Source organism: Rhopalosiphum maidis, chromosome 3 (assembly GCF_003676215.2).
Source record: "Rhopalosiphum maidis isolate BTI-1 chromosome 3, ASM367621v3, whole genome shotgun sequence".
NCBI classification, from domain to species: domain Eukaryota; kingdom Metazoa; phylum Arthropoda; class Insecta; order Hemiptera; family Aphididae; genus Rhopalosiphum; species Rhopalosiphum maidis.
The window spans coordinates 24847272-24991450 of NC_040879.1; the positions used below are offsets into that span (position 1 = coordinate 24847272).

Here is a 144179-nt window from a genome sequence, read left to right on the forward strand (position 1 = left end):
TTATTTTAATTTAATAATATGTTTTTTTAAGAATATATTTTTTTATGTAAGTATTTTTAATTTAATCTCAAGTTAGTGACATTCGTGAAAAAAAAATGTTAAATTTTTAAAATAAAGAGTTACACTGGCGAGTTAAAAAATGTATATTAATTTTATAAATATAAAAGAAAAAATGTGTTCACATTTATCTAATGAGGGATTTTTTGATTGATGACAAGGAACCTATAATATAGAAATATACTATATTATCAATTTATTATTCATTTTATGGGTTGTTATTATTTGTAAAAAGCTATGTTTAATGAGTTCGGTTATCATTATATTACTCTTAGTTTCAAACAGTTTCAATACATCATCTTAAAACTATAAATCACATTTTATTATGAATTCAAATGATTATCCTGATTCTTTAAAATATCAGTATACTTTATCTTTATGGTATTATATTTAGTTACTAATAGAACATAATTTATTATTAGCTTCAATTTAACAGTGTTATTCTGAAGTGTCAACTCTGTAAAATAAATATAAAGATGTCGATGTGTGATTTATGTAGATACACGAAGTTCATATTAATTGTGTAATTTTTATGGTTTTTATTCGTAGACAACAAATTATGGATTTCAATGTTACAATGAGTTAGATTTATGAAATTGAATTCAAATAATATTTCTTTTATACATTTTTGAAAATTCTCAACATTGCTACATAACAAAAATTTATATTAAAAATAAACATATAGTGTTTGCGCCGGAATAGTTCATACGAACTTGTAGTCGATTACTCCGACTCGCATACCTAGTTTCGAGAGAGTGACCAGAAATTATATATAAATACATAAACAAATAAAATATGATAATAGAAATTGATCACCCGGTCTTGATAAGAACAGGTACGAGCGCTGCAGTGTCGCCAACAGGAACCGTCCGAAACGAAGATGATATAGTAGTAATAATAATAGTAATATATTATGATGGCGTAAGCCGACGGGTTACGAGATGGGAATTCCCGCGTCGACGACTTTCGCGTTGCCGAATACGGCGATATGCTCACTTCAAGTATTATGAAATAGTATAGCACACGGTAGTCGGATCGACTACACGCAAGAGAGCAAAGGGGGCCAATAACGTGTTGAGCGACGAATCACCAATACACCGGTAACGAACACGTAGTGACGTACGAATAGCGATCGAAAATAAAAGGTTACGGATCGGCTAACTTGCACACAACGCACGTAAAATGGCCGGCGCGTATTAGGGCAAGCGGCCTAATCGGCGGATGCGGAATTGCGAAACGAGAGCAACTCCTAGACTGGCGGGTATGTGTCGGGTATTATATGTTGCAAAGGTCAAAGCCAAATCAGAGATTACGACGACGGCAGTGACGAAGGTCGCCGAAGCTTGTCGTGATCTAACTGAATTTTGACCCGGCTCATCTTCGGCGCGAAAGTATGCAATTCAAACATATAGAAAATAATAATAATAAAGGTCCATATTAGTTGGTATGAAATTTAACACAGCCACACACACATTATTTAATCTCTGAGAGGTTTTGATATAGACAATTTTTATAAAAATTTAGAATGAAAATTTTCAATCACAATTTATTTAAATACAAATTCAAAATATTTTTAATATGGTCCCATGTCAGTACTGACAATGACAAATAATAATAAGATTATACCTAAAGAAGAACGGTTTTGGGTGAGACAAACTTACGAGTATAATACTTGCAATAGAACCAAATTGTCACAGTAATAGAAGATAATTTTATCTATGTCGTTGCGTTTTATTTCTTTGATATTAATGATCAAAAATTTGTGAGACAATGAAAAATAAAATTACATTAACATTATTTGCTGTTTGTGTTGACGTTTAACAATTATTTAATACAATTTATAAAGTTTATTTTCTCTGGTCGAAAAAATAAATACATAACCATATCAAAATAATATGTAATTATATCAATGCCAAAATAATATTTCATATCCCTAGTAAATCTCATTTACTTGAGACACATTCTATGTTACCTATTATTTCGTACAACTTAACCATATAAGTATATAACTATTATACTTAGAAATTTCAATATGTGTGTACGTAGAACGTTTCTTTATATCACAGCATAAAATGTGTAATATAAAATTTACAAAATTGCAATATAATTAACAAAACTATATTATTTATTGTATTAATTTAATTTTCTGATCCTAATAAATTGAAAACAATTTAGAATTAATCACTTGAAACACTATTTAAATTTAAGTGTATTAAGATGAACACCATATCATACATAAATATTTTAATCTGAAAAACAAAACCCCATTACTTATCTACTTAAATGTCAATCAATAAGCAGTAGGCGAGATAATTGGTATAGCTACAGCCTTTAGTCAATTACTAGAATTGTGTACAATGATGAATAATCTTTACAGGTATGTCTTCTCACTTTTTTATTGGTTGAAGAAGATGTTTTGTTTGTAATTAACATTTTCTAGATATGATCTAAATTCTAATTAATTATACCATGATTTAATATATTGTAACTTTTTTAATTGTACATATATATATATATATATAAAACAGAATTTTATTAATTGGCATAGGTATAACCAGTATAGTGTTGTTAGCTAAACCATAAAAAATAAAAGTGTCTCCATAACTGAGTTTACTTGTTTTTAAAACTATAAAATAACAACGTAAAACATTAGTACAAATTAAAAATTTAATTTATGATAATACTTATGACATGTGTTCTATCAAACAAAAAAATATGTTTTTATTTATATGTGATAAGATTTACATGTCAGTATGTAAAAAAGGACATAAAAGTCATAAAATTATTAAGCAATAAATTAAAAATATGAACACTGATATACTTATACATGAACAATATAATCTTAAAAAAAAAATAATTAACAATAAGCAAAAAAATTTTGAATTAAATGTTTTTTTGAGTCCTTTCTTACAAATTATAAATAATTTATATCAACGAATATAAACAGGGCAGATTTTTATTTAATGGATTTCATATTAATATGTTAAAAACTAAGAAGTAAAATAAGGAATACAATACTTATTATCAATAAGAACTACCAACAACAATATAATGCAAGAACTTAAAACTGATTGGAAACTAAAAAGTGAAATATTATTAATTGGAAACAATAAAATGTAATAAATAAAAATGGTTTACTAAATTGTTAAAATGTATTAATTTTACCTACGTAAGAGATTTATTAGGTACATAGATTTTGTTTTGAACATAACCATAAATAAAATCAAATATCTTCTTAAATTTAAATAAAATGGCTTTTTAGAATTTTCTTCACTCAAAAATTAAAACCTTTTTTTAAAAAATAATTAAATAATAAAATGAAAAAACTACTTAAAAATAAATAAATCAAAATGAGTATGAACAGCAATTATTTGCGGATTTGGAATCAATTGGCATTCAGTAATGAGCAAACTTTGTTCTTTCCGCATTGATTCTTTCGCCTGAAGGACTACGCTTCCTTTTTAAGGAATTTTTTGGGCGATGGACACCTGTGGTCTGTACTGGAGAGGATTGTTTAGCACCACTGGATAAGGCTATATAAGCATATAAGCTAGATATGGTATTAATGGGATCTGGCTTGGCAAATAGTTGAGGAGCCACAGTTGGAGTGGACGCAGTTGAACTGGAACCATTGCAAGGATTAGAGGGTGATTTTATATCCTCAAGATTGGCTTTTTGCAGTTCCACACTAGAGAAGAAATTGGGATTAATGAAAAAAAAAAAGGATATACAATTCAATATTAGAGAATTAATGATATCACTAGGAGTTCATTTTCAACTAGGATCCCAAAAATATTATTTTTAGTATAACAATAAAGTTGGTACCTCATTTCAATTAAGTACTTGGCAACTGAAATAGATTTTTTGTTTCCTGTAATATTTATACGGCGATCTACAATCTCTTTACTTTCATTATTTCCTTCAAATTTAAATATATGTACAATAGCACCACTTATTTGTCTACATAGAAAAACATAAAATATATTATTTACTATTAATTATATTGTTTAATAAATCAATGTTATCATTAATTGATCTAGATTTAAGATAAAGAGTATCTTTTCAATAAAACATATTATTTTTATCATAAGTATATACATTTATTTTTGCATAGTGAAAAACTATAATTTGACTTTCTAATCTTAAGGTATTATAATCAATATGAAAATTTACCTAATTAACTATAATGTAATAGAAAAATTTTGCTTAAGAAAAGAGAGTTTGAAGTTATGTACACAGTATTAATTTATCATAACTAGATCAATTAATGTTTTACCTTATACCAAAATATAATATATAATATCAAATTAATTAATTTAGAAAAGGAATTTTATACATTACAAAAGTCACCTTTAATCAATCGATTATTAATTATTAATTAATAACACATTTTTTAATGTCGTGTAGAATACTAGGTTAGTTATAACTTACCGAATGTCTGCAATTTTACTTCCTCTTTTACCAATAACGCACCCAATTAAGTCATTAGGTACAGTCATTGATATTGTCTCAATATTTGATTTGGAATTTTGTTTTTTATGTTCTCCACTAACATTTTGGTTTTGACGATTAGCTGTTCTTAACTGACTTCCAGCTAATGCAGTCAAGGCTAAAAGCATTATTATTTATTGTATTTACCTAATTGAATAAAAATTCATGCAAATGACTATGTAATGATAAGCTTATTACATTGAAAATATCAGTCTACTATACTGTTCATGATTAAATTAACAAACACATAGCTACACAACAAACTGGAATGCTGGCGCAGAAGAAGGAACAAAGAGATCCGAAAATTGACAAGAGTTCCAAGTATAATCAACTTTGTAAAAGCACAAAGAATCAACTGGTTTGGGCACGTGATGAGAAGATTAGACTCGGAGTACCTTAAAGCGACAGTCGAGTGGAAACCCACAGGGAAGAGACCAAGAGGATGTCCAAAGAAATGATGGATAGATGGAATAAAGCAGGACTTAGAACAACTAGGAGTACCGAATTGGGAAGGAAAAGTACAATATCGAGAAGAATGGAAGGAAGTGTCAGTGGCGGCAAAAACTCTTGAAGAGTTGTGATGCCAGGAAGAAGAAGATTATTGTTCCTAACCTATATAAATAACAATATATATCTTAAAATAGTGAAAAAAGAATCATGCATATTTTTTTTATATATATATTTTAAATTATTAAAAGAACAACTTATTAGGAATATTATATTAAATATACAGCTTTTTGACCAGGCAAATGTTTATATCAATATATTTGAAACAACATATGATTAGCTTCAATTTAAATAATGTCTAAATATTTTCATTCAATAAATGAAAATAATATTAAATATTTTCAATTATTTTCAAATAATTATTTTAGTTATTTTATTTTTAAATTTCTATGGTGAATATATTTTTTTGTTACTAAAAAAACAATAAAAATTATTTGAGGAGAAATTTTATATTGTAAATTTCAAATTGGAATTTCAAATTTAAATGCTATTAAAAAAATAATGTGGCTTTACAGTTAACCATAATTTTTTTTTTATCTTAATAAAAAAAACTAAAGAGAGATCTAAACTCTGTCCCAGAAGGAAACAAGCCACTCATTAATCAAAATGTGTTCAAACCTGCACCTGTGCATCCTCACTATTTCCATATACTAATAACATTGGCATCAGTCACTATTGCCTGTTGCTGTCAGTATGCATAGGTAAAAGCGACTTGTTCTCTACTGGGACAAAATAGTTAATAATTTTCAAACCTTAATAGCTCCAATAATGTGATCTATTATAAAATTTAAAGGTAAAAATATTAATTTAATGTTTTCAAGTAGGTTAATTTTTGTTATTAAAATTGAAAATTATATTAGTACATACCAGCTTGATTGATACCTTCAGTTGATGAAGTTCCTAACCCAAGAGTTGCAATGTTAGTAAAAGGAATATTGTGTTCTCTTCCATACTAAAGTTAAAATAGTTTAAAAAAATTAATTAGATTTAAATTAGTATTTTAATGCTTTGGAAACTTACATCTTTATTAACTGTACAAGTAGCAAGTCCTGAATTTACATTACATGGATGATAAGGGATTGATGCAATACGAGGCGGGGACTGAAAATTTATAAATTATATTATATAGACACTAATACTATTATCTTAAAACATACAATAATATCAGAAACAAAAATATAATAAAAAAAAAACAATATGAACATTAACTATGATACTAACTAGTATTTATGAATAATTTTACTATTTAGTAAAAATATTAAAATATGGTTGCAAATTAGATTAAGTAGCATTAACAATAAACTTAATGTAAATGAAATTAGTACCATAAGACTCGTCCATAGTTAAATTTCTTCGAGCCACTTACTTGTCTATCTTAGTATTATATTACTCTATTCAGGATAAAAACTGTATAGAGCAGTGACCAGTTTTTGTTGGCAACGAGTGCAACAGTGAAGTTATTCTAGTCAGTCACCTCAATTGAGTCTGTTATGTAGTGAAGACACGACCCTGCACACAATTTAGCCACTGAGTACAGTTCTTATCTTGAATAGTGTATATGAGTATAGATACAAGAAAAATGTATAAACCAAAGTATTCTCTTTCATTATTTATAATTACATATACCTAGATTAAGTTTAATATATATAAGACATTTTATATCTTGCATGTGTTCCAGAACACAATACTTCAATTTATTAAGGTCTTAAAATAAATATTCTATATTTTCTTACATCTATCAGTACATTGCAGATTAGATAAACACAATGAGATATTGTGCTTGTAGTACCAGTAATTGAAACTAGGCGTTCAGTTGAATTAGATAACATCTCAGATGCTACTAATATGGCAGCTCCACTTGATTCTCTGATTTCTTTTATTTTATTTCCTCCTTTGCCAATTATGAAACCACATTGAGATGCTGGCACAATTAGCTTAAGTGTCAAAGGTGATTTTGGGCCATTCCATTCACTATTTTGTCTCTCAAAAAACTAGAATAAATTAAAGAAGTAATTTTAAAATTTAATTTTTTTTTATAAAAATTCTTACTTCTTCAACTTTTTGACCAATAAGTTCAGTAGCTTTACAAATTGTAACTCTATTTCCATTAATAAGAACAATACGTTCTGGAGTTGAACCATTAGAGATTATAACTCTAGCACCAGACTAAACAAATATTTTAAATTATAATTAATAATATTAATAATAGGTTGAACAGTTTTTAACTATTTACCAAGTTTCTTATATTTTTTATAGTTTCGCCTCCTTTGCCAATTACACTTCCAACTTCCTAAAGTTGAATCAAAAATAAAGATTTCATCATAAAAATATATATAAAATATAAAAATAAAATGTATATTTTTATTTTACAATTAACTAACTGTATTTTTAAGATAGGTGCACAATAGTCTATAATATAAATCCTTAATATTACCTAAGTACCTACTAAAATGTTGATTTTTCATTGTTTTTATCCAATAGATTTTAATATATTAAAAATATTAACATGTATACTATAAATATTATTATTTATTTTTACTATACAATTTAGTGCATATTAAATATACACGTGTATATTATGCTATCTTTGTCTGTTACACAACATTTAGGTTAAACAAGTTCTTATGGTTTTAATATAAAAGTGAATTTATCAATTATCAAACATAAACATAAGCACAATTTGAGGAGGACTTGGGGGGGGATTATCTCCCAAATGGCTTGTATATATCCCCTTCCGCCTTTATATATCTCAGGAAGCAAACACACAGTATTTGCATACAAAATTATAATAGCCCCCCCCCCAAAAAAAAAAAAATTTAAAACTCATGCCTATGAACATAAGACAGTAACAATAGCTATGCATCTGTGCTCTCTTGTTGGTCATATTATCCAATACCATACTTAAAAAATGAAATGCATATAATAAGTAACATATATTTAATAGGTGCCTATGTATTATTAGTCTTGTAAAAATGCATTTAAAATAATTGCATTTAATAAAAATACATTAATATTATAAAAAGTCTATAATGAAATATAATATTAAAAAAATATTCAAATGAACACTTAATCGTTGGATTTTAATTATGATGAAAATAATACAACGATTAGATATTAAAAAACAATCTGATTCAGATGATCTGAAGTGTTATGAATAGTTTTTTGAATTTTGAAAACATTTACATAACAGTGTTTGACTATAACGCCCAAGACAGTATTTGAAATACTTTCAAAATATTTAATTAAAAATATATTCTAAATACTATAGAAGTATTCCAGTAAATCTACTCAAACCTTTATATTACGAATGATTATAACTTTAGTTTGCCCATGACTCGCGATCAAAACCGAAACATTAAAAAAAAAAATACGAGATAAAAAATGAATAACGCTAAGGTTAATTATAGATAATATTATTTACACGGGTAATGAAAACGAAATCGTTTGAAAATAATATTGAACGTTAACAGACGTCGCGGAGATACGGACTTCATTGCACGCGTGTAACGCACTTTTATAAGCGAGTGGATCGAAATAAAAAATATTATGCTACGTACCCGGCCGTTGAACAGAATCCGCACGGTCAATTCGACGTCGTCGCGACCGTTGTGACTCGGCCTCCGGACCGGTCTGCTCTGCCGGTGGATTCCTAATTTCAACGCGGCAGACATCATCGACGGGCGTACTGTGCGACAATTATTCGATTAAAATCAATAGGGCAGACACACGATCGGACATTCGACCGCCGGCCGTGGAGACGACGAAAAGTGGAGACACGAGAACACTACGACCGTAACCAAAACAGCGCTGTAATTCGCACTGCGCTCGCCGTTATTGTTTACCGTGCGTGCGCACGCGCGCGCTCGTGTGTCTGTTCGGCTTAACGACCTGCACGTGCACGTCGGCAAACCGTCGCACGCGTCACGGGCACGGTCCGGATACCGTCCGATAAAAAGACAAGCACATTGCGGTCTACGGCACGAGCCGGTCGGGCGGACGGCACATTGTCCGGTCATAGCGATCAGTATGACCAGTCTATAAAATCAAAGTCACCGTCGCGTGAAGACCGACCGACGTCATGAACACCGTAAAGGCGCCATCCCGCGGCTGCTACGCTGCACTGGCTCGTGTGGCTGCGCGAAAAGCCAAAAACGATACGACCGGCTGATGTTGTCCACTCTGGTCGATTCGTGTTGTCATTGCTGTTCTGGTTATTATTGTCGACATCCTACCGGGGCAGGTAACCGGAAGTCGAGATATTCCGGTTACGATGTTCACGTCAACTCCGTAGTCGTCTGGCGGCGAGAGTACGTTTAGCGTTTACCAGTGACGAAGCGTCACATAGGAGACAACGAGACAGCGTCCACCCACTAAGAAATTAGAACACAAGACAAATAATTTTGTTTTATAAAATATTTACAAATTTGAACGTCATTAATTATATTGTAAAAATAATATGTGTTTTAATATTTGTTAAAATCGGTTTTTCGTTGTACAGTTATTATAGTCATTAAGAATTCTTAAAATAGATTTGATGCGCGCGATACGGCCCTGCTATAGTATGAGCTGGCGTGCGGGTCGTTCAAAATATGGTATTATATAAAAGAGACGTCTCCCAATATTATGAGCGCGCGGGTACGGGGGGGATTTTAATGCGAGTGGGGTTTACTGTCTACGCTATGAGACGCGTCATACGGATTTCCTCTGTTCCTCAATTATCTATTATCGACATCGCCGTCGTCCGCTGTAAATTGCGATAGCCGATAGGTTCCTACGTGTATTTGTTGTTTTTACATTGCAATTTGTCCTCGTGGCTGATGGTTTAATTAATGTCGTTTTGAACGATGGAATTATTAATTACTCATCCAAAAAAAATGTATTACCGAATAGGTAAAATAAAAAGGGGGAATCCAAGCGTATAGTGTCATTTTATTCAATGTCTCCCCATCTAAAAAACCTAAGCTTCGCCATTGGCATTTACCCGTCTAAAGATGTGTCCGGTATCAAAATTCAGATCAAGCCTGTTATAAGAATAATTTGTAGGACGGTACATGTTAGTACACATTTTTTTTTTTTTTTAAGGAATTTTTAATACGTTTTTAAAACTAGTAAATTTATCCGTACTAGGATAATATTATAATGTTTATAGTCGCAATCACAATATTTATTTCATTCAATAAATTCTTCTATTTTTTATTTTGACGAATTCGTCAATATTCTTTGTAGGACTTTGCAATGACTCCGAACTGAACTTTCGATTTATATTAACGAGAAATTATGAAGACGCGTAGTAGTCGTAGACGATCGTGCACGACGCAGTACGCTGATGTATTTACATTTCACACTCAGTGTTCTGCGTATTTAATTCTCGTTTTTAGTTTTAAAATTCATATTTTGCGTATAATATTTAAGGAGTTCGAAATAGCCACTGGATACACCTCTGTACGTTATAACCACTAACCCAGAAAGCTCGACCAGCAACACACGAAGCTCAGCTGGTCGTGCTGGAAAAGTTGATCCGGGCAATGGTAATGGAAATGAACAACCAGGGAGCCTGCTCAGTAGTTGCTTGGAAGTCGGAATGACGTTACTTCAAATGTCCACAACTTGCCTAGTTGCAAGAGTCTTGTTGCTGACTTGAGCGAGTTCCCTAAAACGTATAGATACATTTACAATTTATGTAATCTGATTTAAATAGTAACCTTTCAAAAAATAAATTTTCGATACAGGTGTGAAAAAAATATTATTTATCATGTTTTGTTTCACATTACGTGCACTTATTTTCACTTTACATATTTTAAATTTTAAGGTTTTTGGTGAAGGCTATTTCTTAAGAAACAAATTATTAGTTATTGGCGATAGAATTCACGTATCATCGTTTCGGCGTCAGTGTGTAACAGAGTCGCGTGATCTTGTGAGTGTGTAGAAGTATAAATAATATATAATATATTATCAATTAAAATATATACAAATACACAATTGAATTACATACACAATAGTTCTGATTCCCTTCTTGGTTTAGTCTTCTCTAATACAAATTGACGTAGCGTCGTAGCCTCACACAGACTAGACAGACTGGTGCCTTGTGAATTGTGACAGCTATCACCCGGCACTGTCATTTAAATATCAGGTTCTTATCCTCCTAATTGTGCCAGATGATCATCACATGCTTAGTAATTTTAACAGTACTTTCCCCTCATGGGTGTTTTCCCCGATCTCAAAGAGATTTGAATCTCTTCTGTTTAAGAAAAAAACTGTTGAAAAGACTTTCGATTACTTGTTACAATATTCGATATTACGCCCAAACGGGTTCTAACATTTGACTATTTTCAGTAGTTCACTAGTCACTACTATTTAATTTTAATGTACACAGTATGTACGTTGGTGATTGTACATGGGTTGGGTAAAAAGTACAGATGTACAGTGACAGCTATTTATAATTTATAAATATTATCATGGATAATATCATTAATGTCAATAACATAACATAGAACGATCGTGTAGGCGGGATGCCAGGAATCAGGGGATCAGTATTGTGTATTTGCGTATTATCACATACGCTATCGTCGCCTATTGTATTATTCTGCCGCGTAGGTACTAGATTTTCTTTAATATTTTTATTTTTAAATGATTTATGAGTTATAAGTGTTATAACTATTATGAGCATTATAAAATGTACAAAAATTAAAATTTGCGTCTCGTGTATTTTTGGTGCATATGTAAATTGCGTCCGGTTATTTTTTATATTAAAATTTAAAATGTACTTATGTTACAAATTTTCTACCAATATTTTCCTTCTCATTTTAATAGACTTAGGACTGTTATAGAACAATTATAATAATGGTTTTTAAATTGTTTATACATTTTATATTAATTATTTATTATTATTTAAATTTAAAATTGTATATTTTAATTAATTTAATTATTATAACTTGTAACTTATAAGAATTCTAATATCCTGCTTGCATCTTGTGGTTGTATAGCCATAATGTCTTTTGTAGTTTTGTCTTTAGTAAAAGTGTAAAACAGATTTCAACGTCTTGTGGATTTAAGAAAAGGTTAAAAAGTTGTAAACACTTACTTATTTCAGTATTTTTTTTATTATTTTCCGTACTAAGTCCCAGCTTAGAAAATATTTTCTGGTGTAATAGTTCATGATTATGTTCATTAAGATTTTTAATTATAGAACTAACTAGGTAATTAAAAAAAAACTATTCAATTTTGCAAAGGATTACACGTTTTGACGGTGCAACCAGATATTTTTAATTGAGGACTAAACTTTTTTCTGGTGGGGCATTTACGTATGAATACGATATCACCTATTAATTTATTTATACCGTATTTTCAGGAAAATATTGCTAAAAATGTTTTGAGTATAAAGTATAATATTTTATATTTCTTTTATATAGATAACCAAAAAATATACCTACTTCATTATTATCACAAAAGTACTACAGTAAAACTTCAAATTTGCTCCGTTTTATTTTATTTGTATGTAACAACTAACAACACATAACTTTTATTTTATAATGTATGAGATTTTAAAAAGTATAAAATTAGAATTAACATTATTGAGTATTTTTATTTCTAAATGTGCAAGAAAAGCATATTTAATTTGAATATAACAGTCAAACTTAAAACTCTTTAAAGTAATTAATACTACTTTTATATATTAATAATGATTTACAATTTATTTATTTATGTACATATTTTTAACATTAAATTATAGAGGGGCACTTGCCCAACCTTGCCTCCGTGTAGCGCTGCCCATGGGGCCTGGGTGTAACACCAACGCTCAATATAAATTTTAAAAGTTTATGAAAACGAAATTTATAACCGCCAATCAATTATGTTTTTTTTTTCACTTTTCGTGGTATTGTTTAATCCACTATTCCGTATTCGTCTAATTATAACCTTCATTTTAAATGAAAAAATCACCAATTTATTCGTACACTCGAAAGTTTATCGTCTTATCGCCTTATCGGTGAAATAACACAAATTCATTGTACGTCTCTATAGTTTTGGTACAATAATATTAAAAATAGTAACTTTTTCGTCGGACGCAATTAACGTATACACGACAGAAACACGGACCGCAACATATGCATGTAAGCATAACATATTGTTATCGGGACGCGACTAACATTTACCGGTTTCTTCACGTCATATCCGAGTTGCAACCTAATTAATTTTTGCACACATCCCAATATTATTATCGTTCCCCGTTCGATAATAATGACAGTAGTCATAATATAAGTTTATAACATTACATCAAGATAATTTTCGATCATATAGCTTATAACTTGTTGACTGTTTAATAATGACAGCACCTACAGTGTAGACTGCAGGGGCGGTGCGTCAGGGGAGACTTTGAGACTGCGTCTCCCCAATAATTATAACATTGCAATAAAACTAATTTTTAATTTATTTTTAAATATTTTCTTATAGGTATTTGTGTAATCCATGTAGGAATAATACCGCTTTTGTCAACTATATTCACTATGTATATGTGTGTGTGTGTGTGTGTATAAATATTCTCTCCGTCGTGGTGTGTGTACACGGTATACGCTACGTTCTAAGAAAATAGCACTAGGTACACAATTCTTGGAATTAACGATAATGATTAACGACGGGCAATGAGGTCGTAATACGAATGAGACAGTCGATCAACAGTCACCAGTCTAATATTATAGACGGCATTTTAAAGTTCGAAGGAGGAATCACAGCGATAATGGTTTTTGTATAGAGTCCGTGAGACTAGTCTCATTAGTAATATTTGCCATTGCCCATTAGTATATACGTAATCGGTGTGTATATTTGTAAGTACGTCGTAAGCTTACCGCGTTTTTAATAAATTTAAAAATATGGAATTAAAACATTGTCCTTTAGATGAGTTATTGGACAAATATTTTCATTTATTTACTTATAATGAAAAATGTAAATTAAAAAACAAAAAGCCTACTCCATATTTAGCCATTGAATATAAAGACGGACAATTTACCCGTAAATTTCAAACCAGTTGGTATAATAAATTTACATGGCTTAGTGGCTGTAATAAACGTAACAAACGATGCAATTTATCTATATTTTTTCAGTAGTTCAAATTAATAATTTATAATGAAGTTGAATAAATTATCTATCAAAAATATAGATAATTATATTCGGAATTATTTAACAAATTTAATCAATTACAACATTGACTAAAATACTAATATTTTAAGTAAAAATGTATATAAATAGCTAATAGTTAAACAAAAGTTAAGTCTCCCCGTAAATTTTATTCACGCACCGCTACTGGTAGACTGTAGATACGTAGCTACGTAGGTACCAAAATACCAAATGCACTTCTCTACGTAGGTAATAAAAATTACAATTTTCATTTTATTTACACGATCGTTATTATCGTTCATTATTTTTATTTCAAATAATTTTATTCCAGATAATCATCGTATAATATTTTATTCAATGAATTTTTAATAATGTTTTGTGGTAATTCCGAGATATTTAATATACTTTTTAATTATTATCGTATTTCTATTTTTAACTATATCATTATATATTATAGCACAAATGCGCAATACACACCTTGTATTAATTCTCAAATTATTATTATTTTCCATGCTTAATCGGTAATTGCCTTATAAGTTATAATTTATAAGTATAGACACTATCGTTTCCGTTTGCAAAAACAAAAAAATATATTTCATTTGCGCTCGCTATCGTTTTTAATAGTCAGCGTAGGTAGGTACTATTTGCGTTATCTATAATATATTTGTACCTTATATATTATGTATGTGTATCAGTGTATCTATTATAGGCATTTATAGCTGCAACCACAGATATATAGATTAATATAATTTGTATTCTATATTTTTATGCTGCAACAGAAAGTGGAGAGCTATCAGTATCGACAGTATCTTGCCCTTTCGGTATTGGGAATTCTTGATCTACTACAACGTTTACAACATCAACTAACAGCTTCTATCAACTACAGCATGTAAAATCAGTTTTTAATTAATAAATAATATTGTAATATTTTGCGTATTTTAGATACAATTTCGTCATTTATACCTTTTAAATACCTATTTTTTTTATTTTTCACGAACTAAATTTTTCTTATTATTTGGATTTTATTGATTATTATTATTTATTACAAAGATATAGTTATTATTGTTATTTTAATTATTTCTGCCGCTATTAAAATGTTGTCTACCAAAATTATCATTTGTAATAAAATTATTAGTAGTTACAAATTTCTATTTGAATTTCGATTAAAACTTGGTCTATTAAAGTTATTATAATATAATTATATGAAATTTGTTCAATATAACTACTATTTTCGTGATTAAATAAACTTAGCCTTTTATTATTAAAATTCTACCTGTTGGCATAATATTAGGTATTCTGTTTGATCAACGTTTATCTCCATTTTTATTTTTGTTTTGGTAGTTTTTATTATTAGTTTGTGATCTTTGTCTTTCTTTATTAGAATTAAGTCTGATTCTTGCTGTCTAGACAGAGCCGTGTCAAGCATATTAGAATAAATTTAAATATTATCAAACTTAAAGGTAATAATGTTATCTAGGGCATTAAATAGGCTTTTATTGGTATTTTAATTTTTAAGCAAGTTACGAGCATTTTATATAACCATAACTCACCTATTATTGTCATTGGCTAACAATGACAATAATAACAATATATTGGAAATAAAACGTAATACTACTAATATAGTAATATCAGTTTAAAAATATTTAGTTATAATTTATATTCAGTAATAATATCCAAACACAGCTTTATACATGATTCTGAAACAGACCTTAATATAATATGAGTAGATATATTTTATAAATCCATATATTTTTATCTTTTTAGTTCGTGTTGTTCGTAATATTATTGATTATAGTCTAAAAATATTATACATAGTTAGCAAATCAGCGCTGGATTGGCAAGATATCGGCCTACCGAGTTTTAGCTACAGCTACTGTACGGTTTAAATAATTCGAATCAATTATATTTTCTACCAATGTTTATAGTGTTTGTACTTACTTATCACTAAAATAAAAAAAAAAATATGACCAAACACTCAAAACCTATACCCACTGAGTTTACTCGGTAACTTGCTAGACCGGATTGTCCTGTACATAGTAGATATTTATAAATTTATAATCAATGGTAATACAAATAATACAATACACAGTAGTCAGTACAGACCACGATTGATAAAATTGTAACTGATTTTCGATGAGAAAGGCTAAATCGCTAAATAGATTCATTTTTTCATCGTTCACCACGGTGTCCTTTGTTTAGGTATTATTTATAAAATTATAACACATTTGGTTTTCGCGGCCAACAAAGGTGCCCCCATACTTATTAAAAACTACGGCGCCTGGAGGCAATTTCCCTTTTTGCCCCCCTTAACACGGTTCTGTGTCTAGTCATTTGCATAGCTAGCCTTAAAGCGGACCCTTAGTATTATTTGAAAATTTGTTTTCAAACCAATAATATAAAATATAAATTGCTAATGCTTGTTCTTTTCGTATTTGCCACTATTTTTTTTTCTTCTGGTGAAATATTTACCACAAAATCTTCTGTATGTGATTAGAATAAGACAAGACACCCTCGTCATACGTACAAAATTCAACCTCATCTAAAGTTTAAATGTTTGCGTTGGTAACTGCAGTTGTTTTATACTTATTGATTGTTAAAAAAATATATTTTTATTTAATTAAAAAAATTATTCACAGTATTTATTATTTATTTCAGTAATATATATAAATTATATAAGCAGTTTTTAATTTTTTATTCTTTCTTAATCCACTTTATACACTTTATACGACGCTCAAATTATTACTTATTATTATTTTTTTCTCCTAATTTTGTTACTATTTTTTTTTTTTATAATTATTCAATTAATTAATTCCAATAATTGTTATTTACTCACACAAACACTAAGACTTATTTGCCTTTAAAAAAATGTACAATTATTTTCCAACACAAATACATAATAAATAAACAAGCTTCACTGTTTTTAATAAATTCATAAAGTTAGTTTTTAGTATATGTGCCATAAGGTTCACGTACCCTTAAAAATAAAAATAAATAATTGCGCCTCCCACGAATAAATAAATTACGATTTCATATTATTTAAATATTCAAATATTTTTAGTTTTATGAAAAAAATCCAGCTATGCATATTATTTAATATAACAAAAATTATTTAAAAAAATAACTTTGACTGTTATTACATTATAATGAAAAATGTAATGTGTGTATATTAAGCACGCGAATGGCCTTTCTACTTTCCATTTTATATTATCAGTGGGTACGAATGACGTAGGTCGTCTGGGTCAGAGGACCAAGTGTATGTTGGAACGAGTATACCACTACTGCACGTATCACGTACATGACCGGCCGACGGTTATAAAAATGTATTGTCAAATAACAATGGTGATAAACGATTTGTATGAAGGCGTTGTGGAAACTGTAATGTGTTAGTGTATTAATTATTATTCGCTTACTTGTCTCTTCATCGAATTTTATTATAAACCAGTCCACTAATTCAAAATTGTTAACAATGAAAACATTGAAAACTGTTGCCAACGAGGAAACCGAAAATAATAAAGTGAGGTTTGGCTGTAGTTGAAATAGTTGCACTCCCTAACAAAAATGATATTATTGTAATCTTTTGTTGTTTACATTTTTTCAGGTGTCCAAGAAAGGAATGAGGAAGTTTTTGCGCAACCTGCAGCCTTCAAGTGACGGCAAAGAAAACTTGGTGGGTGCTGGCAGGACACCGCAGGACATGGCGTGAGTGTTTTGCTAACAGTGGCGTTGCATATATTTGTTTTTAAAATATTCTCATACATTTTTGTAAATAGGATCGAAGGAAAAACCACAAAACCTGAACCAAATTTTGACGAAACGGAAGTATGTGTTACAGAATCATCTACTGTTGCTGAAATGAATGAGTCATTATACAAACAGTTGCTAACTGAAGATCTCACTTCTAAAGGTAAGTATTTACAAACATTCCGACCATCCCGTGGAGTCAAATAAATGTTGTGGTTTTGATTACCTGTGTTTGTCATAGCTGGCCCAAGTGAAAAATACTGGGAAGTGATCGCTGAACGCCGTAGAAAAGCTTTAGAAGAAGTATTGGAAGCAAATGAAAAATTACAAGCAATGGTTAATGCTTTAGAAGAAGAAAACAGGACTTGCAAGCAATTGATCGAAAACACTACTGATCTTGTCAACACACTTAAGGTAAAGAATATTTCCTGGTATTTTTAGCTTTTTATTATTAAGTAAATAGATGGTCAATCTTTGTCAAAAAATTAAATATACTGCAATTTCATAAATATTAAACATAACTTTAGAACATTTTGGAAATTATTATCTATAGAATGTTTAGCCCCTTACATTTTTGTTACATCTACCTATTCCACCTACTCAAAGACTGGAGTTATTGTAATTTTTATAATAATCGATAGAAAAAAAAAAAAATTTATATGTATAATATTGTATAAATTTAAAATGCTCATAACTCATTTAAAAACTGAATAATCATAAAAAAAACCTTCATACAAACACAAATAATGTGCTTACCATCAAGTTTTATATTAGGCCAATTCACTCAAATTTTTAAATTAATGGAGCTAAACGTGATCTGCTAAGCGTAAATTTGATGTGTTATGCACTTGTAAGACGGGGACAATACTTACGGGTGTTGCGTCCTTTTAATATTTACAAATAACAAAATGTTTGTGAATTCATCTTCTTGATAAAGAAAAAATATCTTAGATTCTTGTATTAATATTATAATGTCATGTGAATATTAATAAATTTTAAAGAAATATTTTTAAATCTCTATTTGTATCTATAATAGTTTAATATTTATGTTTGTTAGATGTTAGCTATCATAATAAATTATAATGTGTATAATTCTAATCCATGAAAATGTTTTCCTAACATTTCCTAATTGTTTTTATGTAATTCATACAAGTACATACGTTAAAAATATAATTTTCCTAAATGCACATACATTTTACTAAAACTCCCTGGCACTATTTGAATTCATCTTCTTAGTTTTCATCTACTAAATATTTATTAATTAATTTGGTTTTATTAAATCTATAAGACTTATATTTAATCTTATTAATTATAACTATGATTTTTATGTTTTATACAGCAAGTGATAAATGAGAGTCAAATTTCTGATGATGACGATGAGCCATCTAATGAAAAGAGAGACAGTGGTTTGAGTACGCCAGAAAGTTGTTCGAGTGTAGAACATATACATAAGAAAATGAAGACATCACATTCAAATGATTGTTCAGATAGCGACTAAAAAAGTTAAATTGTATCTATACTTAAGTTCCAAGTTACTAAAATAATAACATAATTTGTACAAAAAATGTCACAAGTTTCTAGTAGGTTTATGTTAATTTATTTATTTCTATAAGGGTATTATATTAATTATGTTTAAAAAGTAGTATAAGTATTTTTTTTTTACTTCACATTCAATCATAATATAATTGTTTGATATATTGCAATAAGATATTATTAGGTAGACCAAATAGTTATGTTTGTATTGTATAAAAAATTAATTGCCAAACATTTTCACTATGGCATCATAAAATGAATAAATGATTTTGTAAAACTAACAGAATTTATTCCAAGAAATGTTTTTTATATACATTTTCTTATTTTTAAATTGTAATATGTGTCTTTATTATATTATATTAAATAATTATTTATAACTTATAATAGTTACCCGGGTAATAATTTAATCTCTAAAATAGGAGCGGTAAATATCGACCAAATTTTAATAACTCACTTCAATATTTTTATTTCATTATTAAATTTTGTATTTAATGAGAATTAATTTTTTATTATTTCGAAATAATAGTTACTTGAAATAAAAATTTTATTTAGGACTTGCTTCCATACATATTTTGTACTTTGAAAAAACAGCTTATTCAATATTTTCAATTTTATGCGCGTGTCACACAGTTGAGAAACTTTATTTTCTACAGTCAATTTGATCAAATCAAAATAGAGAAATACGTTGAAGGTTTGTTAGTGTTACTTGTATTTCATAATAACTAACAAAATACTCACTTAATGTAAAAAGAAATTCACTAATAAGCTGGAATAAAAAAATTTCATCAAAATATAGGTAATGTATTAGTATAGGCGTAGAAGTTAAGTCCCAATTAAAAAAGAAATATTATTAAAATGTTTTTAAATACCTACTTAAGGGGATTAGAAGCGGTGACTTTCTGTCTTTGTCTTACACACGTGGAACATAGGAAAAATAGCTATACGCGCCTGACAAAAATTAAGGTACTTCTAATTGTTTGATTTAAAATATGTAAAAATGTCTTAATTGGTATACAAGTTTACTTTGCATCAGTTGAAGCACTTTTTTGATTGTTTTATTATTTAAAATAAATATTTTGATGAGAAAAAATATTTTAAATTTTATAAATTTGTCAATTTTTGTTATTCAATATATAAAAAATATGCTTTGACCGATGTATAGTAAACTTGTATACCAATTCAATCATCTTTACATATTTTAAATCGAACAACTAGAAGTACCTAAATTTTTGTCAGGCGCATATAGCTATTTTCTTATGTTCCACGTGTATAAGACAAAGATAGAAAATCACCGCTTCCAATTACCTTAATATTTGAATATTTTTTTTTAAATAAAACTCTTCCTCTTTGCAAAATAAAGTTAAATATATTTTAATAATAAATATGAACACATTAATGGTACATACATTTTTTTTAAACTGATTACAACATTTTAAATGACATAGATAGTATGTTAAACTGATATATCTAATCAGTTTTAAGAAAATTTCAAAAAAAAAATGTTCTTTTTTCTAAATAAAATAACTTTATTTTTATACTTATACTTGTAAGTTTTTAAACATTTTATTATAAAACATTACATAAAATATTATTTTTAACTATGTGCTTTAGCACTACACAATAAACTTTAAATTTGAACACAATAGTAATAAAAATTCACATACAAATTTTATAACTCAACTTTTGATTATTAAAAATGGCTAAAAACCAGCAAAATCATCAAATTCACTTTCTTCATCATCTTTATTCCAACCTATGCTGCGATCTATCGCTTTTTTCCACAAAACATACTCTGATTTTTGTTCTAAAATGGAAGAAATTATTATTTAATTTGTGTATATTTAAAAATTTGCAATAATTTTATAACAATTGCATAGTGGATACTATACTTGCCTTCATCTGATAAAGTCTGAATAAAAGTGTCACAATTTGATTTAACACTGTGCATACTCCATACGCCAACAGCAAAACCAGCTGCCAAAGCAGCGCCTAAAGCTGTAGTTTCCACCATTTTAGGACGCACTATTTAATAGACAAAAATAAATATTAGTTGGGTTCTATAGCAGCTAAAAAGTTAAAATAATTTAAAATATCCAAATAAAAATGTTAAATGCGACAAGTTTCTTTTAAATTAAAAAAAAGGTATTCATTTTAATGAGTATACTTGTTTTATTAGTATAATATATTATTAAATTAAAAATTGTATAATAAAATAAAGTAAAAAAGAAAGGTTTGATGTGTAGAAATCCATAGGGAATCATTTGATGATTATAATTATTTAAGTATAAAAATATTCTCGGTAAAACGTATAAATAATATATTTTTAATATTATTGAAGTTATAAATTAAAATCCGTCAAATGTTTAAACATTTCAATTTTTTTTTTAGAAAACATTAAATTAATTTTTTTTTACTAAAATAATTAAATTATAAAATTTTGATTTTTGAGTTTATTATTGACAATTATGTATAGAATTGATTTTAATCTTGGTTAATTATAAATCAACCTTTAAAATATGAGTCGTTAAGTTTTTATTGTTTACGGGGCTCGAGAAAATTTTAGCTTTCATTTGATTTAGTGCTTGTGATTTGAATAACTTACCAACTGGAAGACAACAAACATTTGTGAGAATCTTCAAAAATGTATCGCTAGTAGACATACCACCATCTACATTCAATGCTGTAATGGGGTGGCCAGTGTCTGCTTGCATAGATTGCATAACATCTTTTGTCTGGAAACAGATTCCTTCAAGAGTTGCTCGCATTAAATGTGCATCTGTTGTTTCCATAGTCAACCCTGTGATTGTACTGTTTAATAAAGAAGATTATATTAAATTAAATAAGTTTTATAGTATTAACATTTAGTTGAATTCATGAGATAGTAAAATTACTTCTAAATGCTTACAAAAAAATATGAATAGTTAAATATTTTTTTGTTTTAAATTTATTTATTGCTTTTTGTGTAGAAAAAAATCAATAGGTAAATTAAACAAAGTTGTTAAAATAAAATAAAATGGGCATGTATTCAACAGTGATTACAAATTGTTAAGCAAAAAATAAATTAGAGTATTTACTGTTATCATACTACTAACCCACGTGCGTCACTTTTCCAGTATGGCGCATAAAGTCCAGAAAAAGCGGGAACAAAATGTATGCCATTTGTGTCTTCCACACTATCAGCCATTACCTCCATACTCTTGTAACTATCCACGATACATAGATTATCTTTCAACCACTTAGTAGCGGATCCAGCCACAGCCACAGATCCTTCCAGCGCATAAATGGGATCAGTGTGTTTCCCCATTTTGTAAGCCACGGTAGTTAAAAGACCATGAGTAGAAATCACTGGCTAAATAAAAGTAAATAGATTATAATTTTTTTTTTTTTTTAATCTGAGAGAATGAACAATAAATTAGTATTACTATAATTAGGCAGTTTTGTACTGTAAAATGGAAATTGAGTCTAGTCAGTAATTTCATATTTATTGAAAAGCTCAAAATATTTGTGTAGTATTTATCATCACTTTCAATAATTACTAATAATTACTTTTAAAGTAAGTTAAGCAGGACTGATCTCTTAATACTAGATATTTTTATCATGTTAAGCTTTTTAATTTTTAACTTAAAAAAATAAAATAAATCATGCTTACTTTACGACCAGTGTTATACAATAAAAAACATCCAGTTCCGAATGTACACTTGGCTTGGCCTGCCAAGAAACACATCTGACCCATAAGTGCAGCTTGCTGATCACCAATGCACTATAATAATATATTAAATAATCATAAAAAAAAAAATTGAGAATGCATATAGTGTGTAGAATGAGTTTTAAAATTACAAATAATTAATTTATTACCCCAGATATTGGTGTTTCTATAAGTGGTCCATCAGTCATATGACCAAACACTTCAGAACAGCTTCGTATTTCTGGAAATATCAGTCCTTTGGGTATTTCAAAAAAACTGAAATAAAATTTAAAAAAAATATATTACAGTAAAAATGCTCATTAACATTAAATTATTCATGATAAAAATTTATTCTAATACCTTTGTATTCGTTTTTAATTGATTAATCTAACTAATAGTAATTATAAAGAAGGAAGAAATAATTTACTTAACATTTTTAGATACTTGAAGTTTAACATTTTCATTACTAAATTATTTTATTTTAAGCAGTTTTAGGATATCAAAATTATACTTATAAAATAATTAAAAAAAAAATAATTTGAAATTAAAATCAAAATAAATAAATACTAGTTTCTTAATAACCAAATTTTCAAAATAAAATAATTTATATATTGTTGTTAACATAAATTTACGTAATTTAATGTACATACAATTAAAATAGTATTACAATCCATCTAAACTTAATCTTTATAAAATATGCATACTCAATTAAAGCCTTATCCCATCGTAATGAATGAATATTCATCAGCATGGTCCGAGAAGCATTAGTAACATCAGTTATATGAACTCCACCATTTACACCACCTGTAAAATTCTACAAACAGAAAGTAAATATCACTTGATAGTTAAAAGTGACCTCAAAGAAAGCAATAGTTAGCACAATTTTTTTTTTTTAAAGATTGTATTTAATATATTAAATAATAAATCAAATCTAAGGAAGAGGCATATCAATAGATTTTACTTGGATGTTGTTATATTTTTATTATTTATACACTATTAAAATTAGATTTTTTTTTAGTTAGGTAAAGTTTTAATATAATGAACTTTTAGTAATTGAAAGATTTTTGGTATTAACAATAGCTTTTTAAGTGCAGGTAACTAATTACATATAAAAATAGAAATATACTACTGATCTATTGACTTGGTTTATGGAGAAATTAAGTTGTCTTTTGAGATTAAGCTTTCTTACAACACAATTCTTGAGTGAAACCAAATTTACAGTTATAGTCGAATAAAAATATAATTATTATTTTATTTACATGCATTTTTTGTCTCAAATTATAATGAATGATAATATTACACAATATTATGTTATTTATTACTTACAAGTATTGTATGGAAAAGAACTCAATAAATAAATAAATAAATAATATTTTAAATTATACATGATTTTAACATGATTGTGCTAATATCCACATATAAGTAATCCGATACAAATTGTATTAATTATGATTACTGAGAATTTTTAAAATACAGTTAAATAAAACAGATCACTAGACGTCCTAGATTATTATTAAATATGATTATACAAAATGATGCTAGAGAATTCAGGTTTATCAGGAAAAAAATATGTGGACTATGGAGTGACAAACCAAGTTTGCGAGTTATACATTTATTTGGTTTAATTTCTGAATTATTTGTTACTTAGTATAATATCTAATAATCATTAATTGTCAATAATAATTTAACAAGTTCTTTTTACTACACCATTGCTCAAAAGTTTATTTCTGTGCTTTTATAGTGACAAATAACACAAACAGAAGTACAAATCATTATTGGAGATTGGGTTTGTATGGACTTGTCTATTTTTACTGGACGATTGTACTATATGATAATTATTAAGCATAAAATAAGTTTCATGTAAATGTGATTAAAATTACAAATTCTTTCAGGAATATTTCAACATTTTACAGTTTAAAAGTATATTTTACAATTTTTTACTTTTTATAAAATATTACACTATTTTATAACTTCAAAGAAAAATTACGTACTATTTTCAAAAAATAAAAACTGCCAATTTAGTAAAATCAATGTGATTTAATTTAAAACTAATCTATCCAATTATCATTTATACATATTTTTTTTTTTAAATTGTTACTATAAATATAATAATTCATTAATAAAAAACATTCCTGTAATTTTTATTTTATTAATTTGAAATCAACATCATATTTGTATAGGTACATCAGGGGCGGCCAAACGGTCGATTGCAGACAATTTCAAAGTTGGTCATGTTAGAATTTATTTTTAGGGCTACGCTCATGAAAATTAATCGAGATTGTAGTGAACAAATTGTTGATAAGTTTTATCTGTATAATTTGCTGTGGAAATCGATCCTTGAAGGTGAAGTAAATTTTTAGTAGATTGTGACCAAAAAAAAGTTTGGCCACTCTTTATATACGTATATTTTTATAGCTGTTTTTATTAAATATACCTTTTATTGGCTAAAGCCAAACTAAATTGTATTTTTAGTGCATAAACACAAATTTTATTACAGTAGCAATGTATTAGATTTCATTTTTTTAATCTCATATCAACAGTTCATTTAGGTTATTAATTATTACCCAAATTAGCCATGAATCCATTGTACCAAACATGCACCTCTCTTCTTTAATAGCTTTTGAAACTTCAGGTACGTTTTCTATTAGCCATACTAATTTGAATACACTGAAGTATGGATTCATCGTCAAACCGCATTTGAACTGTAAATGTCTATCAGATAATTTACAAAAAAACATAATCAAATATTAGTATTAGCACATGATTATAGAACTTTGATCAAATTATATTACAATATATATACTTTTGTTATGTTGATACCTGATAGTACTTATCTTAAAATGAAAAGTAAATATTGTAAGATTAAAATTTCAATAGAACAGTGTTAAGTTTATCAAAAAAAAATTATGTTGAAACTAATTTTAATGGAATCGGGTTCAGAAATGTTGGGTAAATAAAAAAATATTAAATCAAGACAGGAGTTTTAAAATTACGATTATCCTAAAAAGTTTAGAAAACTATTTATTTACAATAGTATATTGTGTGCTGTTCTATTTGCATACTAACTCACCTTTTTTTTTCATCCGATGTATGGCAGTTAGGAATTCTTTTGTTCATGAATCTATCAACTATTGGTTGTGTCCTCATGTCCATCCATACTATAAAATTGTAGTTATTTAAAATTTATATATTTCTAACTTAAAATTAAAATGTATAATAATTAGGGTTCAAAAGTTATACAAATTAAAAAGAGCAAAATATGTATGTTAATATGTACTAAAAAACCATTATAAAATATGCACCAATAATGTTAAATATGCACAAAAACAAATTTAAAAATAATATTGGTAATATGTAACATATAATGGATAACAGGTTAGCTGAAAATAGTTTTTTTTTTAAATATGCAAACTATGTGTATAAAAATCAGTTAAAAACTTTTTTTCTAAAATTGACAAAAATGCATTTAAAATTTTTGATTTTTAAGCTTGCCATTGTAAGGCTTGGACTACTAGCTTAGTCTGCTATAGATCAAAAGCATATATCAGGGAAGAACAATATTCAACTCATAAAACATCTAAACACAACTTATAACTAATTAAGTTTATTTAAAAGTATGAAAATGTACTTACTTATAGCATTGTATAATGGTTTCCCTGTATACTTATCCCACATTAAAGTAGTTTCTCGTTGATTTGTCACGCCTATCGCAGTAATAGCTGAAGGTGATATGTTCATCATTTTGAGTTTTTCGCATGTTACAGCTACAGTTTCTTTGACTTTAATCAGTATATCCTCTGGATCTTGTTCTACCCATCCTTCATGCAAGCTTATGTTATTTGTACTTATTTGATGACTGGCTACTGGCAGGTGAGTTTTAGATGAAAAAACCTATAAAATATTTCATTTTAAATGTAAGACGTAAGTTAATTTTTTTCAGTAAATAAACCTATAGTAGAAGTATACAATTTGAAAGCTATTTAGTTCTTAAGTATTGTTTTAATGAATATTAAATCTAACACTAAATGTAAAAATATTAATTCATAAATCTCAAAGACATATTAACTAAGAATATTAATTGTATTATTATTATAAATATTATTTAATACGTACCAAAAAACGCGTACTGCTAGTGCCTTCATCAATAGAACCAACAAATGTTTCTTCAGCACCAGACATCTTTAATAAATATAAATGAAACATGAGAAAGTTTTAAGACAAATATTCACAAATTATTAATATAGAATAATATAGAATTATTTTAATAATTAGTATAGAATTGTTAATATATTAACATATTAGTATAGAGTAAAAATATTTCAATGAATACTGTACCGATTTTTGTGTATTATTTTTCTTGTAACAGATTAGGTTATGTATTTTGGACATTGTAACAAGCTATGGACGTTGATCTAACTGTTATTATAAACAAAACAATCATGAATTAGAATGTGTATTCTGATTTTTTATAAGATTATTAACAATGAATATGATACAAAATTACTTAGTATTATGCATTTTGAAACCAATGGCAATAAAAAAGAAATATTAAAATAATTGACCAATATAAATTTGTATATATATATAGGCATATGAATATGAAGATTTATTTAAGTATTCGATTCTAATAATGTTTAGGTCAGGAATAATGATAAACTATAATTAATGTATTGTGTATCATACTGATATCATATGTATAATAATGGTTCTACAATATAATTATATTATATACATTTATTATATATTTATAATGTTCATATTATTCCAATTATCATTAATTACTATAATTAGTATTAATTATACTAGAACTAGACTATTAACTTTATATGCTATGAAATAATCGTTGCAATTGTATTTTAATAAGAAAATATTACAAGGATACACAAATTCCTAAACTCAACAATGCCATGTTTGGGAATTTAAATGACAAAATAAATTAGGATGCCTGTTTCTTTTTATTAATGATTTAGATTTATTTATTAAAATATCATTGGAAAATAATTATTGTAAATTTTATAGAATGCTATTTTTTTTTAACTATGTACATATGTAAGTATTATTATTATTACTGGTTCTTAGAGCACATACATAAAAAAAAAAAAAATGAATTCAAAATATTTATTAAAAACTTGTTGGCCTAACTTTTAAAGCAAAAATATTTGACAAAACAACCATTTAATAATTTATGTTAAAGAAAATTATCTTAAGCTCAAGGCTGTTGAAAATACACGAATGAATAAAATAATAAGTAGGTAGGTATGAAACAATAGTGCGCAAGATGTTATGAAACATAAATTGTTTTCTTAATAGACCATCACTTCAAACACTCTTATGAAGAGTGCATAGACTTAACATTTAATGAATCAATAGTTCTACTAGCTATCATTACCCTAAACACGATTGACTTATTTGATTTTAGTGAACCATTAAACAAATCTTATTTGGTTTGCCCAATTAGATATTAACGTCTCAGACCCAAGAGTGATCGAGAATCACATCTACAGTATGTCTGATATACTATGCCAATTTAAATAGAACATTATAGAAGCCAAAAAGAACATATCGTTAAACTTGCTACTGTGGTCACCACCAGATGGTGACGATACTCACGCGAGACGAAGATTAAACGGCGATGCGTACCGACTGTTAGGTGCCCGATCTGTGATGGCGCAGCGTTGGCGATGGCGTACGTGAAACACGCACTAAAGAGACTTGGGTAACAGACGTCGAGTCAGACCAAACTAATATCTCCATGTACCTAGCGATTGCCAGTCGACGGGCGAACGGGTCGACTATTCGCGGTCGGGGTTTCGGCGGCGATTGAATCGTACTCCTAGTAGTTCCTCAGTCGCTCGTCGACGAATGTCACCGCTAGTAAAAATAAAATCTCAGTCTAGGTCCGAGGACAATACCTTCCAAATAACAATAATAATAATAATAATAATAATAATAAAAGAAGATGTAGTAGTACTGTAGTGTCTGTAGTAGTACCGATTGAAAAAACAGAAACACAATTGTATTTGTCGACCCGGCCGTCGTGTTTTGGTTTTTTTTTCTTCTCTCACTACCGAGTACCAACCGCGGTTATCTACACGCGTAGATATAAGATAACCGCACTTACGGCTTCGTTCACAACTTACACAACAACTGTGTCGTGTATTGTTGTGTTGAATACATTAAAATATTATACAATATTATTATTCACCGACGTGTTACCGATGTAATGTTATCTACCATCTGCGTATTGAATATAATAATAATAATAATAATAATATTGTTATAGGGAACACGGCGCGTCGATATTATTATTATTATTTATTATTGTCCACGACGACAAAGAAACTCAGACATAGTAGATTTATAGATCCACCTTTCACAGAATAATAATAAATTATTATAATTATTATTGTTTTCCGCGAAAGAATTCTGTACGCGTTTATCGATTTGAAGAGATGTACGATTTAGTCGGTTTACGGAAATCAAAAAAAAAATGATAATATTACAATATAATAAAAAATACAATATTCGACGTAATCGTAGCGATATATTATTAAATATTATGTACTTTATACGTTTACGGATTTAATATCATTTATAATATTGTAATCGCATTATAACCGTAGGTAATAAACTTATACTTATCTAATTTTTGTTTATTACGTATTATCTATGGCTAATGCAGTAGTAATCGTTCAAGAAATTTGTGGATTTATCAATATGATAATGCACGTCGTAAAAACAAAACAAATGATAATAACACGACTATCGAATAACAGCTATGATGTGAATTGGAGCTACTCTTTTTAAAATTTGAATACTAACGAATGTGACGAAATACCACTTTCACTAACGTACAAAGACGGTTGAATTGATTCTGACGTTATGGATGCAAAAATGATGACAGTAGATTACGTTTCCAAGTATACAAGTTTGTTGAGTAAACAATTGTACAACAATCAAACAGCTTTGGCCCCCTTAAGGGTTTCTATTTTGTAAGTATTGTCCCCAAGATATAATATTAGTTATAACTAATAGCAATCTAAAAATTCATAACTAGATAACCATAAAATAATGTTATATAAAAAATCTGTTGGTTTAGGTATTGTAATGTAAGTTTTAATACATTTTGAACTAAATATATTTATAGTTAAATAAAAATTATTTATTCGCATAATGATTGTTTGATTCTTAATTTTAATAAAAATAAATATATAAATATTCTGTTGATCTTTTTTTTTAAGTTAATTTTTATTTTATTTTTTAAATCTGTTTATATAATACATGGTTTGAAATTTGAAATTAATGAGTATACAAATTATAATTAGTAGGTATACATTTTTAAAAAAATTAGATGGTATTTTAGTATTTGTTAAAGATTTTATACTAGTAAATAATATTAATTTAAGTTTAAATTATGATTAAAATTTAAAAAAATTGTAGTGAAGAAACTTCGGTCAGTAGTATTAAATTCAAATATTATAAACACTGATATTAATAATTTCTTTCATATAATAGATTTTGCAACAATACTTTCTAAATTTATAATACAGATTAAAAATCCTAGAGGGTGATATACCTACATGGGTTGTTTCTGTTTTATTAATACATAACATATTTATTATAATATTATTCAATATTTTGTTTCAGCAATTTTAGTTTTGAGTTGTTAGCTTAAACATTAGAGTAAATAGAAGTATTATTAGACTTAAAAGTAAGAACATTATTTGTGTTTTCATATTGGCTTTAAAATATTTTAATTTTTAAGTGAGTTATGGTTGTTATGAGTATGTAAGATATCAAGATATTAATTTAATTTTTTTAATAATATAAAATAACTGTTTTATTTGTATTTTTATGTATTAATAACTTATTAATTATTATAAATTAAATGTGAATGCTTAATATTTTGTTTTGTAGAATGCAGAAGGTTCTTCTATTTTAAGATGATACTACACAGTAATATGTTATCTTAGAAAACATTTAAAATTTAAAATATCTTAAAATGCCTATGTACAAACATAAATAATTCTCATACCTTCAAGTTTGATCATAGTTCAACAAATTCACTTTAATATCGAAATTGATGTAAAATTTATATTGTGTTAATATAAATATATTTGATAATTATATTTATGATTTTCATAAATTAAAATTTAATAATTTTATTGTTTAATACTTTGCAAATGGTTAATTTTGTACTTACACAATCTGTTTGCTTATATGAAGTGGCATAATTTGGCTCACATTTTTTGTTCTTGTAAACTTTTTTTATGTTATAATGTATATTAAATTCCTTTCTTTTGTTCTCAATCATCTATTACAAAAATGTGTTTAAAGGGGTTACTAAAATTTAAAAAAAATCTGTTCCATAAAATATTCAACTAAAAGCTTAAACTAATTCCGAACTGAATAAAAATAATATTAAACATGTTTACCTATCATAGTATGAATACATTAATAGATTAATAACATATTATTTACTCATATATATATGAAAACATACAAGCTAGAATATGTTTGGTATTGCAAAAGAATTGTTTTGCAATACCTAAAAATGTTTTGGTGTTGCAAGTGCTATATTAGCAACACTCTTATTACACCATTGCTCATATGAAATATCTGCCTAGAGAAATGCATATGAAGTTCATTTTAAAATGCTTAGTACAGCTATTTATACCTTACTCAAAATAACATAAAAAAAAAAAACAATTTTATAAGTACTGATTTATTTATTCTATAATGAACACAACTTACAAAAACTAACTCAATTGTATGTAAAAGCAACTTTGTTAAAATTAATAACTATATTATATTAATTTAAAATAAATGAGCTTTAATCATAAGTGTAATACTCATACAATTAATAGATATATTTAAAAAATTATTAAATCTAAAAAAAAGCTAATTGTGTTAAAATAACGCCAAACATATTTTTATTTTTATTTATGTCGTAACTATTTACAGAATATAAATTCTTAATTGTTTTTATGTAAATATACATTATATAGTGTATTATATTCATACATACATACATAGTTACCAACCCTGTATATGAATTTATTTACTAGAAAAATCATTCAACACTTCCTATATTACATAGTTATAGGATAGATAAAATGACACATTCATGATTCATAGGCACTAAGTATTAAGATATTATAGTCCTAACACCATGTTAGCTGTGTTTCATGTTATAGGATACCTACTTCTTGTAATGTGTAAAAATTAGGGTTAAAAAAAAATTGGAAAATAGAATATCAATGTATGATTTACACTTACATAGGAAATAATATTTTTAGGACGCGGTTACAAAAAAGAAAAAAACTAATAGTTTAACTGTAACTGACCAATTTGTAGTCCATTTAAGAATAAAGTAGATGACATTAATAAACAGTTGGATTTATCTCTTTTCTGTAGTAAATCATGTATTTACGTGTGTTTTATGCAAAATGATAATAAAATAAAAATGGATTTGTCCCTTTTCTGCAGTTAGCTATTCATATATGATGAAGATTATAGAAAAATACAATAAAATAAATATTTTAATTTATACATATTTATAATTTATATATTTTGTAATAAATACTTTATTATATAATATATACCTATTATGTATAAGTTATTGAAATGTTAATTTTTAAATTAATTATTTTCTATGAATAATAAATATTCAGCCAAGTATGGTTTTTAAACAAAAAACAATATAGATTTTAGTATTTTATCTTAGATTACACGCATTAAAAATATTCACGAGATTCTACGTAAACAATTTTTTTGACCGTGTATCGAAATATATCAATTAAAATTCAATAAATTAAAATAATCATTATTTTATTGCTCTTAAATAAATAAAAATTGTCAAATGTTATTACATAATACAAGGTTATATCATAGTATACCATGCACACGGTTAAGACTGTATATTAATATATAATGAACATTGAACTCTTCTATAGTACAGGCATCAAATTGTATACAATTGGGAGTTGTATCTAATTTTAGTTTATCACCTAATTAGAAAGTACCTAGGTTGGTTAGATTAATATTTCATATTTTTGAAGCAATGAACAAAATTCTATAAGCCCGGTCTTTTTAGCTGTGAAGGTGTGCTCTAGGGTTAATAATTTATTTTTATTCAATCTGTTCCCTTCATCAATATGAACTTAATCTTAATTTTTTTTTTTACAGATGTTCTCAGCACAATCAAAACAGTCAACTAGATGAAATTAAATCTATGAACCCAGAAAACTGTTGTCAATATTGTTTAACTCCTTGGAAGTATGGCAATTTTATTTTGAAAACTCTTCCAAAACGAAAATATAAAAATGGTAAAATTCAAAAAAAGCATTCTACAGTTTTTAATATAGTAAGTTTTGATAAACATATTAATTATAACAATAACATATTGATTTTTAAATATTTATTTCAGATAATGAAATGCTTGGTGTGTTTAAATAAAACCAGTTCAGAATATAAGAAAATCAAAATATTAAATAAAAAATTGTCAAAAAGTACAGCACTAAATAAAAGCATTGACAAAACATTAAAAACTGAAGAAAAAGTTGAAACAATAGTTAATAAAAATGCAACAGTGAATAAAAGCATTGACAAAACATCAAAAATTGAAGAAAAAGTTGGAACATTAGTTGAAAAAAAACCAAAGAAAAAAAAGAGAACCTTGTACGCTGGCTTAAACCCATTAGTTTTTAAAAATTTAAAAAAGAACATACAAAAAAAAAATAATAATAATGATAAAAAAAAAATCTAACAATGAAACTGTACATAATTACAAATAAAATCTTCTATATAATTAAAATTAGTAGTTTATTTTAATAATATACGTTGTTCTTATATTATTAGTTTCTTAGCTGCAATTTCTAAATTGATTTCAAATAAGGTAAACTAGTTTTTAGACTAGCAATAGTAAAAAATTTTAAAGACAATAAAATCCCACTTAGGATCTTTATTACAAATTACAATGACTCCATAGTGCAGAAATGTATGTAGTTTTCTATGGTAGCTAATCAGCAAACTATGTGCTAATTAGAACTCTATAGCTTGTATTTGATAAGATTTATAGGCACTCTATTACTCAAATGACAAATATCTAGATAATTTTTAAATGACAATTTTTTTATTTTATACTTTAATTATATGAATAAATATCCACTGAAAAGATAAACACAACTAGTTATTTAGCTACTAAAAATTACCAATTGTCTGATCGATGTTTATCTCATATATTCTAATAATAGATTATTGCTAAAATTTTATTTATAATTATTTCAAACATTAATATTTCTTTGTAAACAATAAATATCAATAAATGTTTTTGTATTACAAATGAGTTCTATAATAGTATTTAAAATCAAATGTAAACTTGTTTATTTTACTGAAAAGAAGAAACAAATAATTAGAAAAAAAAATAGGTTATTAAATTTTTTTAAATTACTTTAATATTTTATTTGTCATAGCTAGAGACTGGAATTATATGCACTAAAAATGTAACAAACATGATGCAAAAAGGTCAAAATACGCATTATATGCACAAATAATTGAAAAATATGTTTAAATATGCATCATACATTTATATTATTTTAAACAACTACAAACATTAGAACAAATAAAACAAATAAAATATAACAAAATTAGAAGTGTAGGACCTTTCAACATCTAAGTTAATCAACAAAATATTTAAATATATATTTATAAAAAACATCATTATATGTTTTTAAAACAGTTTAAACAAATAAAATATAACAAAATTTGCAGTGTAAAAACCAATAAATTAATACTAATTTTTTTTTTTAATCAACACGGTATTAAACTAGAAAAGATAAAATTTTATACCGCGTTGACATTAATTTTTTTTTGCTTGTATGGCAGTATTACTTTCAATTTCCAAAATAAAATCATGAAATAAATTGATTATTTACTAAGATTGCAAAAAATATATACATTATATGTACTTATGAAAAAATATGCCCTAACTCTCTAAATATGCCATTATATGCAAAATTAAATTTGGTCTATGGAATCAGTTGGATTTGAATCGCCTACATTTTAAACCCTCATATGAACAAGCAAATGCATAAAATTCTAGTCTCTAGTCATAGATAAGCAAATAGTTTTGTAGATATCCGTGTTTTAAAATTTAATCAAAATAAATTTGTTTTACTTAACACTAAAATGATATTCCAAAATAACTAATTAAAAATTTAAATAAAATTAGTTTTGAACTAAACAGAATTACTCTTTGCATTCTTGGCTATAGTAAGGGATAATTTTATCCACTTAAAATTCTTAAATATTTTTTTTTAAATTTTAAACGTTAATAAACTGCACTTACATCCTACTCGAGTGATAATAAATGACATAACCAAGTAATTTGTAATAAAATTTTAGATAAGCATTAGTGATTAGTGAATGAATACATTAGATTGACATTGAGAAAATCTTTCTTCTGATTCTAGATATGACATTTGTTTTACAATAAAATAAATTCAACTATTGAAAAAAATGTTATTTAATGATTTTTTTTTCAATGGTATAGTCACTTGAAGATGAATCGTTTGCATTATACTTAGGTACCCCATGTGTAATGATTTAATGAGAATATATAATTTAAATAAAGGTGCATATCTATTTTACAAAATATTATTAAAGTTTTAATCACATAGATTTACAAAGTCTTTATTATATTCTTGGCTAAGTTCTTTATATAATAAATTTGTAGAAAAGATACTGTTTTTGTATAGAGGTACGTTTTAATGTAAAGTTATAGATGTGATTTTAAAGTTTGAATATCTTTTACTATGATTAAATTGAAAATAATAATCGTGTAATATATTTCAACATAAAAATTATAACAAAAAAAAAATTAAATAATTGAACTACCTATTTAACTTACCTATTTAATATATGATACCCGTCCAAATTACATAACTTTTAAAAACTTATTTTTATTTTTAATTATCTACTTAGTACTTAGATACTTAGTACTTATCATATCATAGAAAATGTATTTTATTTTTGACTTTATTGCTGTTTTATGATAATTTTGTTCTTTTTCAATTTTCATTAGCGAAAAAGAAAAATAATTTCTACTTTATTTTAAAGAATTGGTTATTTATTGTATAATAAATATTATTTATATAAATTAATAAATTTGTAAAAATGAACTTAAATTTACTTTGAAATTCATCTAAATGTTTATTTTTATATTTATAATTATTCTATATTGTTATGTTTTCAGTCAAATTTTTATTTGTGTTAGTAATTATTACTATATATTATATAAATCATAAGATTTATTATTTTTATTTATAGATATAAGCTAGAAAAAAAATACCAAGTAGATAATTAATGACTATTGAATAATAAATTAACTTTATAAATGTATAACTGTTTCTACAGTAGCTATAAAGTACCCAAATATTACAGAATATGAATTACATATTTACATGAATAGGTAGGTAGTAGGTACCAACTTACTCAATAATTAATAATATTTTATTAGATATAAATATATAGTATTAGGTTACAGTAGGTACTATGTATAATGTTAAATTATAAGAGATAGACTTGTTGCTATATAGATCAAAGAGATAATATTTTTTTCTAAAAAATAACAATACTTGTATAGTGCGTAAAAATAATATTGTTATTATTTAATGGTCAATGGTATTAATATTTCTTAAGGTGGGAAAGTTAATAAAAAATACACTTGAGTTAGAAGTCAATGATTGGAATGTTAAGTTATAATTGGTTTAGTTTTTAAATACAGTGAAAACTCTTTATAACGAATCGAAGGGACCAAGAGATTTTTTCGTTAAAGAGAGGGTTTAAAAAAAAACAAAATTGTTGTTAGAAATTACGTCGATAATAAAATTAATATATACGATATCGATAATAATGGTATTATTACGATATTAAAAATAGATAAAGAAAGAATGTAATCGTTCTTGGAAATGTCGGCATTTTTGCCGATTATTTTTATAATTTATAATACTTAACAGATAAATAGTGTTATGAAACATAAAATATTGTTTCGTTATTGAGAGTGACTATACGTTATAGAGAATGAATTGACTAATGGTTTATAAAGCAAACCAACCAATATTATATCATGTTTACGTTATATAGAGTTTTTCGTTGTAAAGAATTTTCACTTTAATTTATTTAACTCTATAGAAGTCTTAAGTTTGAAGTTAATATAAAGAACAATATTTAGTAAACTTAATATAAAAATGTTATAGGATTTTAATAACATCATTTTAACTTAACCTATCCACAATTTTTTACCTCAAATTGATTGAAAATACTAAGTTATAACAATAAGCAGTTAATTTAGTTAATTATAGAATTAACTAAATAATAGTTGGGTCGGAAAATTGTTTTTAACATTTAAGTGTAACTATATCTATTTTATGCCATCATTTAGATATTTTAAATTTGGTTTCAAAGAGGTAGGTACCAATTTAATATACAAATCGTTGTAACATGTTTGGTGTAAAATATATAGCCCTAAGAAAAAATTCCGGTATATTTATTATAATAATATTTAAAATAATTTATTTAAAAAAAATTAAATAATTATGATTTTTTACTTGTCATTACGACCAATTTTTTTTCTAAAATTTCTTTAACTGTATTGGAACGATTTTCTATTCGTCAGCACAAAGTAACCAGTTGTATTTGTGTATAGGATTTTATTATTTTTTTTAAAGGCTCTACCCTTCTACCTATGCTATTGATTGCTAATTTCACATTATCTGGTATTTTGGCGCTACTTCCAATCTAATTTTATAGATGAGTGTCCAGTAGTCTGATTCTAATAGTCAAATTACCATGGTCAATTAAATAACTAATTTTTTTATTCCATGATTCGCGTATATTATTTGTTCGGTGATCACCACAAATCATTGTATATATTAGGTATTCGCTACTTTTCTAAATATTCCATTTACGAAGGTTGAGTCAAAATAATTTCGTAAAAGTTGAGTAGTGTTCAAATTAAATGTCTAAAAAAAGTAAGTAAGTTATACTCGGTTATAATAGTTATCAGTTATTACTAACAAGTTGTGATGCTCCCTATACTGTTATTACCTATAAGAATATTTGTTAATTTCGTCAGGTAATTAATTTAATTAAAATAAAAAAATATTTAATTTTACTTAGAGCGTTAATAGTTATGCATCACATTGTATTTTTCTTTTAACCTGATTTGTGTTTATATCTATGTGTCGAACTTTTTTACTCTGTACTTTTTAGTAATTTATCATAGTATACCTATTGAAATAATAATAATAGACTATTAAACATAATATAATGTTGAAAAAATTAAGTTACTTTTCATCATTTGATATAATAGGTGACTATAAAGCATAAGTATAATAGATATATTAAAATATCCAAAATTCACCTATCTTATTCTTATATCAATATGTGTATACTCAGTATACAATACTGTATGGGTATTTGTATCAATTAATGATCCAGTATCCTGATTCCTAGTAAGTAGTAATCTAATCGAACATCTGAAAATATATTTAAATTTTTCAGACATGAAGTTAACTTGAAAACAAATTTTAAAATAAATTGAATTTTTAAACCCTTCAAAATTATATATTTAAATCTTGAATAATTAAGTTTTTTAAATTTTTTTTTTTGTTATTAAATTGGTGTGAAATTAATGTGATGACAAGATCAAATCGATTTTCAAAAATGTTATCAGATAAATAGGTTAGTTAATAGTTTAATACAGTTGGTAAAATACTAATACTTTAAGAACGTTGCTCGTACCAAAATTCTTTTTGTTTTGTATTACATTTGAATAATATGATAAAAATGATGTATAGCTATCAGAAACTTCATGTTCACTCAGATTATAATATAATATAAGCAGAGACGCCAGGTTTTGAAAATGTCACGAGGGGCTCACTATTTTATAAACACATGTACCTACAGTTATACCTAAATAATTACTAAACATTACTAACCGTTTAACAATTACTATAATATAGTTATTTGTTGTATTTGTAACATTTTAATAGTGTTAGCAATTTCAATTTTAGGGGGCTGAGCTCCACCTTATCGAGCTCTTGGGGGTTGCAGCCCCTAAGCCTCCCTGTACTCGCCGCCCCCGAGTACAAGTATCTAGGTACATATCTATGTATATAGGCACTCTATTATTTGTTATTATTTAATATTTATTATAATTTTTGAAGCAATGTTTTAATAGATAGTCATTGAATTTAAAAAATTGAGCAGATAGTAATGCAGATACCTAATGCCACATTTGCTAATTTTTCACCATACTACCTATTTTGATGGCGTTTCCTTATTGGTAGTTTTTTGTTGCGTAGATAATAACGAAAACCTACGAAACTGTACTAACTATATTCTACATACTTACTATGGCAATTGAAGATTACTCCTACCTCTTAAATGTTACAAATAGATTCTAAACTGCAATAGATTACACGTTGAGACAAGACTGTATATAATCTTTGCACCCCGAAAAATAATCAACAATGCCAAACTTTAAGTAAGTTGGTGTGTGTTATATATTCTGCGTTTAAATTAACGGAAATCGAGTATTATTAAAAAGGACAACATTTTAAAATAAGTATACATAGTTACAAATTGATTGACTTTTTCACCAAATACATATAATATTAATGTTTTCTAGTATCTAGCTATAGATATAATTTGCATACTTCGATCAAAAGATAAATTGTATAGAGGCATGTTGTATACATTTATGATATTAGATTAGATTATGTAGGTATTTAAATATATAATAGGTAGGTTACTTCACACCCAAAAGATCGAAAAACCAGTACCTATCTAATTTAGAAATTAATTATTATTCAAATAATAATTAAAAGTAAAAATATAAACTTTCAAGTACCAACGACTTTTTTTGTTTTGAGGGAAAATTATGTACAAATTAATGATTAATAATTTTAATTTAAAATTTATAATAATATATAGGTGTACGTTTTAAAATAATTTATTTTATATTTTTGGTGAAGTTTTTCGATATTTGAATGGGTTTAAATTTCAATTCTTGTCATCACAATGTTATATCAGTTAAATCTGTTAAAGTTGCATATTTATCAACCAATAAGTTTACCAATATTAATTAAAATATTAACAATAATATTAAAATATTTTCAAAACATAAAAATAAAAACAAAAATAATAGTTTATTGACACTTCCAAAATTAATTATACAATATATAATATATATAAAGTGCAATGAATTTTTTCAAATTGCTCAAATGCTACTGTATTTTACAAAGTATTTTTTCTACAATTATAATAATTTTTATTAAATTAAATCAAACGAAAAACACATCAACAAATTTGTTCAAATGAGCAAAATTAAATGTAAAAATATAAAATTAGAAAAAAAATGAATAAAATAATTTAAGTAAACTTATATTATAATAATATTGTACTCATAATAACTATTAGAATATTATTTTTACATTCAAATTTACTTTCTATCGAATATAAAAACAATGAAATGTAGAGCACGAAACAGAAAAAAATCACAAATGAGATGTCTTTATTTTAACTGACATTGAATTTGAATTGTGACTAGACGTAGCGATTTATTTTTTTGTTTTTAAAGTTCAAGTGAACGTTTCGCTTTCTCCTCGTAGAGAATCCGTCACCAGTAGGATCTAAAATCCATGGGTAATAATTGGGACATTCCATGCAGGTGAACAGTCTGATAGTCTCTCCTGGGAGTTCTCTGGTGGTCAATGGGCAGGGATTTGATAGCGAGCAGAAGGGTTGTCCTTTGACATCACATTTGCTGTTTTCGTCTTTCCATTCGGTGAAATCTCTCATATTTTCCAATTCGGTTGGCGTTTGCATCCATTGAATAACCTTAAAAGTAGAATAACCATTACGATTAAAAATATTTTTTTATCATATCAAAATGTGTGACGGCGCTGAATATTAATACTGTAATATAATGGGTAAGTAATTTTCTATTTTATTTGCGTAGGTACTCAAGTGAAAAGTGAAACTAGTGAAAACTATCATTTACAGTTATTACTTATTTTTAGAACTATTATTTTGTAACATTCTTTTTCGTAGGTACTAGGTACCTACATATTGAATTTATTAAACCATTAGATATTTTGTAAAATTATTCATTATTTGTTAATGTGGACATATTATAATTATTATATAAATATGTATTATTTTAATTTACCCAACTTACGGGTATAAATGTGAACCTAGACACTTACTTGCAACATGTTGACGAAGTATACGTCGTTTCTCTTCAACATTTCTTCGATAAATTTGATCAGTTCATCTTTAAATTCTCGTTTGCTCTTAAGCCAAGAAGCGTGGAAATGTAATCCTAATGGGGCACGGTTGGTAGAGAAGTGCCGATTGAAGTTGTGTCTGAGTAAGCGTCCGAATTGTTCACCAGTTTGGATGTTCGAACAGGAGTCGACCATGTGACAACCTAATAGCACAACATAATGTACGGGTTGAAGTAGGTGAACAAACGTTTTATCAGGTTTTATTTTCTACCGAATCTAGTAACAAACCTGGTAGAGATTCGTCGAAAGTTGGATCGTCACGTCTGTCCAGTTCGTTCATGACCATTTCCCATACTGGATGGCTTCGGCTAGGACAATTCTGGGCGTTACCGTTACACTTGTGTGGCATTCTGAAGAACAGGGTATATGGCCAGATGGGAACTCGGCCTAAGGAGGCGGTAATGGAAGCGTCGTACACGAAGAACTGATGTTCCATCATCTGGAACTGTTTGTTGCCGCCGACTCTCAGGTATGGCGCACGGATGCCGACGATTGAACCGTCAGAAATGTTTGCAAATCTATCGGATTAGGATTTTTAAATAAATAATTATATAATTAAATGTATGGCAATACTGTGGCGTCGTTCTAAGTAAATTTTATTGTTAATTAGCAATTAACAACACCCTTTATGTATTTATGTGTCGTAAACGTTAATTTGATTTAGGAGTAGGTAACGTGTATAAACAAATTTTTTTTTTAATACATCACATTACTACTGCAATTAGCAAAATGCTTATGAGTTTTGTGAAATTTAATTTTTTTTTACTCCAGAAATGAAAAATTTGTAAGAACGGCTCAAAACGTATTAAAATATTTTTAGCCAGTATTTATCGATTTCTTAAATTCTATATTATAATATACATATTAAAATACTAAAATACTTAATTCTATATCGTTGAATAAAATATTTTGATTGCAGAAATAAAAAAAATAAAGATATTCTCACTGTTAATAATAACGTGGTTACAACGATTTCATATTATACTTAATTTTAGTAGGTGTATTAAGTATATAAACGTTAATAAATTGATAAAATTAATTAATACTAAGTACCTTTCTGTAATAAGTCTAGCTCCGGCCATTTCGGCTAACCAATCGTCGTAAGATCCACCAGTCCAGTACTTAGGATCATCTTTGTGTGTTAACGAGAACACGGCGATTTCGTGTCCTTTACGATGTAATTCTTGTACGAAAGCATAATTGGTGTACTTGTGCGATACGAAGAACGTTCCTTTGATGGAACAACCGTTAGGGTTCATTCGGTTAGGCAACGCGTTATTGAAAATCTCTTCGTACAAATCCATGTTGTCGACATTTACGGCACCGTTAAATGTAATAGTGATCAATTGAGGTACCTATAAGATTATTATGTTAAACATTAAAATCTAATTCGTTATTAATTAAATATTTTTCATATATTCAAGAAACGACTTTTATCATAATTTGATTTTATATTATTTTTTTTAGACTGCAATTAATTTTAGTAAAATAAATGTATTAATTTATGCAATATTTGGTTAAAATTGTCTTAAATCCTATTAGTTAGACATTAAAATATTTTTCAAAAATAAAGATTAGAAAAAAAAACATTAGAATCGATTTGAGAATTTCGTAAATAATTTTGTACTTTTGTTGTTACATACCTGACTAGGTTCCAATCCACCGGGTATTCTGGTACCGTCAGCTGAGCAGAAGCAATCAGGTAGCACACATTGGTTCGGATCACAATCTGGCGCACGGTTCGGGTCAGTTTCCACGCCTAAAGTCACGAATATAAATTGTAAACGGTAATCGATCACGTTACGTTTAACAGTTGCATAATTACTACAACCGATAACACTTACTGCAAGCGTTTTCATCAGATTCGTCCTTGCAGTCTGGTCTGTCATTACAGAAAAGATCTTTGTTTATACATTCACCGTTACCACATTGTAGTTGGTCCTTTGGACATACTGGTTCATCTGTTTTCAAATTTGGTAAAGCTTTTCTGGGTTCTGAAAATAGTTAAGGTTATAGGGTTATAGATTTCAAATTTAAATTAATTCATGTTATATAATATTCAACGCCAATGAACATGTTTTTATTTCTATTTAAGAGTTGGTTTCATAGTTTGATACTTTGAGTAAAATTTAATTTTAAAATAAATATTATGAAACGTATTTCAATAACAATCTTATTAAAAATGTTAATTTCATTTCATTTTTCAACTTTTAGCATTTAACTTATTTAATTTTATTATTCTTAATTTTTTTTTCTCGTGTGAGATATCCGCAAAAACTTACAAAAATTCTTTCTTATTCTATACTTGATTTATGCATTCGTTCGTAAAATTATAATTTTATAGTAATACATTTTAAGGCGCTGAATATTATTTTAACTGTAATAGGTACTTATTATTGCTAGTAATTACTAAAAAATCTAATTAAGAAAAAGCGATGGATAGAATTATAACAAGTGCAGTAATATAGATAAACAATTACGGAAAAAGTTCTATAATTTCTATATAGGTAGGCTAAAAGATTTTCATTCATTTTATAAAATTATGATATAGAAGTTTTTATTGTAACGAGTATCTAACAGAATATTTTACAAAAGGTAACCACCACTAATCTAGCACTACAAATCTAATTTTATTCGCTACAATATAATATTATATAGTCTGTAAATAAAAATATGTTATTATTATACAATTTTTTATACCAATTTTAAATTGGTAGTTGATATTTTTACAAAGTTAGAAGAAAGTAACTATATTCTTGGTCTATCTGGAACTTATTGCTGTTAAATTTAATATTAATCTGTTTTGTAAACAGGAATACTAAAAGTGATTGAAGAATAATGTACTTTTATGCAATTTAAAGACCGGTTGTTCTGTTGCTATACCTTCGTGCTGTTAATTATTATCGTTTCGAAGAATATATAATATATTCTTATAATATCAAACACCAAAGTCTAAAAGACCAGAAATCGATGTACACTTTAAATCGTTTGATAAATTCGATGATTCAAGTTTAGTTTTGTTTTTAAAACTCGTTTTTAATATAATTAATTTTTTCTCTAGGCGATTAAATGGAACTGGATTTATGTGATTGCGTATCTGCATATGAGTTGCATAAAAATGTAAGTCACGTTTAAACATGCACGAGATTCGTGATTTGATTGAATATCGTGATCTTAAGATATTAAAAGAAATTTAGTCAATTATTATGCGTATATAAAAAAAAACTGATACTTGTATTTATGTCAATATTTAATGGGTGAACTATTATTTTTTTATTACTGATAAATAATTTCTTATAATAACATTTATTTTTAAAAAGTAATACTTAATATTGTAAAAAAAAAAATTGAACATTGAATAACGTTTTGAATGTTAAAAGTATAATAAATTATTAATCATGATTCATATAGCAAGCTATAAGCTTATGTTAGTGTTAGTCTTATTTTATTTATAAAAACAATTGTTAAAATAAGCACATGCAAAGTCAACAAATAATAAAGCATTATATTATAACCGTTTTCAAACTAAAAAAAAAAAAAATGATAAATAATAATACCTATATATACTAAAGCTACATGCATCTTCTTCTAAAAAAAGAAAGAAAAACACGATTCCGGGATTAATTTAAAAAAAGCCTACCTGTGTTTGGCGCACAGGTCTTTCAAAACTACTCAACTAATTTTCTTTGGTAAACCACATACATTCACATAGAATAATAGATAATAATATAACATATTATAATATGTTAATTTTTTTTTTGCAATGTACAATTCACACTCTCGTCCTTCACCTCTAAACAGTGATATCACCACTTACTGTCCAAACGGTTACAGTTGGTGACTTTACCCTTCCAATCACACGTCTGCTTATCTATGTCGAACGCCAAACCAGACGGACAAGTGATTTGTTTTATACCAGCTTTAGTGCACCTGAAGGAAAAAATGCGTTCATGCTATTTTTATGTTAAAAAAAGACATTGTCAAATTTAACTTAATTTCACTTTTTTATGACGTTCAATCGATGGTATGCTGAAAATTAATTTATTTTAGCCAAAACAAACAGATGCAATGCATGTAAGGTTCGTGTAAATAAGACACCATTAAATATATATTGATATATTATATAAAAAAATATACCTATCGGCTTTATATTTTAATGGTTATGTTAGGTATTGTTAGTAAAAACAACGAACACGGGCAAAGGCATATTTATGATATTTGAGGCAATTATAATACTAGGTAGTAGTTTCCTTAGTATATAATAAATAGTATGGATGTGTATTTTGAGCTGCGCAGACTTAAGATTAGCACCAGGGCAAATTGGATTTTGTTTTATATTGATTCAAATAATAACAGTAGTGATACGTATATTGCTTAAAGCCCATAGACCACCTTCTCCGGCCGTTCGTCGTACTTACTATCTAATTTGTCACAATTTTTCACACGAGTTTTCCAATCACAAGTCTGACGATCAATGTCAAAAGCTAATCCTTGAGGGCATCGGACGCCTGCGAGACGGGTAATGCCGTTCTCGCCTGCTTGGTCGCACCTAGTGTGGGCATCAATCATACGAATAAAAAAAATACAAAGTTTTCGGACATGCACTGAATCGGCCTACGTGTAACGTATAATTAATGTTTTGTAGAATTTACCAAAACAAAAAATTCTAACAAAACTATTAATTGTTTGATTTTAGTAAGAATTATACTATAAAATATTTATTGTTATATAGTTATGTTTCGATAAAATGTACTCAAATGTTGAAGAAAAAATATTTTGTAATAACAAAACTAAGTATAACAATTGATTTAAATTCGTATATAATTATTAATTATATTGTGAGTATATATTATTTATTAGTTTATTTATTATATTTTCTGGAATTTCTAATACCTTTGCATTACTGTTTGTTTTTTATTATTATTGTATAATATATATATATATTTCACTAAACAATGACTTGCATTAAATTAAAGCAAAACGTATAAACTGTTTAAACCAAAAGACATTTTCAAAAATCTAATAGTTTTATTTGTCGCTATTTTGAGGTTAATCAATTGTAAAAACGACGTCATGGTAAAGTTTACGTTCACTGGGTACGGCTGTAGCTATACGATGATGTAACGTAATGAATAATTATTATTCAATGTTTTCAACATTACACATAAAGTTATAAGTGATTGACACGTCTATCTATTACAATTTATTAGTTAATAAATAATATTATTATTTATTAGACACGAATTTGATGTATTTATACGTATTTTATTCATAAGTTTAAATATTTACCTTACGACGTCTCTACAGTCACCTTCGATGGTTAAACGAAAGTACTCATCAGCTGGTCGGTTTTTACACAGTTCATCTACTGATTGTTCGTCGCCTTCGTCAGCTTGACGTTTTTCTCTTGGTGTCATAAACCCATTGCCTGCATAAAACGAAATTCAATGTTTTTATTGTATTGATTTTCAAAAAAGGTTAAGTTGTATTTAATATATGTCTCCCTATTTAAATGAATTAAAATATTACAATTTTAAAAGTTGGGAATTCAAAATTCCAGGGGATTCAGGTTTATTCACTGCAGTATTAACGTTATGATTTCAGTATAAACAAGAGTCAAGAATGAACTGATTGATTGTCGTACTAAAATGTCGTAAGTATCTTATTCTAATCCGATATAATAATAAGACATATTAATATATTATCTATTCATAATTTTCACAGGTTTCCCTCATATGGATAACACTGTGATGCGCACGGCTAATCGGGTCAACATTTACCTATTACCGAATTTTAGAACGAAGATCTGTGTTCAGCTGTTCATGTATAGACTATAGACGTATAGTTGTTTAAAGAAATTTCTATACACGTTGTCTGAAGTCAAAAAGACTAACAAGAAAACAAGAAATAAGAAAACAATTGATCAAGACTTTGAGTTGACTGATCAAGGTTGGCCGTTGGCGTCAGTGCCAATAACATGCGGTGAATAGATAACACTATAATAAATTTTACTTTATATCATATACATACATAGTACTGACAAATCGTCAATTATAATACCAATACTTTACAATATACTATATAAGGTAGGTACGTGAATATTATAGTTTGCGTATGTATTAATAATCACATGTATCGTGTGTGGGTGTGTTTGTCATATTATATTATATTCTGTATTTCAGCTGTTTTATATACAAGAGTGTCATTATATTTCTCAGAACAAAACACAATAATAATATAATAGCACAGTTCTATATGTAGAGTCTGCAGGTTGGGCTCATTGAACGTATAGCGGCCAAGTCACGTAGTATGGCCGTGGTGCCCATTGTTCAGGTAACGCGCGAGTAAAAGGCGTTGGAAATCGTTGATATTACACAGGTGTATACTTGGTTCGAGTGATGACGAAAAGAGAAAATAATCGGTCGAATCGCACGTCATATACAAATCATACTCCTAGATAGACCCACTCAAATATGTGGAATATGTGTATATTCTCAGATATACGTGCTATAGTATATTAAAATATAAAATATCATGTATTATCTAGTGTTTGATACATAAATAAATCAAATTGATACATTTCAACTTGGACCACTTTCTTGAACGACGACGTGGAAAAATCTTACAAGTTTGCATTGACTCCCAATTGTCTCCTATATAATATTAATTGCAAACGATATCAATGGAGAAATTATTTATAATTAATACCTATAAAAATTTATTTCTGATAACACTCTTATATGAAAAGAGCGTTCATGTTCAATTAATTCAATGCGTTCAAAAAAAAAAAAATGAAATTTTGATGCGAATCTGTTTACAATATCTAGTCGTTCCGAGAATTTAAGTGATTACTACTAAGTGACGGCTACTTAAAACATAATTCAAGAAAACGTGACAATCAAGTACAGAACACATTGGCAGCCATAATATTTTAAAATGAAATGGAATGTATAGAACTCAATATTTATTTTGTGAAAATAGATAAACAATTATAAAAACGGATCGTACAAAAAAACTTTTTATCAATAATGTATACACGATAATAATGTCCAAATAGTTTAAATAACTCTTCAATGCCTGCTTGCGTGTATATTTGATAATAATACAGGTGTACCTATAAATCGTAGTTGTGCAACAAACTACCGAGAGCAACGAACTCTACTACTTTTATTTCACTCACGAATTGCTTTCTTTTTGAACCACTTTACTGATATGTAAAATTTAAAATTTATCATCACATAATTATAACTATCAGGCTATTTCGTGATTTTGTTCGTTATGAATCGAAAACAATAATAATACGTATAATATAATATTACATAAACACACGCTGTCTGACGACAGCAGTTTTTAGTTAATCCCTCTGCAAAATGTGCACGCACGATCTTCCTATACTTTATACGTCAGAAAGTGCTAAGAATATGTGTCTTGTATTTGGAAAAATGTTCTACGAAAGAATGACGACGCTATGACCGCCGGGGAATAAAGAACAGAGATTTTTGAACACGTCTGGAGTGTGAACCTATATACTACGTTTAATAGGTATATACTATTGTCTATTATATTGTAGTAGGTAAATATCAATTATATTACAGTGGCGAATAGTATAGGTAACTCGTTGATGACTGAAGGAATCTACGGACTGCGATCGCAAAAAATCGAATATCATACAATATTGTGTATATTATATAGGTAAGCAGTATCTCATTATTATTTATTATCATTGCTATAATATAGAATCGTCAGTCGCCGTCGTCTTATAATATATTTATAACAATATATGTATACATATTTATGTGCATATTATATACTTACAGTTGTCAATGGCCTGCGACAGGCACATCAGGAGCACGACGGCCAGAGCAGCTTTTCCCGTCATCGCTACTGCGTGTGGGTTCGTGTAATGAGCAACGCAGACCAACACTGCCGGTGTATAGGTAGATATCCTAGGTCCCGTCACGATCTGTTCGCCGTTTCCCCAATCGTCTCCGCGGCGGCGTCACGATATTATACGCTCCACGCGACGTAAACACCATAATAATAAATACACGGGCTCGTTGGCTGGTGGGGAAGCAGCTCGGTGCCCGATTTTCCTGCTGACGGGAGGTCTTTTTCGCCTCCCCCGCCACAACCGTTCCCGCGAATACGCCGCACACGTTTCGCACGCCGTCTCGGGCGCGCATGCGCTACCAGCACGCGCGCACTTTCACCACGACGATGACGACGCCTTGACCACTGTATAATATTATGTTGTTATTAGGTATACCATTGCGCGGAGGCGCCTGCCTCGCGACGTGAGGTGGGCTGCAGCTACTGCTGCTGCTGATGCTGCTACAAGTGACGCGATATACGAATACCTATGTAATAAACGACTGGTGATGAGCTGTAGTAAATATATAATAATATAATATGTATGATTTTTAACGGGTGTATTTTCGTGTACTTTTCGTGTAAGCTATTTTTTTTCAAAGTTCAGGCATTGGGACTTTAAATATGGCCGTTAAAATGATAAAAGAAAAGCATAGTTTAAAAATGTATATACTTACTGTGAAACTTTAAAAATAAAACTACATTGGTTCCTACAATTCCGATCAATATTAAAAAAAAAAAAAAAAAAAAAAAAAAAAAAACCTTTAACATGCCTAATAAAATTAAAGCTTTAAAATATGGTAAACACAATAATTTAATGTTTCAGTTCCCCTTATAACAGATAGGCTTTTAAACATACTTAATATATAAGTTAAATCTTACACATATATAACTCTGTTATTTTTTAATACTTTCAATACGTCCTATAGTCTTAATGCAAGTATGTATGGTAAACTCAATCACAATAGTACTGTAACTAACGAAGCTACAAACTTACGATTTGTATATCTGGTGAAATTTTAGTATAATAAAGGTAATTGAAAATAAATTAGAATATGTACTTATATACATATAACTTAATGTCTACTATAAGCTATAGCATACCTATTAGTATACCTAATATTTAATGTTTTGATTCTAAATTAAAATTGTATTGTATCAGTCAATATTCAAAATAAAATATATTTTATAAAACAGAACTCTGGATAGGTATCTACTATCTAATTATCAAAGCTTACTATGTACAAAAGGGCGCTGGTCATATAAAATTGCCCTATAAATCAATTTTATTCGTTGTATCTAAAATAAAAAATATATTGAGGCATAAAATCTCTTAAAAAATGTAACTTAAGTTATAACGCATTATTATCCATAGCTAAATAATAACTTATTATTAATAAGTAGGTAATAAATAATTAAAGTGCCAATAGTATGTACGAGTATATTGCAAAACTTTCAGCGATGTACGGTCGAACAATTTTACCTGTTCAGCATTCAAAACCCACATAAAATTTGAGTACTCGATATCCTTAAAAGGATACCAGTATACCACGTTTGGACATTAATATAAAATAATAAGTATATAATTTTTGTTGGTAAATATATATAAACCATGTATGACATGTATAAATAAGTTATAATATTATGTTGATATATTTTTTTGTATAATATCACAATTGAGTTGGAAAACCACGATAATATTATTTCCGCTTCAGTTAAATCGTTTACTGCACAATAATAACAAGGAAATTATATGAAATCATAACAATTCATCCGGTGGTAGTCAGAGCCTACATCTAATATATATATGTATGGGTTTATGATTTAATAAAGTGGGTTGAGTCCCTTACATAATAAAATAAAAGTGTATCTGCCGTTATCGTCGTCTTATGGTCCATAAGAGAAGAAATGAAGAGACTTGGAGGGCGGCATCTCCAATTGCATCATTGTAGCGATAGTTTCCAGCTTCATCTAAGCGTCTTTCGGTCTTTCCATAAGTTTTCTAGCATGCTCTTCAAACGTTGAAAAACCGGGTCTACAGAGCAGATAGTATATCTCTTATGATCAGAGGGCACCTAAAGCGAGTGTTTACGTCAGCACTCATTGCGTCTCATCTTTGGTATTGGAACAAAGTATTTATTTAACAGTGTCCAAATGATGCTGGAACAGTACACGCATTAAGCAAAGTAGGCTAATGATGAAGACAGTGCTGAAAACATCCATCGTAATTCGTAAGGCAAGTACTATAATATAGGTGCCTATACTAATAATATCTTGATGATTCAAATACGTACGAGAAAAATGTATCACCTCAAATTTGTAGAACAATCAATCAAAAAATTAATCATAATAATTAAAAAAATGTTTGGAAATTTTAAATTAATTTTTTTTTGTTAATTTTGTGATATCACGCTTTATTACACTTAATCATAATTCACTGTAATAATTGTAGTAGGTTTTGTTTAGCAGCTACGCGTATGATATATTCGCGGCATTTTTCGATTTACATCGTTAAATTTTGTATTCAACGTCAGCTTAGCACATTTACGGTTATTACTGCTTTTTAGATTTAATTCATGTTCATAATATAAGATATATAACTTATACACTTTTATAGTTATAAATAATTTACATAAAAAAGTACCTATATACATTACATACATAATATTTAGTATATAGATTATAGTGCCCTTCAAACATGTTATGAGCTCTTATGACATTAGAAAATACATTATTCAAACGTAATGATTTTGTAAGCCAACATTTAACCAATTTTATGATACCGACCATTGTACTTTAAAAATGTTTACGATGTACTTACCTAATATATTGGCATATACGTATCTTATTCTTGTACATTTTTGGTATTTTTTTAAATATGTATATATACAGTACACACTACACATGGAATAATAAAGGTAGGTACTATATATTATATAGCATATCTGCATATCAAGCGTATCTCAGATAAATCGATGTTTTTATGTGTTTATAACTTATTATGGTTTTTATTTTTTATTTAATTTTAGTTTTATATTTTTTCAGTTACTAAGCTACTTTATATAAAGCTGCTCACTAATATATGTGATGGGCGAAACCAGTAGTAGGTATAGATTTTATAATATTGCTTCTATCAATTAATACAAACATGTGTACACCATACATGACAATAAATATAGTGAGTTATAACTTATAGGTAATATTGTTTCCTGGTAGACATATGCCCTTTTATCCAGTATCAAGTAATAATAATATAAGTTAATAATTACTATAGTAATAACTAATATATATATATATATATATATATATATATATATATATGTATATGTATTATGTATTACGTATACTACTGTGAATACGAGTCATGCAGGAATAGATACAATATATATATAATAAAATAATTATAATATACATGCGTATTACGCAGGGTGTGGTGAAGAAAATTGAAATAAAGCATCCATCTAAAAATTACGAATAAAATTATTTTATAATAAACTTACACAACAATTATCAATTTATAATAATTATAGAATATTAATTATTATGGACATTAATAAATACGTGAAAAATTATAAAAATTAATATTTGTTTTCCCTCAAAATAAATATCTTATAACCTACGAATTTAATATTTTATACAGATCATCAATAGCATTCAAAAATAAAAAAGGTGAGCAAGTGGGTATCGCTTTTCTGTACAGTAGAGATGGAGAGTAGGTCACTAAAATGGATTTGTTAAATTTGAATGCAATGACAGGTATCATTGCATACGAAAAACAATTCTAAACGAAGATGATTTGTCAGTCTAGGATAATTAGTAGTATATATTATATTATTACCTATATTTAAATTGTAATTTATCGTTATTTTACTCGATTTTGTAAAAAAATTAATTTCATATATGTTCATAAAATTTTTTCTATATTGATGCTGGAGTTTTTTTTTATACAGTTATTCGAAGAAGAAGTTATGGAGAACCTTGTGTTGGGGGTTTTTTTTTCAACCTTAGATATAAATTACAAAAATTTTATGAATTTTAAACTTCAAAATTTCTTGCAATTTTCGTGATTTTGACATATTTATTAAACATTTGAACTTTTAATGCTTATAAACAAAAATTGTGACTAACGATTTTTGATTTTTTTTTTCTACAATAAAAACAACATAAAATAAACCTTGTATTAAATTTTAAAAATTTTTTTGAAAGCCAAATTTTTTTTATTAGCATTTGAAAGAAAAATAATTTAGAAAAATCGAAAATTTCAATGGTTTATAAGTTATAACAAGTTTAAACAAATTCTAAATATTTTGAAAATTTAATCGAAAATAGATAACGCAAATATAAATATTTTGTGAAAATCTTGAGTATTTATAATGATTCTTTTTTGAGTAACAGCAAGATCAAAAAATTGATTTTGTCAAATAGTGGTTATGCGTAAAAATTCCCGTTTTACCGTTACTTTTTCAAGGTTTTACCTGCCGTTTTTGAAAACTACTGAAAATTTTTTACTTTTGACCTTAACTAGTCTAGTGTGTACCAACTAAATTAAATTTCCTTTTCAAAGAGGGGCTGAAGTCAAAAATAAAGCACTATTACTTTTCCAAAACGTAATGACTGACACGAAAAATTTTTTAAAAAAACACATATCATTGTAAAATCAATACATTTTTCACTCCGTTCAAAATCTAAAATATAGTTCTTAAACGATTGATTTATTTTTCCTGATATGATTTTACAACTTAAATGTTCAAATGTATTATTTTAAATTAATATAATTAAAATAAAAAAATAAGGAAGTATATTATAATTTACAATTAGAACTATCTATTGAAATGCAAAAAATAAATAATGAAACACGAGCACTTTAGGTAGGTATATAGGTTATTTCATGTGTCTTGCAATTAAATGTTAAGGTTAAGAGATGAAATCGTTACAAATTAAAATATTTGTTAAATTTTCAGAAAAGGTTTTGAATGCGTCATGAAAATACCACTCAGCCATTCAGGGTCATTTAACTGCACGTTGTTGTATAAGAAAAAACAATCTTGTGATTTGTTGCAATATGCTGTAACATAGCTTTGCGCGTTGTTGAGCAATTATAAAATGCACTTTCGCATTTGAACGACGGTTAAAGGGCGAAGGTAATATTTTTCGATAGATAGTCTTCGTCATCAAGTACCATGTAAAATATACATGAACATAAAAGTTGTCCAATTATTATTATTATTATATATTATTATTATCATGTGCATTGATTACAGACAAATATTAGAGAGTTCAAATTAACTTAGTCATACTTATAGATAATAGATGAAAATAATAAGCAGTATATTAAACCATTTAAAATATAAAATGTTAAAACCAACATAAAGTTTGATTTATTGGCGATTTACTGATTTATTTACATATTTATAAAACTAGAATATGTATTATACATTTATACCTATTGTTACACACGCATAATACAGATTTGCTAATTGTTTCATATATTGCAGACTATATCCAAATTTGTGTATTTTATTTTACTTTCACCCACAATTTTCTTTATATTTTTACCAATTTTATCTACTTTCGTTTACTACCATAGTGCTTACTGCTTACCATAGAGATACTTTCACATTCATTTATAATTTAGCTTATACGATTTATTGATATCTATGGTTATAACTAGGTATGTTTAATATTCAAATTGATATCATAATCATATTTTTTACTAATTATGGACGTGCTGTGTTGTACTCAATTACCTACATTTCACTATAATTTCAAATAAAATACTTAAATTAAATATCACAAGTACTAAATATATATATTATGTAGTAAATATCATGGATAAAAACGTGTTTTTAACCTTGGACAATAGAATTATTTTTGGGCGATATTCAACTTACTACCATATACATGTATATTATGTGTGTTAGGGTATTTGTCGCGTGAATATCCTAAAAAAGTGCGAATTAATCAAGTTTTCATAACACGTTTGGTGTTTAGTTGAGATTGAAAAAAAAATTCTATTAGATAACCGCGTATGTAAGAAGTGTATGATGTTAAAAAAACAGGATTATCATTATTATTATTATTATGCAAAATATATATATATATAGGTGGTACCTACTGCTGTTGGCATAAACACGTCGTCGCTCATTACCCATACATCTTAGTGCCTGTATATCTATCTATAATCTATATATGCATATATATATATATATATAATACACGTGGTTGCCTACAAAAAGATATATTTTATTCTTTTAAGTTATCTCATACACAATAGCAGTGAGAAGGTAGTAGGTACGTTCATATAATAGTAGCAGCGGTACAATAACATTATAATATATAGCGGCGACGACAATATATCGGTCGGTTGCGCCCACGTGGTATGGGCCACAACGATTATGACGGTTGTCCAATATATAATAATAATGTTGTTATAATATGCATAATGTCTCATAATATGTTTAAATATATATATATATATTATGTATAAGTAGTATACGCCCGTGTATTGTGATAGCTAAAACACTATTGTAGAAATTCTAGTCTCGACTTGATATGGTGTTTTATATCCATGCGTACGGTCTCGTAGGTATTCATCAACACAATATTTGGTAGGTACCTACCTACACGTATTTACCTATAATGTAAAAAAATAACGCACGGGAGCTGTACGGCGATGTTTCGAAAACGAGAGAAATGAAGAAAGAATAAGAACGAAAGAAAGGAAGAAGGCATACAATTTTATTGTATGAAATTATTATTACTTATTGCTGTGGATTTTTTTTCACTTTTCAGTACACACTATATATATTATTATATTGTAATATGTGTGAGGACGCAGACGAGCATCGTCGTCACCGTTTGACACGATAAAGTGAAATAACACATGGCCTCCGACCTTGACAGGAAGATGACGAGCGAAATCTTACATCCCCGCGAGAACTTTTGACGCGACTCATCCAACAGACGATTGCTCAACGATCGCATTTCCATTTAATTCGATTCTCCCGTACACGACGAAACTAACTATACAATACCAGCTACGTATTATGCTGTTTGATGTAAATTTATTATAATATATACTCCGAATTGGGTGAAATTAATTAGACATACGCATATTATATAATACGTAATATTTATTGGATTTCAAAAAATGGGCTAGCCCGATATCCACCATAATAATATTATAAACACTGGAGTGTCTATTAAGAAATTTTACCTACTCTAATTTGCATTAAACAATAATCGTTTAAATTTTCGTAATGTGCATATATTTTGTATGGAGTTTTTTTTTGAATATTTACATATTTCTTAAATGTATTATTATAGAAGTTATTCAAATCAACTTTTGCAGACAAGTATTATTGTACGTATACCAACAACCTACTTACTGCTATGTCAGTATGTCACGTAATTCGCAATTGAAATTTATCAGTTTATTCAAGATTTTTATTGCATATCATTTACCAAAAAAAAATTGTAATTTAAATGATAATGTATTTACGTCACGTTCTGATTAGTACATATATACATATATATTTTACCTATATTTAATTCGATAGAAAATGGAAAAAACACTGTATTTTTTTCAAATTAATAACAACATTGATCTAGAAAGCATATTATTTATGCTACCTACCCACTAACTCACTCTATTTTATTATCTAAATTATAGAACACAATGAAATAATGAAATTACTAAAAGTACTTGAGCATATTATAGCGTAAATTGTAAAAGCATAAACAGCCTGTAGATACATTATTGAAGAGTACAAAATATGAAATTGAGGCAATCAGACGAAAAAAAATGTAAGTACATTTTGATGATTTTGTTTTGTAGATTCAAAGAATATAATATAAAAATTCACGTCATACGTAGTTGAAGATTATTTTTCATCACAAAAGTCAAGTGTTGAATTAAAAAAAGCATAAAATAAATGAAACTACCATGAACTCGTAATATCGAGTCTACACTTATAGCAGCTACTTCACTATAGCGTTTTACTCGTTTTAGCAAAGTATGATACTGTAAGATTATGTTAGAATATTTGGTCAATTTAATTCTAATTTTAAATTATAGAGGTATAAAATTGAATTAAAAATAATTTTAAATTGGCAAATTTGATGTATGGCCATATCAGATAAATGTTTAATATAATTGAACTTTATGGTTTATAATACTATCGTGTTCAGAATATTTTATACGATATACGAGTATAAGGACATAAGGTGTATCTCATACGTGATAAATGGTCATGTTCATCATGTACTCATGTCAATAAACTCTCCGAAATTAACACGTTTAAATCATACTACGTTTATATTATCTAGATATAATTATATAACCAATAAATATTTCTGGATTACTAATTATAATTTTTACGGAGTTACACTAATATGTTAAAACACCATTTTTCAAAATATATGGGGGTAATTTTTTTTTTTACACACAACCAAACTTCCAATTTAATATAAAAAAAGTATCTTTAGTTGCATCTTGAACATTATTTTTTTTTAAGAATTTTGTTGCCAAAAAATTCTAATTCTGTAGCATTATACTAAAGATTGACATGTTTCTTAAAATCTTATCAGAACGCACTGATGACGTACTATGATCCCCACATTATTTATATTTAATATTAACAAAAAAACGATACTTAGTTTTGGTTTTACTGTGTGTACAATAATATATTTTATATCACAATAATTAACGTTTTGTGGTGTTTTTATTCACGCAAAGAACCATTTAGACAGCTGTATATATTGTGTTTATACACATGCATACTTACACATAAACATTCGTGCGCACTGTAGGTAGTTTATGATCAATCGACTTTCGCCCGCGTCACCGAAAGTGACCGCCACGGCCCGCAGAGAAACGGCGCTCGGATTAACGGGGTTAACGTACGCTTTCTACGGGTTTTTGGGGCTTTCGGTCGGGTTAATCCACCGCCGCTGGGCCTATGTCTTGCTGTCAGATTGCTCCTAAGTGTCGGGCAACTAACTATAACAATACATTGATTATACCTACATATTATTATATTTATTAATAGAGTTATTCAACAAGTTTCAGTTTTTTTTTTTAAACACTATATTATAGTTTGGATTCAAAAATCATGGATATTAGTTCTAAGAAAATATTTACATACTTAGGGTTACATTGAAAAATGTTTGACTTATAAAAGTGAAAGTCTAAATGATTAAATGAAACCTTGATAAATATGAGTAAAGAGGGAAGTAGCAGGTACCAAAATAGTTTTAATCTCATACGACTCTCAACTGCAGTGTTTAATCTAATGTAAGTACCTACTTAATATAAATATGATATCAATAAATCATGGCAATAATTTACAATAATTAGAGTCTAATGTGTGTATGTTTATATATATATATATATATATATATGAATAATGTATTTATATATTATTGAAATTATTTATAAATCGATTATAAAATATAATTTTTAAGTATTGATTACAATTTTTATTTAATTCCATTAATGTCTATATCAGCGTTTACATTCCACATAATATATTTTAATAACAATTAAAAATATTATTATATCAAGTACCTAGTTAGTATTAATTTATAAATTAATTGTTGAGTTGGAATAATGCAGTTTCAAAATATAGTTTAGTTTTTAATTACTACCATGGCTCTTGATGACTAATTTGTTTTAATTGATTAAAATGGCTTATAGACTATAGTTATTAATGTATTATGGTATAATATATAGAATTACAGAATAGGTACAACAAACTAAACACACATTTGAACTGTTAAAAATATTTTGGTATAATAATATGAATAATACGTAATTATAACACTTTTAAGTTCTAACACACCAATAATATATGCTTATTATCATGCAGAATATAACTATACCGGCTTAGTAACCGCCAAGATGTTAAAAAAAATGATAACCTAATTAATAATAATTATGTTATGTTGGTTAAATATTATTCAAAAATTAATATTGTATTGTCTGTTTTTGCGAATCACGTAAGATTGTAAGAACATGTGTTTTAAAGTGTATATACGTTGGTGGTAGGTATGAGTATATCTATGATCTATCCCATTTAATATTTTACTAAAACTGCCGTATATGGCGTATCTATAGTTATACCTTGTAAAAAATAGTTGAGCCGTAGAGGTACGGGTGTATAATACTTAATTATGACCATTTATAAAAAGTAATTAAAAACTAATGAGAAAAAAACTTGGTTCTTTATTCATACCAATAAAATAAACAGTTAGGAAACATAAATGATAATTTGGGATTAGAGATTTCGGCAAAAATTTCTTTCCCATATTATCGACAATGACTTTTTGAGTGTTATACCATATTTAATATATTGAAATCATATAATAAAAATATGAGTGAAGTGTCTTGCAATGCGTATACCTATACCCTGGAGAAACAACGATAATATCACTGCGTAAAAATCAATTTCTAGGAAGCAAACAGTCTGCAAGTATAGCTCGCGGCGCAGTTGAGATTGGTCGGTGTAAAATAGTTAATAGACTAGATATACATAAAATATAAAAGGACTAATAAATCAAATAGACTCTATTTATTGTAAGATTATCATTGGTAGAAATTGGGTAGGTAAAATAATTATTGTATAGGTGTGGAGTAGCTTACAACTTAAAATATCTTTAAATAAGATAAAAAAAAGTTTATTTCTAGTAGCTAGACTCAAAAAATTTCGTAACGATAACCAAATAATCCACAAATTATCTTCTAAAATTTTTTTTTTATTATTATTAATTAATCCACGGCAACAAAGGCCATTGGATGGTTTTTATTCATTTGTAGGGGGGAGGAACGATAGATTGAAACACGTTAGTTTGTATGTGTGGCAAGGATTTGTCTCTAAAATCCCGAGTGGTCATCCATCCGGGAGCTAACAACACCGGCCGATATGTACACTCAAAGCGTTTCCGCAGTTGAGTGTACGATCGCACCACACTAAGCCATCAAAATTTTTTGTTCCCTTTATTATAAAGTATATAATAAACTGAAAAGTGATAAAGTCACTTAACCATTGACTCTAAAAGTATACTAAAACAGAATCCAATCAGTATAAAATAATAATACTCGTAAATCGATCCAGTATTCTATGATTTATATAGCTGTTTTAGTATAATATTCGTCAAACAACATGACATATTTTAGCCCGTTTAGGGAGTCCGCTGTTTTTGAATTATTTAAAAGCATCTCTATAAAGTATTGGTTAAGTATAAGGATTACCCCCCCACGTGAATATATTCTGGATCCGCGCCTGATTACCACCTATATAATGTAGTCGTGTTTTTCAATTAAACATATTTTATAATTCCTTATAGTGAAGTTAAACCTATAATATTATTGACTAAACGTGTACTATCGTTCACTCGGTGTTAAAATTTTTTTATGGAGCGTATACGAAAATAATGACTATATATACAGGTATATACATGACAATACGTCAATACACCTGTTCAATATATCTTATATTATAATATATTATATTTTATACTACACGTCTTGCACGATCTGTTGAAAACGAGAGTTAGCCAAGTGTGTTATTAAGGGGCAGACGAATCGATTTTGGGTTGCCTCGCGGGCATTATATGCTAATCTCACAATATATAAATAATATATATCTTATATATATTACTATTATTATTATTATTATTATATTATGTATGTATATGCTTATAGCGAAGGAGTACAATATACATATTGCATATGATATATATATATATAACAATATAATGGCGGCGTGTGCACGTTTGACGCGGAGAATTATACAAAAACACAACCCGCCAGTCACCACATCACCGGCCGCCCTCCGTCGTACATTAAACGTAAATATATTATTATTTATTATAATATACCTACCTCTACCTACCCACCAACCTATAAAATGCTATTCGGTTTTCGGACGCGCACGAATATAAGTGCTGGTCGTCGCGTCGTCCGGAGACGATTTGTGTGGTAATTTATTTTTCCCGCAATATCGCGCGCATATCTCGACCGTGCACGAAATCCACCGCCACGCCGTCGAGTGGGCGCCACGATCCGGGAGGCGACGTCGGCGGCACGCAAGCACGCGTTGCGAAGACCGGTCGAACGCGAGCGCTCCTCTTACCCTCGACAATAATAACAAAAATAATAATAATAATAAAAGTATATATATATATATACATATATTATTATACGAATCCGATGACATGCGGAGAGCTGCTTACAACGAGGTAGGTACAGCCCGTTAGAGAGAACGTGTTGTGCGAGTTTTCACTTTCTCTTATTTTATTCACAGTGTATATGTGTACAATGAATGTATTGTACAATGTAATGTGTTGAATGTATAGCTACACGAGCGAGTATATACTCATACAGGTGGGTAGGTGTAATCGTTGTCTCTATATTTTTCACTCTATCTCTATTTCTCTATATACTACTCGTTGCACTTGTTTATATATTATCTTTTACTAATTTGAACACTCCTATCCGATCATTGTCGTGCATAGGTTTTGGTTGATTGAATGTGAAACACTCGATGGCCACAACAAGCGCGGTGCCTTTATTAAATATAATTGGAACTATAGAGGCGAAGGCGCGATTTCTTTAGAGTTTAGAAACTACGCTGAAAAGCTTATATTTGACAATATAAGTATGTTGATTCCAGTGTAAATGATGTGCGATGTAAAATAAATAAAAAACGCAATATTAACCCTTAAAAGTAAGATAATGATACCTATTATATGTAGGCATGTGAGATGTTAAATACATTTTGAGTAGTTTAAATTTTGCAGTTCAGATACTGCAACCAGAAAGGAATATTTCGAAGATATATTTTAAAAAGTAATAACACTGATAACAAAGATTCTTGTTAATTACTACGCCAAACATTTTTTTTTATATTATCGAGTGTCAGGTAAAAAAAAATATTTTTCTAAAATGTTTTAGGTAAATATATATATACTAAAACATATGAAAAATGTTTTAATACTATAATATCAAGCGCTTTATCGAAATTTTTATTTAAAGAACTCATTGTTCAAGCATTTTTATTTATTTAAATTATTTAATTTTTTTCTGTTTCTTATTGTGTCTTTACTCTTTTAATGGTTTCGACCTTCAATACCAGCCCAACATTTTTCCATCATTCATCTCAATATTCATACTCTCCATTGTATGTGTGATGTGTTTGATTCTATTGCTTTGACTTCTTTACTATTTACACTTTAGGTTTGACCTACCTAGGAGTTTTTTTTCCAATCGGACCATTATTAATAATCTAGTGTTTATCAATAAGTCCTTTTTTCTCAAAGCGTAAATTTGATCCACGATAATAGTCTTCTTTCGAAATTTATTTTGTTATGGTCATTAAAACAAGTTCTGTTCTTCAGCTAAATATTGTGACGTTTTCTCCATTCTCCAGTGTCTGAGTCGATATATGCTGCATAAATTCTTATAATTTCTCTTTCGAACACCATACAGTCTTGTTTTTACAGTCTTTCTCGTCTTCTCGGCAGCCATCATGTCCAGACTAGTATCAAACTTGTGGCGGTATCAGTCATGTTCAGCCTTTTTTTATAAGATTCTTGAACTAAACATAATATTTGACATTTGCTTCTAGAACATAATATCATAATTATTAATAAAACCTATTTCTTATTTGTATCCTATAGTATGCACTTCCATCATTAAGTCATTGTCTTGTGTTATTATACTGTAGGTATTTTAAACGAAAAACACTATTAAAATTAAACTGAAGTATGATTTAATACCTACATAATATTTATCAAAGTTTTATGTTTTAGAATTTATTATAAGGATTATAATTTATAAGAACTAATAAATATAAATTATTAATTATTATAATTCATAGGTAATTACGCCCTTTATAAAAATGTACGTACTTAAATGATATTACATATTTACATTTGCTATATATAGGTATAGGTATATATTATATATATTTGGTTTTAGTATTAAAATATAATTAATAACAATAAAACATGGAAATAAAAGTATATTTTAACCAATTTATATATATTGTATTTTCAGTCGCAAGTGAGCCTTAACTTGTTTTCAGTGAAAATAAACTAAAGATCAACTTATTATTTTTTCTATTGATCAAAATATAACTTTGGCTTCATAGACCACTAGCTTTTTATAATTTAATTTTGACATATTTTATTTTTTTAAAACACTTTTTTTATTTTAGAACTAGTACTGCGTTTGCAACTTTAAATATATAATTAAATTATAAATGTAGCATAATATTTAAACTCAAAACTGAAATATATTTATTCAATACGAATTACCAAAATCTAATGCAATGATATTTAATTTATATTGATGTATGATTTTCGTTTGTTAATTAAGTTTAAGAAGAAATACGAAAGTCTACTTAAATTTAATGCAAGTTAATGACGGGCACACTATACCTTACGCTCTTGGATTGTCCATAAGTTTAACGATTATGATATTTAAAAATAATTTCGTAACTAACTAATCGTTTTCGATGGACAATGATAATAATAATAATCGTATACTAATTTAAACTAAGTATACCTATTATTAATTTATTCAGCTACTTAACATAATAATATGTAAGCGTTAGGTAACGAGTATTAGCTAATTTACCAAATACATATAATTGCATTAATCATGATTCATTTTTAAAGGTTTTGGTTTTCCATTGAAACTATAATGATGTGATAGATTCAATAGAACTTTATAACTTAATTTTTAAAAGTCGTGTATACAAATTAATAAGCATGTGTGATGTATAATGTTTATTAATGATTACAACAATTATTATAATAAAAAACAATTAAGTAGATCTGCTGTATAGTAGATTTAATTCGTCATTGAGTAGGTCACTGAAATGCATATTATGTTAATTTATTTCAAGTTCAATGATACCTAAATCATTGCATATACCTATGATACAAACTATTTTGAGCAGGGCTAGGGCATATCATCATCTTTTATTTTTAAGGATATTTTATTATTTGTTTATATTAAGTAAGTAGGTAGGTACTATTTGGTAATTATTTGTTATATCATTGTTATATAGTATCTATACGGTATAGTAGATCGAATTAATTTTTGTCAAAAACATTATGTAATAAGTATTTATTATAATATATAATATTAACCTTAATAACATATTATATTATTCTTATTCACTGATAACTTATAAGTCAATACCGATATACTGTAAAGCGGTGTAGGTTAATAGATTTGTGGTATAAATAGCTTACAATTATTCCGAATATTGTAATAATTACATTGTGTATACAAAATGATTTGTATGATGATTGTATTAAAGAAATGTTTCATATTTTTACAATTAATATTTTTTGAATAAAAAACATAAAAATATAAAACCGTACGTTCGTTTAATTAAGTCTAAGTAATTAATTTTATATTGGTAATGAGCCGGTTCAATGTATATTCTCATCGATTATTTGTAGACATGAGGTAATTTTTTACAAAATATTTTGGCTCTTTTTGAAAAAAAATTACACGTTGGTAATTGTTAGAACATTATAAAACCAATACATTCATGTTCATTGCTCTACTTATTAGAAACTAAAACAATAATAATGATGTCATAATGTGTAACGATATCATAATACATATACTATGATACCTAGCTATTTATAAACCTCTAAGTACCGCCCTGGGATGAATTACACATGCTTTGTAGTTTGTTGAATAGTATCATTTCACATCACAAAAATACATGATACACATTTTATAATATACAGAGTGAATCACCGCATATTCACTCCTTTGTTATTTTCATTTTGCAGTCATACAAAATCAGATTTTTGAAATACTAATCGTTTAAATTTTGAATTAGATAAAAATTTTCAACTTAAAAATGATCCACTAAATGATTAACACTGTAAAAGATAGGTTCTCAATTAAAAATAGAAGTTCGCATTACCATACAGGTCATAAGATACTCCTTCAATAAATTTAAAAAATTTCAAAATATAGTCTTAACAAAGTGTATTTGAAATTTCCAAAAATTAAAATCGGAATAAATTAATTATTTAAAGAAAAAATGGGTGAGCACACTTAGTAAATTACCTTGTATATCCCTACGAATAGTTTACTATTATATATTATACACTTTATAGACATACAGATATGCGTCGTAGGACCAATCGCATCATACAACTCTGTGACCAACGAAATCGTATTATTCAAATACAATCTATTTTGCTCAAATAGTTTATTGCGCAAACTAAATGACGACGTCTACGGTCGAGTACATATCCACGTCGTCGGTGGACGGCGGCGGTAACCGACCGATGAAACGCATTTACTCCATAAAATAATAATGATAATAATAATAATAGCAATAACAATAACAATAGACGAAATGAATATGACGTGTCAGCGTTTGTGTGTGTGTGTGTGTGTGTGTATATTATTATGATAGGTACCTACAACTACGTGCGATGAGCAATTCGACGTGTTACCGGGGGCGGTAAACCTTGACAACCGCTTCGGAGAAAGTACGATGTTATTGTGTACATGCGTATTATAATGATAATAATAGATATTAATATATTTATAATATATCACCGCCATTAGACGAGTGACGCGACTTTTCGTTTTTCACCAAAGCCGGTATAACGACCCCTCGCAGGCAAAGTGAATCGTAAATAAATAATAATATTATAAACACATGTGTAGGTATTATTATATTATCATATATGTTTATAGGTAGGTAGTTATATAACTCCATTATTATAACATATACATATGTCATTTACATGCGCCTATATACACTGGGCAAAAATTTTTAAAGTAGAGACACAAAAGTTTAGACTTTCGGAGAACATTTTTAATGATTTCTTGGAAAAAATAATTTTTATATAATTTTTGATCATTGCAAAATAATAAAAAATATATAGATCACATAATATTTTTTTATGATTTTTTTGTTTCTACATTAAATTTGAATAGTTTGATTTTCGTTAAAATATTCATTTTATGAATTATGTCTTATGTGATGTTATATTTAATAGAAATAATATATAGTACAATATGATATTAAGCATATAATAATATATTATCTTGACTATTGTAGACGTATAGTTTAGTAGTATAAAAACAGTAAAAAGTAGCCTTGGGCCTTATGATGGAAATTTATTATTTGTATAACATCAATAATGGTAATGATCTACCTAATACCCTTCCTCTATAAAAAAAAGTCTGTTCCGTAAAAATTGTTTTTATAATATGACAATTTATAACATCTTAAATTTTAATAAAAAAATATACCGATATTATATTATCTAATAAGATTGATTTTTTTTTTTAATGGCTAATAAAAATGATTTCATAAATCTTAAAGATTAAAATTACTAATTATTTAGAAGGTCATAAATTTTGACTTCCTCTTCTTTACCTGCAATTTTACTTATGGGAATTATGCTTGTGGTAAATGTTAACTACTGGTTGTTTATATATTAGTAAAAAAAAGAATACGACTACAATTATTTAAATCCTTTTTATAGTAATTGGTGTTGGTACTATAACAATTTATAGAACCATTTACTTCTGCATTCTACTTAAATTATTATATTGAATTGAAAGATTATATTTTTTATTTTAATAGTTAATTAACAAATTAACTATTATCAAAGCAATTATTTCATAATTTATTTTGATACGTATTTTCAATGAAAAAGGATGTACGAATGAGATCAACAACTAAGAAAAAATACAATAAGGGAATGACATAAAAATATGAATGAACACTATTATGTACCTACAACATAGGTATAATATGTACATATTATATTTCAATTATGTCATAATTGCGGAATTGTTTATTATTATTTTCACGATTTTTCTATTTATAACGTTTTTATTCGTGAATCAGTGTACCCGCAAGAGATTTATTTGTTATAACTTATAACTGTTATAAGTAGGGTGGTCAGATATGAAATACGAAAATACGGGACAAAGATAAGAATTTTTTTATTATTAATAAACATAACATCTATTTTGGTGAAATACTTAAATATTTAAAGTCTTAAATCTTAATAATAATTGATAACTAACAAATGTAACTTCCTAAAATAATATTTTTTGGATATTTAATCACATTTTAAAAATTATAAATATTTTTTTGTACTTATAACTTTATAAGTATAAACTATTACTAATTGTTTATCATAATAATTTAGCAAAAACATCATTATTCTACAAATGCATAATTATATATGACATACATTTACTCCGTAGACCGTAATTGATATTTAGTACAGATAGATGAAAATTATATTTTTAATTTTATTTACATATTTTCTATCATATGAAAATAGTCATATTCTTAAAAAACGGGACAATATAGCGTTCCGGAAGCATATGTCGGGACAACGGGACAGACTTTTGAAATACGGTACTTTCCCGTATAAAACGGAACGTCTGGCCACCCTAGTTATAAGGTTAGATATACAAATCGATATATCATTTAAAATAAAAAGTTAAAGAAATTTGTTAATATTGCATGACTTTTATAATGTATAAAATCAGATAATAATCAACTGATCGTTGTAATATTATTATATCACCACGTTTTTATACAAGTACATTATGCAATTGCAACTGTAAGTAAAGTAAGTATAAATACCAGTCTATACATAATTAAATGGCACTAGAACGGTGTTATTGTTGTATCACCCCTTATTGTTTATTAATTATTAATTATTATTATAACTACATCAAGGACCAGTGAATTTTAATCCACACCAGACAAAAGTCTGTTCCTATATCTGATCGTTATTATTAATTTATTATACATATATAATAGAAGTTCCGGTCTAATAACATTCGGATACATAATTAAAACATTACACCGTTCATATAATATCCGGTAATATTTGTCGTTGCTACACGCAGACTCCGATCCGACGAATAAAACACATGTACCTGAAAGCAGTGTTTAATACAAGTATATACCGGACTACTATAGCCCGTGTGAGTACCCACTATAATACCCATTGCCCGCTGCATACGCCTGTACAATAATCAGTCAAACGTCTTGCAACTATCCGGTTTATAATAATATAATAACATCGTGTTTTTTTTAGTTACTTGTATCGGGAATGAAAACGACTGAGGTTAAAAGTAAAAGCAGCTGGACGATGAAATCAACTTCGCGGTCTGTTCAACTCTCATTTTCACCCGCCAACCCGTTGGAATGTTATACGTATATTATATTATTATTATGCTGTTGTTCGTTATATACATATAACACACTGTAGGTATATTTATAATGTATATGTAATGAAAAATATTTTTTCTTCCTGATCGCAATAAACTGGATCATTGTGTACGTGTTTATACGAGACGACGTCTATTTTTCCCCTTCGATGAAATATTGTTAAATGATCCGGACTGCTAAATTTTAGTACAGCCGTGGCAGTTTCACAGATACTCGAACACACAATAATATAATATGTATCACACGTTTTAGGCACATGAAAGAAAAATGTGTTACATGAAAACGCATATAGGCATTGTTAGACTTATTTCAGAGACGTACAATCACGTACCTACTGTATAATATATTTATAGGTGTTATAAAAGTGTCACAATACTTAATAAAATATTATATTATAGTGAAATTCTTTGAAAACAATATTACATATAATATCATATCGCTCATTATGCATTATTATAGTAATCCTACAAAGACCGTAACCAAAATATTTTTATCATATAATTACTAAAAAATAAATAGGTTAGCTACGCTACGTTTTTAATAAACTTACAATCTAAATATATTATAATATTAGGTATAATAATTTATGGTAAATCAGCAATGAATAATCAACAAAAATACACATAGACAATTGTGACTGATAACTGATAAGATACCTGTTTATCAAAATACAGATTAACTCTAGTTTAAAATCCAAAAAATTATCTATATAGGTATACTGATAATATCACCTCAATATTTTATGATCATATAGAAACATTCATATTAACACAATGAAAAAATATATTCCGGTACCGAACATAATTTGAATTTTATACGTAATAACTAATAACACTTCGACCATGCATATTATGATGCATACGCATAATGTAATAACTTAATATTAATACACAAACACAATCCCTCTATCATTAATATGATGCGGTTTTATTGAGAATAATTGTATTCATGGTCGTGTTTAAAATGAAATATTACCTAGGTATACAAAATTACGTCAACATATTTTCCATAACATCAAATATATTATAAAATAACGATTGCTAATACGGAGTCGTCATACCTACATGGGCATTTGTCATTCTTACTAATTTGGATGAATATATAGTTCATAATAACAGAATCATAAATAATAATATATATTATTATCTTGCATCGAGATGAGCAAATTGAGATCAAGGCTCAAATTCTTGTCTCCGCATCCTGTTTGGCTGGTCTGGTTTTTACATGTTCTAATTGAGATTTTACAAATTGATTTATTTATTTTCATTAAAATCGAACTATTACAGAAGTTTGGTAAAGATGAATGGTTATTTTAGGTAGTTTAATTTGATATTATTAAATAGAATAAAAACTTTTACAAAATAATAATCTGTACCTATATAGTTGAAAATAGTACGAGTATCATTATTCATTATAAATAGACATAATTTCAATAAATAGTTATTTAGACTTTGCTATTTTTTAGTTTTAGATTTAACTTTTTTAGATTGAATTTATAAATTTCAAATACTTAAATACATAATAAACAAAATAGATAAGGTTTGTAGACCTTTAGAGATGGGATTTTTAAAATTTAAACATTTACATAATTTGGTTATAACTTGTAACATTTCCATAAAAATATAAAATTATGTATTGAGTATTAATTGATAGAATATAGCTAAGTTACCTATATCTATTAAAACTATGAACAAACTTTATACTGATGGTATAATATATATTATATAGGCTACTTATAAAACTATATTATAACTTAAAACAACCATAATAAATAAACATATACCGGGAATAAATACGATAGAGATTCGCGATGTAGATAGATATCTCCAATATATCAATATTATTTAATATTATTTGTTTGATTGCCTCTTTTTTGTAATAAATCACATCCAACAATCGCTGGAGATAGATAAAGACGTTATCACGTTCATATAAAGAGAAATTGAAATTTGGTATGGATAAAAATATCTAAAAACTATTAAAGCAAATATTTTGAATACAATATTTTGAATTTACTAATTTACACTGACATTTCATACAATATATGAATATATTATTATGGTACTAATAAAATGATCTGACAATGCAAAAAATACAAAATTAAATACTTTATAAGTTTCACTTTTGAAGCATCATCTGTTATATAAAATGAGTAACCCAAAAAATAATGTACTTTGCATTGAACTTTTGATATTTTATAATGTATATATATTTAATAGCTTTTGTGAGGTGAAAATTGATAGATTGGAGATACTTATTTATAAAAAGTATTACTTTTTAAAAAATAATTTAATACCGTACTTATGTCTATATCTTTGTATAATATTTAACCAAAATTATGTCCAATACCCATAAAATTTGTATTAGCAATATACCTGTTCTATTTTCGTATAAGCACAAAAAAGGTTTGTATATTATTATCTTATAATGTATTATGTTGGTAAATTTGTATTAAGTAAGTACCAATTGCAGTCTTATGTTGAAACTTAAACGGCAATATAGGCGTGAGTGACCTACAGTTTTTCTCTGAAACGAATGTATCATATTTTCATTTCGGGTTAAAATTAAAAATAATTAAATTCTCGGTATTTAGAGAAAAAAAATATTATTTGTTGGTGGTTACCTTGGTAGATTCTGAAATCGTGATGAATTATTGAATTCATGTTTACGTTATGAATATCTTTAAAAATGTTGCCCATCATTTGAATACGAAACGAATACTTGAGGTAACGTAATAGTTATTTTGGTACGTATTTTAAGAGTAATAATATAATTATTAATGTAATTACAGTAAAATATATTACCATTTTCCAGCAATATGGTTGTGAATCACTAATCGTTTATGATGTTTATAATATAAAACTTTATATAATATCATAGCGTCTGCGTTTTGTATCATGATAATATTATGTCAAACACTTATCTATAGTATGGTATTAAAATAATTTATTACACTACATCATATTTTAATATATATTTAATCACAGTGCAATATACTACAACTTAATAATGTAATTTAAAGTTAAGTGGTATATTTTACCGAAAAATATGAAAAGTGGTCAAGTAGGTACCTACCTACATTTAATATTGATTATTCTATCCATTAAATATTTAATATTGTGTTATTTTATGTAGTCTCAACTAAAATTATCTATAATAAAATAAAAACAACGTTAAATAGATAATGAGTAAAATAAGTGCCTACCCGGGCTAATCTGCTACGAATATATGTAAATTATATAATTTATCATCATTATTATTAAATTAATAATTTGATTTCCTATTATTTCTATCATTTATGAGAATTCATTAAAAATAATTATACATGTCTTGAATTTTCATTTCGGTACACTATAAATTACTTAATAATGTATAAATTATGTAAGGGAAATAATTGACTATATGATTTTTAAAACTTCTTATGACGTGGACATTTTTTAAAGTATTCCAGACCTTGATATACTATATAAGCTTCCTGAGTCACAATATTATTGTATCTTTAGGCGTTTATGATTTTTTTTTCTTTTGGAAAACAATATATATATAAGGTAAGTACAACAAGAGTGAATCAGACAACGCCCTTTACCCTTGAATTCAATTTTTATTATACTTAAATAAAAATGACTTCCTCGTGTTTAAAATATAATAGTTAGTACGTATGAATTAGATTTAAAAGGTAAATGTATCCTGTCCAACACAAAAAATAAAAATAAAAATAATGTAAACATTTTAAATAAAATTACTAATATTTTCAAACACAAGTCAGTTTTAAGTTTGAAAAAATTAAATTTTACTATTCGTTATATATTTATATTACTATCATAATGTTGAAATTGTATACAAAATTTACTATAAAGACATTTTCTGTAATCCTCAATATTTATTTTTATTTGATAGTTGCTCTAAGCGAAGCAAAGAATATATTTTTGTTTTTCCCACGTTATTTTTTTATTAATCTTCTTAAATTTATTTACGTTAAGAATCTCAAATAAAATATTATTTATTTTTGAAAAAGTTTGAATATAATGATTTACTAAACATTTTTCTATAGGTGAGGCCAAGGGAAAAATATAACTGCTCAAAATTGCGATGAATGTATCAAAATAACTGTTGGTTAATCGATACTTGATCTGTTGCGATATAAATGATAATTATTTATTTAAGCATTATATTGTACCATCCTTATTCCTTATGTATTATAAATTATTGGCTTATCATGCTTATTTTATTGATTTTTAAACTTAATCAAAATATAATATAGCCATAGGTAAGTAGTGTACTAGTGTGGTAGGTACCTTCTATAAAAATAATAATCCTTGTAATAATAAATAGTTTTAGGTAGGTACATCAAATATAAAAATATGAATGTAGGTAATATTTAGTTAAGTACTTATATGATTTAACTACAAGTTATTATCAATTTTCACCAAAGCAAAAAAATTAGAAAATACTAATTTCCCATATTAAATATTATATTTAATGCATGTACTTACAACCTCGTATCTACTTTCAAATCATCATAGCCACTTATCTTCAAACCAAGCCATTTTCATGGGCAATAATCCATAATACATAAACTGTAAAATTTAATAACTCAAAACTAAAATTGTTCAAATGTTGATTCTATATATTTAATTGGAAAAAAATCTTTTCAAATGAATAACCTATGATATTTACATATATATTAATACAAAAAATATAAATCATAAAAAATATATGAAAAGCTACTTATTTTCAAAACCTTTACATAATCCTCGGTAGTATAGTGGTAAGTATCCCCGCCTGTCACGCGGGAGACCGGGGTTCGATTCCCCGCCGGGGAGGAAAACTTTTTGCATTTTTTTAATTTCTATTTCTTTTATTTGTATACATAGATAATAAAACTTAATGTAATTTCAGAACAATGGCTGATTGTTTGGTTAGATTAATTTTATTTGCACAATGCATTACACGTATACTTCATAATAATCACTTGTCATTAATTATTGTGTTACGTTTTTAAGTTTATCTTAGAAACTGTTTTGTGTAGATAATGGCTATATTAGGTACAATAATATAGGTGTCCACTATAAGTAGTGTTGAGTAACATTTAAAATATATTTATTATGTACAAGGCCATTTATAACATTTGTTTATTTTATTTTTCAATTTTATTGGTGTCACAACGACAAAAATTATTAGCTTTTGGAAGTTCACGATATACACGGAAAACGTATACGTATGTAATATTATAGTTTACTTTATGAACACAAAAAAAAAGTTAGACTATTGTGTACCGCTCTGCTGTACATTAGTTGTGGAGAGAGTCACTATTACTACATTTATAAGTGTGTTAAATTTGAATTCAATGATAATATAAATTATACATCATTATAAACGAAAAATGATTCTGAGCAGAATCGGTTTGTCATCCTATAATATCACAATCTAAGTGTATTTCGGAATACGTTTTTTTTTTTTAATTAGCTATTTATTTTACTTTTAGTGCCGATTATGATTTTTTTTTTTTTATATATTGGAATATCTTACTAATATAATAATATACATTTTTAATAAACTATATTATAAAAATTTAGTTAAAAATTTCAAAAATTAGATGTACTATGAAAATTATAATACAAATATTTTGTGAACATTTTAAGTATCTATGGTTATTTTTTTTTTAATTTCAACAAAAAACAAAAATCGTTTGGAAAGAAATAGCTATTGGTATAAGTTATCTGTAGACGAGTGATTATTCAATGTTGTAAGAATTTGATCTTTCAAATGCTCAAGAAAAATTAATTTAACATTCTGGTAGCTATTTTCTTTTTTCAAATATTAAAAATTTTGTAAAGAACACAAAATTCAATTTTCAAATCTTAGGTATAAATAAAAAATGTTTACCCAAAATAACTTGTATTTTTTGAATTTCACAAATATTTTTAAAATTCAAAATATAAATTTTTTTAAAAAAATATTATGTTTACCTATTATATATTATTTTTTTTATTTTTAATTGGGAAATAAACCATTTATCAAGAACTTAGTATTAAATTAATAATCATTTTAACCTACTCATACATCTTTATATAATTATAAAAAATAAATAAAAATTTCCTTTGTATATTAATAGTTCTAAAAACGTCTTAGTTGAAAATTATACTTTTTATAGAAAATAATTAAAATTAAGTTTCTTTAGTTATTCGTTTTTAAATTATAACAAAACAAAAAAATAAGTATAGTCAACATTTGGTGTAAAAATTTCCGTTTTTCATTAATTTTTGTTAGTTTTTCTGATAAAAAAAAAAAAAAAAGAAAGTGGAAAATTAATTTTAATCTCTGCAAAATATTAACTTTAACCAATTTTCGATGCAAAACCACCCTCAAACTTGAAAATTGTAGCATTTTATCAACAACATAACGTGTGTAAAAATCAATTCAAATCATTGTAAAATCAATATACTTACGTCGCTTCGTTCAGAATATAAATGATTATTTTAATAATTTAAAAATTGTTTTGATTCTTTCTGGATCGGTACTAAGTGCTTCTTCAAAATTGTTTCTTGTTACGACAAAGTTAAATTTTTAATATTAAGATTCCAATTTTACATATTTTCATAATCGTTATCAAAATGAAAATCAGTTCTTAAAGAATTTTTGATTATTTGAAAGGCTTTACAAATTGCAGTTAGTTGCGGCCTGCTAAATTGGTGGTATTTATTATGAAATAGTCATTCTTATTTTATTAACTTTTATTAATACATGCATTTTTTCGTTAACAATGCGATATATTACAATTTAAAAAAAAAGTTCATTGTGTAAATACCGTGGGTATTCATATTTAGTTTGTGCTTGAATAATGCTGGTACAGTTTTCTTAGTTGCCAAAAAGTTTGTTTTGGACTTAAATCCTTTCATAAAATATTCTTTTATATTAAATTATATCTATTCATTATTAAGAGTCTGAATATTTTGTGATTGTTTTCAATATCATATTCTCTGCCCGATATAATTAGTAAAAATAGACAGACGGATGATGATGGTTATATCGGTACTGACGTATGCTTGGTATATTCAGTTATTGTAGAGATAGAAAAATTAAATTTGAAAGTAAAAATATGTAAAAAAAAAAAATTATAAATTATATGAAAAAAGTGCAAAAAATTTTCCTCCCCGGCGGGGAATCGAACCCCGGTCTCCCGCGTGACAGGCGGGGATACTTACCACTATACTACCGAGGACTGTGCTTAAACCTTTGAATTAAATGTCTTTTCATTATATGTGTTAAAATATTTTATATTACATTGCTAGTGTGATATAATATTTTAATAATTTGTTGCTTACTTTTTTAATTCTACTGTTACACTCGTCATAATGTTTTGCTGAACCACGCTTTTTACTATACACCTTTGGCTTTCTTAAGCAATATTTTTCTATAGGTAAAATGTCGTAATGATACCTTAAACATTGCGTATTTGCATAATATGAAAAATCATTTTGAACAAAGAGATACTGCCAGATTATTTATTTAAGGAAATTATTCAATTACATATAAAATATATTTTGATTACAAATTGTAGGTATCTTACGATTAGTAATTATTTTTCTAATAGTATGTTGAACTAATTTTTGTCCAAAACATCGCACAATGTACATAATATAATAAGTTTGATATTCACTGTTATAAATATTAATTACCGCTTGGTGTTTAGATAGGTACTATAGTCTATAATGTGAATAGATTTGTAATATTAAATAGTTAATAGTTTTATTCTTTTATTCAGTGCTGGATTAAACTATAAGTAAATTGCAAACTAAACACTGCATAAGGCCCCTGAAAAATGTCAGTTTGTAGAATAGAATATTATATATTACATATTTTTGATTGAAAAAATACTAAATTCTCTGTTAAATATAAATATTTTTTAATGTTAAGGTACCTATAATTTAAAAATGTATTAGTCAAATTAAATGTTTTCAATTTGACAGAATTATATATCAAATATCTTATATTATATTATTATTTATATTCACAAATAAAATTACAAAACATGATATTCTTTTTAATTTATAGTTCAGAAGCACGACTGAGATATAAACAGGTGTATCTATTTTATTTTTATTTTTTGTTCTTTATGATCAATTAGGCTTTTTTGTCTTATTTGCTTAAGGCTCGCGAAGCACTTAATAGTTAATCCGGACATCCGGCACTGGTTGTATCAAATATAAATAGCTTTCAAAATTAATCTATATATTTTTTAATTTAAAAATATATACAAAATAATAATAATAATATATGTATAGTATTATAGGTACTGACAACTGATATAATAACGAGAAATTAAAATATTTTCTTAAGTCCTTACAATTAATATTTTTTTGTTTAAATATAGATAGGTACTTATCGAATTTCATCAAAACTAGAACTTCAAATGTCTGTAAAAATGGTTGTAATACCGCGCATACACACATATACAAATACGCATCATTTTAGGGTTTTAAGCTATACATTCTTCTTCTCAGAATTTAAAATTTTTATAAAGAAGTTTGTAATGCATTATGACTTTATGACACTTTTTAAATTACATAAATAATGTAAATATCAGAAAATATGGTCTTCAAGTACAGGTATTTCAAAACTAAAATAAATTAGAATTATTAGAATAAGTTGGTGATGTGAATGTCTAGTGAATTTAAAGATACACTAAAGAATTAGTTGTTGACTATTTCGTTTTAAAGTTAAAATAAAATAAATGAAAATACCAAAAAGTATTGACAAACTTTCTCTGTTCGGACTCGTTTTTGGTTTTTTTCAATATACTTATGATTAGTACGTGATGTGGTTATTTAATCATTTCTATACCATGTATTTTCATGTCATACAGTTATATGAATACTATCACGGGTATCACGGAAGTTATTCAAGGCTGGTTCATACATTCAATACAAGAATGGTAATGTGATTTTATAAAAATATATATACTGACAGTATTTTCTAAGAAGATATAATATTTGTGTTTAATGAGAAAATATTGTTTTTAATCAGTAGAATGTAATTTAACTATACCTACAATGTATATTAGGTAGGATAAGATAAATTATATGAAAAGATTTGGTTTTAACACTAAGTAATAACAATAGTGAAACTTATAAAATAATATACTAGGATTGTTAGTAATTACTAATTAGTAGGTATGTAGGTACTTATAGTACTTAGTTGTATAACAAAATGTTAGGTTAACCATATAATAATTTAAATAATAATAAAAAAAATTATTTAATCAATATATATATATATATATATAATATGATGTATTCCAGTTTAAATATAACAATAATTGTATTCACAAGACTAAATAAAATGTTAATGCTAATTTATTGCTGTATATTAATTATATTATATCGTAACAATAACATTCCTTTATTATTTATACATACACGATATACTATATCTATATAATATTATTTTAATATGGGTAGCAATAATTTTAAGGTGACTAATATTATTAACTTCTTATCTATTTTTTATTGTACAATATTGTCTTGTACTTTCTCGTGAGAATCACAAGTTTAATTTACTCCCTGGAGCAATTGCATGACCTCACGTCATTGCAACGATTGAGTAACTATTGCATTTTAAATAATTGTACTAGATAGAATATAGAACTATGTTATGTTGTGGGTGTGTCTTTTGTAATATGAAATTGTAAAATTATATTGGATAAATCTGTTAAAAATGTTCCAACAAAAGAAAATAAAAGACCCACTGTTTTTCTTTTGATTTGATATAATATGCTGCATGCAGCATGTATTATATATTGTGACTTGTATATTATTATCATGATATGATGAAATACAAATGTAGATGACTATAAAATCTAATTTCCGTCTAAAATAGGTTTTAATAATTATATTCGAAATCCAAGTACCTACGCCGAGACAAATTTAACTCACCTATATAATATCAGACATAATATTATAATTTATAAGTATCTACAAGAATTTAGGCGAATAAAAATCCAAACAAACCAATACCTAAGCCTATACCTATATTAACGTATAATATATTTTTTATAATCACGCGTTATAATATGCTATAGACCAACTTTTCGATCTACCTATTACGAAAACTGTGTTTCTGAACGAGGGTTAGAGAAAAATTACTCAACAAAACTCCTCCTTGTTGCATCTAATGGATTTTCCACGGTCGTATTATATAATCTCGGGGTCAGTGTTCATCTCATCGCGTGGCGTGACGTGTATTACAACGATCGAACAATGCACGCAATAGAACTTGTATAATTATAATTAGGTATCGTGGTAAAAATGTTTTATTATCGTGGAACGTCGAAACTTATTCGTCTGGTGCAAACACATCTATATAATAATCAGTAATAACGCGATGTATCGATGTGAGGTGGTCAAACCAAAATAAATAATGTATGCGTGAAAGTTTGGTTGTGCGGATAAATACGCTGCGAGTCCATGATTTGTACTTGCGTATGTTACGACTATTACAAATATAAGCTATATAATTTTATTAATATTGCAGTAAACGCTTAAATTGATATTATGCGATTTAAACAAAATACGTAAAAAAATTAATATTTTAATATTTTACACGTACAGCAGTTAGCTCATCTCAATAATAAGCATACCTATTTACATAAAATATTGTATATTGTGTACTTTAATGTTTCAAATCTCGCAATTTGAATTTAATAGTATATAAATAATTCAATTTAATGTTAAAATATAAGGCTCTTCAATATAGCTGTATATTATAAACACGTCTCTCTTGATAAAATATTAAAATATAGTTTAAAAATAAAATAATTTTACATAATATTAATATAATAATATCTCCTACACTATATAATATATTACTATCGATACTATCACTGTAGATTGATATACCTTTGTACTGTACAGCATGATTCACCAAGTATGCTCATCGTCATTTTTTAATTTAATAATAAATTTATTTTAATATTAATAATTATTGGAATTTTTAAACATACCTACTTTAAGACCATATACTTTAAAAAATTTTAAGATTTTTTCTACTACTATAGAAGTATCCTATACTCCTGTAACGATACAAATGTCTGTTTTTCAAATGAGAACCTATACCCTTTTTTTACTGTAAATTATTTAGTGGATCATTTTTTTTTTGAAATTGTCGATATACCAAATTCAAAATTGCATCAAGTAATTTTTCAGTTATCAAAATATTTAAATTAACAGGATAATAGTCCATAAAACGTCTTACAAAAAATTAAAACGTATATAAAAATCGAATTCAATATATTTATAATAATACATGGAATTACAAATACTGTTAGATTAGTATAAACTACTACAATTTTTAAATCACTATTGTACCCAGATTTTTCCAGATCTCCTCTGATCCTTATTAGTTAGTGCACAATGGTAAATAACTATTTATTCTAATTTTGATTTCAATATGCCAAAGTTTTCAGAAAAATTATCCGTTAAATAATTTATCATATACGAAATGGGGATAATCGTTTGAAAAACAGAAACTTGTATATCCTAAGGAATGTAAAAATATGCACATTAAGTATATTTAAAATTCAAAAATTTAGGATTTGAATAAATGCATTACTGAAGAAGAAAATAGGGGGAAGGTGATCATGCTTGGTGAATCATTCTGTATCTATATAGTATATATACGCAGCGACAAGCCTCTCGAGTAACAAACACTATAAATGCATAAACAATATGTGTAATACGCTTACATTTTACGAGAGAAAAAAATGGTAGGTCACCTATAATAATAATAATAATAATACGCTCTATATATAGGTACAGTAAGTATATTCACGATCAATTGCGTGTGCAAATGCGTCCGGAAAACTATTTACAATAATATAGGTGTATATAATAACTGGCGAGTATAAGGTATACCTACTATATATGCATATGAACCTATACACCTATATAACCTACACATGCGTATAATACCTGTCCCGTGCCTATATATATAAACGAGCAGCATATTACGCATATACTCGTACCTATGTATTATATACATATAAGTGTCTCGTATTATCTTGTCCTGGGCGCCACGTGAACTTGGCATTCGGCCGCCGTCGCCATCCGCGTGCACCCGGCCGCCCACGACACGCGCGACTCGTCCGACCCGTTTGACCGCCGCCGTTTGCAGGCTTTCTAATTATAATACGCACCTATATTATATTATACATTATACATATTATAATAATAACAATATTATTATTATTATTATTATCGTCGGGTATTATAATATTATATTTATGATCGGATGGAAGCGAAAACCTATCCGGTGCAGGCGCGGATTTCTATTTCTCCGGCCAAGAGGCGCAACGCGTATATTATATGATTTAGGTACATGCGGGGTCCGCGGGCCATACAACCGAAAGTGCGCGTGTATATATATATATATTATATTATATCTATATATCTATAAAGGTATATACGTATACGTCGCCGTCGCCATTGGCGAGCCCGTCGGCTCCGAGTCAAACCGCATTCCGCCGAGTTGAGCCCGGACGCGCGTGTAAGAGTGTAAGACGGACATTTTTTATTTTTATTTTTAAAATACTTCTCGACGACTTCTGCGGCGGCGGCGCTGCAGATATTCCATCGCAAAGAACGACGACGACGTTTCGACCGAACACTGCAGTCGGAACGCGACGATTATTATTGTTATTCGTTTTCAAACGCGTGTAACATCGCATAGCGTGTACAGAACCGTTTGAATTCAATTTATTATTATATTATATAATATAACAAAACGATGACGCGATATTATATATTATTTTGACTTTTGAGGGTTGAGGTACGGATTATAGCACTATAGCAGGGGTGGCCAACCTGCAGTCGATCGCGACACACTTTCGCATTTTCTTGATTTTTTCCAGAAAACTAAAATATTTTTTATCTGTAAATTTATGTATCTTTGTATATCCCACGAATATAAAAATGAGATCCTTTTTTTTTTGGTCGATATGGACTATAGGAATCCAACGAATCGTTCAATAATAGTAAACTGTCTATTCTTCGATTTAGTGCGACCGCATAATCGACGAGAACCCATCCTTAACTCTTAAGACAATAAATATTGTATAATATGCACCGTATCACACACACATATAGGTACATGACATAATCGCATACGAGCCATAAAGATACAATATGTAATATGTTACCTACATATATTATATTATTATTATTACCATACACGTTAACTTCTGGTTGTAGGATCTGCCATAACCTTCAAAATGTATTACATAATAAAAGTGACTATACATTTAAATAAATGTGCTCTTTCAGTAATCATATTTATGCGTAATAGCCAATGAAAATATTTTACGGAAGATTTAGAGATTTTTTTTTAATACAAGTTATAGCACTATTTTCTTATATATTATATATAAATCACTTAATTATACGTCGAATAATTTATGCGTATAGTCCATATAACAGCGTTCGACTCGTAACTCTATACAAATGCCAAAAATATTGTAGTATTACATTATTATTACATGTATAATATAGCTATTAAATAACAATTTAAATACGATTCGAATATAAAAGTATACGATTTTTATCGAATGGTTTTCATTCTCTGTGATAACAAAACTTTAATAATATTATGAAAATCACGTTTTCTTATATAATAGGTAATAGGTATCTAAAAGAAAATTGATCGGTGTCCGCAGTTTTCACTTACACTTAAATCAACCTCGGGGTTTGAGAATATTAAAAAATGTCGTCTTTAAAAATAAATTTCGTTCAGACTAGATTTTTCATCATCAAACGTGCTACATAAAATTATAGTTCAGTACCAAATAAAGTGTTAACGGAGTAGATACAAATCTCAGATAATAATAAAGAAAATAAAAAAATCTGTGGTAAAACCTTAATCCCTTCGTTCAGAATTATAAATACACATATATATTATACAAGTTATTGTATTTTTATGGTGTTAAAATCCAGCAAGTATATTATACATGGCACTAAATTGGCACATTATAATCACTTTTATCTAAAAATAACTAATGATTATTACCGTTAAGTTTTAAGTTCAACTATAGATTTTTATTTTATTCCAAAAAATAATAATATAATATATTAAAAATATAATGAGCGTTTTTTAAGAAAAAAACAATTTTTATTTTCAACTGTTTTCATGTTTCATATGTTAACAATGTTAATAATAAATATACAGTTAATTTTATCAAATACAAAAACAGCATTTATACAATACATATTATGGTTTTCAAATTAATATGCTACCTTGCAGTTTACTTGGTGTATGTACTATATTGTGCACATACCTACCTTCATGTATGTATAATACATGTATATTAATTTTTTTGTACAATCGAACCAAAAATATATTTCTATAAATCCATTTATTCTCAAATTAGTTCAAAGACAACTTGTTATTCTTAACATTATAGAAACAACCTGGCAGGTACCGGTAAAGAGTATGGATTGGACGCTCGTCTCGTTTAACTATAAACCTATAACTTAATGCTGATTAACGTTTGAAATACCATCTTTGCATTTTTTAATCCTAAAGTTAATTCTTAGTCGGAATATTTGGTTTTTTTTTTTTTTGAAACTTATGTTTTATATTTTTTATAATATAATTACCAACAATTTACCATCCGTTCAAAAACTAAAACACACACATACACACACGCGCGTACGTCGCAGCAAACCCGTGAACTTATTATTATTATTATTAACTAATTTATTTAATTGTTAACATTGGAAACGAATAATTAATAAACTATTAGCATAAACGGGTTATTCGAATTCCATTAATTATTCATAAATTTATTACAACTTATGAGATAATACAACTATCGTAATGAACATAACATTTACTTGCTGCCAATTTTACTTCGCACGTGTTATTTAAATGCCAAATATTATATGGCAATATTCAATATACATAAATATTGGTGTACTTTATAGTTTATATTATGTTAAACAGAGGACACAGGAAGTTAGTATATTTTGACTCTAAGAGATGGTTTTTTTCTACATTTTCCGTGTAAGTATGTAAAATCGGAAATATTCAACATACAATACAAATTTGTATTAACATCATCAGCAATAACTGAAGATTAAACAGATATTTATACGCATTTTGGACCGGGGTAATATATAACACAAAAGTTTTAAGCGCCAGCATTTTTGTACAATTATAATATAATCACTTATAAACACTTGGGTATATCTATTATACTATATTTCGAATATTTTGAGCAAATATAGCTTGACAAACGTAACACGTTTCATTAATTGTTTTCGTTTATTGTTGAATTGTATTGGCGAATGTGAAAATATAAGTTTTTAATAAGACAATAATAAAATGTCGTTGATACTGTATTTTGGTCGGTTCATTGACTTTGGTAAGAATATGACTCGTGACGACTATACAAATAGGTGGTCAGCAAGTGGATCAATAGGAAATAAATAAATATCAACAGGTGCAAGTATGGTTTAGAATAGTAATTATTTAATACAAAAATATGACAACGGCGATGTAGCTTAATCACATATTTTGAATACAAATTTTTTTTAAAAAGAAAAATCAAACGTATTTGTTTTATCGTCAAATCAAAAATGTATATTAACATTAGTGGTTTGTGTAAAATACATTTAGATTTATCGATAAAAATTCAGATAACATTGTTTACAAGTACAATAATTATTGATGGTTTAAAAATAATATAGAAAGCACATGTATTTAATAATAAGTATTGAATTAATAAACTATAATAAGTATTGAAAATAAAAATCAATATAATATACAATAAACATAATATATTTACATAAAAAAAATATTTATTTAAAGTGTTTTTGATATATCAAAGTATCATAAAATACGATTATTGCAATTAGCAAGTATTGTATGTTCATTTAAAAATGAATATATATTGTGTTCTACATCGCCTTCGTGACGTTATTGTACTATAAAGAATTTATTGCTATTCCTTAGAGCACGCGCACTTGGGTGATATTGACCTGTAGATATTTTCCCTTGATCCACTTGCTAGCCATAATAATTTGTAGTCATCTCAAGCTATATTTTGACCGAAGTCAATGAACCGACTATATAAAATAAACTCTGCAGTGGTAATTAAATAAATAAAGTACTGTTCAAACTTTTATATTTTATAATAGGTATTAAATATGGCTATCGAGCCATCGAGGACAAACAAATTAATGACATTTACGGTTATATAAACATTGTAATTAAAATAAAAACACATGAGTGGTACATCCGTTTAGGTAAGTGATATTTGACTTATGCCCTTTACAAAATCTAGTTGCAAATATCAATACGATTGTAACAATTGAATTATATAATATCTATATAAAAATCAGCATTTGACAAATTCGATTTTGTTTTTTGTGTTGCTGAAAAACAAATAACTATAGATACTTGTGATTTTTATAAAATATTTATACTAGCATTTTTCATACGTGATAAAACTTTATGTGTTTTGCAGCTTTTTAATCTATATAATATTATGTAGATATTTAAAATTTGAGTTTTTGTTTAGATTTTTTCTTTAAATGACGATAAAATACAAAGTTATGTTTTACGTATATTGATTACAAAATATCAAAAATACATATTTAAAATATTTTTTTATAGGCGTTTAATTTGACAACATTTTTTTAAATCACGAAGATTTGTAAATTATTTTGTAATTTAAAATTCTTCTACATTTTTAATATTCTTGACTATATAAAGTTTTAAAATTTAGTACGAAATTCATCATACGCTGTTTTGTAGAAATTAAAAAAAAAAATAAGTCTATAAGACAGAAAAAATCTAAAATATTAATAATAATTGAAACACAATTTTGTTAATGATATTTTAAGTTCAAATATTTTTTTGTAATTTATAAATATTATTTATGGGTACCTATTTGAAACTATTTATGTAAATTATTTTATTTTATACTCGCGCTAATATTTGTAATTCCAGTGATTTTAGAAAATATTTTAATCATAAAAATAGTAAAATAAAATAAAATAATAACAATATACCTATATCGTATAATTTACATAGTAACATAGTTTGGCAGGCTATTTTTTCTCGGAATTGTTTTTTGTAAAAATTAACTTACATTGAAGTGAATTATGATCTTCAATGACTAGACAATAAGGTACACTCGTCACTTACTATACAACAGAGTGGTTAACTTTCCCATTTTTTTTTAATTTTTAATATAAGTCAACCAAAAAAAATATAAGTACCAAACACAAAATAATAAGAACAATAGTATTGAACATTTCCTGTTCTACTAACGTAGGCATATATTAAAACTACATTTTGTTAAAAACCTTGTAAAAACAAAACATTTGTTGAAACAAAATAATTAATAAATAAAAAAAAAACTACATTGTTATATTTCATTTTACCATTGTAATTAAATATTTTATAGAAATTTGACGGAGAAATTGTATATTTCATACAATTAAAATATAAAGACAACAGTTTAAAGATAATTTAATGATAGTAAACCTTTTCCTGGTAAATATACATTCATGTTTAAATATTCATTTTTAAATAAATTTACTATAGAAATGTTTAAAAAAAATTCTACGAATTTGTAGTACAACAATTTTATTATTATTAAGGTTTTAATTAATTGTTAAGACGTTTATATTCATAACCTTAATATTATACGTATATTATTATTTTCAAACACTTTTTTTCATAATTATTTCTAAACGTCTATCTATATACTATTTATTATTACTATTATTTTTCTTATCGTTGTCTGTTATAAAAACGAACAAATTAATTTAGCGCCCATCTATTGAATTATATTTTTGCTTTATTTCGTACGTGTGATTAAATGGGACATATTCATTTTTCACAAGTCTAATTTATAATATATTACCGAAATTCACTAACTATAAGTGAGTCACGTAGGTATGTGATATTAGCAGATGGCAAATAAAAATGGTATAAAAAAACCAGGGAAGTCGCTACTGTTTAGTATGCACTATGCATACTATACACACATGTGTCGATTCTAAGCGGAAACGGTTTGCAGTCAGCCTATATTTCTATATAATATTTATAATGATATTAGTTTTTTATTTTTCAATAGTAATATACTATTACGGTAGGTTGAACTATTTTTTATTTTATATAATATTATTACAGCTGTTATTAACTTATAATTTTATTTACAGAAGCCAAAATCGACCTACCGCTGTTCAAAGACATGAATAAGGTCATGGTATAAATATCTTAAAATTAATCTAAATTTTAGAAAACTGCAATGAGTATAACAAATAACATATAATAAAATGTATTGGTAAAAAGTTTCAAGTCTCTATGAATAATATTCTTCGAATTAACTATAAAATAACTAAAGGCCTTTTAATCGTTTCAATATTCAATTTCATAACAATTAAAAATTTAAATAATGAAATATCTATGTGCTGCTAATAGCTAATATATAAATAACATTTTGCATGTTGTTTTGTATTTTTAGTATATTTAGATCGCATTAAAAACAGCTTATTAAAATTTGTGACGAACTTTGTATTATATTCACTGTTGCATTTTCAAGCCTTATTAGCAATTCAAATTAAATATTTTATAAATTCTTAACTATCAAGTAATTCGTGAATGATTATTTTGATAATCTTATTACAACATTTTAAGTTTAAGTGCTCGTAAATAAATAATGTAGATTTGCGATCGACTTTTATTTAATTTTAATAAAAAAAAAATCTAATTCGACAATTCATAAAAATTCAAACTTTAGAAACTCGTAAAAATCAAATGCTGTTTAATACCTTTTTTAAATCCAATAAAGGCAACTTATAAGAAAATTGTATTTAAATTTCAACCGTGTAAGCAAACCATAATAATTTTTATCAAAATGATAAAATGTACTGAAAAAATTACCGTGTCTAGAAAATTTTAATACAAATGTTTGATGATGAAAGTTTCAAATGTCTATGGTTATTGGTTTTTGAATTACAACAAAATAATAATATCAATTATATCGAAAATGGGCGTTTAAAAATATTTTCGTTTTCTTTATTATTTTTTATTTATTTTCAGTTATTAAAAAAGTATAAAGCCAGAAATCTCCATCAAAATTGAGTATTGAAGCATTTTTATTTTTTTAAAAGATACAACAAAGTATAACAAACACAAATAAAAAACATAAATTTTGAATTTTTTTAGAAACCATTTAAATTCACTATCGTGTTTAAAATCTTAATTCACAAAATATCGTTCGAATCTTTTAAAACATTCCCATAAAGAGTAGACAAAAATTTAGCTATCACTGTTGTAAGACTAAAATAATGAACGCTTTATTCGTATGGAATCTAATAAATAACAAGAAATGTAGTAATCAGTATAACTCCTGCCTCGCACGTACGCATGCGATAGTACTCAATACTATTCAGTATATTTTATAATATTACGTATTATCATAGTCGACATAATCGTTTGGTTTTTTTTACTATTGTGCATTTCAATATGTTTAGTACATATAAGTACAATATACATGTACAACGGCACCGTAGTTTAGTCTTCGTCAACGTATTGCAGATATAGCTAAATATTAATCTTAATATTATTTCACTGATAAAATATTAATTTATCTATAAAAACTTCTATTTATCGTATAATATTATAACTTGATATTTAGGTACTTTTATGTCTCTTTTTTTAAAATCCAATAGTACGTTATAAGCGATAAAAAGAAATTACTAATTAGAAATACTGCAGTTATGGTTGAGCGTATTTATTATTTTTCGGAAGTCTGCACAACTCCGCTGACACACATATTATTGATTATATCATAGCGATGAGCAGAGTTTGAAATATTAAATTAATTGTCGTATTATATTATGAACTACTGTTTTGTAAATCGAGATTAATGTTTTTGTTTTCTCGTCGGAAATCTACCCCCCGTTGTCGCCGAGAAAAAGTCCTCGTCCGTCAAGGCTACACGCGTAATAAAACAATATGTATAGACGTGGCAATGTGGTATATACCTATATAATAATTTATGTATTATATTTATCTAGACTAGTGCCTCACAAATTACAAGAAATATGTGCAGATACCTATTTAAATTATTATGCCACTCTTCCTCGTCCGTGTTTGTCGATAGTATTATACTCACAATACACTCGTGTAGATAATTGAATAATAATAAACCGTAGTCTTTTTTTTTTTTATATTGATGATTTCGATCGATTAAAAATCAAACTTAATCAGACATGTATAGTGTGCAATAATACGTATGCATTGTATATGACCTGTCACTCGTGCTATTCTCGAGAAGTAAAATTAATTACCCTTTACGATAAGTAGGGACGACGCATATAAGTACTATTAATATTATGATGTAAGTATTGTTTTGTTTTATACACACGATGTGACGAGGGCGTGCGATTGTTTGAGAATATTCTCCAAAGACAATTGATTTAATAACGCCAACATTGTTAATTGTTCGTAACATTTCGCCGTGAATTCTGATGAATAAATTCAGAAAAACTAAACACAAAATCGATTTCGTAGAAGAGAATGTGTACATTATTCTTTTCGAGAAAAAAATATCTCATATAATACTTTCAAAACGATGACTCATGTTCATAAATCGATGACATTTATACTTATGTATAATTATTTTAATACGGGAAAAAGTAAAAATATTTACTTCGTGGGTACCGAAGTCGTTTAAAGACAACCGTGCAGGTACAACGTTTTAATTTTTTTAATTAAACATTAGGTATACGTTTATGTATTTTTGAGATTTTAGAGGCACTTTTAATTGTTCTAATTCGTGCCTATTATTATTGTATGTGGCGTAGGTACTTGCAGTGTTATTGGTTTTATCTTTTGCATTTGCATATATTATGAAATATTTATGACTCTAAACTTATAGGAGACCCGAGACACTCAGGCTTACCTGCATTATTTCATGTAACTTGCAGTTATAGGATGCCTCTAGATTGAAAACAAAATAATCATAATATATAGCTTTGCATTGAAAATCACGAGACAATTAAATATTAATATAATTTATTTACTATCTATAGATACAACGTTTCATTAATTTTTACAAAAGTACCTAACTGTTTTTTTTTTCTTGAAAAAAGTTCTTACAATCAAAGTAAAAAAAAATTAATTAATATCGATGTTGACGATTATTACAATATAAAATAAGTAACACGCGTTATGCCGTCGCATAATGCTGACGATGTATAGTCGTGTGGTTTGAACGACGACGACGACGTCGTAAACAACAACAATCACAGTTAATTGAGAAACCCGATACACATAATGAACCTATAGAAATCTGTTGATTAAATAATTTTGTTTGGGATAAGAATAATGACGGAGACGCATTGTCTCGGCGGGCAGATAAAATAATAATAATAAAAAAAACAAAAAAAAAAAAAGAATAATAAGTAAAACAAAAATAATAGCAATAATAAAAATTCAAAAAAATATATATATATATACTATGATATATTGGATTGTAAAAAAAAAATTCTTCTTCGATTAATGAGTGTGGGCGTGTGAGATCGGGGAACAATGTGCGTGTGACTTAGAAGAAACCGTCTCCGGTGGGGTCGTTGAGCCACGGGTAGTTGTTGGGGCACCTGACGCACGTTTGCAAGTTGATGGTCTCCCCGGGAACCTCTTTGCTGGTCAGCTTGCACGAGTGTGGTACCCAACAGGCCGGCGGTCCTTCGACCACACACTTTTCCCTCCATGGTTCGAAGTTCTTCACCTCGTTGATGATTCTCGGCTTTTGGATCCATTGGATCACCTGCGTCATGGTGACGAAATACACGTCGTTGTGGTTGGCCAGCACTTCGTCGATCCAGAAAAGGAACGCGTCCAGGTACTCGGGGTTGTTCTTCAGCCAGGCGGCGTGGAAGTACAGACCCATGGGCGCGCGGTTTTGGTCGTAATGCCGGTCGAAGTTGTGGTTCAAAAAGTTATAGAACTGATCGCCGGACAAGATGTTGGAACACGAGTCAACCATGGCGCAACCGGGCAAGTATTCGTCGAAGTTGGGGTCCTCTCGCCTGTCAAGTTCGTTCATCACCATTTCCCATACGGCGTGACTACGAGTCGGGCAGTGTTGCAAGTTTCCGTGACATCTATACGAGAATCAAATATTGTGGCTGTGAGTAAAACTGATTCCGCGCGGAAAAACTATATAATATTATCGATATGCTTTCTTTTTTATAGATCGAGCCGGTAAAGAATGCTCGCCGTAACAGCTATAGTATTATTAGTATTGCAGTCATTGAGCCGGTAACCTTAAATGCGATCGGTCGTTATAATATTATAATTTAGATCGTATACGGATCGACCGTTAAAATGTATTGAAAACAGTCTGTACATACTCGAATGAAAAAAAAAACTTTGATCTTAAATATGTATTCATTCATGAAAAACAAAATAATAAATTACAATTTTATTATAGAGCTGTTTTAAAATCATGTACAGAATACGCCCGCTAGTCCTTGAAACTAGACGACTTTCGCTGATTGAATAACATCTGTATACTTGCAGTATATAATCTATATTATGGTCGACTAGAAATTTAACATTCCATTCTACTTCCTACTATCCAAATCGAAATATAGATTATTCTAAATCTCGATACTCCAACAAGTTGAATGTTGTATCCAAAAGGCGAGTTCAAATTTAAATATTTAACATGACATTATATTATTATATTATGACGCTGACGCAATATATTACTAAAAAAAAAAAAACTAAAAGTATTAATCATAATGATTTAACAAAATTATTTTAGTGCTGATAGTGATGAGTGATGACATTGCATTACCATACAATAAACTTCAAAATTTATCAAATTGAAAAATTTACGAATTTACCGAATAGAAAATACGGAGGTAAGTACCTAATCAAAAATAATAATATGACAATTATTAGTAGTAGTGAGATACTATGAATTGTCATATAATACATCGGGTCGTGTACCTGCAATACGTGTGTGAAATGTAAGAAAATAACATGTAATGAGCGTACTCGGGTAGAATACTTAAAATCACCACATCACGCTTTGGCCACAAAACCTTCCCCTCCCTTCCCGGGGCACGGAGACAATCCGAATAAATTAAAATTGCACATATTCCGAACATCTATAAAACGACATCATAAGTCGCTCTGCCCGTAACCATATATTATATGCTTTGAAACTATTTACAGCACACAGTTATCGGAAGTAATAAAACAATAGCGTATAATAATATAATAATAGTATGTCGTTTGACAAATGAGTAGGTTTTTCGCTGTCCGATAAACGGTAAACGTTAATATAATTATATAAACTTTCATCGACGGTGATAAAATAAGAAAATGTCGTCTGTCGATTAATAACAGCGTTACATGTTATTATTGTATAGGTACGCCTCTCACCTGTGGGGCATGCGGAAGTACATGGTGTACGGCCAGAGAGGTGGGTTGGATAGGGGTGCAGTGATCGATGAATCGTACAAGAAAGCTTGTTCCTCCATCATGGTGAATTGATTGTTGCCACCCACGCGCAAATAAGGCGATCTCAAACCGACAACGCTGTTGTCTGTCAGATTCGCGTATTTTTCGGTGATTATCCGCATACCGGCCATTTCCTTAGCCCAGTCCTCAACGGTGGCGTTGCTCCAGAACTGTTCGTCGTCGTTGTGCCTGTAAACACGCAAATACAAATAATAAGTAACGATCGTTTAGACGAAAATCTCATTTCGCACAAGACTTTCGGTTTAAAATTGCATTGTTATATGCGACTATATGAGTATATGATGACTGTGTGGTCGTGATTCAAAAAAAATGTATTTGTATTCGCGCTATGCATGTAATGTCCGTCTGCAGAAATTACAAATGATTCGCCGAGACATTTCTTTAGGGATCTTCGTAATATTATCATCATTTTATTTCTACACATGCGTATGATTCAACACCATCAGTCGTGAACAACAACGAATTTTAGTGAGGCACTTACATATTATCTTTATCGCGAAACGTTTCTGCCACAAGTTTAGTTATTGATAATCATTGAAATGTATGACTTGTGTGATCGCATATATATATTATACAAACGCGATTTTGTTTGCTTTTAAATAGCCAACACAAAACACGAATCTAATCGATTAATTTATTGATATTGGCAAGAAAGTTAATTATTTTAAATTTCAACATTGTTTGTTTATGAATACTATATACTCCAGGCAGTATCTAGAGGCTAGAGCTAAATAAAACCTACAAATGCAATGCGCCAAAGTTTAGTTTCATTATTATTTGTTGAATTAATTTAAAAAACACTTAAACATTTTGTAAGAAAATAGTATAGGTACCTATCCCATTATCTACGTTAGATGTTTTTAAAATTTAAAATTACGTTTTCTTTTTGTGGTTAATTTTATGACGTTTTGACCACAAAACCAGTATAACCACAAATTAACGAGTTATGACGTGATCAATGAAAATAAAAGTTACTTTTATATATAGGTACTTTAAATTTTACTTATTATGTCAGTGACCTAATAAACCTCTATCTTCCGTCTTTCACCAATGTATTCTTATTCTTTTTAGTCAATTTATAAATGGTAGAGTTCGTTATATATTAACCTCAAATATTATAATTTTTTTTTTTTATGAAATTTTTAAATATTGATTATCGATTTTTGAGATAATGTTTACTACCTAATATATTAATTATCAATAAATAGAACAAAAATGATCTATTAGTTCATCAACAAAGAAATATAGAATTGTCGGTAGCTAGGTGTATAAAAATGTTTATAGTTGAAAATTCTGTGAAAGTTTCATTCTATAATCGTTATTTTATTACTACATTGATAAATATTTAAGAAACAGTAAACTAATTTCAACTCACAGAATAATAACAGATACTAATAATAGTTATTTATGTACCAAAGTAAATGGGTATACACAATATAAAATTACTTTTGTCGCAATTTTTTTTTTTTTTTTTGACAGTGAAAAATGTATTATACGAATCGTTGTAACTTTGATTGGTGTCACATGTTGATGTCAATGTGCGTGTTTTAACATTAGTTAAAGTATCTTCTTAAAAAAATTGTTACATATTCTATAATTATATGTTCACTTTGAGTTGATCGGTCGATCAATAATCTGAAGTAAACAAGGTTTATTATTTATTTGATTGTATACGTCATAAGCTATTATTATATTATTTATATTATAATGTTAATACACGTACCACTGCGGAAAAAGGTTTAATTAAATAAAAAATCAAGATATAATTTTTTAACTACGAAAGGTTCTATTATATAGGTTCTTTAATTAGACAAGGAGAAAATGTATAAAAATTAAAATAATTATTAAAGATACTGATTAAAATAACATGACTATAACTCATTAAATGATATAATGTGAAATTAATAATTGTTTATTAGCGACAGTTGTGAATTCTTTATAGTGTAAAGAACTAATTTTGGAATTATTTATTTTAGATTAAATTTCTAATAGCTTAAATTGTTTCAATTTTGTATCCATTCGAATTAAAATTTCGTAACTCGACTAAATTCACGATACACACACGCTTCACACATTATAATATTTTACACAACTAATTTCAAAGACTCATCGTGTGTTGTTTTGAATAATAATAATAATAATAATAGGTAATAGGTAAGGTGTTTCTTCCATATGTTTTAGAAAAAAAAAATAAAGAGTGTTACTCTTTTTGTGTTATAAACTTATAGAACGACCGAGAAACGTGCGTATTAAATCGTGCTGATTTCACGGAAAAGGGGAAAAAATAAAAAAAAAATATTGGTCAACGGATGCCGTAGTTTAAAATCTTGAACGAATAGATTCTCTTTAATGTGTTGTGCACTTGCGCAATACACTCCTCACGCCCAAGTTGTACAGGTTTGAAAAATACAAGTATAACCTAATATAATATTAAATAGGATATATACATGTATATATTTTTTTTTTGACACTTACGTCCAAACCATTAGCATTAGATTAGCAGAAATGAGAAAATAGACCGCTAAAAAGAACTTGTCTGACATGTTCATACCGGTTTTCACTCAAACACATTACCGTCAGTATTATTTCAATATGCAAACGGATACAACATTTTCTCGACATTCTTGTGATCGGCAGACACATCGATCGGAATGCTATTACATATTATCAGTATTGTGTATGGGTACATAATATAATTTCTCGTGCACTTGGATTACGCAACTGGAACTGCCGACGGGAAGGTGTCCTTGTGAACATTTGTCGTAAATTAAATTAAATAATAATAAAAAAAAAAGAAGAATTTTATCGGTCTTTTAATCGAAATTTTATGAAAATATTTAAATATTGTGACCGGTATCGTCCTCGACGACATAACACGTCCTACTCAATTAAATGTATAATGAAATAACACCATATAGTGTGTTAAATACCTAGAATACGCCGCCGATTATTTATTAGGTATTTAAATCCATTAATTCAAATTTGAAATTTTACTCGCCAATTAAAATGTTATTGAAAAAAAATAAAAACAATATATGTTTCATTACATCGACACGTGTAAAATATTATTTTATTAATTTTACCTATTATCCGTATTGGAATTATTATAAATAATGATTTTTCACCGAATCGATTCCATTCTCTTTAGTCGCATTAATTATGGTTAGGTACCTAACCTACCGGATTATTACATGATGGATTTTACTTTCCAGTTTATCTGTTGGTATACTTACTTTCACGACTGTTCAAAAATTTCATACTACTTCTATCGCGTAAAATATTGTATCGGTTTGGTTATCTTATATTAGTCCGGTACAGACAGCTTATAATGTATTCAAATGGAAAGGGAAATGAATACATTTATCCCAAATCGTATACATAACACGGACACGGCGAGACAACGCGTACAACTACTATCGTTTGAATCTTAATATTTGATTAAAAGACCAATACGAATTAGAGAACCTGATTTTTAGATATACCGAAATTGTAGGTATTTCATATAACATAATGTATAATGCAATAATGCATAATTATGTATTATTATTATGCCGTCGTGTTTCTATCCAGACTTATTCGCAGCTATTTCACAATAATATCATTTAACCGGAACAGAAACACGTTTGTTCGACTCGGACGAATGTACTACGTCGCCGTAGCGATGGATTTCGAAAATCTCGTGTAAGAACATGTACGTGTACAGGTATTAAGTGCATTTATTTAATAATATAGTACGTACGTTATAGAGTGCACTGCGATTTCGTGGCCTTTTCTGTGAGTTTCCTGTACCGCCGAGTAGTTGGTGTACTTGTGTGACACGAAAAACGTGGCTTTGATGTCACAGCCGTTGGGATTCCTGCGTTTGCCGTTGAATATTTCCTTGTACAGTTCGATGTTGTTATTGTTGATGGCATCGTCAAAGGTGATCGTAATCATCTGAGGGACTTCTTTGGCCGGCAAGTCGTTTGGTATTCCGGTGCCGTCTTCGGAGCAGAAGCAGTCGGGTAAAACGCACACGGCTGGATCACAAGGCGGTGCGCGATTAGGATCATTATCGTTATCTGTAGATAAAAAAAAAAATGAAATTTAATTAAATAATTACCACGTCCGTAATTAGAGCTTATTGAACCGTATAGTAATTTTAAAATTCCCGGCAAGGCTACGATGTGATATTGTTTATAGCATGTCATGTATTATAGTTTTTATAACACAAAAAAAAACGAGTACCTACAACCGTATCTATATTGTATGCTTGCACATTGATAAAATTTTTTAATAAAGTTCATGTCTGTATAGTAATTATAATTTTTTTCAATTATCTTAGCTAAACAATCAGTATTTTTTTTTTTTTTTTTGTAAGATAAATAATTTCACATGATGTCAACAATTTAAAATGAAATATGATTGTCAGAATAATATATTAGCGTGCGATTTAAAATTTAAAATTATAGTTGTGTGAAATAAATTTTACACCAGTAAAAATTTATTGTAGCTTAGTTAGAAATTGAAATACATTTGAATGTTAAGTAATAGCTTAGAAAAAATTAAATAAAGATCAAATATACAAAAAAAATAATATATTGCTTCTAACTACGAATAATACAAATAGATAATTTATGTTATGTACAAAACATTTTTCTACTTTTAAATCTAGGCGTGAATAACAGCGTCAATACATTATATTAATCAAACGTATTTTTAATAATCAGATGATGGAAATGTATAATTTATAAATTTGAAATAAATATTGCTAAACTTTTCATTTAGTCAAACTTTAAATCAATGATTTATGATTCTTTTTTAACCTAAAATAGTATTCAGTTATAAACACTAAGACCTAATGCCTATGTGCCATACGTATCTTATAATACATATTGTTTTAATTATTATTTGCCAATTTGAAATTAATTATGATTTTACACTTAACTCATTTCGTTTAATAGTAATTATTAATTCATACGAACCACAAGAATTTTCATCTGAACCGTCGGGACAATTCTTTTCACCATTACAAAACAGTCCTCGTTCAATACAAGACTTATCACCACAAGACAATTCTCCGTCCTATAGTAATGGGAAATATAAACGTATATTAAAATATGTATATAAATGTATTTAACACGAGTGAATGTATATTCTATGTAAATAAAATATATGCAAACGAAATAATCGTATTTGATTAAAAGTTAAGTATTTTAATAATTTATTTAGGCATATGCTTTTAGAACCCATGTGCGGCACCATAAATGATAACTCTTTTTCAAATGCTTTATTGTTCCACAGGAATAAACAATTGATGAAAATTTGAAACAACTAAGATTATTATTTTCTATATTGCATCTAGACGATAAAAAAAAAAATGTATTAAAATGGACGTGCCGTAAATATCTGTAAAACTTACGATAATGATCACCTAAGTCGATTATTACTAATAATTTATTAGGCATCTTTTTTAAAATATACGAACTTTGAGAATCTTGGGCGGATGTTTTTTGGACATATTTCTCATGCAGATATTTTAGTGTTTACCTGTATCTATGTTAAATGTAAATAATATTCGAAGAAGAGTTCAAACTAATACTAATCGTTGTCGAAATGTATTTACAAATGTCCGTTAATATAATACAGTAGTGCGTATCTAATATTAGTCGTTATAAAATGCGTTTAAATCTAATTTGAACTCTGAAAATCGAGTTAAAAAACAACTCGAGGATTAATCATTGAAAGACCTTCAACATCAATGCAGAACATCAATGCAGAACTGAAATAATAGTTTGCATTATCATTATCTAACGTATCATCATTATCTATAATAATATGTAATCGTAAATCGCATGCGTACAACAATGATATAACTATATAATATATGCACTATAAATCTATACAAAAAAACAATCTTTTATCTAATACCTGACACAATGGTTCGTCTGTGAACAATAAAGGTTTGACTTTGCGTTCTTTATTCTTCAACTTGCAATTCTTTACTGCGGCCTTCCAGTCACATGTTTGTTTTTCTATGTCGAAATACAAACCGGCAGGACAACGAATGGCTTGCAGTCCCTGTAAAATGTACAAATTAAACTCATTAAAGTCGCTGATATATATATATATATTATTTAACCGGAAACCGTGTAATATGCAAGTAAAATCCTTAATTATTTGAGGTACTTGAGGTATTTATTACTTAATAAATTCAGATTGGGCTTTGCAGATTACAAACATTGGACTAAAATATTGATGCATATAAATTATAAATATATAATAAATGTGTAAATTTTTCTAATTTTCAAAACGAATGACTAAAAACCAAGTTGTATTTATGCCGATTATGGTATACCTAATTGGTATATAATTAACATACAGTTTATACGGGCTGAGTAATATTATAATTTATGATAACTATCAATACGTTTTAAATATATAGGTATTTATAGGTCACTGAAACTACTGAAATTATATATATATATGTATATCCATACCATATTCATTGGAAAAAATAATAATATTTTACTTACTGATGATGTGCACTGAATGACGTCACGGCAGCTGTCACCATCTTGTGCAGTTAACCGAAACCATTCTCCTGCGTCTTTGTCTTTACATATTTCGATCTCAAAACTTTCCTCTTTTTTTGGTTCACTTGTTGACGCTTGTTGGCGTTTAATACGAGACAATAGCGAATCACAAGATCCTGTGAAAAAAAAATGACAAATTTGATAATTAGTTAAAACAATAGTGTATCTCTTACCAATCTAACTTATCAGAAAATCAAAATAAGTTTAATTTTTAGAACAAACTGAGTTAAATATTCTAATTTACATCAAATATACACTCATATTATAAAGTAGGCTTATTACATTGCCTACCTACATGCAGGCTTTATTAAATAGTTTATTATTTGATTAAACAAAAACTTTTTATATTAAACATAATTCTTGTGCATTGCCTAAAATCATAATATCTACTGATATACTACACCTATATTAATATTACAAATTGTAATTTACAATATATAAAGTAGGTACTATAGTACTATCATACAATTAATCGATTTTATTACCTATTTAACTTGAAGAATATTTTATAATATTATTAATAATTAAATTCTATATTATATAATATGTCGATAACCCATAATCGTAAATTTTAATTTATTGCGGTTTGTGAATACTAATTAATCCATTTCAAAATGTTATAGTAAATATATTTTATATCTGCCAACGTTTGGCAAGCAAATAGTTGCTATAAAACCTCTAACCTACCTCAAACATATTATATTAGTTTCAATATCTTAAATATGAACATTTACATTTTATTAATATTATGTCACTTATTACACATATTTAGAAAATGGCATCTAACCTTTAAAGTTAGATTAATATTTTTATTTTATTATTTTACAAATTATCATAAACATTAAATGTATGTAAATATTAACTCGATTTAAGTATTAAGTTACACAAATATTTATGCTTAAATTATGATTTGTAAATCAATTATTTTAACTAATCACAATTTCATAATTTAATTTTAGAATATTAATAAGTATTTTATCGTACACGTTTACAGTGTGTATATACTATAGTAGGTATATATTAAGTATTTAAAATATAAAAAGCTGTGGCGGTGGTTATGGAAAATGCAGCATTGCCTCACAACCAAATTGCCGGGCGAAACTCATCTCGAACATAGACTATAAATCAACGATAAATAATATTTGGACATCGCGTATAATATGGTTATTGCGCGATTCAAGAATACAAGACGAACCCGCAAACCGAGATGTCGGGTATCCTACATATAATACTATATTCGTCGACGCGTTACTTCGTTCCGAACGGTTATTTTTTCTCGTTGCCGAGGCTAATATTTTTTATAATTCGAATCGAAAATATTTCCAACGCGAATAATTATAATATTAACGACGACGATAACGAGCCTGCGAGAAGAATAACAACTATTGCTGCGTGTCGGGTCAGTCGTTCGTGTCCGTAGCGTAGTGTACCTCTGAGCTCTGTGTAATATGTGTAGGATATTATGCGTTCAAGACGCTCTGACCCGGCATTGCGGTAGGTGCGTCGGAACGCTCATTTAAACGCATCTGTATGATATTACCATCACGACGGATCCGGTCGGATACGCGTGTGCGGGGTCGGAGCTTTATACGGAATATAATATGTATGTGTGCTTATAGGTAAGGCACGCGAACGGTTTTCGGTTTATCGTTTCGTACCCGTGTCGCGTATAATATTATAATGGATATGTGCGGCAATAATACGAGTATAATACCTTCCGGTGTCGGTTCGGCCGCGTAATGTTGATGAACTTGGGACGTGCACGCACGACCTCGTTTACGCTCGCACGTCATCGACGACGACACGGTTTACCTACTGTTGTTACATTGCACGTGTTCGGCTATAAATCCTATGTATACCTGCCAATCTGCTACATATACCGCTGTCATCGTACGTGCGGATCACAAATTACGACTTATGGGTATTACTACTACCTATAGTGTTGTTGTTGTTGTTGTTGTTGTTGTTGTTGCACTATACGAGACAATGTATTCACTTTCACGCGACCGGGTCGGACGAAATTTAAAAACGGCTCGCGTGCAGAGTCTGTGCAGGACACGGCGTAGATATATATTATTTTGCGTGCGGTCTTGTTATAATATAATCATATATCGGAAGGAAGGAAGCGTAGACGGGGAATGAGCGATGCGGCGGGAGGGGGAAAGCTCCGAGTAGGTACACGCGCGTCCTACTTTCTACGTGTATATATATATATATATGTACCTATATACGCGCGTGTTCGATCTTAACGCAACGACGTGACAGTTTTGACGACGGACGCGTGCGCGAGGACCCTTTACATGCGCGGGCAATATACGTATACAGTATACTATAGTACGTGTTGTGCAGGCCGATAAAGAGAAAAAATGATATCATTAACGATCGGCGGATGCGACTCGTGAATGATAATCGGAAAGTGTGCTGTCGAGTAAACATTGTATTGCCGTTTAGAAATCATAGTGCGGTATACACGCCGGTCGATCGATAAATCACGCGGCCCTTCGGCGCAGAAGTGAATATGATGGAGTTGGGGTGAAGAAGCAGGAGAGTCGATCGAAACGATTATAATATATTTTTTAAATATTGCTCGCGTGTCATCCGTAGCTCGAGGGCTTGCTCGCACATATTATATTTACGACGCACGAGGAAAAACCGCACGCCGGTCCAAAGAAAAGCGACGAAAACCCACACGACATAACATCCGGGTGTCGCGATAATCGTATTCCTGTGCGTATAGTGTAAATAACGTGCGCACCTATTTTGCTGCGGGAATTCGAGTGAAATCATCTTTAGACACGGTTGTCGCCCACGGGCCATTATTATTATCCATCATCCGATATCTACTGTCGCGCGAGCATATAATGTGTAATAAATAATATTATAACACATAGTGTTTGGATCGTAACTTAAATTGTTTGTAGCACGTCCAGTGGGCCAATGACATATACGTGTAGACTATATAGGAACTCGATGTACGTGGTGCACACGTCACACACACACACACACATCTATACGGTCCTGCATTATGCTAATATAAGTACATGTCATCGCGTGTCTTGCAACGACAATGGAGTTCAGTCTGAGCGAATTAATTTTTTACGATTTCAGTCGATTTTTATAAATATTTATTCAGTGGGCGTCACGAATAACCTACGCATCATCGTTCTTTGAACTGAAATAGGCGGTCATTTTTTTTTTTTTGAATTTAAGTATAATAGTATGCCTACGTAAATTTCTCGTTAAGCAGTTGAGTAACACTTCGAACATTGCGTTATTCGTGTCATCGTATTATGATTCAACTATTTGCAACCTATAGTCTTCGTATTTGTGCGTGTATCTGTACTATATTGGTAATAACAACATAACATATTATATTATGTCGTTTGAATTTCATAATAATTACACGTTATTAATATGGACATGTTATTATTGTTTCCACGTGAACATAAAAGTGATACAACGTCGAGAAGTTTTCAATGATTGCGTGTGCACACACACAAAAGCATACCTAAATTAATATATACAAGTTAAAATTAGAACATAAATAAAGCTTACTGACTGAGAGCTTTTACGAAATTGTTAATTGTCTCATAACTAACTGAATTTATTACTTTAGAAATTATAAGCAAATTAGTGAATAATAATGTATACGAGTAGATTAAAATTTTCAAATCAATTCTCTTCCGAACGCCGAACGGCTATATGATTTATCATTGTTAAAAAAATTTACTATTATAATATTATAAACATAGCGCATATTATATCTTTTAGAAGAAAATAAGTACATTTAATTAAATTACAAATATATCCTTCTTAATATAAATACAAGGAACAAGTGTATTTCAACGTGTGAGAAAAAAATTACCCTATACTTCAGCAGTGCACATGCCTTTCAAAAACGCAGTTATGTACATCCTTTTATACGGCACTGCTGAATGTTATTATTTGCAAAAAAACCCTCGACAAAGTTGTAACGTTCCTGCTATATATATATATATATTGTAGTATGACACCCGGCACATTACAAAACATCCTATCAGTGGGTTAACCGAGAGACTTAAACGTCTTTTTTTCAAAAATTATTCGACCATTGTTTATATTATAATATGCGGCGTACGACATAACGTCCAACGAACCAATCCGCCGGAAAAACCTCCTGCAATACCCATCATATTATATGACGGCGGTGTTATACGACGCAGCTAATACCTGCTACGTATAGTGTATATGATATTAATATGTGAGAAATGATTTAATAACGATAATTTAGTTACTTACCAAAGGTGATCAGACATGCGATCGCCAGGAGCCTGAGTGAGATTGACATGGTAGTCCTCATGACAGACTGATGCGAGCGCACAATCACTTTCGAACAAACAAATTGCACACGACCGTGTGCGTTGCCGGACAGATACTAATTAAACGGAATTTCAATTGCAGTACTACCAGTGAACTATAACAATATGATATTTTCTTATATGTCTCTCGAAAATCAACGTGTACGACTGTCCGCAACAGTGACGGACGGAACAAGACTCGGTTTCACACTTGGCTGCGGCGCGTCAATTTATTGTCTTATATACGCCGGGACGCATTTCACCGGGGCGTTACACTCGTCGCCGTACCGACAGGTAGAGCCACTGAACGGGCAACAGTCGTGAAAGTCTTGCTGCGTGCTTATAATATTATAATATATATCGACGTGCGAATTTATCAATATATGGTATGTAAGTCTGAATAATATACAAGGTCAATATTACTGTACCAGACGTTGTTAACAAACAAATTAATTTATAAATTATATTTTTTTATTTTTGCTATATACGTTTAGACGATTGTTTCAAACATAATATATTGTGTACCTACCTATACTTATACGCGCAGCTGTAGCTGATGGATAAAAATTCCGATTAGAATTGAATATAATACTTAGTACCTATACATACATACCTATCATGAAATGTTTATCGCAGAAACGTATGTCCAAAAACTTGTACACGATTTTTTTTAATATAATAATAATTTGTTTTAGTAATTTTAATTGTACACGCGTGTGTGCCTACAATAATTAAATTTAAAATGTATTTAATACACCATATTAATACATCGTAAAAATTTTAGATTCCGAGTGGAGTGATTGATTTTACAATAATGTGTGATTTTATTTTAATTTTTTGTGTCGTATTATGCGTATAACTGCATGTATAGTAGAAAAAATGCTTCGATTTTCATCTTCGTGTGTGTTTTCAAGAAGTAAATTGTATTTATTTAGTAGTTGGTACATTGAGAGTATTAAAAAATATATATCAATTATTTTTCAAAATAACTGAGAAAAGCAAAAACGATTTTGCTAAAACCAGTTATATTAATGAAATCGATTTTTTTTCATTCAAAAATAAAATATTGTTGAGATTTGATTTGTTCACAAAATATTTATTTTATATACTTTCTATAGGTACCAACATTTAACATAATATAATTTTCAAAACATTTAAGACGTTTTTGTGCTATTTGTAGACTTTTCGATACTTTTAGATTATTTTAGATTTTTTCATGTCCATCGGTTAAAAGCATGAAAACTTAAAATAAAACTTTTTTTTAGAAATTTAAGTTAAAATTTAACGTAGTTGGATATTAAAAAGAAAAATAACAATTCAAGTTATTTTATTGAAATTCAAGAAATATTATTCGAAGAGCTTATTCATCATTACGTTTATTTACTTTACATACCTACCTAATGATTTTAATTAAAATTATTTAATTATTAATAATAGGCAATAGCTATGAATGAATAAAATAATTAATAATTAATAATGATTTCTTTACATCGTTACGTTTGTCAGAAATTCGGCATTGACTACAAATAATATTATAAGTTAATAACGTTTAGTAACATCAGATATTATTATAATATATCTTACACAATTGGATTTTTTTTTCATTCGATTACATTGCAATGCAATATACACTCCTAAACCGAATAACCATTCATTTTTCTTTTGCCTCCTCACACTCTTTTATGTATATATATATGTGTGTGTGTGTGTCGACGGAGCAAAAAATATATGCTTATCGTTCTGCCTCCATCAAATACTATAAGTGTGGAAATTTCATCTTCATATACCCACCCCAAACGCTGCCTGAGAGTATGTATAATGTATAAATATCAACTATTACAATTATTATTAATACATTAAAAATACGTGTTATCATACAACTTTTGGACTTTTCGCAAGCTGGGCACATATATATAGATATTTCCTGAGTATCTGACACAATGAGTTTTGACAGAAAAACGTCAAGTCGATGTCGCTCTAAATAAACTCATTGTTATAAGAATTTTATCAAACTGTAGCGTACGACGGGATTTCGGTTTCGCACAAGTCAGCGTGGTCGTACGGATAACGCGCACGGATGCCCATCAATATAGTAACAGTCATTCGTCGTGACGTGTTAAAAGTTCCAAATCGTTAATGCCGCGTTAATTTATGACGTTTTTCCTTTTTCTAATTCAATGCATTGCTCGACGCGATAAAGCAGCCGTCTCTGTCTACATCGACCATGAATTATTGAATTAATGTTATCGTATCTGCGGAAAAAAAATGTTTTCTACAAACTCGGATACGTGTCGTAGGTGTATATATACAATAGTATGTATAGGTAGGTAGGCACACGACTATTGTTCGATGTTTTCGGCATTTTAACACTCGCGACACGAACATGATATAATAATATACAACGAATATGAAACACGACACTGTAGGCATACGAGATTTTTAATCCGCGATGAAATAAACACGGCCTGATTTCATCGTATGTATGTCGGAAGTTTCTATTATTGATTTATTTGGTGGAAAATAGAAGGTAAAAGGTAAAAATCGTATTGCTCACTACCGATAATAGTAAACAATAACTGCAATATTAATAATGACCGAACTTGTACAGTGAACACAGATAGATTTAGACTTTTTACATAAAACAGTTCGACGGACCGTAAAAAAATATTGAAATTTGTGATATTTTATACTTTTTGAGTTTGTATTTTTACAAAATAAATTCGTGTCTTACCATAATATTATTTAGACTAAAGAGATCAGCGAAAATGAAAAACGCAGTATCTACGGCAAAATCAATGTTGATGAAAGAAAAACGACAAAGATTTTAATGGTGTAATATTTTTTTGAAATATAAAATTTCCAGGATGTATTAAATGTTTTTCTAAGTTGAGTGCAAATCGCACCATTTCCTTCGACAAAATCGTGTTAGGTTATAATTTCCAAATTCCATCAAAATATAAGTACTGTTTCCGATAAATAAAGCAAAGCACATTATTTCCAAAGCATTTTACAAAACTCAGTGCTCCCAGATAAAGCAAAGATTATTTTTTTATGTGTACAAAATTAATTAATGTAATTGTTATTAATTTTTTTCCTCCGAGTATAAAATGAAGGTCTATTATTTTATTTTATATATTATAGTTAGTATACAACTGATGATATGTCATTCGTTCTTGCTTTCCTGACATCATATCGATAAAAGATTCGTACCAAATGTGTGTAATAGGTTTTTACATTCATTATTAAAAATAATTAACTTAGTAAAACCAATGAGTTATCTATATTTTTTTTTTCATTTTAAGGTCTCTTATAGAATATATAAATAAAAAAAAAAGTGAATAAGTTGGTAACTGCTATGCTGTATCAATAAGTGTTGAGTGTACATCGACATTGAGAAAGTAACTATAATGGATTTGTTGAATTTCAACAAATTGAATCATTTTATAACTTTATAAGAATGACTAATCTGAGTGTGAGCGCAGTCTATATATACATTCTAAGGTCGAATTAATTTTTTCCAAAAACATGACGAATATAATATTACATCATCATATTTTATTGTTATCGATTTAAGTGCAAATGCTGTAGATGTACGTTAAAACTATGTGAATAGGACCATGGTAAATAATTTTAATAATTTATATAAATATTTTAAAAATTCAATATGTATAACAAATATCAATACATTACAATGAGAAAAGTTTTGAAGTAATGTGTTTTGAATACAATTATAATGTAATAACATTTACTAAAAATGTTATTTTTCGTTTAAATATGCAATTTTGTCAAAGTTAAAACTTGAAACGTCTATTCACACAAATTGTGTATATATATTGTTGATATTTTTAGAACAGTATAAGATGAACTAATGAGAAGCCTTATATTAAATTTTAAGTTTTTGTTCGAGCTGTTCATTCTTTATTAGTATAATAATATGAAGAAAAAATAAAATACATCAATGCAAAAACAATAAATTTATCGATCCGCACAGAATTTAAAGTTTAAATAATATTGGAATAATTTTCAGTTTATAGATACTACTTATTAATATTTTTTGGTTAATAAAAATATAAAATTATTAAAATTGTTTGAGGAGAAATCGCGCTATTACACGTTTGAATCTATTTAATATTTCACGTCAATATTTGACGGTAAATGATAAATAATTGCAAACAAAAACGGTTCTAAATGGAGACGGTCGTCAACTCATCTTACACAATTTATTTTATTATACATTAATATTGCTAATATTGTAATTTATTTTACTATTGTCTATTAGTTATATGGTTGGTTGAATTATTTTTTTCCGAAATATAGCAATTATATTATTATAAGTAATAAGTTATTACAGCAGTGAGTATTCATATAATTCATGTAATTAACTTTTGAATAGTTTGTCAATACCAACTTACATAAGTTACTTTAAAAAAAAAATCTATTCTGTGGCTATAAACGGATTATATATTTTTTAAACGAGTCAATAAAACGAGTACATATGGTAGTATATCGTGTTTTTGTATTTTTACATTCAGTTTATCTATGAATAATGCAGGTTTATTAATTTACTGAAATTATTATTTTTTCGTCTCGGCCACTTTCATAAATAATCGATTCATTATTAAGCGATTGCATATTTTGTGTTTTTTTTTTTTTGCTGTATGAAGCATGTTTTAAAGCATTCTACGATTAACGAATGTAGATACAAAGTGAATAACATAACCGATTTAATAGTTTCCATGTCGACATAATATTATATTATTGAATTTTATTGTAGCAAAGAAAGATAAAAACACATAGACGAATGACGATGGTGATAACTGATAAACTAGTACTTAGGCCTGTCTAGTATATTCGTATGAAAAGAAAGATAAAAATTAAGAATAGGAATACGTAAAAAAAAATATTAAACTATAAAAAAGTGCAAAAAGTTTTCCTCCCCGGCGGGGAATCGAACCCCGGTCTCCCGCGTGACAGGCGGGGATACTTACCACTATACTACCGAGGATTGTGAAGAGCTCGTCGAAATAACTGCCTATTGATTATGCTTGTCATATACTGAAACATAAAATAATAACACAAAAAATATAAAATGTATTTGTTTGTCATACAACTTGATATCTTTTTATCCTCATACTCCCTTTGTGTAATATAAAAATATTAATTTTTATGGATTATGGTTTATACTTTTTTATTTTATTATTAATGGCAATCGTATGTAAAAAGTGCGGTATAGGCAAAAGGACGTATAGCATCGTCGTTTTCCCCGTGAAATTTAATATTTATTATCTCACTACGATTTTCGAAATTGTTTGTCTATATAATTTTGAGACTATCAATTGGAAAACTTTTAAATATGTTATGCCAAAACTAATTTTATACTGTAGAAAAGTTGAACTTGCAATATTAAACATCCGTTTTGGATCGAATGCGATTGTCGTAAGACGATTATTTTTTTAATAATTTTTCGAATAAAAATGCAATTGAATAATTTTCAAACATAATAATGTTAATATAAAATACAAATATATTCGAATTATTTACTCTCTAGTTTCTTCTTTAGATGGTTCTATATTTGTTTCATTTATAGTATTTTTCTATATCTATTTCAAATAAAAGAAGATTTACAATAGTGAACTTAAAATACAATGCTAACTATTGTTTTTTAATACGTAAATGTTTTAATTACCAAATTTTCAAACACATGTTAACTAAGATAAAATTACTGAAAACTATTCGAATTATTCGAAAATATCTAAATAATCATCTAAGTAAAATTGTATTAGAATGATGCCAAACTTTGCTATTTATATATATATATATAAATATATAATATGTATTGGACTAAAAAACATTACACCTCAATCGTTGAAAAAGTGTACAATTAGTATTCCTGTGTGGAATCTGGCACAACTTGAAAACGATTAAAGCGATAGATATCTACCTAACTATTAGGTTTTCTATTTCACATAGATATAGGCAATGGTTCTATTATAATTCAAAAGTAACATTTTAAGAGAGAGATGGAAATAAAAAATTTCTAAATTATTTAAAAAATAATTGTTAATTTCTATTAAATTAAATTATTGAAAGATTTTATTATTTTTTTCAAGAAGGTGAGTGCTTTCGGAAAGTGCACTTCAAATTAATCTCGATTCACCGATGGTTCTATTTTAATAAGTACATTGAACCATATATAATTGATATATTTTGGTCTTTTTCAGACTAGACGAAGATGTAGCCGCCATTGAATAGTAAATATTTGACAATCTGAAGTTGATGCTTGATGACAATAACAATAAAATGTAAATAATAATACTATTACAATAATATAATTATTTTATAGTTACTGTAACCGATTTAGGGGACCCGAGCGATTAAACAGTAAGCGCACGAGTAAATTGAATTATCTATGCGGAAGGCGTAATAGTTGTTTGTAAAAAAAACTATAATAATCATTCGCTGGTTTTACGAAGTCGACCCGACGCGTTACGCGCGAACAGAGCACATTTTAAGGAGTAATATTTAGACATTTTATATGGCGTACCTACAAATTATTTTGACGGCGCAATAAACGTATTGTATATTGTACATTGATTTTATATTGTATTAATATAATAATACAATAGATTCTCGTAATGTCGAATCTCGAGGGGAACAGGAAAAAGTATTTCCTATATTTTTTTAAAATCTTTCATTAAAGTTTGTTCACTTTTGTTTTGTAAGCATGTAAACATTAATAATTGTAAAGACGTTTAATTTACGCTTATTTTCCATTTCACTATATTGTATACGAATGATAACAATATTGACTACAAACGCGTGAAATCACAATCACTATACTAATTGTACTGTTTAATTTTTTGTTCTTATCGTAATATTATTTGTGTATTCGAGACAACGAAAAACGATACGATTTATTTCGAGTTATCGAGAGTAAAATGATGCTATTAAGTGTAATACTATAATGGTAGTTTCAAACAGATTTCAGTGTAGTTCGACTACACCGATCTACGATCTATTATATTATAATATAATCAATAGTACGTGTTTAAATCCGTCACAATAGTTTCAAAATACAAGTATTGTACGAATATCATCTTTTATAATATTACATACATTTATTTACGCACAAAGAGTACACATGCACTCATTTATAGGACTAATATTATAATACATATCAAATTATATTTAAATTGCCTATTCATTTCACAAAATGGTTGTGTATATAAACATAATTAATTCATGTAAATGTATTATGTAATTTTAAAATCATAACAATTATTTCTATTTAATACAATTTTTTAATTCACATATAAAATGTATTTTAGCCAAATCTGACGACAAAACATGATACGCCTAACTAATATATAATATCAGTTGTAAAAACAAAAATAAAATAAACCACTAAAGATAAATTTATCAACGTTTGCAAACACATCTCCCGGGAGCGTTAGTGTGACGAAACTATATTTTTAAACTATTGTATCATATATGCCGTGATAAATTATTTTCTCCCACTTTTAAAAAACACGGAGTAAAAAATAATCCATGTTCACATTAATATGAACATAACGTAATTGACGAATTGACCCACTTTAAGGTAATTTATTTTTTATTTGACTAAGTAGGTTTAAAATACGATCTAAGACATAACAACAATACTACATGCTCGTAACTTACATAAAAATGTTAAATATTGTGAAAAAATCCTACGTTCATAACTTTAACTTTGATAATAATTAATAATTTAATTCATTTTAATATTAAAAAAAGCTAAAATAATATAATTGGTTCTGCGTTCTGCGGAACGCAAATGTATTATATTATTACGCATGGGTCCTCTATATAATTTTTTTTTTCATAGTGTTATGAATTTTCATTTTTAAACGAGTCATATCAACAAAGTCATAACTACTGTAAATGCTTGACAAGAATTAATAAATATTTATTTTAAATATTATTTTTCTATTTATAATAATAATTATTAATCCTGCGAATATGCCAAGTATCTCAAAATTTTAAATAGTACAAAAATGATTAAAAAAAATAGTTGTTAAAAATAAACAAGGCATTAGCTAAGACTTAGAACGGTTAACTAAAAACTATACCTTATTTAATAAAGCTTATTGTATCACTACTCACTAACACAAGCACAACTTTAAAATTTTAAAAATTAATACTTTATTTGAAACCAATGAGTTTTCATGCCTGGCGCAGTTACTAAAATAAAATAAATAATTAATTATTTTACTGTAGGTAAAATTGTTATTATTTTTACGCTAGGACTAGGTAATAAAAATATATTGTTCCAAATGCACAATTTGATATCTAGAGTACTATATTAAATAAAATTATTATTAATATAATAAATAATTATGTCTTTATTCTTTTGAATTTAAAGAGTATTTCAAATTATGATTACCTTTGTGGGAAACCAATTAAGAGGGTGTCGGCGCACTGTTTGTTTTCTCTCTCTAGCCCACGCACAACATAGACAAAACGAATTTACGCAGTCTGAGTAGAACTCACTTAATTTTGGTTTTAGAGTAAATATACCTATTATAAAATTAAATTTTGATAATATTTCTGAGTACAAGACGATGAGTTTAAAAAAAAAAAATTAAAATGTTGAAAATTTAAAGGTTATAAAAAATGTTGTAATTTATAGCTTTTTTTTTAACGATATAATTAGCGTTGTATAGGGAATAATAGAAAAAACTCATCGTCTTGTACTCAGAAATATTATCAAAATTTAATTTTATAATAGGTATATTTACTCTAGAACAAAATCTGAGCGAGTTCTACTCAGACTGCGTAAATACGTTTTGTCTATGTTGTGCGTGAGCTAGTGAGAGAAAACAATGTGTGACATCCTCTTAAGTGTATCGTAACACATACAATACACTAATACAGCAATATAGGTACTAGACTACGAGTATAGCGTATAGAAAATAATTGCAAATTTGAAATTCTTTTATTATTATAAATAATAATTATGTTGGTGTGTGTACTGTGTAGTGTGTAAGTCATGACTCGTGACAATATTATATGTCTGACGATATAAGATATAAAAAACTATCTATCTATATAATTTAATAATTGTTGTATTACTATCTGATAATAATGAACTGGATATAAACAAAATCATTAATGACTAAAAACAAGAACAGTTAATTTTTATGTTTAATTTTATAAAAAAAAATAAATTTGACTATTACATGTGAAAAAACAATATTTTTTAAAGTTATAATAAGGTATAATTGTTTTTAATTTTTATTAGTAGGCAAGGGCCCTGGTTCGGAAATTTTCACATGGTCGAGCCCCTTTATATCAAGTTGCGACACTGAAATGAATAATTGTAAAAAATTAAATTTTTTATAAGTATTTTCTATTTATAATATAAGTTTTCAAAATACTTTTTTAGAGCTATATATAAGCATTTGACATTTTCGATTCTTTTTTTTTATTAAATTAATGTTGATTAAAAAATATTCGGTCGATCAATAGACTTGAAAATTTAACACTAAACACAAGGTTACTCATAAGTTCTTATTACTGAATTAAATTTCATTTTTTATTTTATGGAAATTTATTTTGAGTTTCGATAATTTTATTTTGAAATTAGATAATATTTAAATATCGATGTTATTTATTTTGTTTTATAATTAAAAATCGTTATTCGTGGGAAATCGAAACTTTAACGTTCGAGTATAAATATTATTATATTTTATATACACAATAACATTTTTAAAACATTTAGATTAATTGTATAATAATGCACATGCGTATTTATAGCTTATAATACAGTATGGTTATAAATAGTGAAATAAATAGGTACTATAATAATTCATAGTATAATAATTTGTTTTCAGTGCAAGCTACTTATGTGGAAACGTTTATTAATTTTACAAATTTTAGGCCTTAGCTTATTGGACATTTTATACATTTTTAACTAGGTACGATATAATATTCAAATTATTGCGAGTTTGACGAATTTAAAGTTAATATTCTAACTTTAAGTTAGAATAAAATATACATAAAATATATTGTGCCTTCAATATATTATATTTTATTTTTTGACGACTATAGGAACATTTTTTTTATTGACAATAAGTCAATAACTGAAAAACAGTAAAAATATTCTGAAAATTTTTCTATAATATGTATAAAAAATGCAAATATAAACATTTGGTGAATACATTTCACATATAATAATATATTATTATATCACATAGGCACTGATGCATTATAAATTATAATATAATTATATACATATTATAATATTATATATTATACACTGAATTTGTATATTATACATCCGCAATTTAATTGAGTTTTTCCGTGTAGAATGCTATTGTGCCAACGCATTCTAAGTAACGTGCCGCACCACAATTTGTAATTCATTGTCAATATACATCTGTTCCACAACTAATTTTGGTTTTTATTTGATTAGTGCAAGGTAGTACTATTATTAGGTTTCACTGATAGCTTCATTTTTTTCTCATGTGCTTCTACAGATAATACTAAATACATAAATACATACAAGCTATAATGTATTTTATAATTTTAAACCTAGTTTTTCTTAATTTAAATGATTTATTTTTGTATTATATAAGTGTCTGTATGTGTATGTATAAGGAGGTACATTGTACCCAAATATTTATTTAAATTGAAAAATTAATCATTGCGAATGTTTATTCAGTGGATTTTAATAAATAGTTGTACTTATTCTCGTAGAAAAATAGTTATCTCGAGGTCAAATGGGCTAAGTAAGTATTGATAATACAATAATGATAAACCAAACAAATATTAGTTCATCTTAGCTTAATTAGGTACAAACATTAAGCAAAATGATAAAATATAACACATATAGTAAATAAAGCTGACTGTAGTTAGTTTAACAAATACACTTTAACACATATACCTAAAATGCAATTAAATTGAATCAAATATTAAACTAAAAATTTAAATCAACGGCTGGAAACAGGCGGACCGCGGGAGGCAGAAAACTGGACTGTCAAAATATCTCAATTAGATTGTGTATTTCATTTATTATAAAAATTTGTCAATAAAATATTTTTTCTGGGGTCCGGGCCTCATTTGTTTATTATTTTAATCTAAATAGTCAAAAAATTCGAAATAGAAGTTCCAAAATTGAATTCGTTGTTACATAATAAAATTGTCGAAGAAAGCTACTTGGCTATAAATACATAGCCCTAATAATAATATAATAAGTAGATAGATAATTAATAGGGAAGTTGATGACCTTAAAAACATTAAAAAATGACCAAAAAATATATGCAAATATGACGTAAAAATGACAAAAAATGACCTTAAATATTTATAAATATTTGTTTGTAAAAAATAAATTTTTTATTAATTTTTTTAGGTCTTTAATTTGACTTCATTAATTACTAATTAGTATTATAATAAAAATAATTATTGGTGAAAATATATTATAAATTTATAAGTTATTTTTATACAATAGACTTACGAATGACGTAAATAAGGTAATAATAGTATAAATAACTTAGAATTAGTCATCTACTATTTTGGAAATAATAATGATGTACATAATAGCAAAAGTTTGTAAGTCTCTGAAACAATTTATACGGTATCTGAATTAAATACAACGAAAAACCTAAAGGTTGTCCTTCGTTTAAATATCCAATTTTGTAAAAAAATGAAACAGTAATTATCTATAAAATAAATGTTGAGTATATATTTTCGTTATTTTTTAATGATAATGATGAAGATACTGATACACTAATACACAATGAGAAACTTAAATTTACATTTTAAAGCCAATGATTGAAAATTTCATACAATTTTAGTTATAAAAAAATTTAAAACTGTTTGATCTTGACCAATTTCACACACGTTTATTTTATATACACGGTACATAACTTCCTAAATACTTATATTAAATAAATATTTCAAATGTTCAATATTTTTTAGTAATTTTAGATTTTAAGTGGAGTGATGAATTTATTAATTTTACAATAATCTTAATTTTTCCTTTTTCACCGCCATCTGAGACAGTAATATAGTTTTATAAAACTACTTTAATTTAAAAAAATTTAGGTTGATTCTAGTAGAAAATTGGATCAAGTATTATATACTTTGGGGAGTTAAAAGTAAAAAATTCTAATATCTTATTTTATTTTCGGGAAAAACAAAAAAAAAAAAAAATTTAAGGTATTTGTACGCAAATCCAATTTTTGACAAAATCGATTTTGTTTATTTGGTATAACTCGAAAATGAATATATGCGCCGTATAAATACGTTAAATTCTTCATCAATTATTAATACTAGAATTTTTTATTTACTCTTATTTTCAAAATATTTTAACTATATTTGAGCTATATTTATAGATATGAGAAATTTTCTTTTTTTTCTCCTAAAAATGTAGATTAAACATAATTTGTTGGGTATAAATGCTTGAAAATGTAATACAAGACAAGTCTACTCATAAGTTTTTAATTTCTCAATTAAAAAATATCAAAAGTCTATTGTCACAATATTTTTTTATTAACACTTAAAGTTATAATTTTGTCAAAATTCATAAAATTTGCGAAAATTATTTAAAAGTATTTTATAGTTAGAGATTCATAATCATTTTTGTTCTTATAGTAAAGATTTGAAAATGTAATACAAAGTTATTTATGTTTTTCAATTATTGTATGAAACAAAATTCTACTGGTGAGTAAATTTTTATGAGTATTTCAAGTTAAAATTTCTACAACATTCGATATCCACCCGTAAAATAATTATTTATTCTTGAACAATTTTTAAAGTTATTATATTTAAAAAAAAAAAAAATTAGATACTTGAAATTTTCACCAAATGTTTATATTATAATATTTATTTATAGCCTAATAAGCATCACAAATAATCAATTTTTTTTCCATAAAGGTGGATAAAAAATTATTAGCTGGGTCAAAATTTTTGAAATCCTAATACAAAATCCCACATAAGTTGTTCTTTTATCTAAATAAAAGTATTAAAAATACATAAGCACAATTTTTTTGTTATCTGTATTTGAATTAAGATTTTCAACGAAATTCGTCAAATTCGCAAAATATTGCAAGCTATTTAATAGCAATAAAATCATAAACATTTTTCTTGTTATATAAAAATTCATCGTAATAAGTAGTTTATATTGAAACCATATAATAAGAAATATACATGTAAACAATTACTTTTATACACATTTCATGTTCAAATTTAGACGAAATTACTTATTTGAGTAAATTAAATTATTTATTTAAATGTTAATTATTATAATATTAAAAACATTTTTGGAAAATTAAAACTTTACGTATTATATTGTATAATTCTGAATTTTTTCTAAATGTAATAACATTTTTGATTTATTTGAAGATATTTATATTATGAATACATTTCTATTATTTTACCTTTTACTATTTACAGAAATATGTTATTCCATTTTGAGTCCTATAAGTTGATATAAAATGGTATAATTATATTATTTTTTTTATAATAATTTAATAATAATAATAATAATAATATTGTAAATGCAATATTTTCGGAAATAATTATATCAATTTATCATAGTATTTTAAAAGTAAATTAATAAATGACTTTTATACTCATTTAAAAAAAAAAATATATGGAAATATATTATAGTAGGTATAATACTATAATATACTTGTCAAACCGCTCACAATCATTTTTCGTAAATAATTATATGATGTTATTGAATTAAAATATAGTTAACACAACCATAATAGTTATCCATTCGACGTTTAATGTACAGCAGAGCAGAAGCTACTTGTCTACCTTTTGCATCAATGTCGATAAAAAAAATCTAACGAAAAGACATTTAATTCACCAATTTTTTCACAATCCTCGGTAGTATAGTGGTAAGTATCCCCGCCTGTCACGCGGGAGACCGGGGTTCGATTCCCCGCCGGGGAGGAAAACTTTTTGCAATTTTTTTTATTAAATTTTTATTTTTTCTTATGATTTTAGAAAATAGTTTGTATAATCATTTATTAAATGTACTAGTGTAGTTTATTAAATCAATGATATAATATACTACTTTTTAGTACAAAACAAATACTTTTTTAGATACATAGTCGCATAGACGCATAGTATATAAACGTTACAATTAAAATATTAAAATTAATTATATTTCCAATTTACATTATTCAGACTTGGGACTTTCATTTAATAGAATTGGTGTGGTTAAACTCAGATTAAACATTAAAGTATGTTTTTTGTGCGCTCAATTATACGTAGAATTATAAATATTATATATTAATATTTAATATACGTATACGAGTATGTGATCGTAATATTTTCAATATTTAATAAAACCTAAAATGTTTTTGAATAAAATTATTTAAAAAAAATAAAATAATAAATCAAATATTTTTATACTTTTATTTATGTGTATATTATGTATGTCAAAAAAAATTATATATGAATACATCTGTGCGACTATGTTAATGATGTATAAAGAAGACTGTGTAGACTGTAGAGTGATACATGTATACCTATTCAAATAGGAAAGTAATTTTTATCGAATATTTACACCGTGTATTCAAAGTGAATTCGAAACGAGCAAATAGGTAACTTACATCATTTGATTTTGAAAAAATAATTATGTAAATTTCTATAAATATAAATTATTATTCAGTCTGTGATATTAAAAATGCTTTGATTTTCAACTTTGAGTAAATATGTTAAACATTTTAAGTACTATTGTCTATTAGTAAAAAGTGAAGGAATGCTACGAGTATTTTTTTTTAAGATCATAAATTATTAAAATATCATTAAACAATAAACATTATATACTGGCTTATTGGAATGAACAACTTTTAAAAACTTTAATATTTACAGTAAGGTTATAGCATAATATAAACATATAATTTATTTTATTTATTCAATTATTTTGAAAGTATTTTGTCCTCATTTCTTTGACTAAAGTACTTAAATAATTATGTATTTTCTAGATAAGAAAAAATAGTTTTTATATCTATTATGTAAATAGATAATGTATGCAATTAAATTCAAATTTTAAATTTTAACAATTTGTATTGGTTGAGTACTGTCACTAAAATCATAAAAATTGGCAGTGTATTTTTATACACTCGTATGTGAAGTTAGCGATATTGATATCTTGCCATCGATTAGGAAATCCTCATATTATTAGTTATTACAAACCATGGCCGATTGGTACGATGAAAATTGATAAAATTGATAAAAAAAAAAATACGTATGGCCTTATATTCGATAACTAATTATTATGTTTTACATCATAACATAAAAGAGAAGTTTATCCGTGTGGTTGTGTTTTTTATTATTACTATTTTTTTTTCGTATTAATTCTCTGTGATTTTCAGTTATTAAATATTTAAATTAAAAAATACTATCTCCAATAGTTTTTGGAGATTTAAAATAATTTTCATGGATAAATAGTTTGAGGGCTGTTGTGGCGTCATTTTAAAATATTATGCAATATTGGATATTGTATAGACTATTTTAATTATATAATGTATATTTAGAAACGAAACATTATATTTATAAATATGTAACCATTCAACTAAATATCAGTTAAAAATATATATAGTATATAGGTCAACATTATAATATTTTTCTATTTAATTGCGCGCTGAAATAATGTACAATTAATCGAATTTTATGTGCATATAATTTATTGTTATATCGATCGAGTGCTATTATTAGGGCTGGGATTTATATGTAATAAAAAACCAAAAATATTTACATATATATGTAATTAAAATGGACAAAATATGTAGTATAAAATAAAAGATATGTGATAAGAAAAATTTAAGATTGTGTTAACGTGTAAAATTAAAATAAAATTCTAAATAATTTTTAAAAATATACAATTAATTGTTTTTAATTTCTAATCAATTTAATTTAAAAAATATAAAAAATAAAGATATTTTCACAACCACGCGAACGCAAGTACTGACACTGTTGAAAATGTGTAACTAATAAGATAAACTATATAAACAGGTTTTTAATATTTAATACTTTCATATATTTATTTCTATATGCATTATACACAACACTTACAATTTTTACGAGTACTATTATCAAAGTATATATGTATAATATTACTAAACCACTAAAATTGTCAAAATTTACGAAATTTCTAAAAAAAATGCAGACATTTTACAAATAATGTTGAAATATGTATTTATGACGAAATATGTAAAAACGTGTAAAATAAAATGTGTTTTATTTTATTGCAAATCACGTGAAATGAATTAATCATTTGCAATACTTAATTTATCACGTTTTATTAAAAATCTGTATTTACATACAAATCCTAGCCCTAACTATTATTATTTAAATCTACTTATTTCCAATGATATACAGATAATATTATGACACTATACGTAAATTACACGAGATCATGCATTATGTAACGTGTTAGTTAAAATTAAAACCATAATATTATTATACATTCATCTGCTTTTTCGTCGCAAATTTATTACGCGCGACTCGGTAGGCTTTAAGTGTTCGTGAGACGTACGGCACAATGAATATCCATATACGTATATTTTAAAATATGAAATAATTCATTTTATGGAGGGCTATGATGTGTAATGACATTTATTTAAAATAATTAATCAAGACTTTTACATTTGTTTATTGGTGATTGTTAATACTATGAACCTTATAATATATTGGCCACTTGTGTGACTTTATATATTGTTACGACCGTCCATACGCTTAAACGTAACTATTATAGAACTGAAATTGTATCATAATATATACAAATATACCCAAACGTTAAAATAAAAGTTGTATTTTCAATATTATAACTTATTAGTAAATAATAGTTATTAATTATGATCGATTTAAACATACTGCTGAGGTTCTTTGTAAGTCAATTATCGGCGAGGCTCACAATAGTTGCAAACATTTTTTAATATAAATTTATGTATATTTATATTTATGTATGACCTTTTTTTTTTACATTTTAGCTCTTCCGTATTTATTAATATATTTGGTGGCTCGCAAGTCTCTTCTCGCTGGCCATCACCCCTGCTATATACACTAATAATAAACTCATTTACACTATTCACAGTTTTAATAATGATAATGTAGCCAAAAACCGTTACAATTTAAATAATCTTTGTTCTATATAATCGTCGACGAATCAAATTTTTGCTGGTGTTCTAGTTCTTACACAGAATAATAATTAAAATCTAAATCAGTATAAATATAATTTATTTCATTGGATAAATGATTTATTATTCATGGACCTACAATATGCATTTTAATATTTAACGATAACAATAACTTTAACGTCAATCGATCAGACTTCGTTGAAAAAACAAAATTTATAACATAGAATTTATTAAAATAAATTTTTAAATACTGAGGTATAATATTATACATTTTTACTAGCTGGGGACCAATACAATTAGATAATAAAAGAAAAAAAATGTGGACAAGTGGATATCGCTATATCGCGTAGGTCACTGGTCATCATAACGTATGTGTTAAATTTGAATGCGATGACAGGTATCATTGTATACGAAAAACGATTCTGAACGTAGATGATTTATCTGTCAATGATAATTAGTAGGATATATTATATTATTACCTATATTTAAATTGTAATATATCGTTATTTTACTTGATTTCGAAAAAAAATTTTCATTTCATACGCTCATACATTTTTTTCTATATTGACGTTGAAATTTTTTCTTACATTTACTTGAAGGAAAACTTATGGATAACCTTGTATTGGGTTTTAAAACCTTAGGTATAAATCATAACAATTTTATGAATTTTCAACTTCAAAATTCCTTTCAAATTTTCACGATTTTGATATATTTCGTAAACATTTGAACTTTAAATGCTTATAAACAACAATTGTGACTAACGATTTTTGATTTTTTTTTTTTACCACGATAAGTACAACTTATAATAAACCTTGTATTAAATTTTAAATGTTTTTTAGAAAGCCAAATTTTTTTTATCGACATTTCAAGAAATAAAAATTTAATAAAATCGAAAATTTTAATGGTTTATAAATAGTTTGAAAAAATTATAAATATTTTGAAAATTTAATGGTAAATAAACAACGCTAATATAAACATTTGGTGAAAATTTAAAGTATTTACAATGATTCGTTTTTGAGTTACAGCAAAATCAAAAAATCGATTTTGTCGAAAAGTGGTTATGCATAAAAATTCCCGTTTTTCCGTTATTTTTTCAAGGTTTTTTCCTGACGCTTTTGAAAAGTACTGGAAATATTTTACTTTTGACACCCCAAAGTAACAAATAGATAAATTTTACTTTTCAAAGAGGGGCTGAAATCAAAAATCAAAGCATTATTTCTACTCCATAACGTGATGACACACACAAAAAAATAAATATAAAATAAAATAAAAACACACATTATTGTAGAATCAATATATTCATCACTCCGTTCAGAATCTAAAAGTAAAACATCATAATATCAATACTTTTGAATACTTTGATAATCTTGGCAAAATACGAGTAATAACAATTACTGTTGTACTAAGAAATTAATCATGATAATTATTTCGATACTTTTTAAAAAACAAATAATTATTCCCAAATTTATTTTTTTTACCATTATAATATGTAAAAATAATATATATAAATATATTACAGTTAAAGCGACGAATCAGATAGTTTATGAAATAACTAAAATGTTTACCTAGTTATTTTAAACATATTTTAACATCACATTGCTACTGTGCGTTACATTGTACAAAATATGATAAACGATAACGCTAGGCCGCCTGAGCGACATTTTATCTTTTGTCTCGGTTCAGTCTAATCGTATATCAAATATAAATAAGCGCTCAGCTCCAAGTCCAAAAGGCAATGTTCATGTACGTTTATCGCGTTGTTATAAGATAATTGTTTAGTAACAGTGTAACAGTCATACGTGTTCTCTGTGTTTGTAGAAAAAAGTAATATTGTGCAACTCTAAATGCCACAAACCACTATAACCTTGCGTGTACAAATAAAAAAATAATACAATTTAAAATAAATAAAATATTACAAATTTAAATTTATACTTTAACGTCTTTAACGGAAATCAAAATAAAATTGTATAGAATTACTAGATATTTTATAAAATAAGTAGTTAATGTATAATCATCATTTATTATTTTATATTTTAATCTATTCTGAAGGCAATTCATAAAATAACCGAAGTCAACACCTCAACTATAACATAAATATAATTATATAGTTTATCTACTTATGTATATATTAATACAGCATAGATGATAGGTTAGGCACAGATTGTATAGTTCCATAATTTTTAGATGACTTGAGACCTGAGAACTCAAATCATTGTAACTATATACATAAGATTTAGTGTCAAGACAAGAAATAATAATATATTATTCAATTTTAAAAATACTTATATACGCAGATACTATAATATTTAAATATAAATACTGTATATCTGTACCTATAGCTATGTATTCGATGAAATTGATTTTAAATTACAATCCACGCGACAGCGTTGTTAACAAGATATTAAATACCTATATTTTAATTTGTTCGATTTATGCGAGGTCTATTAGGAAATTAAACTTAATTCTTATTAACGCGTTAAAGACAGAAATTCAAACGTTTATATTATTGAATGCTTTTAAATATTATATCTATTATATACTCAGTATTTATACTGTATAGTGTATATAAGACGATCGGTGTACCTACCGTATACGAAAAACATTCAAACACCAACTAATGCATAATATAAAGTATATGTGAATCGGGGCTCATGTTGTTATATTGTTAAAACGATTACAATATGTTTTACAAGAAAAAAGAACCAAGAACGCCGGGTAAAAGTAAAATCGTTCTAGATGTACCCGAATCGATGAAAAGAATAGGGATTTTTATTTTTTTGTTAAGACGAAACATGGGGTTTAAATTTAAGAAGTGTCGTATTTTGAAAATGGTTTAACACCAAATGTGCATTCAATAGTCGGCTCTTTTTTTTTTTTTAATATTGAATACGTGCCTTTAGCACACCAACTGCTGAATTACAAAAAATATAAAATAAAACGTTATTACATTATGAAATATTGAGTCGAAGGTTTTCTGAAAAAAAATAAAAGAAACCCACTGTTAAATAAATCTGTTTGAACATATATTCCAAATTCAACGATATACATTAAAATATTATAGGTTTGCAATATAAACCTGAAAAGCGTAAAGACTTTTTCGTTTATATTTATTTAAATTATAATTCAATATTATACAGTTACGCTCATTTTATATTTTTAAGACATAGAACAAATACAAATAGAGCTAAGAACTTAAGTTTTATTGAAAATATAAAATTATTTTAACAGAATAGTAATGGTTATTACAGCAAGTTACAGGATTGGAACAATAATTTCAATATGCCAATATCAAATATCGAATTATGCATTCGGTCAACATTATAATATTTTTCTATTTAATTCCACGCTGAAATAAAATGGAAATCGAATTATACGTGTGCACATAATTGTTATATCGATCGAGTGCTATTATTTAAGTCTGCTTATTTCCAATGATATACAGATAATATTATTACACTATAAGTAAATTACACGAGATCATGTATTGAGTATTTGTGTAACACGTTAGTTAAAACCATATTATACATTCATCTGCTTTTCCGTCGCAAATTTATTACGCGCGACTCGGTAGGCTTTAAATGGTCGGGAGACGTACGGCACAATGAATATCATCCATGTACGTATATTTTGAAATACGAAATAATATATTTTATGGGAGGCTACGATGAGTTATGACGTTTATTTATAATAATTAATCAAGACTTTTACATTTGTTTATTGGTGATCGTTAATACTATGCAACTTATAATATATTGGCCACTTGTGTGACTTTATATATTGTTACGACCGTCCATACGCTTAAGCGCAACTCTATAGTTCATTTCAAACTGAAATTGTATCACGATGTACAGGAATGGGTTCAACCTCCTCAACTACCTACCCCTATCAACATCACTGTCATTTCTAGTTTTAATTTTTAATAACTAATTTAACATGATGAGTTATATAGCTACAGTGTTAAGTGTAGCGCGCATTAAACATTGTTAAAATGTACAATATATACATACAACTACAATTTACTGTAACACAGTATTACATACAATTTTGTTGATATAGTCGTATATAAAGACAGAAACTTAGACACTTATTAAATACTTAAATACCTTTAATGTTATTTAGGTAAATTTATCTTTACATTTATAAAAGAAGAACAGGGCTTTTTTGTGTTCCAATTTTCTGACGACACTATATTTAACTTTTTTCCAATTTTTTTTTTTTTAAAGCTGTTCCAAATAATCACTCGAGTATCACAATGTGGTCCGATTTTTCCTTTTATTTTTGTCTGGTGAAGGGGGGTGGTTGTATTTAAAGATTACGGGTTATTAGCGTGTCATTTAATTAATTAAAAGGTTTTTTTCACAAAGTTTTTCCAAATACTCTTATGAGAAAATCACTCTTATTATTCCCAATTTCATTTTATTTATCATTCCAGTTATAAACTTATAAATATCATAAATTAGGTAAAATCACAATAATTATTATGTATTATTTGGTTAAGATTTAAATAATTGAGTTATAATAAAAAACCAATTTATATGCGAATCGATTATTTAACACACGACGTAGCCGGGTTATTTAGTAAGTATATATAATGTAAGTATATGTATGACAATCCGTATACCTATGGAAAACATTCGAATACCACCAAATGCATACAAATTTAAGTAATAGTTGTTAAATTGTCAATGCATGTTTCAAAGAAAAAATAGAAATCCGAGTTAAAGTTAATTCGTTCCGGATGTTCAATGAAAATAATATAGGTTTTTTTTTTATTAAATAGTTTCGATTTACCATTATTATTTCAAAAATTGCTTAAGTCGGAAACTCTTGATAAATGTGTTCAATGTTCATGTGATTATCATTATGTCTATAGATTCTTAAAAATGTGAAATAAAATATAATTTGTTTTACGTTAATAATTATACCTATTCTTTGTTCAAATTCAATATTAATAAAATATAATATTGTAATATTATACAGTATAAACTACATAGTTCTAAGTTTAATTGATTACGCCGAATGCCGATTGTTTAATATAACCTATTTAATGTTATAGCGACATTTATTTCTTTGATAAACATCAATACAATATTCAAAAAACTAAAATATTAATATTATATCACGGAAAAAAAAGTAAAATGCATAAAAGCAGATAAAGAATATTCCATGTACCTACTAGTCACCAAGAAAATGGTTAATTATAAAAAGATTTCAATCATTAGTATTTATTTATAATGAGCTCAAAATAATTAAAAAATACAGTTTTGTAAAATAACTGATCAAAATTTTGAATAACCTATTAATATGATAGTATATTTTAATATTTTATTAAGTTGATATATTATTATATGCCTGCATAGGTTTTTATTGCTTATATGTGATGCACTTAACATTAATTAACTATAATGCGTCTGGTGTAGGCTGTATTGATCGTATTAACGGATTCTCTACACATTGTATATTTTTTTTATAGATACAGTCGATACAGAGATTAATTATATTGTAATCATAAAAAATAATTGTTATTAATTCGATTTAAATTTCCAATTCCGTTGATATTTAAACTCAAATAACTGATAATGCGATTATTAAATAAAAGAGTGACCGTTGGACTAATCGTGGTATTAGTACAAATAATATTGATAAATAATTGAAGACAAGCCATAGAAATGCAAAGTTTTTGTATTAATAAGTTGATAGACGTTAACAATTATATTTTATATATAATAAAATGTGTATCTACTATGACGCATGTTTGTGTGTGGTCGGTCTTTCGTCCAGCCAATTATCTCGGCTGGTCATTGAAGCGCTGAGTCTTTTGTACACAGTTGATATTCGATAACAATATTATTATATTCAATATCATAAAATGTGTATACTTATGCCGTGTGTTTGTGTAGAGTGTTCTTATAGCCGACCAAATATAAGAGCGATGAACCGACGACGATGGATAGCGTTAGCTACTGCGATATAGTATCTCAACATGAGGTATCTCAGAAAAGACCTTAAATAATGTACACATAATACAGAGTTGTTATTTCACGTCTTTTTTCTGTTGTGCACGTTTTCAAACAGGCCGTTTTGAAATTTCACCGGGCAATATAAAAATAAATATACGTTTACGTACAATGTACATTGTTCTGTTTTCAATTATTTTCATATATTATGTACCGAGTCATTGCATCAACATAAATTTAAAAAATCAATTTAAAAACTAAAATAAAATAAAAATTGATAGCCCGATATTTGTTTCTAGTTATAGCCAATGTAATTTAAAGTTGTAATCATGATTGATAGTATACCAATATTTCAGATACACTTCGATATAAAAATTAAAATACAATTTAATTTTAATTATATTAATAATCGTGCATTATTTTTCAGGTAGCAGGTCAATTGGAACTATCTTTTAAAAGTAAAGGTGCAACCGCACACCTTGATCCCCCTAATGACGCCCCTGGCATAGGAATCCAAGTAAAAGTTAAATCGTCCCGGATATAAATATGTTATTTATAATGCCTAAATAATTATTAAAATATATAATATGTACAAATTTACAAATTACGGCCCGTAGTTTTGCCTATGTATATTATAGATTGTAGTGATTTTGAATATTATTATTATTATTATTATTATGTTGTTTATTATTCTGTGTATATGCAACATTTTTTACAATTCGATTTTTATTATATTATTTTGTGTACGTGTCGGCGTCCGAATCGGACCGACCATGACGACAAATTACAATAGAGATCGATTATTAATTATATGTTTTTTAGTATGTCTATCGGCTAGTCTGTCTGCAGTACTCTGCACCCATTCGCTGAGTTGGGCCGGGCGCGTAGAATGATTATAAATATATAGATTATACCATTATTATTTATTATTTTAATTTAATTTTATTGTTTAATTTTTTTAAACATTCTGACAAGAAATTAAGGTAACCGCTCTCCCATCAATATAAACATAATAATATATTATAAAGACAAAATGTCACGACAGACAATATTAAAAATATAGCAATATTTAAAGCAAGTATATTATGATATTATAATGTACAATGTTCGAATAAAAATGTTTATAATATAAATAAGTCATGATAAATATTATAGTATACTCAATCGTCAATATATATTATTATGTAGTAAAAATCATCTTTTATGAGTTTGTTACCTATGTTCGTCGACTCTTCAGTGACCTAAAGAACAACGATGATGTCCTCTTATGAAGTAGTGGGGGCGCACCACGCCAGTACGTTTGGGTATAAAGTATAATTTTTACCTGCAAATGTAGAACACATTTGGGTCCATAAAGCCATAAATGCATAACACGTTTGAGTACATACGCAAATTATCGATCGCAATAAAACAGAAATGAATAATGATTATCTGTATTTATAAGATATGGTTTGTGAAACTAACTAAGTGTTTCACATTTATAAACGTTTAGTTTCGATTTGGATTTCTAATCGGCAATATCTTTACAATATATATTTTATCATTGTAATCATTATGGACGTGAATACTAAACAAACAGTGATAAAAAGTATGTATGAAACTAGACGAAAAATATTTCCTATAATACCAAAATCTTTATTCAAAGCAAAAGCTATGATTTTTCAAAAGAAAAAATTTTGTTTCATGGATTCAGAAAATAGTGTACCACACTACTATAATTATTATGTGCACTATGTACCCAAACGTGTTGTATTGAGGGTTCACAGTACCTAAACGTGTTACAGCCGGTTATGGACAGATAATTTTAACTATTTAATGACATCAAAATATATTATTATATGCTTTTTTAAAGGTAGATTACATTTTAAAAATGTTATGCGTTAAATACGCTCTTAAGAATTGGCTTGTTTTGTATTCTTATAACTAATATCCAACGTGAATATTATAATATTCTACTTATCATAGGTTAGGTTATTTTAAATATTAATGTCGAGACCCTAGTTTTCATCACCGTATAAGGTATACACTATACAGTATACACTTTAAAGTATAACATGAATACATGATTTTAATTTTGACTCCAATAATAGATATATATATATATTATACTTCAAAAATATATACATAATATACACATTATATTTGTATGTAAATCTATAAAAATAAAAAATGTCAAGTTAGACAAATTATTCTTAGTATAGTATTATAATATATATAGTTATTCGTAATAATATGTTCATAGTTCAATAGTTGATAAAATATATTTACATAAGCATCAGATAATGATTAAACACAATATTATTACACGATTTCTGATGAAAATACGGGTAAGTCATTAATGGGATAAACACTATCATTTTTGTTATAATATATTGTAACAAATATAATTAAAATAATTACAGTTTAAACTGTATAATTTATTTGATAGGATTAAATTAAACATTACAGTCATTAATTGGTTAGTGATAATAATATTCAACATAATAATTATTGCCAAGTATCAATAATTATTTATTATCTAAATCATTTCCGACATGGGATATTGTTATCCATAATATGAGTAATTGACTGTACAATATTATTTAGTTTTATTTTATTTGTTCTTAGATAGCACAATAAGTGTTTTATTACAATGCGATTATAGATATACACACGGAGATTCAGCTATACATTTTAATCATATTTTTATTTTTATTTATAGGTAATAATATAGAGCAATTCAAAATAATATTATGTCTCTCTTTTCACGAGTAAAAAGTAATATATATACGTACCCTGTAAATATTAATACAGGATAGATGATAGGCTGGGCACAGATTGTAGTTCCATAATATTTATAGGTGACTTGACACTGAATACCCACTCAAATCATTGTAACAATATACAATTGTGATTTTTGATTTTGTGTCAAGACAAGAAATAATATTATATTATTCAATTTTAAAAATACTTATGTACGAAGAAACTATAACATTTAAAGATCAAGACTGTATAGTGAGTTGTTCCAAATACTCTCTTGAGTGTCACCATCTTGTCCAATTTATCATTTTTTTTTATCTGGTGAAGTGGGCGGTTGTATTTAAATATTACGGGTTTTTAGCGTGTTATTTAATTAATTAAACGGTTTTTTTTTTACAAAGTTGTTCCAAATACCCTTATGAGAAAATCACTCTTATTATTCACAATTTCATTTTATTTGTCATTTCAGTTATAAATATCATAAATTGAGTAAAATTACAATAATTATTATGTATTACATGGCTAAGCTTTAAATAATTAAATTAAAATAAAAAAAACAATTTATATACGAATCGATTATTTATTATTTAACACACGAACGAAGCCGAGTTATTTAGCTAGTGTATATAATATAAATATATATATGACAATTCATATACCTGTGGAAAACATTCGAACTACATCTAATGCATACCAAATGTGAGTAATAGTTGTTAAATTGTCAATGCATGTTTCAAAGAAAAAATAGAAATCCGAGTTAAAGTTAATTCGTTCCGGATATTCAATGAAAATAATAGAGAATTTTTTTTATTAGTTTACGAGTTTTATTTCGAAAATGGTTTAAGCCAGAAACTCTTAAATGTTCAACTGTTCAATGTTCATCTAATTTCTATAACATAAATACTATTATTATACTATCGGCAGATTCGTAAAATGTATAATGAAATTGATTAAAAAAATTCCATTGATATTTAAACTCAAATAACTGAAAATGTACAGATTATGAAAAAATAGTGACCATTGACCATAGTAAAAATAATGAGTAATCATTAATAAATCATTGATTAAAATACCAAGTTTTTTGTATAAGCGCAAAAATAAATAACTCATAAGCGCAAATCGATTTTATAAAAAAGTGTATTTGTAGTTATTATTAATATTAAATTAAACATTTACAGTGATCATAAAATTAGAGATATTGAAACTAGTTAAAAAAATCAGAAAAAATAAAATTTTGAGTATTATTTTAAATAAATTAGTTAAACAAGTATCATGAATAAATAAATAAATATATTAAACTAATATAGGTGAGTATGGGTAATACAACGAGTAAGCACCTTAAAATTAAATTTGAAATATAGTTATCTTTAATGCACAATCAAATGCAATAACCGTCGCGACGCGTCACTGCAATCTGTCGTGTAACGGGCCACGCCTAACTTAACCTAACGGGCCAGGTGTACATGGAAGCGTCGAGCGTCGCGCGTTAGGTCAGTAAAATATTGTAACAGGTAATACAATTTATTTTTACGCTTTTATTCCACTACCAAAGTACAAAAGCGCAAACCATACATTCTTAAAATGTGGCGCAAATTACCAAAATTAATTTTTAGATTTGGCGCAAATAACATACACCTATTTTTTCCGTATACGAACTTATACATCACATATGTAAGACTTAACGTATGTAAATTTACCCTCTTACTATATTACTATATTCAATACGGGCGATGGTAAACTCTCCCGGGTCTACTCCAGTACTACCTGACGGAAACGGTCCTAGGTCATTTTGCATGTACGGTCGGGTAGTAGTTAAGATGGCACAACGCCGCGGACAGTTTGTACTATTATATACATAAAGTGCATATTATAAAATATAAACGAGTCGTTAAAGCATCTATTCGAAATGAAAATCTCCTTAAGAATTCATAAGAGACAAAATTTCAATGCGGGTGAAAATAATAATTAAGTATTAAATTCATGTAACAAGCATAAAAAAAAGAAAATAACAAATTTTTAAATTCCTTAGGTATATTGTTATATTATACATAACATGTAATATTTAACGATTTTTTTAATATTATTATTCATTTATTTATATTTATATTGTATACATTTTTAATTTACTTTTTAACACAATTTTTGATAATATAGTAGTAAGAAACTGATTATTTTGACTTGAAACATATATTATATTTTTTAACGTTTGTAATATTGACTTTTTATTTAGTTTTTACATTTTAATAATTTACATTATAATATGAGTATATACTTCTTTTGTATTTAATAGTACAAAGTGTCTGCATCTTAAAATGAACATTATTATCCGACCATACAAAGTGTCCGCGTTAGCGGTTTAAACAATAGACCGTACAAAGCGACCGTTTTCCGACGGAAACATGTTAACTCTTCCGTTTCTTCAATACTACTTATTTAATTTAATAAAAATCATAAAATAAATCTAATATAAATTTAAGTCTTATTTAAAAATAGTCAATCGTATAATAATTATTAATAATAATAATAATAATATAAATTAATGCCTTTAGCTGCTATGAGCTTTATATTATATAACAATCAAAATACAATAAAAAATTAAAATTAAAAAACTTATAGTATCTATTCCTAATCTAACTATAGAGATATAGTTTTTTCGTTATTTCTTGTATTACAGTTTTACTTGTTTTGTTTAATTGCAACTTTGAATTTTAATGTATATTTCAGTTTAAAAATGTTGACCCGAGAGACCTTACATATTTTATACAGGTAACCATAATGTTGATCCGAGAGACTTAGAGAGTTTACACATTTACTTCAGGTAAACATAATGTTGACCCGGGAGAGCTTATCATCGGGAGAGTACTATTTTTAAAAATCGGAAGAGCTTAACATAAAATCGCGAGAGCTTACCACCGTCCTTTCATACATTATAAATTATAATAATATAATAATACAATACTCAAGATCTTATTGGGTGCTTACTGCTTAGGGGTTTAACCCCTCTTCCTTTCTTCCTCAGATTAATTAACCTAATATAAATTTAACATGGTATGGTTTTTTTTTTGTTTCAATAATACTATTTTTAAAACTATTTTTATTTTAAGAGGATGCCAGCGTAGTATTTTGTTATCTCTCTCTAACCCTCGCGCAACATAGCAAATTCTATGTTCACAAAAATAACTATAAGCATATTAATTTCTCAAATTAGAGTGAAATGACTTATTATAGAATTTAAAGTTAAGAACATTATCTAGGGCATCTCATATAGTTTTTTAAGATGTATAAACAATTTACAATTTTAAAATACTCATAACTCGCTTTAAAATAAAAATATAATAAAACGCTTTTGAGATGCACTAGATAATGTTCTTAACTTTAAATTTTATTATAGGTTATTTCACTTTAATTTGAGAAATTAATATGGTTATAGTCATTTTTGTGAACGTAAAATTTGTCATGTTGCGCGTGGGTTAGAGAGAGATAACAAATACTACGCTGGCATCCTCTTAACAGTCCATTTAGTATTAACAAGTTTCACTTTCATAATATATTAGATAATATATTGTAATATTTTTTACGTAAAAATGTTTTAAACATGTAAAAAAATTTTCCTCCCCGGCGGGGAATCGAACCCCGGTCTCCCGCGTGACAGGCGGGGATACTTACCACTATACTACCGAGGACTGTGTCTTTGCGATTGAATTTAATGTCTTTTCATTGTATTCGTTGTATTTTTAAGATTATATAATATGTAATACATAATATTAAAAAATAATATTCGTTATATTTTTTAGCATTATATAATATAATATACTATTAAAAAATAAAATAGTATTAAATTTATTATACAATATCATATATTATTCATTTATTTATTAATATTATATAATATTAATATATTATTATGTACAAGGCATATTTTGCTGTCTACTTGGTATTTACTACTTTTACTCACTCGTTATAAGTGTTAGGTATAATATATTGAACCACGCTTTTCGCTATAAGGTTTTTGGATTTCTAAACAGTATTATTTGATAGTAAATGATTTTAAAATAAAATGATACATTGTAAAATTAATATAATCATCACTTCGCTCAGTAGATATCGAAGACTTAGTATACGAATTCTAAATCTATTATTCATCATTTCGATTTCATATAGATAATAGTGTCAATTGTGATAATACAATAACATAACAGAAAGCATAAACACTGATCTATAGTTTTGTATAATCAAGACCACGAAATTTAGGAGATGCATAAGGTGTCGAATGAGTCATAATTATATAGGCGTGTTAAATTTGAATTGATACACACAATTGTATAACGATTAAATAAATAACGATTCCAAACGAAAACGATCTATCAGCCTATAATATCGCAAAGTGATAGGTTTTTCTGATATAACTATTAGTCATTCATTTTACTTTTAGTATCTACTATAATCGAAGGTTGATATCATTTTTTTAAAAACTATTGCATTTATCATATTATTAGTATGTATTTAATTATTAAAACAATATATACGTATTCCATAGGGTATCAACCAATATACCTTAAAATAATCAAAATATAATACCTTTCTGTAAATACCATAAAACAATAAAAATAGATATATTTTAAAATTAATCAAAAATATTATTGCTTATAGTAAATTTCATAATACCTAATATAAAATACATAAAGGTTTAAGTTCCCTAAAATAACTTTTTTAAATAATAAAAAAATAATTAATATCATTATTTATCGTTTCAATAAGTACTTATGTCCAAATTAGAACTTAAAACGTCTATACATATAATTGTTTTTAAATATTTCTAAATATATGATTACATTATAAGAGGAATCTTCTACTAAATTTTCAAAACTAACATATAAAAAGAAAAATTTTTACGAATTTTTAATTACATAATAGTTGGTAATACTTTACGATTTTGACGAATTTCGTCAAATGCATTACTCAGTTGTTTAAAATTTGCGGTTTGAGCATAATCACGAGGCCAACAATCGTTGACACGCGGTTATAATATCGTGTGAGCGAAGAAAAAATTCAAAACGAGTCGTTCAGCTCACCGTTTACACACGCGAGCCGCTCAGTGCACACTCATGCTCGCGCTCGTGTGTAAACTCAATTTTGTAAAATACGATACATTTAAAAATTATTTTTTGTGGAATTTATTATTTCTCATGATGGCATTAAACGGGATATTAGTTAAATATTTCAACTGAAATCATTAATCATTGATCATTATTATTCGTTTAATGTTTAATGTATAACTTATAAAAAGGAATGCAATCACATTAACTACGTAGGTATACTTAATTTTCAATTAGACATCAAGACTGGAATTTAAGCATTTATATTATTGAATACTTTTAGCACACTATTATATTATTATAAATGTGAAATAGCACCATAACATCGAATCACCAAGTCGTTATATTGTTGATATATGAAAAGAATGTTTCCAAGAAAAAAAGAACACTCGGTAAAAGTAAAAACGTTCCAGGAATATTCGAATCAATGAGATATATACATGTATGGTTTTTTTTTCGTTTTTATTAAGACTATTCATGGGGTTTGAATTTATAGGTTTTATTTCGAAAATGCCTTGGATCGGATATGCATTCAATGTTCCAATCATTTCTATACAACGTCGATGAAAACGTATAAAACTTGTTGACTCACTTGGAGTGTAAAATAAAATACACTGCCCATGAATTGTATTGTAAAGTAAATATAGGTCGGTTACACACGATGTTCCAAATTCGATAAATATTAAAATATGGTTTTGCAATAAGTACCTATATAATTTGAGGTTTACGCAGATTTGTCCGTTTAAACCATAATAAAAGTTACTCTCGTGCACAATTATAGGTAGATACCACTATATTATATAGTGTACAACGTCCACGCGCAGGTATGTTGAAGTGGTCGTCATGAATTATACAGAGTGTTCGATAAATTTGAAAACGATTATTATTTATTTCACTATAATAATATTGGGACCGATAAACGATGATATGATAATATTATAATAATTAATGATGTTATTAAATATTTGCATTGTACCTAAATGTACCACAGTGTTATATTATGTTATTGCTCTATGTAGGTACTGTGATAAGTATACAGTAATATTAAGTTTTTGGCCGGGGCTATACTGCTATACACGGTGTATTCTGTCGCGTTTTCCGCCAATAAAGTAAAGAAACTATCTATTTTTAGATTGTACTTGAGAATCTACTAATTTCATTTTCATATTAGCCTGAAATTAAAATCCGTATTCAGTTAATATGGTATATACACTATTTTTAATTATTTATAAATAAATAAATAATAATGTATACTGTACCTATAACTTTTGGAACAATTGAAAAGTATCGTTTTCGACATATTTTTGAATAGCTCCTTATAACTTTTTCAAAACAATTCTTGTTTCTTTTTAGTTAAGGTTTTCAAATACCATTAAAACGATAAGAATGTTCTTAAAAATTATTCAATTATCCGGTATTTGATGATTCTAATAAAAGGTTCATTAGTAACATGAGAACTGGTTTGGGATTTTCAATTTTGATTCCAATAAACAGTTGATTCTATAAGCCAGTGATTACGTCATTAAGCGGAACCCACTGTATTATATTATGTGTGTGTGTGTGAGTGTATTAGTATTGTTAATAACAAATTCTGAACATACTCAGATATTCTATTTTATTCTATAATATTATATGATATAATTCTATACGTAATCATTAATTTCGTTTGTATGTTGTGTAATCAATTATGTTTTTTTATACGTATACTCTACGGCAGTGGTCTTCGACCGGTGTGTCGCGACACATTGTTGGGTCACGTAAGCTTTAAAATTGTGTCACCATAAGTTTTTTTTTTTAAATAAAAATTAAATTTATTAAATTATATAAAAAAAAAATATTTATTTAATTATTAAACTTAGAAAATTAATAAATGAAAATAAAATTTAAGAAATGTATTGTGATCAGTCTTAATAGAACTGCAAAGCATTAGCAATTTTAGCTTTTTTACAAAGCTGGATCGCGAAAAATGTTGGCCTAAAAAAGTGGGTCGCGAATCCTAAAAGGTTGAAGAACACTGCTCTACGGTATACTAAAAATGATATTTTTTTATTTTATGAAATAAACTGTGCACAGTGTACATTGGATATATTTATTTATAATATTTATACATCGCACCAATGTAAGTACTTACTCGTATAATGTCACGTACATAATAAATATAAATGTACGATGTGGGGTGGTTCTAAGAATTTGTAAAAGGGGAAGAATTATACGCATATTTTATTATTTTTCAACCACGTTAAAATAATAAAAAAAAAGTTATAAATAATCAGCAATACAGCTATAAGTATAAGTACATGCTAAACGCATTTTTTTTTTAGTTTATTCTAAGCTATCTATGGTTATTGCCGTTTCGATTTCATGACAGTCCCTATAAGTTGATTTTCTGTTCTCCAAACATGTCCAGTTCACTTTAATCTTTGAATCTCGAGTGTTATCATTATATATTGGAATCGTTGAATATAAAAATAAAATAAAATAAGTTTTTGTTCGACCGTATTTCGTAACCGCCTTCCTCATTTCTCGTTGGCTAAAATATTCTTATCACAATTTTTTTTTCGAAAATCATAATTTTATTTTCATTCAATTTGGTAGACGCCCGCGGTCCTCGGGCATAAAGTACAACCGGTCTAATACTTGTTTTCCGCTGTGATTCTCCTTCGTATTTTTTCGTACTTCGGGACTGCCTTTTCGCGAGTTTAGGACTACTCATAAGACGTATTTAAAGTTATGGACTCTTTCAAATTACAGATATTTTATTATTATAGCGTTTTGTGGCATACGCGTACACAACACAATAATACGATAATACGAGTATGTATAAGAATACGAACATGTATTTATACCGTCCAATGTACATACTACGACATTAACACTATACACTGGAGTGACCCTATAGGCCTATAGACCCTATTTTCAAATCGAAGAAACCCCAGATCACCCAGACCAGGCCCACACCATGTTATTTTAGTAGACCCTAATCACTATTGTTGTACTTGTACGATTGCTAGTAATGCATTTTTCGTTTATCGCTTACTCGTGTATTTCGTGTTCGTTTCATGCCGTATCCTAGATTTTGTAATTATCGTTAGCCATTAAAATAACTAATTATCATATTTATGTATAATTTTAGTGTGTAATTTAATTATAAGGTTAGGTCAACTTTTTATGTTAAATTGAGTTTCCAAGGCAAAGTCTCTTTTGAATTATCGCATAAAAAAGTTGTATATAATAATCACAATCTCTTTCTTATAATAATAATAATAATTATTATTATTATTATATGTGTAACCTTTAATTATGTATAATAAATTATTCAAAAGTTCATTTCCGTTATCGCTGCAATGTCAACGAGTCGGTATAATATCAATACCGCTTTCGCTACACCGCAGACGGCGCAGACGTAATGTGCGTGAAACTTTGAAACGCTACAACAGTTTATTAAGTATACCTATTAATAACACAGTTGATTGAAGAAATTAAATTATTTTTCATCTAATACATTATTAAAGGTATATACTTACAAATTTTTATTTTTGTATAATCAATAAAAGATGCAATAAATAATAATTATATATAATGTAATAATGATAACGATTAATATAATGATTGCATTTCTAACCTTTCAGTATATTTTTGTTTGGTACCTATACATAATTATTAGCTTCACCCACAGATTTATACATCGAAATATCTAATATAATGTCTTCAAAATCTTATGTTCAATAATATGCATTTGATTCTCAACATTCGGTCATTTATCCATATAGACCAATTCAAATAAATTAAATAGCTAGCTTTTGATTTAAAATGTGTGTCCTTATAGAGCCGTTCTAAAGTTTTTTAGCGGTAATTTATTATTTATTGCGTGCGATCCCTCAATTATTCTCATACGATATCATGAAAAAAATTGTCATTAATCTTCATAAAATGATAATAAATGCGATTCGATCAAGGTCATTCAAATTCGTGTTATAGTTGTAATATAACTTTTAGTCTTCACTCTTTAATGATCAAAAAATAAAAACTTATTTTAGTGGGGTACGATTCAAAACAATGACTATGTATTAATGAAAATATTGAATATTCAAATGGCTCACGGGTAATAAGCAAAAACTATAAGTATTAAATAGTCACCACCCGGGCTAGGCCTTGTGCTAAGCCCCGTCATTATATGACGTGAATACGTGATACACAATTCATTATCTAAATATTCCAAACTCTAATAAAAGTTTTAAAAATTGTCTTTCAGATACCTAGTCGTTCTTGATATTTTGATTTAACTTCTCCAAAAATTAAAATATGTCAATTTTTTTAATTACACTTTTTTAATATACCGTTTTTAGAATTTTGGGGCAAAACACCAACAATTTGTGGAAATCGATCTCAAGTAGACTTGAGGAAAAATTCAAATCTGTTTTTAAAATTCTTATTGCTACATTATATCAATCGGTACGTTGAAAATAAAACACGTTTATAATTTTATGTTGCGCGTATGTTAGACAAAAACAGAAAATCGCCGCTTCCAATCCCCTTAAGCATATGTATTATACATAATTATTAAACATAGAGTTTATCAACCGGTGGCCCAAAAATTTACTCTTTGTTGGAAAGGTGACACACTAATATACATTAAAAAAAATTAAGTATGCTATAATTAATATCGGTAATATTAATTTACATTTTTATTACATGCAATAAGCAATTTTATCATTTAATTTTAATGTAATGCAATTTCAACTGAATAATGAATACTTAATTATGTTAAACATCAAGATTATATTTAAATTTAAATTAATTTTTTGTTTATCAGGTTATTAGTTTATAACAAACAAACAATGACCAATCAAAAATATTTTGTAACCCAATTTCAGGTCACAACCTATATAGACCGGGAAACACGCTGATTTAAATAATATGTTTTGTTTCTTCAAGTTTGAATAAAATATATTAATAATAACAAATGACAATCCAATAAATAGTTAATACTTGGTATTTAATATCGATTTTCTATTTATATTGAATTAGGTTATGTAGGTACAGTACAACCTCGATTATCCGTGTTCGCGATTAACCGTGCTCACTCTTCCGAAAATTTAAAAATAAGTATGGATGACTGTAGATGTATTATGTAAAACATTATTGTATATATTTCTAATTATAATTAAATAAAAAATTTCAAAATTTCATAATCATAAAATTGTACCATAAAATGTATTTCTAATTTATATTAATTATAATTTAAAAAAAATTACATTATTATAAAAAGTCTCGATTAATCGTGATTTTCACTTATCCGTGTGGCCCCCTCCCCGCCATTACACCGGATAATCGAGGTTCCACTGTATATGAAATATGAATATGTCTAAACTAACATTATAACTAAATACCATTTTTGTGTTATTTGAATAGGTATTTGATAAAAATTATATTAGTACTGTTTTAATAATAAAAAATAGTAATATAATAAATAATAAATAGTAAAAAACACAATACATATTATTATTATTATACATGCATATACTCAATACTCATGTATAAGTTCATTTTTGCTATAATATTAGTCATTCATTTTAATCACTTAGCTATATATGTATTATTCGTATAAATTACAAATATTTTTCAAACAGCTTGATATAAATACAATATATCTATACCAAATTCAATCAAATATTACAATCATTATTTGGTTAGTGATTAGTAGTTAGTATAATTATTAATGCTAAAGGTTAATTGTTATCGAAAACATTTTTAGAATTGAATTTGGATATCCTATTATTATTAAGTTTTACTTATTTTTTTATCATTTTTATCATACATATAAAAACGAACGCATTTATACATAAAAATTGAACTATATAAATCAACTTTTATGTCTTAACGTTTAAAATATTAGAATATAAAATTATATCTACTACAGAGTAAAATATAAAATATTTTAAATATTAGTTAACTAGTTAAAAAAGTTCCCGTTTTTCTTTGAGATTCTAAATATTAATATTTTATACTCCCAAAAAGTAATCTCGTAACGACACTACCTATATATGATAATCACCGCGATACCGGTTGAACGTATATGCGTACTGATTAGCGTAATAGAATAAGTTAAAAACAGATTTTAAAAATAAAGTAATAGCCGTAGACACATTCACACACCAACGGACAATCTAATATTTTAGTAGAGCTTATTATTTAGGATTTTCGTAACATTATGACTGTCTAGAGTTCTAGACACTAGACGACGGGTGGTGTTAAACTTTAACTTATAAAATAACTTGCCAACGTATTCCACGCAGTACAGTGTCAAGCATTTACTGAAACTAACAGTACCATATTTATTGTACATGAACATTGGACGTGATATTTTTATAAAAAAAATTAATGCCGAACACAATATTTAAACACCTGTAATTGTACACGTCAAAAAAATGAAAAGTAAATAAGTTAACCATTTTGCTGCGCACAGTAGAAGTCGAGCGTAGTTTGTCATTGAATAAGTCACTGTTAACTGTTAAGTATTATATGCAAAACAAAAACGTTTCTGAGCGGCTATCAGCCTTTATTATATTAATTATATCATATAAATGTTGCTATTATACCTAGTTATTTATTTTATACTATTAGTAATAGGTACGACAAGTTGAATTATTAATTTTCAGAACATATTTATTAAATTATTAATAATTAACCATTATAAATTATAATAGTATATATCTTTGGCGGTCAAACGGGCCTCTTGTTATAAATAAAGTACTAATTTACCTTAATTTAAAAGTTAATATTAGACTAAGTGCTAAGTGCATAACCATAAATTACATTTTAATGATTAAGTAGTGCATATTAAAAATTCAGCCACATCACCCCCCCCATGGTAAAATCATTTGACCACCACTGGTATATATTATATTTATATCATGTTAGGTAAATATTATTGTTATTCACTTTTGTATTATATGAGACAGTGAGACACGATAAATTTTATTCATTTTTAAAGTTTTTAACTGAGCAAACATTTATCTATATTTATAGATAAAAAAAAATTAGAAAACTACTGGCTATACTAGTTGAATATTTGTTTTTAAATTATGACGAAAAAGGGAAATTAATTTTTTCATTAAAAATTTCACGTTTTCCTTATTTTTTTTTTTTGTATTTCCCAATTGTGAAAAGTAATGAATAAATTTTACCATTGAATCTTTAAAGTATTAACTTGATTCATTTTCTTACCAGAAAATACATTGAAGTTTAAAATCAAAACATTTTTACTATGCTAAATAAAATACACTGCAACGTTGTAAAATCAATATCCTCCGCTTCGCTCAAAATAAATTATTAAGTTTATTTTACTGGAAAATAATATATATGGCGAAATAAAGACTGTATTTATTATACTAAAAATATTTTGTTATTTGAAAATACATTGTTGGCAAGAATAAGCTACATAGTATAGTATAAATATCTAACCTAATCGGTAAAGCGCGGATTTATATGCATTAAAAACTAAAAAAAAAATCTAAATATGCATAAATATATATGCACTTAAATGTTAAAATATACATGAAAAATAAAAATATACATAAAAAATCAATAAAATGTTTAACACATTTAATTAATACAATATCTTTTAAAAAATTACGGAACCTTACTATAGAGTTTGGATACTCATCTACTTTTCTTTATTTTTTCGTCACTTTCAATATCTCGGTATACATATTTTATTTCCCCGATTATTAATGTTATTAAACATATTTTTATGTTTGGGAAAAGCTATTATATTATTATTTATAAATAGGTAAAAATATTGATGGTACAGTTTTAATATTGTCAAAAAGTGTTACTTGGTGTTTGTATTTAATAATTTGTCTTCTAAAAAATTCTTGTTTTAGTATATTTCACTTCTACTTTCTTAATGTAGTTGTATAATACCGCAACGAATTTTTATACAAGTATCTATTGTATGTTTTCAGTACACTAATAATTTTTTTAGAATATTTGGATGAGCAGAATAAATTATTTAATTAGATTTTGAATGGAAAGCACAACAGACATAGGACATCACAACATTAATAACAAATTTGTTTAGATTTAAAGTATGTCATAATCTAAGAAATATGGTGTGGGTTTCACACTTAAACACTAATTATACAATAAGATACTGGTGTTTGAAACTATGCATGTGACGTCATATAGAGCCGAAGTCGAAACAGCCGTATATTTTTTTCATGTAAAAGTGTCTAGATTAACACAACGATTTCAATCGTAAAATATAATATTTAAAAAAAAATGTTTATGTTACCTTAAGTGTTTTGCTGTGCTTATGATACTGGTGTGATTATAAGTTCGTTATACTTTCTAGTTTTTTTTATTGTAGATAAAATTATCATAGTCAATTTCGTAAAATTTGGTTTGGGCGACAATACAACGCGTTCATAAATACAATAAAAAAAGTCAAGTTAATAATGATCGAAAAACATGTACATTTTTTTTCATAAAAATTGCAAAAGAAAAGTTTACCAACTTAGCTATAATCTCTATAGAAAAATACGTTTCTGAACAATTAAAATAAGATATTATTGATTAATCTGCGATTTAAAAAGTAGAAAAGTTAATTTTAATATATTTTTGTTTTGCATTATTGCAAGGGTGGCCAAATTGCGACTCTCTTCATCGACGTATGTTGCTCGCGGTCATATTTATAAAAACCAAAATTTTTTATTATTATTTATTAATATTTTATAATTTCATGTTTCGTAATTTGATATGTTTATCGGATGTTAGCTACCTTTATTATTTTTGTGGTACAAAAGTATAGATCAGATAATTTGGCTCTTGATATAATTGCATTAATATATGTGGCTCGCGTACATAATCATGTTGACCACCCCTGCATTATTATATTATTGAGCTAAAATGTATATTATAATATAATCTTCAGCATTCAAAACGAGGAGACTAAATAATATTTATAAGTAATTATTTATTTTTGAATTTAGCTTATACTCAATACTCGAACATAGAGATTGTATTTTCCTTCGTTATCTCTGGTCGAAATGAATGGAAATCTTTTTTACTGGACAGTTGTTCAAACAAATAGTACTGCCATATGAATAGCTTTTTTGAAATCAGTAAATACAATTTTTGGTTAAAATTAATTTTATTTTATAAATTAAAGTATTATTCAATAGATGATTGTCATAATACTACTATCGGTTATTGATTCAGATAATCATATACACCGATATCATATAATCGGAACGCCACTTGTATGGCATTTCTTGGAGTTTCTTTTTATAAGTGAGACCATTCGTATACACTATACAGACAAATAATAATGCACAAGCTGGGTATGTCGTGTGATCACGATTGGCCATATGGCGTGTAAATCTCCTTGAAAATTATAAATCGTGTATAATGCTTTTTGGGAGGTCTGCTAGCTTATAATGAAATAATAATGTACATAATACACGTTGTGTGAGAAGGGTCCAAATACTATTCAAACTGAATGGAAGACACGGTCGCATTGTCACATTTAAAATCGTGATACGACATTTCTGGGTATGTACACGATATTATTGTGAGCACAAAAATCGAAAAAAATACGAAACGCACGTGTGGACACTGCTGGGATATTATTCTGCAGAAGACCCGAAAAGAAATCGCCCAATACAATAGTATTTCACGCGTCCTTTCCGGTCATCGTGCAAATGCCCGACGCTGTATGTGCGGGTTTACTGGCAGATGTTTTCAGGTTTCTCTTCTTCTATATTAAGATAAAATTCGATTATACACCCTTATACATGTATAATGGTTTTCGGTCAGACAACCATAAATATATTTTAGGATGTCCCTTTTAATCTTGACGAGGGTCCACGTCGCTGCGGGTGTAGGCGGCAGTAAGTCGGGACCGTGTTAAGAAATGTCTCTTCAGTCGGAGAACGACAATACATTATATGAACGTCTATAGAACGGAAATAACAATATTCTCTTATGGCTATATTGTGTATAGGTTCAAATTAAAACGGCTCGTACCGAGTGAATGATCAATGTACAGAACCGGCGCCGCCAAGTCGCCTGGCATTAAAATTGTTTTCCTTTGTGGCCGAGGTGGTAGACAGACAACATAGGTGTGGTTGGGTACAGAATACATGATAGGTGATGGTAGTCGTGTTATT

At 27.2% G+C, this 144179-nt stretch overlaps 6 protein-coding genes and 5 non-coding genes across 17 annotated transcripts; 4 read left to right on the forward strand and 7 right to left on the reverse strand.

Annotated features, from left to right (window-relative positions):
• Positions 1 to 3315: 3315 nt before the first annotated feature.
• Positions 3316 to 8901, reverse strand: LOC113557523 (poly(rC)-binding protein 3-like). Its single transcript, XM_026963092.1, has 9 exons — positions 8613 to 8901; positions 7289 to 7345; positions 7105 to 7221; positions 6789 to 7046; positions 6076 to 6156; positions 5923 to 6007; positions 4489 to 4666; positions 3883 to 4017; positions 3316 to 3745 (listed from the first exon to the last, which is right to left on the reverse strand). The coding sequence occupies exons 1-9, from the start codon at positions 8727 to 8729 to the stop codon at positions 3454 to 3456; spliced, it is 1320 nt and encodes a 439-aa protein (XP_026818893.1). The 5' UTR covers positions 8730 to 8901; the 3' UTR covers positions 3316 to 3453.
• Positions 8902 to 17509: 8608 nt separating this feature from the next.
• Positions 17510 to 19539, forward strand: LOC113558461 (geminin-like). 2 transcript variants are annotated; one of them, XM_026963916.1, is made up of 5 exons: positions 17510 to 17677; positions 17762 to 17862; positions 17934 to 18067; positions 18146 to 18318; positions 19244 to 19539. In XM_026963916.1, exons 1-5 carry the CDS (start codon positions 17630 to 17632, stop codon positions 19400 to 19402), a joined length of 615 nt encoding a protein of 204 aa, XP_026819717.1. In that variant the 5' UTR covers positions 17510 to 17629; the 3' UTR covers positions 19403 to 19539. The 2 variants fall into 2 exon arrangements, with proteins under 2 accessions (XP_026819717.1, XP_026819718.1); XM_026963917.1 differs by having other exon boundaries at positions 17545 to 17682.
• Positions 19540 to 21042: 1503 nt separating this feature from the next.
• Positions 21043 to 29435, reverse strand: LOC113555521 (glycerol kinase). Of its 5 annotated transcripts, none has more exons than XM_026959889.1 (14): positions 29114 to 29435; positions 28733 to 28993; positions 27458 to 27538; positions 27236 to 27301; positions 26755 to 27013; positions 26193 to 26280; positions 25687 to 25834; positions 23827 to 23936; positions 23293 to 23398; positions 23087 to 23197; positions 22530 to 22786; positions 22040 to 22245; positions 21331 to 21459; positions 21138 to 21241 (listed from the first exon to the last, which is right to left on the reverse strand). In XM_026959889.1, exons 3-14 carry the CDS (start codon positions 27509 to 27511, stop codon positions 21138 to 21140), a joined length of 1638 nt encoding a protein of 545 aa, XP_026815690.1. In that variant the 5' UTR covers positions 27512 to 27538; positions 28733 to 28993; positions 29114 to 29435. The 5 variants fall into 5 exon arrangements, with proteins under 5 accessions (XP_026815691.1, XP_026815690.1, XP_026815688.1 ...); XM_026959887.1 differs by having other exon boundaries at positions 28733 to 29034; XM_026959888.1 differs by having other exon boundaries at positions 29094 to 29435.
• Positions 29436 to 29767: 332 nt separating this feature from the next.
• LOC113555522 lies at positions 29768 to 34339 on the forward strand. The gene is made up of 3 exons (XM_026959892.1): positions 29768 to 30114; positions 33311 to 33488; positions 33552 to 34339. Exons 1-3 carry the CDS (start codon positions 30005 to 30007, stop codon positions 33888 to 33890), a joined length of 627 nt encoding a protein of 208 aa, XP_026815693.1. The 5' UTR covers positions 29768 to 30004; the 3' UTR covers positions 33891 to 34339.
• Positions 34340 to 40325: 5986 nt separating this feature from the next.
• Positions 40326 to 49454, reverse strand: LOC113559244. 2 transcript variants are annotated; one of them, XM_026964902.1, is made up of 9 exons: positions 49291 to 49454; positions 46765 to 46903; positions 45293 to 45405; positions 43320 to 43469; positions 43119 to 43234; positions 42529 to 42830; positions 41704 to 41993; positions 41395 to 41618; positions 40326 to 41026 (listed from the first exon to the last, which is right to left on the reverse strand). In XM_026964902.1, the coding sequence occupies exons 1-9, from the start codon at positions 49352 to 49354 to the stop codon at positions 40733 to 40735; spliced, it is 1692 nt and encodes a 563-aa protein (XP_026820703.1). In that variant the 5' UTR covers positions 49355 to 49454; the 3' UTR covers positions 40326 to 40732. The 2 variants fall into 2 exon arrangements, with proteins under 2 accessions (XP_026820703.1, XP_026820702.1); XM_026964901.1 differs by lacking the exon at positions 45293 to 45405 and adding an exon at positions 45894 to 46024 and having other exon boundaries at positions 49291 to 49453.
• A 23897-nt stretch (positions 49455 to 73351) lies between these two features.
• On the forward strand, positions 73352 to 73423 carry Trnad-guc. Its single transcript has one exon. It is a non-coding gene; the product is annotated as a tRNA-Asp (tRNA).
• Positions 73424 to 75750: 2327 nt separating this feature from the next.
• On the reverse strand, positions 75751 to 75822 carry Trnad-guc. Its single transcript has one exon. It is a non-coding gene; the product is annotated as a tRNA-Asp (tRNA).
• A 13932-nt stretch (positions 75823 to 89754) lies between these two features.
• LOC113559266 lies at positions 89755 to 103082 on the reverse strand. Its single transcript, XM_026964928.1, has 7 exons — positions 103022 to 103082; positions 98684 to 98859; positions 98079 to 98228; positions 97133 to 97232; positions 95908 to 96229; positions 92070 to 92336; positions 89755 to 90778 (listed from the first exon to the last, which is right to left on the reverse strand). The coding sequence occupies exons 1-7, from the start codon at positions 103080 to 103082 to the stop codon at positions 90217 to 90219; spliced, it is 1638 nt and encodes a 545-aa protein (XP_026820729.1). The 3' UTR covers positions 89755 to 90216.
• A 4931-nt stretch (positions 103083 to 108013) lies between these two features.
• Positions 108014 to 108085, reverse strand: Trnad-guc. The gene has a single exon. It is a non-coding gene; the product is annotated as a tRNA-Asp (tRNA).
• An 8864-nt stretch (positions 108086 to 116949) lies between these two features.
• Trnad-guc lies at positions 116950 to 117021 on the forward strand. Its single transcript has one exon. It is a non-coding gene; the product is annotated as a tRNA-Asp (tRNA).
• Positions 117022 to 132522: 15501 nt separating this feature from the next.
• Positions 132523 to 132594, reverse strand: Trnad-guc. The gene has a single exon. It is a non-coding gene; the product is annotated as a tRNA-Asp (tRNA).
• Between the last annotated feature and the right edge of the window lie 11585 nt (positions 132595 to 144179).

Excerpts from the sequence above, each read along its gene's own strand:
- LOC113557523 (XM_026963092.1), bottom strand. The coding sequence starts at position 8,729 with ATGATGTCTGCCGCGTTGAAATTAGGAATCCACCGGCAGAGCAGACCG. Across the intron at positions 7,346-8,612 it reads GGATTCTGTTCAACGGCCGG|GAAGTTGGAAGTGTAATTGG; the intron begins GTACGTAGCATA and ends ATTCAACTTTAG. Across the intron at positions 4,018-4,488 it reads AGTAAAATTGCAGACATTCG|ACAAATAAGTGGTGCTATTG; the intron begins GTAAGTTATAAC and ends TTTTCTATGTAG.
- LOC113558461 (XM_026963916.1), top strand. The coding sequence starts at position 17,630 with ATGAAAACATTGAAAACTGTTGCCAACGAGGAAACCGAAAATAATAAA. Across the intron at positions 17,863-17,933 it reads AGGACACCGCAGGACATGGC|GATCGAAGGAAAAACCACAA; the intron begins GTGAGTGTTTTG and ends TTTTGTAAATAG. Across the intron at positions 18,319-19,243 it reads ATCTTGTCAACACACTTAAG|CAAGTGATAAATGAGAGTCA; the intron begins GTAAAGAATATT and ends TGTTTTATACAG.
- LOC113555521 (XM_026959890.1), bottom strand. The coding sequence starts at position 27,511 with ATGTCCAAAATACATAACCTAATCTGTTACAAGAAAAATAATACACAA. Across the intron at positions 27,014-27,235 it reads CTAGCAGTACGCGTTTTTTG|GTTTTTTCATCTAAAACTCA; the intron begins GTACGTATTAAA and ends AATATTTTATAG. Across the intron at positions 21,242-21,330 it reads TCAGACTTTATCAGATGAAG|AACAAAAATCAGAGTATGTT; the intron begins GCAAGTATAGTA and ends CTTCCATTTTAG.
- LOC113555522 (XM_026959892.1), top strand. The coding sequence starts at position 30,005 with ATGGATGCAAAAATGATGACAGTAGATTACGTTTCCAAGTATACAAGT. Across the intron at positions 30,115-33,310 it reads CCCTTAAGGGTTTCTATTTT|ATGTTCTCAGCACAATCAAA; the intron begins GTAAGTATTGTC and ends TTTTTTTTACAG. Across the intron at positions 33,489-33,551 it reads ATTCTACAGTTTTTAATATA|ATAATGAAATGCTTGGTGTG; the intron begins GTAAGTTTTGAT and ends TATTTATTTCAG.
- LOC113559244 (XM_026964901.1), bottom strand. The coding sequence starts at position 49,354 with ATGACGGGAAAAGCTGCTCTGGCCGTCGTGCTCCTGATGTGCCTGTCG. Across the intron at positions 46,025-46,764 it reads GACTGTAGAGACGTCGTAAG|GTGCGACCAAGCAGGCGAGA; the intron begins GTAAATATTTAA and ends TGCCCACACTAG. Across the intron at positions 41,027-41,394 it reads ACTTCGTCAACATGTTGCAA|GTTATTCAATGGATGCAAAC; the intron begins GTAAGTGTCTAG and ends TCTACTTTTAAG.
- LOC113559266 (XM_026964928.1), bottom strand. The coding sequence starts at position 103,082 with ATGAGGACTACCATGTCAATCTCACTCAGGCTCCTGGCGATCGCATGT. Across the intron at positions 98,860-103,021 it reads CGCATGTCTGATCACCTTTG|GATCTTGTGATTCGCTATTG; the intron begins GTAAGTAACTAA and ends TTTTTTTCACAG. Across the intron at positions 96,230-97,132 it reads TTCAGATGAAAATTCTTGTG|ATAACGATAATGATCCTAAT; the intron begins GTTCGTATGAAT and ends TTTTATCTACAG.